Genomic DNA, 122,198 nt, shown 5'->3' with positions numbered 1-122,198 from the left:
ATGGGGTAAAGATCTGGAACCAATTGCTTACGCCTACTACTTATGGGGAATTTAGGAAATGCCTAAAAACATATCTGTTCCTGAAGTATTTAGGCAACTAACCCGCACAATCTTATTTCACCATAACTGATCCCTAGAAATGCTAATCACTAGCTTTTAACTTTGTTAATTCCACTCATTTTGTAGCATCTTTTAATCATTGTAAACCGCATAGAACTTCACGGTCCTGCGGTATATAAACTGTTATTATTATTACAGTGGTACCTCGGTTTACGAGTGCACCGGTTTGCGAGTGTTTTGCAAGACGAGCAAAACATTCGCAAAATCGGTGCCTCGGAAACCGAGCGTACCTCGATTTGCGAGCGGCGCCCTCCCCCCCCCGCGATCCGGCACCCCCCCCGCTGCGATCAGGCAACCCCCTTGCCGCTTCTTACTTTCATCTGGGCACCGGCACCGGCATGTCCTGTGCATTGGTGCCGGTGCCCGAAGATCGGACTCCTCTTCTTGCTGGACCTTGAGCATCTGCGCATGCTCAAGGCCTGCGAGTTCACGTTCTCTCCGAGATCTGGTGCCGAATCGCAGGGGGGGCCTTTGGGGGGGGAGCAATGCCGGTTCTCATGGGGGGGGGGGGATAGAGCAGCGCCATGGCCTCGGGGGGTGGGAACGTATCAAAGTGAGTTTCCATTATTTCTATGGGGAAACTCGCTTTGATAAACGAGCATTTTGGATTACGAGCATGCTCCTGGAACGGATTATGCTCGTAATCCAAGGTACACTGTTATTATAGATAATTCTGTTGTGCTATTCACTTTCCTTCCCTGAGGCTCTGTGTAAACTGCATCTGATACTTCTTGTGACCTGCGGTGTAACAAACTTTACAAATAAATACGCAAAGTGGGGTGACTGCTGATTTACTCAAGTGAACCGACCTGCCTGAAAACTGATGCCTACGATGGTTAAAAAGAATACAAAGGCTTCACCACACACATATTTTGGGACAGCCTTTGAACAACGTGTAAGTTGAAGGAAGAAAAACTGCAGCCCGCCATGGTATATTCAGTAGTATTACTGCTCTTTTTCTCTGTCTGCCAAAAAGAGCCGCTGCCAAGGACATGCTGTACATACATTTAGCAGATTTTCAAAGAGAATGGACCCCTGGACCCCTGTTCGTTTACACAAATTAGACAGTCCTAAATCTAATAGATGCTGGCACTGTCATCTGGACATAGGGACATTGGATCATCTGTTGTTCTACTGTCCTTTGATACTCAACTTTTGGAAGTCAATATGGGGACAGATTAATATCATACTGGAATCAACAATCCCATTGACATACGAGTTAGTCATATGTGGAACAATACTGCATATTAAGCCCCCTATAGACCGTTATAAATGCCGGCGTTTTCTAATTATGACCGGGATAGCCATGCAAATGGTGACTCGCAACTGGAAAAACTGGAATCGCCTTAGTTATACTTTTTGGTGGGAAAACTTATGCTTATGTTACAAGTATGAGAAGATGAATGCTGACATGCTGGGGCATAATAAGTTATTCAAATTAGTTCGGAGTCCATTGACGTCTTTTGTGGCTTTGTTATAGTTGTTTAAAAAATTTTTTTTTTTTTTTTTCTTTTTCCGTTGTTTTAGTACACACACATCCAGGGGAGGGAGGGTGGGAGTTCTTGTATCTGGTTTTATTTCCTGATGAATATGTTGGATGGGGGGAGGGGTTTTTTATTCTTTCTGTATTACTATTGATTGATTATAAGTGCTTATTATGATTCAAGTTTCAAGTTTATTAAAATATTTTTTATACCGCTAGTTCAAATTTCTAAGCGGTGTACAGCCTTAATAAAAGAAAGCTTTTAAAACACAAATAAAAATTGGTGTTAAAATATTATACAGTACTATACTAGGTTAGTAGACTTTTAGCATAGGACACATATACTGACTACACATAATTTGGGAAGTAGGGTTGAATTACAATAATTATAATAAAGCACACTTAAGGGTTAAAACAATAGGTGGGGAAAGGGACTATTGCTGATTTAGTCCTAAAAAGGACAGTTTTATTCAAAAGCATCCTCAAATAAAAACATTTTGAGTTTTGCTTTTAAACTGCTTAATATATTAAACATATTAATATATGTATGTATACTGTTTTGCACTTTTGTTAGTTTTGAAAATTTAATAAATATTAAAAAAAAAAGAGAGAGAAAGGACCCATGTGGGATCCCTTTCGAAATCTGGGTAGAATGCACTTGGTGCAGACTGCCTACATGGTTTACAATTCTGAAAACTGTTTGAAAATGGTCCCCATTTTGCTCTCTGTAAGCATTAATAATCACCTTAGGATTGACGCGCCCTCCGTCACTGCAGTGGTTAAAAATGGGAACAACAATGTTAAAAGCCTTTTTGGCATGTAAAACAGTGCTTTCTGTGCAGAGACAGAGCTCACAAAATTGTGCTTTTCATATGCACATAATGACATAGATACAGCTTGTCCTAACAACTCAAGTATTTGAGGGCCACACAACAAATAATACCACTCCTTCAAAAGTACAACAACATACATGAACTCACGATGAGCTTATTGAGATTCCCAAAGAAATTTGCAGACAATTGTCAAGGACCAAAGCTCCAGCACCTAGGCCAAGATCAAACAAACATCCCACAGGGTTGGAAAAAGCCTCGAAACCCCTCCCACACCAGCCAACAATTAGACTTTAAAGGCGGGGAAACTGCACGGGGGTAGATTATCTCATCAGCATTTTTTTTTTTTTTTTTTTAAACCCTCCTCTAGTGGGTATTGAACTTGAAAAAGGCCTTATGCAATGCAGAGCTTATGGTGCCAAACAATTCACTCCCAAAAATTCATAGGAATGAAAAAAATACTTATCTTATGATGAATCCACCGCCTACTGGTGTGGGAGGGGTTCCGAGGCTTTTTCCTACCTTGTGGGATTCTTGTGTTGATTCTTTGGCCTAGGTGCTGGAGCTTTGGCCCTTGAGCATTGTCACCGCAAATTTCTTTGGGAATCTCACGCTGTTGCACTTTTTGAGGGAGTGGCATTATTTATAGATACAGCTGGTACCGAATGTTATGCCGTGTAACCTTCCTAGCTGCGTCATTATTTTCTGCTTCCCTCTTCCTGTCCCCCATACTCACCAGGAGAAGTGCTTGCTGGTTGATGAAGGCTTGCTGTTGTGCTGCCAACTGAGTGGGATCCACAGCAGGCAGCAATGGCTGGGGCTGGGGCTGAGGCATCATCATTGCTGAGAGATAGAGACAAAGATGGCATTTTAACTAGCATACGAGACCTTTTTTCCTCTTCCCTAGAACAAGGGTAGGCAATTCCAGTCCTTGAGAGCCAGAGCCAGGTCAGGTTTTCAGGATATCCACAATAAATATGCATAAGATAGATTTGCTTCTCAAGGAGACAGTGTATGCAAATTCATCTCATACATATTCACTGTGGATATTCTGAAAACCTGACCTGGCTCCGGCTCTCGAGGAACGGAATTGCCTACCCCTGCCCTAGAAGATGCAGCCCTTGGATATCAGTAGTGGATACAGAGATTTCCACAGGGCTTCAGAAAGTGGCATAGTAAGGGAGGTGGCGCCTCACCCTGTGCCCCCTGCCCCCTCTTCTCCGTGCCCCAGCTGTAATCACTTCCGGCTTGCGGGGCCAGGAAGTGATGTCAGAGGGAAAGCCAACTCGAGCAGCACGCCAGAGAACCTGCTCACAGTGGTGAAGATTTAAACATAACATAAGAACATAAGAACTGCCGCTGCTGGGTCAGACCAGTGGTCCATCTTGCCCAGCAGTCCGCTCACGCGGCGGCCCTCAGGTCAAAGACCAGCGCCCTAACTGAGACCAGCCCTACTTGAGTATGTTCCGATTCAGGTTCAGGTACAGGGATGGAAAGGGAGGCTGCAAGTGTGGCATGGGGGATGCAGACGGAGCGAGAGGGAAGGGGGGGGTAGCATGGAAGGAGCGGGGGGGGGGGGGGCGGAGAGGAGGGCATGGGTGGTGCCACCGCCCCAGGCACCTCCTATCTTCGCTGTACCACTGAAGGCATCATATTCCTTCCTTGCTTGAAGTACCTGTATGTAAACTGTTTTGAGTGCGGTGGTAAAAACTATAAAAAGGTTATCTATGTGATCTCTCGGGTAATGTTACAGTCCCAATAATGTGGACTTGGAATTGAATTTATTTTCTTTAATGTAATAATTTTTGTTCTACATTAGTGTGTATTCATATTTTTATTTGTTGTAAGAAATGAATAAATTTATAAATTAAATTTAAAAAACCCGATCCCTTTCCCTTTCAAACTCATGGGGCAGTCAATTTTACAATAATAGTCCGATAAAAACAGAATATTCTTTATTTCAGTTATACCAATCCCATGATTCCCATAGGTTTTTTTTATAATATACCAGATCTCCTAACCTCTTATGTATTGCACTGTCCCTTCTTCAATTAAGCTTTGATAAATACATTTATCCTATAACCCCTGTAATCCCAATAATTATGCCATGGGAAGATATGCTTTAATCTATCACACCTTCTGCCCCTTCCATCCCTGGCTCTCTCCACATTTAACTTTATTGGGAGGTGTTAACCGTGGACAACTGTGTCTCGGGTACTAGGCCTCAAATGGCAAATAGATTTTATTATATTAATTCAGATATCTAACGGATGGTGCTACTAGGCTTCCACTTTCCTTCTCTACTGTTGCCACATTCTTACCTGGCATAGTTGCAACCCCACCCATGGTGGGCATCATTGGCATACTGCTCATTGTAGGCATTGCAGCAGGCATCATTACCACCCACAACCGGCATGGTCTGATACGTAGGGCCTTGTCCCATTGCAGGAAAACCTACAGGGCAATGACATTGATCGGTCTTGTTACTTGTCTGCGCGGTAAGTAAAACTTTACCTTAGTCTACCACTGTAATGCAGATGCCACCACCAGTTCTCCAATGAGCTTCCACCTCCATGCCCAGATGGCGTGTGCTACAGAAAGGTCCAACAGGTTAACAGCAACACAAACACAAGTGATCAGGAATCGGGGTCATGCAACAGTAAGTCATTTAGAGTTGTGGGGTAGATTAGATAATGCCCAGCTGGGTTTCCGTAAGGTTATGCTCAGCATGGAGATAGAGCTGATAGCGTAAATAAATAAACGTGCAAGACTATTGATATAGGAAGATAGGCCTTGTCGGTTCTTTTGGACCTTTGTGTCTGCATCTCGTCTTGCTGGATATGTTTGGAGATTCGGTGTCAGTGTCAAAGCGCGCGGGACAAAGGCGCGCCAGACAATTGAGCGCAGCGCGGAGGCGCGCGCCACCTCTAAATTACTGTTTTTTAGGGCTCCGAGGGGGGGGGGGGCGTGGAGGGTGGGAACCCCCCCCACTTTATTTAATGACATCGCGAGCGTTGTGGGGGCGTTGAGGGGGGTGTGGGGGGTTGTAACCCCCACATCATTTTACTGAAAACTTCACTTTTTTCCCTGTTTTTAGGGGAAGAAAGTTCAATTTACAGTAAAATGTGGAGGGTTACAACCCCCCTTAATGCCGGCGCGATGTCTATTAAATAAACTGGGGGGGGGTTTCCCCAACAACAACCCCCGTCGGAGCCCCCTAAAAACTATAATTTTTTACAGCCTCCGCACTGCGCTCAATTGTCGGCGCGCGCTTTTGTCTTTCGCGCCGTGAGATTCAATGTTCTCTGGCTGAGAAAACTTATGGTAGAATGGGTTTAGTTCAGCCAGTCATTTGGAGCAAGGTGTTCCTCATGGATCTCCACTCTTGTCACTTCGTTTTAATGTTTATATGCATGTAGCAGTAGCTTTTAGCAGACAATTTGCTTCTCTACCCCCCCCCCCACCCCACCCCGTTGTATGCAGATGGTATCAGTTTTTTGCTCCAGTTACATGGATTTGGCCCTCTGAAAACATGGTTGAATGGACGCATAAGCCCATAAGAATGGCCATACTGGGCCAGACCAATGGTCCATGTAGCCCGGTATCCTGTTTCCATAGTGACCAATCAGGTCATAAGTACCTGGTAAAAATCAAATAGTAGCAGCATTCCATGGTGGAAGTTGTATTTAGTGCATCAACAATGATTACAACATTTCAGAACAGTTGAGGGATAGATTATAGTAATCTAATGCAGTGATCTCAAACTATGTACCGCCTGAGATTCCAAGTGTGCCACAGCAAACTGAGGAGGAAGAGAGGCACCTGCCAACTGGAGGTTACAGCGCTGCCCGATTCACCGAAGGCCTGCGTGTTTCCCCCTTCTCTCTAGTGTCCTCCGGCTTCCCCCCCTGGCCTCACCTTTTAAGCTAATTACAGCAGCCTGCAGAGGATCGCGGTAGGTAAAATGATTTTTATTTTCAATATAGTGATTGAAATGTGTCAGTTTTGAGAATTTATATCTGCTGTGTATATTGTGTGTATATGAAAATTGAATGGGAAAAAAATTGCATTACTATATGTAAAGGGGTTGGGATCTGGGGAGAGCTTGGGTGGGCCCTAGGGAGGTTTGTGGTTGGGGTACTCAGTTGATATTTGTTAGATTTAAGGGGTACCTTAGCTTGAAGTAGTTGAGAAACACTGTTGTAAGCAATCGGCTGGCACCAGTGCCTCTCCTCCTCTCTTCCCTGCTGGCACCCCTATGGCGTCTCAGGGCCCATCTGGAGGACCTCTGCACATGCGTGCAGGGCTGTGGAGTCGGAGTAGGAGGAAATTTCGGGTACCTGGAGTCGGAGTCGAAGTCAGAAGTACAAAAAACTGAGGAGTCGGAGTCGGAAATTTATCTACCGACTCCATATTTGAACTTGGCATACCAATCACGAGCGATTCTTTTCAACTATAGCACCCACTATTTACACAGACCAAATGTTGCGAGCAGCTTCTGCGGCCTTAGAACACTTGATTAAAAGCAAAAAGAAGGTGGCGTCGAAAATGCTCATTTCTCTAACTTGACATTCCATTTTTAACGATCTGAAAATTAACCAGTGCTGTGGAGTCGGAGTCGGAGTCAGAGTCGAGGAGTCAGAGTCGGAGGAAATTTTGGGTACCTGGAGGCGGAGTCTGAAGTACAAAAAACTGAGGAGTCGGAGTCGGAACATTTATCTACCGACTCCACAGCCCTGCATGCGTGGATGTCATCACAGCGACGTCTGAGCACTCCTGGGTGCCTCAAGCCATGGCCATTACTTTTAGTGTGCTCTGGCTTGAGAAAGTTTCAGAGACACTGATCTACAGGGTTGATTTCTACAGGTTACAATTATGCAACCTGTAGAAATCAACCCTTTAGATTACAGTACTATAATTTGATCTATACGGGGCTTCCACAATGCTTGCTGGCTCTGCTTCAGCAAGTACACAGTTCTGGGGCAAGAGGGTGACTAGAAGCTTCCTGCAAGACCGAATCACACCTTAGCTCTGGTCTTTTCATTGACTTCCTGTTGAGGTGAAAATTAGATTTAATATTTTATTGTGTGGGCTTTTAGACTGTTCATAACTTGAGCTTAGGATATTTGCAGGAAGGTTGTTAGACATGACCTCTCTAGACGTTTTTTTTGCTAAGGTCTAACAGTAAATGCAGGAGTATAAAGTCTTTCGTTTAGTTACAATGGGGAAGCAAGTCTATAATGATATGATCTTAGAACAATTTACCACAAATTAATTTTTAAAAAACTTTTGTTTCTCCATACATATTTTGAAGAGTTTGTGAGATGATGGGGTGGGTTGCTAGTTATTTTTTTGATTTTCTAGCATTTTATGTATTTTTGTCTTGTTTTTAAGATGTTTACTGTATATGTTTTTGATAACTGTGGGCTGCAAAAGCCACTTTGTACATCCTTCATTGTATAACGGCAGGTTAAAAACCTGTCAATTAAATTAAGGTATAGGCATCACTCTTTGAAAGGCAAGAGTCACTAATGCTTTTAAATGAAAAGAAATAGATAATTGTAATTAATGTAGCATTATGGTATGACACTAACCTCCCCCTCCCCTTGACTAAGCTGTGGTAGAGGTTTCTACTGCGGCTCAAAGTGCTAAATGCTCCAATGCTGCTTTGATGTTCATAGTTACGCTGTCGAAGTAGCATCGGGACATTTAGTGATCTGGGCCACGGTCAAAACCTCTACCGCGGCTTAGTAAAAGAAGGCCTACATCTTTTGAGAGAAGAGGGCTGGTTTCAGTGGTTGCTTTAAATTGGAAGTAGATATGAGGGTCATTTCATAAATAATGCACAGGTTTTTTAAAAATTTACATGTTTTATTTTTTTTCCAAGTATTTCTTTACAGTCCTTCATATAGTCCTCCCTGCTTTGCAATGACCGAGTCCCAACGTCTGGGAAGCTTCATTATTCCATCCAAGACACCGTTTTTTGTTCATTTGCCAAATGGCTCGGGTACCGGCAGAAGAAAGTTCTTCCAGAGATGCAAAACGATGTCCACGCATAGGTTGTTTCAACTTTGGAAAAAGGTCGAAGTCTGGTGGACTCATGTCTGGACTGTAGGGAGCACGAGGTAACATCTCCCAGCCGTATTCATGTAGGCTTTCAATGACATTCCCTATATGTGGGCGAACGTTGTCATAAAGAATGAGTGGCCCAGCCATGAGCAACTGAGGTCGGGTTTTGTGCATTTTTCTGCGCATTTTTTTTTTGCGAAAACTCACGATAATACACTGCTGTGATATTTCTTCCAGATGGAACTTTGTGATGATGATGCCTTCATGATCATAAGCTCGTCAAAGTTTTTTGGCCGTGGGGAATTTGGAGCTCTGCACTTGTCATTGAAAAATTACACAAATACGACTGGGAGGTGTTACCTTATGCTCCTTACAATACAGACATATGTCCACCAGACTTCGACCTTTTTCCAAAGTTGAAACAACCTATGCATGTCCATCGTTTTGCATCTCTGGAAGAGCTTTTCTCCGTCGATACCCGAGCCATTCGGCAACTGAACAAAAATGGTGTCATGGATGGAATAATGAAGCTTCCCGGACTTTGGGACTCTGTTATTGCAAAGCAAGGAGACTATATTGAAGGATTGTAAAGAAATATAGTGATACCTTGGAATCTGAAAATCCGTTCCAGAACCCCATTCGAGTTCCAAAACGTTCGAGTTCCAAGACAATTTTTCCCATTGAAAATAATAGAAACTGGATTAATCCATTCCTGGGTTCCACAAACTCAAATTTTAACAGGAAATACACTGGATTTTAAGGTAAAATATTAACAAATATTCCAAAGCAGAGTTCGGATTCTGGGGCACAAACACACACATACAATGTGCAGGGTGTTCGGATTCCAAAGCAGAGTTCGGATTCCAAGACAAAATTTATTAAAAAAAGAAAAGTTCGGATTCCAAATCGTTCGAGTTCTGGGGAGTTCAGATTCAGATGTATCACTGTACTTGGAAAAAAAAAACAAACAACACATATAAATTAACAAAAAATGAGGATGTTCCTGGATCCAAGATGGCGACGGTATAGGGACGCTGTGCGAAAGCTCCCGATAGTTTATTCAAACTGGACATTTTTTCTGTAATATAAATACGATTTCCTACCTCCGAGATGCCCAAATGGAGAGGGAGAAGCACCGCTGGGGCCTCGCGGCGCCCCGAGACCTCCGTGTTAGGCAACATTGAAGAATATTTATCCGGCGCATGCAGGGAACATCGGCAGGATCAGGGCTACCCCCGCTGGAGTACGCTGCAGGAGAACGGCGCGCAGCAGTCCTCCTTGGGGGCTTGAAACCACCTTTAGCCCTGATAATCGAGCACCTCCCCCGCATCCACAAACGGCTAGTTCCCGAGGGAGGGGGAACTTCCGGGAATCGGAGTGTCTCCTCCTCTGGAGGCAGTGGAGATCAGTCCGGGGGACAGAGATTCGGTTTCCCAGATTTCTCCAGGAAACCTGAATAAGGAATTCGAGGTTATAACAACTGCGGGAGATGGATTAGCCCAGTCTGGACAGACATTGGAAGACTTGCCAGTGGGTGAGCATAAGACTTTACATTTTCAATTTCCTCAGTTAATTAAACCCCAGGAGGTAACATTGGACGCCCTGTGGGACCTGGTAGTTACTATTCCTAAAAGTATAGCATCCCAACTAAACCAAGTGGAAGAACGGTTTAAATTGTACGATAAGGACATACTAGAAACACGGAAAATTACCATTGAAAATAAATTACAGATAGAAAATCAAAAACAGAAACAGAATATTAACTCCCAAAAAGTAATACAGGAGGCTTTAATCAAAGATAATACAAACTTAAGAAGGAAACTTGAGTCTCTTGAAAATTCTACAAGAAGTAATAATCTTAGATTAATTAATTTTCCTAAGATTATAACGGTAACTCCTAGAGAAATGATTACTCGCTATCTGACGGAAATATTGGGAATTTCTGAATCTTCTATACCACCCCTTACTCAGGTGTATTACCTTCCTGTTAAAGATATTAAAGAAGTAAATCAAGAGCCTTTGGATGTTACAGCTTTATTAGAATCCTCAGATAGGGAAGTAGCCACACCGGCAACTTTGCTTCTTTCAGTAGCTCTTACAATGGATAAAATATGGTTACTGAAATTATACTTTAAAAATAAACATAAAGAATTTTTGGGACTGAAAGTTCAAATGTTTCCTGATTTGGCCAGAGAAAGCTCAAGATGGATAAAGATAGAGATAGACGACTGTTAGCACAGTTCTACCTATAATTGTTTTTCTTCTTTAATTGACTACTTAAATTCCGTTTATTTTTAATCTTGGATCCAAAATAGAGGACTTGAGTGAGATTAAAGATACAATTATTTCTTGTTTTATATTATGTTTGAAAAATTTTTTGCTTCTTGAATTTTGCTTTTCTGTACAAGTTTATACTTGATTGTTATATTGAAAACTTATAAAAAAAAAAAAAATAGCATGCATTATTTATAAAATGACCCTCGTATATTAAATATATCCTGCATGTAGGTGAATATGGTTTGCTGAGTAAATATTTGCTTTGAAAATCAGATATTCAGGCTGGTCCCAGTATCTCATATCCAGATGTGACCTCAGAATGGATAGACGAGGGTTACCTCTTTATAGCAACTTTCATCCAGCTCTGAACTGTAGCTAAAACCCCACCGATTAGGTTGCACATACATGTGAGAATGTCTATAGATCAGGGGAATATGCTATTATTGTTTGCTGGTATCTTGGACTGGCTAACGATGCAGATAATCATGGAAAGAGATGCAGAACATCTCCGGCTTCTTCCCTAAGCATGACCCTCAAATCAAAGCAGTCACATGTCTACAACTCATCACAGCATATTTGAAATTGATCACACTTCCAAAAGACATGTCTCAATAGATTGAAATGTTGAACAGAAGCACAGATCTCTAATTATATTGCATTAAAGATTGAAAATCAAAAAACCAGATACCAAACATTACAGTGGACTCAGATTTTCCCACTTATCCCATCCCGCCGCATTTACAGTTCCACATACCTGAACAAGCCCCAACTTTAATGGCCTTAGATGCATGACAAAAGCACAAATTTATAAATATACCGGTTGCCATGTCCCAGAGATTTGCAAGTCAGATGCCCTATGCTCAGAAGAAAAGAAGCAAAAACTAGAGGAGCTTCAGACTTACTAACCCGTTGAATAGCTAGGCGTGATGGGAAATCCTGCAAAAGAGCAATGAGACACGTTAAAATGCTCCCAAGTGAGAAGGTGCCAGGGCGTGTACAATATTTTAGATTATTTCAACCAAACAAATGGACATAAGTGATGAGGGTGAGATGATCTTCCAGTCATTAATCCCCCCTTTTATACAATCGTGCTGGCGGCTGCCACACATCAACGGCACCAAAACTCATTAATTCCTAATGGGTTGCCATGGTAATCGGCTTTGTAAAATAAGGCCAAAGGTAGATGGATGAAGAAGGAAACCAGAGATTAGGAAATCCCAGAGGTTACTGGCATGAAAGGGTGACCATATGTAAGAGTTCTCTGAAGGCAGTAGCATAGTAAAGAGGGGGTAGGGGGGTGGTCTGCTCTGGGCACTATGTTGGTGGGGGTGCTGGATCCCATCCTGCTCTCTGCCCCCCCCCCCCAATACCACGCACACCCCTTCTCTTCCCCCGTGCCTCTTTAACATTTGCAGCACGAGCTGTGTCGGCTCTTCCTCTGACTTCACTTCCTGGACCTGCACCTAAGAAATGATGTCAGAGGAAGAGCCGACACTGGCACGAGTGGCAGGTTGTGGTTGCTGCTTGCGCCGTGAACGTTTAAGAGGTACGGGGGGAAGGGAAGAGGGGTGCATGTGCGCGGAAGTAGGTGGCAAGGAAGGAACGGATGGAGTGGGGATGGGAGGTGCAGAAGAGGGCAGGGGAAGGGCACCACCGCCCCACTGTCTGAATGTCTGGTTAAACCCCTTCCTTTCACTTAGGAGTCTGCTGTGCTTGTCCCATGCCTTCTTGAATTTAGATACAGTTCCGGAAGATTGTTCCAAGCACCCATCACCCTTTCCATAACAAAATATTTCTTTGTATTATTCTTGAGTCTGCCCCCTTTCACCTTCATCCTGTGCCCTCTTATGTCAGAAATTTCTTTTCATTGAAAGAGACTTGCCTCCTGTGCATTTATGCCATGGAGGTATTTAAATGTCTCTATCATATCTCTCCTTATGCTTGATGACAAAAATCCCTTTAGTAGTCGCCCTTTGGAACAACTCCATCCTGTTTATATCTTTTTGAAGGTGTGGTCTCCAGAACTGTATACAGTACATGAGGTCTCACTGGAGACTTATACAGTGGTATTATCACTACGGCTGTACTGAATATTCATATTCGATTCAGCCACGAATAGTGTACCAAATACACTATTTCTATTTGGCTGAATAGTGATTCAACCTCAAATACGAATAATTCAGGCTCTATTGTGCTAAATCCTACTGAAATAAACACTTGATCTCTGATTTCACATTGTTTCTTTTATTATTTGTTATGCTAAAGCTCAATGCCCATTATTCGTATTTGTATTTGGCCGAATAATATTTTTCATTAATCATTATCAGCCGAATAGTAAAATATGCTATTTGGAACAGCTTTAATTATCACCTCTCCTTTTCCCTGCTGGCCATTCTCCTCCCTATGCGCCCAAACATCCTTCTGGCTTTTACTGTTAACTTTTCTACGTTTGGCCACCTTAATATCATCAGATGTGATCTCCCCCACTCTGTTTTTGTGCATAGAGGTATTTCACCCCTTATACTCTACTGTTCCCTTGTTTTTTGTTGTCCAAATGCATGTTTTAGCATTAAGTCTTGAGCTTCCAAATTCTAGACCTTTTTCACCCTCATCATGTTATCCACACTTTTCCAGGTTGTCTGCTATGTTAGTACACAGACAATGGTGTTAGTGTTAGATATTTACGGCTGTTCACGAGGGCACTCCTTTAGAGCTGATGCAGTGGACAGAACAGTACTGTCTGTCTTGGGAATTACGTTCAATTCAGCAAGACCTGTTGGAATATCCAATGGTGAAACCGACCCTAGAAAGAATGCATCTATTCAGGGTTTCCACAGTGATGTTTAGTTGAAGAATATACTTCATTTAGGAATTAGTCTTTAGGGCATTTATTAATGTACACTTCCCACTCCCTATTCATGGTTTTGGTGTTCGTGGTTTCTAGTATTTGTAATTATTTTCCCAACCCCCTCCACCTGCCCTAGAGAATCGCACGGAGGCAGCCTGCATCGACCAGAACCGGCCCCGGGACTTGGATTGGAGGAGGAGGAGGAGGCGATTGAAGGAGGAGGGGAAGATTGGAGGATTAGAGGAGGCGATTGGAGGCGACCAGCCATCCCAGGAGCACGGGACCTTACCTGGTGGTCTAGCAGTGACGCGGGGCAGAAGCAATTTTCCTACACTCCCTGCCCCCATTGTAGTTCTGTGAGACCACAGGAAACTCACAGCACCAGCTCTACATGGGGCAGGAGTGTAGGAAGATCGCTCCTGCCCCACGTCACTGCTAGACCACCAGATAAGGTCCAGGGGAGGGTCAGAGTCAGCGCAAAAGTTATTCGTGAATTTTCCTTATTTGCGGGGCCGGCTCTGCCCCCAACCCCCAGAAATACGGAGGGGGGGGAGTGTACTGAAAGAAAGTGAAGACAACTATTTATTACAGTAGGATAGTAGTGGCACAGTGGATAAAGCTATTAGCCTCCGCACCCTGAGATTGTGGGTTCAAATCCCATGCTGCTCCTTGTGATCCTGGGCAAGTCATTTAGTCCCACCATTGCCCCAGGTACATTAGATAGATTGTGAGCCCACCAGGACAGACAGGGAAAAAATTCATGTAAACCATTCTGAGCTCCCTTAGGAGAATGGTATAGAAAATTGAATAAATAGTGTGAAAGCTTCAGCCTCTGATAGAGCTGGTATTGTGATGTCATAATGCCTCATTCCACCAATACCTAAGAGACAACCTCATCAGTGATGTCACAATGGCTTGACTGTCTATTACTTGGCTCACTTTTGCTACATTTTGATTTCTAGAGTGGCACAGTGGTTAAAGCTTCAGCCTCAGTATTCTGAGGTTGTGACCCTGGGCAAGTCACTTAATCCCTCCATTGCCCCAGGTACATTAGATAGATTGTGAGCCCACCAGGACAGACAGGGAAAAAATGCTTGAGTACACGAATAAATTCATGTAAACCGTTCTGAGCTTCCCTGGGAGAACGGTATAGAATATTAAATAAATAAATACATAAAATTATGTTCATTGTTTTGTTTTGTGTTATGAATGTTGTATTTATTATTGAAAAGCTGTGTTTGCTGTAGTTTGTTTAGCATGGACAGAATAGGCAAATTATAAATAAATCACTGAAAACAAAATATGTAGACAATAGATCCAAGAGCTGGGGGTTTGGACAGTCCAAAACTCTCTATGTTGGACTACAAAATTGTTCAGACCTCCTTTTCATTCTAATTTGGCATCAAGCCATTCTTGAGCCATCTTGAGCAAAGCCTGGGGACAGTTCTCTAGGTCTTCTTCACCGCCCCTGAAGACTAACCAAACTCCTTTTCCCTTTTTCCCCCATATTGATGTATACCAATCTCCCTTTAAACCCCATACTGACCTGCTGGAGAGAAGGCTCCCTGATAAGTTGGCCCAATCTTCCCACCTCCTTTCATCCTGGCATTCAGCATGCCAAGTTCTTTCCAGTCCCTATAAATAAAACACATTATAGCATCAACAGGGATATCAGCTCAGCTGGCCAAATCATTAAAACTAAACTAAACTTTGAGAGAGAGGAATAGAGATAAAAAAAGAGAGGGAAGAGAGAGAGAGAGAAAAAGAGAGAGGAAGAGAGAGAGAAAAAAAGAGAGAGAGGTAAGAGAAACTAAACTAAACTAAACCTTAAGTTGGTATAGCGCATCATCTCCATAAAGATAGAGCTCGACACGGTTTACAGGTAATTCGATAAATGAGGGAAGAACATAATAAGAAATTAGAGGTTATGAAGAAGATAGCTAACATTACATTTTTAATAGATAACTTTATGTTTAGGAGAAAAGCCAGATTTTCAGATGCTTTCGGAATAATTGGAATGAGCCTAGGTTCTGCAGCGGGGCAGGGAGGTTGTTCCAAAGCTCAGTGAATTTGAAGAAAAGGGATTTCCCTAATTTACCTGCATACATGATGCCTTTAATGAGAAAGAGAGAAAAAAGAAGAGAGGGAAAAAAGAAGAGAGAGAGAGAGGAAGAGAGAGAGAAAAAAAGAGAGAGGAAGAGAGAGAGAGAGAGAGAAATAAACAGAGAGAAAAAAGAGAAAGAGAGAGGAATAGAGAGAATAAAAGAGAGGAAGAGAGAGAGAAAAAAAGAGGAGAGAGAAGAGAAACTAAACTAAACTAAACCTTAAGTTGGTATACCGCATCATCTCCATAAAGATAGAGCTCGGCACGGTTTTACAGGTAATTCAATAAATGAGGGAAGGACATAATAAGAAATTAGAGGTTATGAAGAGGATAGCTAGCTTTACATATTTAAATAGATAGCTTTATGTTTTGGAGAAAAAGCCAGGTTTTCAGATGCTTTCGGAATAATTGGAATGAGCCTAAGATCTGCAGCGGGGCAGGGAGGTTGTTCCAAAGCTCAGTGAATTTGAAGAAAAGGGATTTCCCTAATTTACCTGCATACATGATGCCTTTTAATGAGAATGAGAAAGAGAGAAAACAAAGAAGAGAGAGGGAAAAAAAGAAGAGAGAGGAAGAGAAAGACAAAAAAAAAGGAGAGAGAGAGTAATAGAGAGAAAGAAAAAAGAGAGGGAATAGAGAGAGAGAAAAAAAGAGAGAGGGGGAGAGAGATAAAAAGAAGAGAGGAAGAGAAACTAAACTAAACCTTAAGTTTGTATAGCGCATCATCTCCATAAAGATAGAGTTCAGGCACGGTTTACAGGTAATTCAATAAATGAGGAAAGGACATAATAAGAATTAGAGGTTATGAAGAGGATAGCTAGCTTTACATTTTAAATAGATAGCTTTATGTTTTGGAGAAAAGCAAGGTTTTCAGATGCTTTCAGAATAATTGGAATGAGCCTAGGTTCTGCAGCGGGGCAGGGAGGTTGTTCCAAAGCTCAGTGAATTTGAAGAAAAGGGATTTCCCTAATTTACCTGCATACATGACGCCTTTTAACGAGGGGAAAGATAGTTTGAGTTTTGTGGGCGGATTTGGTAGTGTCAGGTCTCGAAGAATTCCAGGATAGTGGGATTAGGGGAGGAAGAATGCCAGGTAGGATCTTGAAAATTAGGCAGGTACATTTAAAGTGAATCCTAGAAATCACCGGAAGCCAGTGAAGTTTTGACAGAAGCAGGGAAACATGATCGAATTTGCTTTTTGCGAAGATCAACCTAGCCGCAGTGTTTTGGATTCGCTGAAGTCTTTGAAGATTTTTATTGGTTAGACTTAGATAGATGGAGTTACAATAGGCCAGTCTGGAAAGAATGATTGATTGTACAAGGACAGCAAAATGTTGTTGGCAGAAGCAGGATCTCACTTTCCTCAACATGTGAAGACTAAAAAAACATTTTTTTACCAGAGAGTTGAGATGATCATAAATGAAGTGTAGAGTCAATAATGATGCCCAAAACTTTGCTTGAGAATTCGATCTGCAGTGTGGGACCAGAAGGTAGTGGAATGAGCGTGGGTAACTGATCTAATTTTGGGCCAAGCCAGAGTAGTTTTGTTTTGGACTCATTCAGCTTCATTTGTACAGAGAGGGCCCATTAGGGATCATCTTATTTATACCAGAGTATATCTGGCTTGCTTAGATAGGAGGATAGCAGAAAACTTTAAGACAGCAGTTTCCAGACTTGTTCTAGGGGACCACCTGTCAGTTGGGGGTTTAAGGATATTCATAATTATTAGGCAAGAGATTGATTTGTATGCAGTGGAGAGAGTGGCTGGAGAGGTCCCTGAAGACAGGCTTGGAAACTACCACTCTAAGGTCCCCTTTTATCAAGCCGCGTTAGGGTTTTTTTAAATCGTTGGCTACGGCGGTAAAAGATTCGACGCTCATAGAATTCTATGAGTGTCGGAGCTTTTACCGCAGCAGCTGGTGATAAAAATCCCTAATGCGGTTTGAAAAAAGGGGGGGGGGGCCTAAATAAAGAATGGAAAGACAGACAAAACATTTATAGATATGTTTTGCTTTGAAGGGCGTATAAGCTCTGAAAACTAGTCAAGCGATATGTCAAATGAATCCAACTATAAAGGCATTGCCCTATATCATTTTTTGTTTGTTGAATTATCTCCTTGATTTGAAGAAGACTAACATGACAACTAATGCCACTATTACTCATTTCTGTAGTGCAACTAGATGTGTACAGCACTATAAAGAAACACATAAGAGACAGTTGATTTCCATTCAACAGAGCTTACGATCCATTCAAGACAAATTCAAGGCAACCTCATTACTTTGTCCATAGAAAGACAATTCAATGCTAGGGTCAATTCCATGAAGAAACAAAAAACAATGTGGAGAAATGATGTTCTTGAGATGGACTTTATTAATATTAAAATAATATTAAAACTTGGCAAACCACATAAAAAACCTCTAGGACACAGTCCGCTGAAAAGCTTTGGACCCTGAACCCAACACGGTCCGTGTTTCAACAGAATGTCTTCTTTAGGGGTCCCTATGAAATCCTATGGTACAGATACGTGGATAAAAATGCCAGTCGGAAATAAACTGATCTGTAAAAGCTGTGTGCAAGACAGGGGCTCAAAAAGTGGTCCAAAGCTCCCCACTTAACCATCTCATAAATTGATGACATTTTTTTCCAGGACCTCTAATGAAGATATCCAAAGTTTTGGGGCATTGTCTTGACTAGGTCCAGAGTTAGGGGCCCCTTTATTTGGGCCACTGTTTTTGTATCAGTGGAAGATGTTGAGTGGAGACCCTCCTTGAAACTGAACAAATTGCAGCTCTACACTCTTGAGGAACGTAGGAAGAGGGGAGACATGATCGAAACATTTAAGTACCTCACGGGACGTGTCGAAGTGGAAGATGATATTTTCTTTCTCAAGGGACCCTCGGGCCACAAGAGGGCACCCCGCTCAAACTCAGGGGCGGAAAATTTCATGGCGACACCAGAAAGTATTTCTTCACAGAGAGAGTGGTTGATCATTGGAACAAGCTTCCAGTGCAGGTGATCGAGGCAGACAGGCGTGCCAGACTTTAAGAATAAATGGGATACCCATGTGGGATCCCTACGAGGGTCAAGATAAGGAAATTGGGTCATTAGGGCATAGACAGGGGGTGGGTAAGCAGAGAGGGCAGACTTGATGGGCTGTAGCCCTTTTCTGCCGTCATCTTCTATGTTTCTATGACATGGAAATTACCCTATAGCTTGGTAGGTATACTGCTAAATTTTATACAACTCATAGGGAAGGGAAGAAATAGAGAGATGCAGTGGTTGGTGACCTCCACAGTAAAGATATTTTCTACCATAATAACTTATACAGTAGTAGTAAGTGATATTCCTGTCTGTACATTGAAGTCAATAGGGTAAGTGCCAACATACTCGAAAGGAGGGCTATAAGTCATGTAAAAAATTTAAAGCAAGGCAGATAAGTGGGAAGATTTATACAAAATTAGGCAGGCAAGCAAGGTGATGGGTAGGCAGAAAGACAATGACATTGCTGAACTTACCTCATGCCCAGAAGAGAGTACTGGCTCAAAGAGATCATCTATATACTTATTGCTTGAAGGACCTGGGAACCTTTGTCCTATGGAGAGATAAGAAAAAACTTCTACCCTCTGTGCACCTTGATCACGGATTCATTCTGCACAGTACAATAGTATTTTAAAGTCAATGTTCCTAACTTTGAAAGATAAACTCCAAAATTGGCATCTTGGAAATAAGCCTGGAGTTGGAGTTCCTAAATTTGTGCCTAAGAAGAGGCTCAGAACAGGACTTGTTTTAGGATCTGGAAAAATGTTAGAAGCTTAGTACTGATTTTCAGCACTAGGCACCTAAAAGACTCATAAATATTATGAAATAAATGGCAGTCTTAGTAAACCCAACTTTCACGATGCTAGATTCAACTGAAACCACTTCACTCAGATGCTTTTGGATGCGAGTTTTCATTGAATTAGATTGCTACATTAGCTTATTTTTTTTTTGTCTAATTGTTGAGTGGACAACCTGAGGACTCCTGATGCAGGCTATGAGCCGAAACACAGTGGTCCATGTCGGATCCGTTTTTCTTGTCCCCTTCCTATTGGTGACACTAAAAGCTCTAACGTGAAAAAGTTTCTGGCCTTCTCTGGCTCCTTTGTTTATCACTTTTAAAAAAGGACCATCACTTGTCAAAAAAAGACTAAGGTCAATATTCAGCTGCTCTTATTGGTTAGAAACAACTCTACCCAAATAAGTCCAGCCGACTAGGTCCATGCCCAGATTTTCACTGACATTTTCTGGATAATGCTGATGAATATCCAGTCAGACAGTGCTGTCAGTTTGAAAGTGGCCCCCACAATATTAGGTGGTAGGGGTTAAGTGAAAGGCGTACTGACAAACGCCAGGTCCCAGGTTCAGTTCCTTCACAGAAGTTTCATTAGGGATAGAATCAAATAAGAAGCACAGCCAGGGGTGATTATATAAAGAATATATTATAGAAATAGTCTTACAGAAAAGTAATATTTATAAGCATTACAATTAAGCAGAGAGCATTACACTTAAGCAGAGAGCAAGCAGTCTCACTGCCTTACAGAGGTCAGAGACAGAGAGGGACATAGCTTGCAGTTCTAGGAAGCTTCGTGTTCCATAGATAAAGGGAAGGATAGACAGAGAGAGGGAGAGCAAGACAGAACCAGAGTGCCAAGCAAAGAGCCAAGAGGTAGTTAGATAGAAAGAGAGAGAGGTAACTTGATAGAGCAGAGAGCAGGCTTTTATACCTTGGAATCTTATTCTGAATAGAGAAAATATTGTATCTCCCAGTATCTTTCTGTTTAGAACTTGCAAACTGTTTGAGACAATGGTCAATTTAATAGACAAAGGAGGGTGAGAAAACCTGCAAGCATGGTGATGGGATTAAGTCTCTGGCTTGATCTGTGCACCATTGTCCTAAGCACCCTCTTAATCAGACATTAACACCTTTTAGCTAGCCATGATTCAATCAGGGCTACTTGAAACTTAAAATATATCAATCAGGGCTACTTAAAACAGTTTCCCTGCACTAAGGGTCTATCTGCCTTCCCATGCCAGGGTCAGATTGATATAATCTCCCAGAGGCCTCTAGGCTGACATCTGCCAGTGCCATTTGGGTCATACCAGAGCAGTTCAGGTTCAGAGCTGAGATTTACTGACTCTATTGAGTCCACTATTGAGTCTCTTAGTCTGTACTCTGATAAATTGTACCGAAACTCATCTAACTTGTACTAAACTAAACTACTCATACCAAACTAAACGACTGATACTAAACTAAACTACATATACTTAAACTCTTCTCTTAATTTACTGTATACTCCCTGTATTTAACCACTTCGCAGTCCTGTATGTCCAAACATTTAACCTATAGAACATGTTATTTGTCTAATTACTCTCCATTGTGTATGTTTATCTGTAGACCGTTCTGAGCTACTGGGAGAACGGGATAAAAATCTAAATAAATAAATAAATAAAATAAAATAAACTAGCCAGGTAACTGCTCAGATAAAGTTAGGACAGGAAAAAGACCATCCTAACTTATCTAGTTACTGCTCCAGATACCAGTTTGAAAATCGTCGGGCACTAGCTAAGTAACACCAGCCAATTCCACACCTGATATTCAGTGCTGTCAGATTGCTTCCTCTGAATATTTGGGCACAAAACATTGACCGCCTTGAGCTAAAAGTCAGAAAGAAAAAGAGGACTAATTCCAATAATTTCTTAGACGGTTTTTCTTTTATATAGAGGGGCATTTTCGATATGATGTCCAAATTCAATTTTAAATATCAAAATCAAAGTACACATATCCACATAAAGCAATGCAGATCATAATATTTTATTTTAGCAGGACCGTCGGAGATAATGTTCTCTGGGAACCATCAACGAGAAGCAATATTCACCACATATCTTCCAATAGTCCATATTTTTTTCTAAATTTTCTCTTACTTGTAATGCTTTCAAGATTTCAAATACATTTCTAGTTTCAAATACTTTTTAGTGTTCAAATCATTTTCAAAAAAACAGGCTTATCGGCATTTGCAACAGGTGAGTGGAAACTGCCGACATGAATTCATGTTTCGCCCAAACAGGCTGCTTCAAGGCAAAGTTCCCCCTGTGGTATAGTAACTCTCCAAATTCTCTCACATTTCAATCATGGCTGCGGCGTCTTTTAAAGAAACTACTCCAGAATTAAAACAAAGACTCATTCTCTGTGGACTTCACAATTCTAGATTTGACTCTACTGTTGTTTTCACATCCCCCCACCTCCACACAAAATAAACTTCAGAATCAATTACTCCAGCATTCATTTCTGAATTAGTTAATCTGGCTTTATTCTCAATTCTGCACACACTATCTTCTTCTTAGTTGCCATCGACTGATAGGCCAGAGCACAGTACAGGGGTTCAAGGAACGTTTGGATAGGTTCCGGAGGATAAGGGGATTGAAGGGTACAGATAGAAACTAGAGGTAGGTTATAGAAGTGGTCAGAAACCACTTCACAGGTCACAGACCTGATGGGCCCGCCGCGGGAGCGGACCGCTGGGGCGCAATGGACCTCTGGTCTGACCCAGTGGAGGCAACTTCTTATGTTCTTATGTTCTTATGTCCTAGTGACTTGATGAATTACAAATCTAAAAAGGAATTGTTTTTGTGCTAATCTGGTAAGGTCCTCCAGCGTCATCCCAATGGTTGTTTTCAATGTGTCCAGCAATCTGATTGCAGGTCGCCCTCTTCACCTGGTTCCTTCGATCTTTCCAAACATGATGTCCTTCTCCAATGATCTTTCTCTTCTGATGGTGTGACCAAAATAAGACAGTCATAACTTCATCATTTGAGCTTCGAGTGACATAGCTGGTTTGATCTCTTCCAGAATTGATTTGTTAGTTCTTCTGGTAGGTCCATGGCATGCCTAAAATCATTCTCCAACATCAAAGCTCAAATGTGTCAGTCTTCGGTCTTGTTTCCTGTTCAACTTTCGCATCCGTAATTGACCACTGAGAAAATGAGTGTCTGGATAAGTCTGATCTTATAGTCTAAGTTTAAATCCAAGAGTACCCGTAGTTCTATTTTCTATTTGTGTTCAGAATTATCCTCAGTATTAATTTCTAAAGCTCCATTCACATTAACTAATCCAGAAGTGAAAAAAATGACCTCTTGGTGACATGTAATTATTCCAGGATAAATTGGAACTCAATGTAAGATTCTCCTTCATTGTAAACTTAAGCAGCAGTGAGATCCAGCTTGACTTAGTACTGGGTTAGAAGTGATGTGAAATGATACCAAGTTCCATTTGAATACATTGTATCCTATTGCTATTAGAGCAATTATATAAGGATGATACGACCTCTCAAGATAGATTTGTGAGCCCAGGACCCTTGCCTGCTGCCCTTGGGCCAAAATATTTACCCACACCTGTTCTAGAATCATGTGATAATATAATGTTAACCCGGTGTATCGCAAACTGTGTGCCCCGGCACACCAGTGTGCCTCCTGAGATTTCTGGTGTGCCACGACACACTGGCGAGAAGGAGAGTCGTCCACGCTGGTTGCCTGCCTACAGGTGAGAGCCACGTTCTGTAGGAAGTCAGCCGGCGCCAACTGACTCTCCTGGCCGGTGTCTCTCTTTGCACCTCCTGGATCCCTGTAACGGCAGGGGTCGTGGCCAGACGGGCCTCCGCACATGTGTGGACGTTGATGCGATGACATCACGCATGCACATGACATCATCACGTCGACTTCCAGGTGCCTTCTGGCCAGGGCACTGGATTTAGTGTGCCGTCGTCAGAGACACTGTGGTAACCAAAAGTGATTTTCTGCTTCTAAACTGAATAGATCACGGAGAAAATTTTTGGTGGGCGAGCTTATGTTTAACTTTATAAATATGAGAAAATGAATGCTGGACATGCTGGGGGCATAATAAGATATTCAAATTAGTTTGGGGTCCATTGACGTCTTTTATAGATTTGCTATAGTTATCCTTTATCTTTATTTTCTGTTGTTTCTTCACCACACACATCCGGGGAGGGGGTAGCGGGGGGGGGGGGGTATATCTTTTGTTTTGGTATTATTCCTGATGGTAATGATGGATGGGGGAAGGAATTTTTATCTTTTGTATAGATACTGATTGATTATAAGTGCTTGGTTGATTATCATTATTTGTATATAAAATTGTATTGCACCTTTTGTTGGCATTAAAAAACTAAATAAAGTTCAAAATAATAAAAAAAAACAGGAATCTTTCAGTTTCTCGGACATCTCCTCCAATACCCCATCCTTTCTCCTCACGTCTATCTCTGTGCAGTTATACAGGTGAAACGGGAAACATTAGGTCCTTCTCATCACTCTTACCCATAAAATCTCTCCACCTCCATTAAGAAAAGCAGAAAACATATCTTCAGTGGCAGGGCTGGAAGGAGCTGCAAAGGCAGGGGGCAGTGCTGGCGCTTGGATGCCAGGAGCTGCTGGAATCCTATTATTGAGGAAAATGTGCATGAATTACGGCTCAGAGCCTCGTAGAGCACCATGCAAAAGGTGGCTTTTGGAGAAGTACTGCTACTAGATACTCACATATCGAAAGTAGGTGATGGAGGGCTGGCCTCATTCCAATCTGGCATCGTGTGACAGCTGGAGAAATAGTCAAAGGGTGCACAGCCTTCCTCTACCTCTGCCACCAGATCCAACACAAAGTCACAGCCAGTTAAATCATGCCATTTTTCTCCGGTGAGAACAGAGATAGACCATCCCCGAGGGAGCTCCTCTAAGCCCCTAGAGGGGAATGAGGGAAAGGAGTGAATGGAAGAGGTAAAGAAGAAACGGAAGGGGTGGACAGGTAGGAGCATAGAGAATAGGACAATGTGAGAGAGGAAGACAGAAGGGAAGGTGGAAGACGAGAGAGAAGAAAAAGGTAGGAAAGATTTGTATGGGGTCAAAATCAAACCTTTTATAGCAACCCCAGTAAACACAGTCTCATCAAGACATAACAAGTCTTCCCAGTGCACATAGAAATGAGCAGAAAAAAACAAATTATGGTTAATGATCAGCAGGAATCTTCCCAGAAGCAGTTTCAATGGGAACATGCTCCTACACCCTGAAGAATCGTAAAATTGTAGAAAGAGAATGCGTTACCAATCATAGCAGGGACTTTTCCATATTTCCACAAATTAATACAGAATTGAGAGCTGATATACGTCTGCCTTTGTGACAATACCTCCATTCTGATCTTTTGGCCCACTTCTGCATGTAGGGCAGATCTTGCCCTGCTAATCCACATCAAGCAGCCTCAGCAACACAGCTGCTGCCGCCTCCCCCCATGCCCACACCAAAATTCCTGCACGCTAAGACATTCTTGCAAACAAATGCGCATACTGTATATTAATTCTACAAGCATGTGTTTGAGGTTGCATATTAGAGAATAGGGTCTGTTACATATGTAACTTATTTTACTAATTGGCATCAACCAGAGAACGGGCTACTGGGTTTGATGGACCATTGGTCTGACCCAGTAAGGTTATTCTTATGTTCAAAAACTGAGGCTTTTACGCCCTTTGACGTCAATGTTAACCCAGTTCTATTGGGTGTTCCAAACAAATTATTGAGATCTTTACAGGCTGCCTCAGAACTCTGTGGCAAGGTTAATAATAATAATAATAACTTTATTTTATATACCGCAGTACCACAAACAGTTCAGAGCGGTTTTATACAGTGTAAGAGACTGTACATTTACAGCAAAGATACAATGAGAACTGTACATATTCAGTAAAGGTGTTTATACAGCGAAGAACAATGTAGATTTACCATTGCAGGAGACTGTACATATACAGCAGAGATAATATATATATAGTAGAGAGGGCAGTGCGAGAGGCTTATAAAGAACAAAGCAGTGTACAAAACCAATACAGGGTGGTGAATGTCAAGAAGACAACCAGTATCAATTATAGGATGGAGGTATTTGATTATTTGGTGATGGGGGGGGGGGGGGGTTTCAAGAAATTTGTCGTAGAGGAAGGATTGAGAGATTTACTGAAGGATGAGTAGGATGGGGCAGATGAGTTGTGTTGTCCCAACACAACTGGAACTTCTAGATTTGAACATATCACTCCTGTTCTTAAAGAACTACCGTACACTATTGAGTATCGTATTTGTTATAAGTTGTTGATACTTGTTTTCAAAACATTGGCAGATAGGAAATCTCCAGTTCTGTTAGACTCCCTTTGTATTTATCGACCAACACGGAACTTATGTCCCTTGAATAGTAAAACCCTGATGGTCCCATCCGTTCAAAGAATTCACTGCGAGGAATATAGGAAATCTACGTTTCTATGTGCGTGGGATCACAGTTATGGAACCAATTACCTGAACAACATGCGAAGACTTGGTGATGTTGACTGTTTCAAGATTCCGTTCAAAACGTTTTTGTTTATGGGAGGTATAAGGATGCTGATTTTCTAGAATTTTTTTTTAAGTGTTTTGAAGTTTATTAAGTAATTGCTGTTTTAATGTATTTGTTTGTTATAAATTATGTAGGTTTGTTGGAATCCGCCTAGAAATGTTGATAGAGTGGAATATACAATTTTTAAATACATAAATAATCGTCTTTCGTTGGGGTTAAGTGGCATTAATTGACACTAATTTGCAGTTGTGCGTGTAGTTGCCCTTAATCCGTATTCTCCAAAACTGTGCATGCAAACTGGGTGGGTCAGAGGAATGCCCAACACACATGTTGTGTTATAGAGCATTAGCGGTTACGCACCTAATTACCAACAGTTAGGCAGAAGCATTCCTTCACCTCTGGGCACCATCACTTCTGTGTCAATCCTTCCTTGCAGATGTGGGGGCTCCATTGATCCCAATTGATTGGACTTAGCACCAGATTGGTATTTTGCTCAATCTCTAACTTATTTTGTGTATATTATGTCATATTATATTATATTTTTTTATTTATTTCTCTTTCTTTCTCTCTTTCTCTTTCTTTCTTTTTTTTTTTTCTTTCTCTCTCTCTCTCTCTCTTTTTCTTTCTCCTTCTTTCTCTTTCTTTCTTTCTTTCTCTTTGTTTCTTTCTCTCTCTTTCTTTCTCTCTCTCATTCTTTCTTTCTCGCTCTTTCTTTCTCTTTCTTTCTCTCTTTGTTTCTTTCTCTCTCTCTCTTTCTCTTTTTCTTTCTCTCTCTCATTCTTTCTTTCTCATTCTTTCTTTCTCGCTCTTTCTTTCTCTCTGTTTCTTTCTCTTTCTTTCTCTCTCTCTTTTTTCTTTCTCTCTCTCTTTCTTTCTCTTTTTCTTTCTCTCTCATTCTTTCTTTCTCATTCTTTCTTTCTTTCTCGCTCTTTCTTTCTCTCTGTTTCTTTCTCTTTCTTTCTCCTTCTTTCTCTTTCTCTCTCTCTTTGTTTCTTTCTCTCTCTCTCTCTCATTCTTTCTTTCTCCTTCCTTTCTCTTTCTCTCTCTTTTTGTTTGTTTGTTTCTTTCTCTTTCTCTCTTTCTTTATCTTTTTCTTTCTTTCTTTCTGTCTTTCACCATTCTGGGAATTTTGTTATATCTTTTCTATTTTAATAATTGTTTACTTAGGTACTTTAGCTAGGACTGTGAGCCTTCGGGACAGATAGGGACGTTCAAAGTACCTGTATTTTATTGTAAACTGCTTAGCTCTGTAATATGCATAAGTGGGATATCAAATGTTAACAAAACATAAACATTTATACCAGCCATCAAGCCGCGACTACAGTTAAGTTAGGCCCTTACACTATGCATTCTAGTATTCTATAACAGCAATTATGCATTCAATTGCCAATACAGACTTCATGCTTACTTAGTCAACCTTTGGAGAATTACCTCCATAATAACTTACCGTGACTTCATGATCCAAGCTGCAAACTGCTCCCCTGTTGTCCAGGAATCTACTTCAGTTAAGTACTGCTCCTCTAACCAAGGTGCGAAACAGATAAGCCAACCAATTAGCAGATCAGATCACATTTTTAAACACTATCATGACACGCATTATTTACAGTATGCATTTATCTCCAATACTAATATTTTAGCCCGTTACATTAATGGGTGCTAGAATATATGTCTGTCTGTCTGTCTTAATTTTGTCTCTCTCTTCCAGCCGCTGTCTTTCTTTCTGTCTGTCTCTGTCCCTGGCCCCCTTTGTCTGTCTGTGTTTCTGTGTATCTCCCTGCCCCTGTGTCTTTCTTCTTTTCTTTCTGTCTCCCTTCCTCCCGCTGTCTGTCTGTCTGTCTTTCTATCTATCTGTCTCTCTCCCTGCCTCCTATGCAGCAGCATTTCTCTCCCACCACTTCCCTGTGCAGCAGCCAAAGCAGCATTCCCTCCCCCTCCATTTCCCTTCCCTCACACCACTTCCCTGTGCAGCAGCAGTAGCGTTTCCTCTACCCCCCTTTCCCTTCCCGCGGTCTGTCCGGCTCCCTTAGTCCCTTACGGCCCCCCCTTCCCTTCCCGTGGTCCCGACTACGAACCTGGCGATTCCAGCAGCGTGTGCAGCAGTCTTCACACGCTGCTTCGGGTCCTTCTACTGCCCTGATTTACTCTGGCATGTCCCTGATGACATCATCAGAGATGCGGCAGAGCAAATCAGGGCAGTAGAAGGGCCCGAAGCAGCGTGTGAAGACTGCTAAACACGCTGCTGGAATCTCCAGGTTTGTAGTCGGGACCGCGGGAAGGGAAGGGAAGGGGGGCAACAAAGGAGTAAGTGAGCCGTCAGACGTCAGGAAGGGATGGGAGGGTCAGACCGGCGAAAAAACCTTACCGAGTGGGGAGCCGGCAAAGGAGTGTTTTCTGCTGCCGCGAGCATGGGGGTCTGTTAAGCGCGCATGCGCACTCCTGCGGCCACAGACATATGGAACACGCAGATAGGAGTGCGCATGCGCGGCTAGCGTTTTATTATATAGGATGAGTGGGAACTAGGACAGTGAGGTTTGAGCAACTGAGTGCCAGGTTTGGTAGAGTTGAGAGCGATCAATACTGACCATTAAAGGTGAAAACATCCAGCAACATCTTCCCTTTCCTCTCGTTAGCCTTCCACTCCAGCAAGGTGGGAGGGTGGGTCCGACAGGTTTCTGGATTGGTAACAGTCTGCTGCTGTGCCCTTAGGATTTTGTGCTGACAAACAGCCTTGTACCCCTCCGGACCATAGTCTGACACATATCTATTGGACAAGACAAAAAATAGAACCCTAAATGGAGGAGGTACAACAACAAGCTAACAAATGAAAGAACCTCCCTCACCCCAAGAAGTCTGCAAAGATTAGGGAAAAGAGATGAAGTCCAACTCCAAACTAAGCAGAAAATGAAAATAATTCTGTAATTTAATTTAAGAGCATTAACCGGACAAGCCCTCAGTCACACAGCAGCCTCTGGAAACTCCAGGGAAAAGCTGTCGCGAATTTACACCCAGAAAGGTGTTAACTGCGAAACATCCCCGGGCTTGCTCCGGATAATATTTGTGGTGCTTAACTAGTGCAAAATGTGCAATGTGTGAAAAAAACTCAAATGAAAAAAACACACATTATCAAAATAAAGAAGGAATTCATCTCTTACCCCTAAGCTGGGGGCCAAACTGGAAAGTTAGTGTCCAAATCCAACCAAGCTCAAAAATACACAGGCTGTAAGAACTTAGCTTCTCCGTGTGTAATGGAAATGGTGATCCATAAGCAGTAAATGAAGTAAATGTCCAACGGACTCCGTTTCGGGGTGAACCCCCTTCCTCAGGAACCGCACTGCTCGATGACTCTCAGTTCGTGAATGAAGCAGGAAAGAAATGGCCATTTCTTTCCTGCTTCATTCACGAACTTGAGAGTCATCATGCAGTGCGGTTCCTGAGGAAGGGGGTTCACCCCGAAACGGAGTCCGTTGGACATTTACTTCATTTACTGCTTATGGATCACCATTTCCATTACACACGGAGAAGCTAAGTTCTTACAGCCTGTGTATTTTTGAGCTTGGTTGGATTTGGACACTAACTTTCCAGTTTGGCCCCCAGCTTAGGGGTAAGAGATGAATTCCTTCTTTATTTTGATAATGTGTGTTTTTTTCATTTGAGTTTTTTCACACATTGCACATTTTGCACTAGTTAAGCACCACAAATATTATCCGGAGCAAGCCCGGGGATGTTTCACAGTTAACACCTTTCTGGGTGTAAATTCGCGACAGCTTTTCCCTGGAGTTTCCAGAGGCTGCTGTGTGACTGAGGGCTTGTCCGGTTAATGCTCTTAAATTAAATTACAGAATTATTTTCATTTTCTGCTTAGTTTGGAGTTGGACTTCATCTCTTTTCCCTAATCTTTGCAGACTTCTTGGGTGAGGGAGGTTCTTTCATTTGTTAACATATCTATTGGAACAGAATCAAATGGAGAGGCGATCTTAAACTGAAGCCATAATTCATGAGCATCAGAGAGACCAGTACAACTTTATAGGATCAGAGAAATCAGAATGTTTCAGAATCAGAGAATGTTCTATCTAGCTGTGTTAATGGTGATGTAGTTACTGGGGTCTGGATGCAGAACTACCTGACAACTCACATTCTCTTCAACTTTAATAAAATTTTTGATCATATCGCAATTGCAAAAAAGTTCACACATATATAATGTGGGAAAGACAGACATTAGAACATAAGAATAGCCTTACTGGGTCAGACCAATGGTTCATCAAGCCCAGTAACCTGTTCTCACAGTGGCCAATCCAGGTCACTAGTACCTGGCCAAAACCCAAGGTGTAGCAACATTCCAATATCTCAGAGTAAGCAAGATTCTGGAACCCCAAATAGTAGCAACATTCCAAGCAGAATCCACAAAGAGTAGCAACATTCCATGCTACCAATAAAGTGCAAGCAGTGGCTTCCTCCATGTCTTTCTCAATAACAGACTATGGACTTTTCCTCCAGGAACTTGTCCAAACCTTTCTTAAAACCACATCCTCTGGCAAAACAATTAAAAACGTTATCCTTTTAATGTACAGAATGCAACAAAATGTCAACATTTTTCACAACGACAATGGCTTCTTCTGGTCAAATATCCACATGGGATTGTGAATCGTCTCCCTTCACTTGAGAGTCAAAGAAACCAAGAGACGATTAATTGTTTAATTGAGGACCAATGATTTGGAGGAAATCACTCTGCAAATCCACCTTCGCGTTTCAAGGCCCCCAAAATTTGGAACTGCCTCCCGACCTGCTTACGTCAGACCTCCTCCTATCTTCAATTTAGGAAGGTGCTAGAAAAGCATCTGTTTTCATTGCAGTCGTGCTATGATTCATAATGTCTACGTTGCTAACCTTGTTAATGTTGTATAAGCCACAATGATTCCCAGCTGACATTTACGGGGCATAAGAAAGAATATGGTATGGTATTCAATTCAGAGAAAGATTCTAAGCATAATAATAAAATACAATATAATACAATACTTATAGTCTGCCATTAAACCTCTCAGCTCTATGTAGATTATAAATTTACTATACTATAACTAGAGACATCCATCAATTACAAAAAAATCATTAAAACCATTCATATATTTCTACCTTATATTTCCCAAATTCAAATCAGTTTAGATATTCTTCATAAAATATCGCCTTGACCATCTTTCTAAATTTCAGAGCGTTCCAATGGAATGCTATTACATATAACAACCGATTGATATTGGAAAGTGGATGCAAACAATTTTCTTCTATTTCACTCCTTTAACGGAGGGATAATTTAACTTTAGACAATTCCTGCAATTATTTATTCAATTTTCTATTCCGTTCTCCCAAGGGAGCTCAAAACGGTTTACATGAATTTTTTCAGGCACTCAAACATTTTCCCCTGTCTGTCCCTATCTAATGTACCTGGGGCAATGGGGGGGGGGATTAATGGGCAAATTCTATAAGAAGCGCCCAAAAGTTAGGCGCCTATATAGGCACCGTTCAGCGCGATTCAAGTAAAATTGGGTGCTGTTTAGTGAATCACGCTGAGCGGCACCTATTTCGGAGGCGCCCATTAAATAGGTCAGCTCTAGCCACACTTAAAAGTTATGCGCTTAGCTGAGCGCTTAAGAGCAGTGATTCTGTAAGAAGGCGCCTAGCACATAGCCACGCCCACGCCTAACATGCATAGCGTCTATTTTTTTTGAAAAGCCGCCTAAATTTTTAGAGGCGCCTTGTTACAGAATCGCGTTTTTCTTGATAGGCGCCTATATTTCAATCAGTGCTGATTAACAAGCTTAATTGGGCTTGTTATTCAATTTAGACTGGCGCCTATCTAGATGGGCGCCTCCGAAATAGGTGCCTAACTTTAGGCGCTGGTTACAGAATTTGGGCCTAAGTGACTTGCCCAGGGTCAGGGTGCTGAGGCTGTAGCTTTAACCACTGCGCCACACACAAACTACCATATTTTCACTCATATACCGTGCACCCGTGTAAAACGCGCACACGGGTATAGCGCGCGGGAAACTGTAATTTATGTAAAGAAATTTTTATATAGGGCGCACACCCGTATACTGCGCATGCCGCCCCGACTCTCTTTTCGCCCGCCCCGACTCTCCTTTCGCCCGCCCCGACTCTCCTCTCGCCCGCCCCGACTCTCCTCTCCCCCTTGAAGTCCTGTCCCCACCATGAAAGCCTGATGTCCCCCCCCCTACGTCCGATTCACCCCCCCCCTGCAGGACCGCTCACACCCCCACCCCGAAGGACCACGCGCACCCCCACAGCCTCCTCCCCCCCCCATCATGGAGAATCTGCCTATCGTTGTCCTGCTGCTTCCTCTGCTGGCGGTCCCGCCCCTTCTCTGAGCCCTGCGTCTGCGCTGCTTCCTCTTTCGGCGGTCCCGCCCTTTCTCTGACGTCAGAGTGGGGGTGCGAGCGGTCCTGCAGGGTGAATCGGACGTCGGGGGGGAACTATGTAAAAAAAAATTTGTACAACGTGCTCACGAATATAACGCGCATGGTTATACTCGGTTTGTAAAATCGTGTATAACGCGCGCGTTATATGCGTGAAAATACGGTACTAAGGGAATCAAATAAGAGAGACAGAAGGGAACCGTAGGATTAAAAGAGAGCGAGGGAGGCGATCTTGAATATTAGAGAGACCTGGCAATTAGGAATTTATCTAGCTGCTAAGCCAGGGGTAGGGAACTCCGGTCCTCGAGAGCCATAGTCCAGTTGGGTTTTCAGGATTTCCCCAATGAATATGCATTGAAAGCAGTGCATGCAAATAGATCTCATGCATATTCATTGGGGAAATCCTGAAAACCCGACTGGAATACGGCTCTCGAGGACCAGAGTTCCCTACCACTGTGCTAAGCTATCTGATCAGTGGGGTTTAAAAAAGGTTTGGATAAATTCCGATAAAAGTGAAGTTCATAGGTTCATATTGAGGGCAATATTCCAGTTGGGTTTTCAGGATTTCCCCAATGAATATGCATTGAAAGCAGTGCATGTACATAGATCTCATGCATATTCATTGGGGAAATCCTGAAAACCCGACTGGAATACGGCTCTCGAGGACCAGAGTTCCCTACCACTGTGCTAAGCTATCTGATCAGCGGGGTTTAAAAAAGGTTTGGATAAATTCCGATAAAAGTGAAGTCCATAGGTTAATATTGAGGGCAATATTCCAGTTGGGTTTTCAGGATTTCCCCAATGAATATGCATTGAAAGCAGTGCATGCAAATAGATCTCATGCATATTCATTGGGGAAATCCTGAAAACCCGACTGGAATATGGCTCTTGAGGACTGGAGCTCCCTACCCCTGCACTAAACCTTAGTAAAAATGGACCTATGAAAGCTACACATTGCTCTTCCGGTCCACATTGCCTCTAAGCTTACAGATTGTCCCACTCACTGGACAGGAAGCAATAAGATCCCATTCCTTGTGCATTGTTGAAAAAATTCTCTCATTTATATTCATTTTGGATATTCTGAATCTGTGAGAACCATTACTATATAGACCAGGGATCTCAAAGTCCCTCCTTGAGGGCCGCAATCCAGTTGATCCCCAATGAATATGCATTGAAAGCAGTGAATGCACATAGATCTTATGCATATTCATTGGGGAAATCCTGAAAACCCGACTGGATTGCGGCCCTTAAGGAGGGACTTTGAGACCCCTGATATAGACTGTGACCATATAACTCCTTGCCCAAGGGGCTAAATTGAGACCTGGATCTGCCTAGTTGCATACTAGGTGAAGTAGCCCTGGCAAACCCGCTTAGCACATTTCACCCTATAGCCGCTAAACTCTGTGGCATGAAACAAGCAAGCAACGCTGGAAGATACATGTCATGAGCTGTCTTACTTGAGCAGTGGCTTCTCGAGGACAGGCGAGGGGCTGAAGGAGCCGAGGAGCACGGCCATCAGCAGCCAGGCCCGCTGACATTGCTGTTCTGAGGGGTTCTGCAGCGTCTGGCTCACCACCTGGCAGAAGATCTCGTTGCGCAGTCCCAGGCTGGTGATCCCTTGCTGAGCGATATAATTACCCAGAACCACCTCCTGCCAGTCCTGGAGATCAGGGTCCCCTACAAACCGCAGAATCTGGCAAGAAGGAGGAGAAGAAGACGCTGGTATAACAGCCAAATCGTAAAATGATGGGAGGGGAAGAGTCAGGTTAAGGGAATGCGAGCTAGGGGGGTGGTTAGAGGTGCAGGTTTCCATTTAGAGAATGACACGGTGACAAAATTCATCACCGTTCCCGTCCCCGCGGATAACCGCGGGAAATAATCCCATGTTATTTTCTAGTGTCTATTTCAACCTCGGTCCTTCTACACCAGCATTCTTCAAAGGAAAGCTTGCGGATCAGTGGTTGTGGCCATTCATACTCTGATTCTTCCCTCTCTCCTTAAAGAATGACATGAAGATGGTTTCCCGCGGTTATCCGCAGGGACGGGAACGGTGATGAATTTTGTCACCGTGTCATTCTCTATTTCCATTCTACAAGAGTCTAACACAGTTTTCCACACTACCACTATATAGGTTGATATGGTGGAGTGTGTCCCATTCAGCAGGGCATGCGGACAGATATACCCTTAAACACAATCTTCAACGCAAGCGAGATGCTAACATTCTTCAGATCTATATCCCCGGAATATCAAAGGGTAATAAGGCTGCAATGTAGAGTTGCCAGATTTTCGAATGGTTTGGGATTTCTAGATTTTAGCTCTCGTTTGAAAGGATTTAGGAGTCCTTTAATTATTGATCAGATTTTTATTTATCCTTTGACTCTCTAAAGCTGAAAGGGGATAGGTTCCGTACGAACGTAAGGAAGTTCTTCTTCACCCAAAGAGTGGTAGACACCTGGAACGCTCTTTCGGAGTCTGTTATAGGGGAAAACGCCCTCCAGGGATTCAAGACAAAGTTGGACAAGTTCCTGCTAAACTGGAACGTACGCAGGTGAGGCTGGACTCATTTAAGAGCACTAGTCTTTGACCTGAGGGCCGCCACGTGAGCGGACTGCTGGGCAGGATGGACCACCGGTCTGACCCAGCAGCGGCAATTCTTCTGTTCTTATGACGTTTGATTTATTTATGAGCTGCCCTCAGCACTTGGATGACTTGACTACATGAATACATGTTCAAAGTGGTTTATAGGCCTGGACAGCAACTTACATGTGTAAATCAACAGTTTTAAAGCTGCCCACCCTCAGTGCAGACAAACACCTGTGTGGCATGAAACAACACGTGACTGTTGAGAGGAGGTGTTTTACCGTCAGTAGATGAAAAGTTCATGAATGGATGCCAATAATTCATTCTTAACCGCCACTGATCGTTAAGGGCTCATTAACTAATTTATTTGCACGAAGATCTCAGGACTATTTACAATTTTGGGCACCATTTATAGAATCCAGAGGTACGTACACAAATGTTTAGAATACTAGTATTTCTGTGTACACCTGCGCTCTTACAGGCATAAAGCTGGCATGGCCCCTAAGAGTTATTTACAAATACCTGCTTAACATATATATAAGTTACCATTTCCCTCTCTTATGGGAATTAAATCAACTGGGAAACGTTGTCAGTCCTATACTTTTAAGTTGGTAGAGATTTGGAATGGACTACCGGGTCCTATTAGAACGATAGGCCAACTACAATTATTTCGGAAAACCTTAAAAACCTTGGTTTTTTTCACAATCTTTAAAAAATTGACCTGCAGAATCCACTAACCGATACCAATGTGAGATCTTTTTTTTAATGATAAGTTTCTAATTTTAAACTCTATTCTATTCTCCATCGGGGGTGTCCAACCATGTGGCTTCCCTGGGCCGCATTGGCCGAAAAAAATGTTTCTGGGGCCGCGCAAACGCAGCAGCAAGACAGAGGAGGGAGCCGACAAGACGGTAAACACCAGGGGGCAGCAGAGGAAAACACTGCATTGCCCTCGACCGGGGCCGCACAAAATACTTCACGGGGCCGCAGATTGGACACCCCTGAGTGTATACTCTGGTCTTCTAACTATTTGTAAACCGAGTTGAGCCCGATGAGATGACCCGGTATATAAACCGAAGATTAGATTAGATTAAAATGGTATTTGCAAGGGACATACACTGTGGTGAATCATAAGTGGGCACTGGCAGAGTTCCCACACACTTAGCACACGCATCTACATCATCGCTATGGTTGGTGTTAAGCGCAAGCACACATATCTACTTCAGTGCCAGTGGTGTAACGAGGATAGGAAGTGCCCGGGGTGGTAGCACCCCACCCTCCTTTCCGCCCCCCCTACCACTCCTTCCATGCGCCCACACCACACTCGCGCCCTCTCTTCTCACCCCGCACCTTTTTAAATCATTGCCAGCGCAAGCAGCTTCTCCGGTCTGCTGCTCGCGCTGGCTTTCCCTCTGACATCACTTCCTGGCCCCGTGACCCGGAAGTTATTTCACAGGGAGCCAGGCCAGAGTGAGCAGCAGGCTGGCAAAGATTTTAAAGAGGTATGGGGGTGGGGTGGGAAAAGCACTACACCAGCTTATTTATATTCCGCCTTTATCAAAGCGGAGCACAGAATAACATACACAATAAAATTACATGCAAGCATCCTATAATGTAAAAATTTTACAATACATAAACCAGATCCGTAATATCCACAGAACTAGATTATTACACATCTAACCACAGCATGATTCCAAATGTAACACAGACCCAACTTGCATACTTCATGAGGCAGGCTTTAAGCACAAGCGCCTACGTTTTAGGCCCATTGTTAGCTGGCTACATTGCATTCTAGAATGGAATCTCAGTACCTAGGTTTCCTTATGGAAAAGGCTTGTTACCATGTTGAATAATTGGAAGGGCCAGTTATAGAGCTGCCTCCTGAATGGTTCAGTGCAGTGGTGGACTGACGGTGATCTGGGATCCCCGGGCAATAAGTGTCTTGGACCCCTAACAAATGGTCAAACCAAATGGAGGCTAGGGGAGAATGGGCCTCCCTACTGCTTTGGGCCCTTGAGCACTGTCCTCCTGTCCCAATGGTCACTCCGCCCCCCTGCTTCAGTTCCTTCGGTACTCTTGATGCTCTTTCAATGCAGAAAGCCCTCCTAAAGGCTCCCTAAGAATCTGAGTCTATTTTTCAGTGTCCCTACCAGTTTGCAGATGTCCAGGGCATGCTGCTTGCACTCAGACTCCAGGCGCGTTAAGGGCTGTTGCAGTGGCTGCTCACATGCTGGAAATTTAGCCACCTGGAAGAATAAAAATCAAAGAGGAGTTACAGTATCCGTCTTCCGTGCAGGACCACCATGCTCCGCTAAGCCAGGGCAGGTCCCCTGTATTCCGACTCTTCCAGCACACCTGGATTACAGCATTAACAGCAAGCTATCGTAGGATCACATTTTATTATTTAAGAATAGTATGGGACTGTGTGGGGCAGTGGTTAGAGCTACAGCCTTAGCACCCTTAGGTTGTGGGTTCAAATCCCTCGTGCTCCTTGTGACCCTGGGCAAGTCAAACTTAATCCCCCTATTGCCTCAGGTACACTAGATAGAGTTTGGGTCCTCTGGGACAGATAGGGAAATATGATAAAGTACCTGAATGTGAAACCACTTAGGTCCGGTCCTCGAGATCTACTGGCAGGTCAGGTTTTCAGGATATCCACAATGAATATGCATGAGAGAGATTTGCCTGCACTGCCTTCTTGGTATGCAAATCTTTCTCATGCACGTTCACTGTGGATATCCTGAAAACCTGGCCTGGCAGTAGATCTCAAGGACCGGAATTGGGCAGCCCTGACTTAGGATATAAGTGGTATATAAATAAATAATGGCACTTTATAATCCTGAATTTTAGGAATAGAAATTGATAGCCATCTACTCATGAAAGTCACATACAATCAATATTAAAACAATCTTTCCTTGTGATGGGAAAGCTACGATCCCATCAGAAAATATTTTGAAACGGAGATTTCCCAAATTGTAGTGCAACCATTAATCCTATCTCAACTAGACTACTGAAATGTAACACTAGGGAGTCCTTTTATCAAGCTGAGGCAGGGGTTTAACGCACGTAATACCGCACATTAAACCGCCTGCTGCGCTAACCGCTAACACCTGCATTGAGCAGGCGTTAGTTTTTTAGCCGGCCGCGGGGGTTAGCGTGTGAGGAAATGTCCGATGCGCTAACCCCGCTAGCGCGACTTGATAAAAAGGACCCCTAGGTCTTTGCTTTAAAATGTTGCTATTGTATCTATGGAAATTGGAACAGCTACAGTCCTACTACTTAAAACTATATTGGATGCCCATAACTGCAAGGATCAAATTTAAATTAGGCATCACTGCCTTTATGATACTGACAGGCAACATCCCCAGCAACTTAACAGAGTCAGAAATCTTCTCCATTTAAAATTCCCAGCATGCAACAATAGAAAGTTTACCAGGCAAATTGCCTTATCAATCCAATATCAATTAGCAAAATACTGGAACCGACTACCATTTACACTACGATCTTGTGACCATGATCTCAGGTTCAGAAAACTTTTAAAAAAACATTTCTATACCAAGTTAGGGAGCCAACCCTGAAGTAACTGACATGGTAATTGTAACAGTCCATTTGTAAACTGTCTAACATATCTCCTGGGACATAATAATGAGTCAACAATGACCTAATTCAACTTGTAACTATGACCTAACTGTATTAATAGTTGTACTGATCTACCTGGACTAACAACTCTATTGAATGCCTATGTCAAACTGTCCATTGTAACTTCTTGGGTAACTGACCCAACCTCTTGCAATGAAATATGACCTTGAACTGAATAGAAAACCTGATTGACATAACATGACATATCGTGAACAGTAATGGAATCAGATATTCTGTCATGTTTCATTGTAAGGTAGATATGAGTGTCAACCCTCTCATTATTCATAATTATAGATATTTTTAACACCTACAATGCCTTAGGCTAGACCAGGGAGCTATAATTTTAATCCTTTGCTATACTTGATTGTAAGCTTAAAGTAGAGAATGACACAATGACAAAATTCATCACTGTTTCCATCCCCGCGGATAACCACGGGAAACCATCCCCATGTCATTCTTTAAGGAGAGAGGGAAGAATCAGAGTAGGACTGGGCACAACCACTGACCCTCAAGCCTTGCATTGAAGAATGCTGGTGTAGAAGGACTGAGGTTGAGATAGACACTAAAGAATAACACCCAAAGAGTAGCAACATTCCAGAGCTCATCAGCCAACCTCATCAGCCAACCATTGAGTCAACCTCATCAGTGATGTCACAATGGCTTCATTATCCTATACTTGGCTCACATAAGAATCAGAGTATGACTGGGCACAACCACTGACCCTCAAGCCTTGCATTGAAGAATGCCCTTTTCTATGCTACTGTATGGATGACACAGAGCTAATTATTGTTGTGTAAATTTAGGATAGAGAAATCCTTCAGAATATCTTTCGAACTTGATATTATTCTATGCGCCTAGGCATTTATTAAGATCCTTGAATGATAACAGAGTAGTTGTTCCCTATATTTCAAAAGCTCGTCTTGCCCCAACTAGAAATTGTGCGTTTTGGTTTAGTCCCAGTATTATGGAAGAGAATTGAGAAAGGAAGAATCTTTTCAAAATTTCAAAAGACATTTTGGGCTCCTTTTACTAAGCTGCGATAGCGGTTTTAGCACGCGCTGAGTTGCCGCGCGCTTGACCTTAACGCCAGCATTGAGCTAGCGTTAGTTCTAGCCACGTAGCATGGATATAGCGTGCGCTAAAATCCTGCGTGTGCTAAAAACGCTATCGCAGCTTAGTAAAAGGAGCCCTTAAAGGCTTATTTTTTTTTTCAGCTGGCCTTTTTAAATTGTTGAGATGAATTCGGGACGGCAGTCTGCATTTCTACATTTAGATATTTTTATAATTTTTAAATTTCTATTTAATTAATTAATTTTTAAATTTAATTTATTAATTTGGATGCTGTAGGATGATATTATGTATAAGAAATGTTATTCCTTTTCTATTTAAATGGAGTTCTTTTCATAATTTTGACTGAGTTATATTGTAAACCGCTTTGATCCTTTTTGGCTGTATATGTGGTGTAAACATGTGCAGGAGTAAAACTGTGGAATGGCCTTGTTGGTCAAATTCGGAAATGTAGGGATAGGAGTTCATTTAGGAAATTGCTGAAGACACAATTATTTGTTGATGCATTTCCTTGAACATTTGACCTATTGCAAGGATTGAATCTCTCTGCTTTTGTTTTTATCTGTTCTGACCTGTTTCAATATTTTATGTATGCAACTTTATTGTAAACCGTTTTGGAATAAAGCGGTATAGAAAATTTTAAAATAAATAAACACTGTGGTTTCTTGATATGCATGCAAAGCGAAAAGTGTATCATTTGAATAGTTCTCCAGCAACCCCGCTAGGGAAGAAATCTCTTATAGAGCCAATCTCAGGAACAAAAGGTAGGGTAGGGGTGGGAGGGGGACAGTGGCAAGGAAAACATCGTACCTGGAAGTGGGAGCTGACAAACTTGGAGAAGGGAAAGTTGTTGAGATCCTGCGGAAGGGAGAGGTTGGTGTGTGCAACAATTTCAGGAGGAGCAACCTCTGTGATCCGGCTGGTGTGGACATAGCGCTGTCCTAAAGTATAAGAGCGAGAGAGGAGGCATCCTGTCATCACACAGTTCAGTAAAAGATGAATACACAATAATCCAAACAGCAGAATAAAAAATGAACTTTATTTTTGTATACCGCCATACCAGTGAGTTCTAGGCGGTTTACGTCAAGAAAAGCTGGATAATCAGCGAATCATATAAATACACTACATATACATATCATAAATACGATACTAAAACAGTTAAGATATGAATTTATCAAACAGATAGGTTTTCAATGTTTTCCTAAAAGCATAAAATTGAGCTTGAGGAATTAGGATACTGCACCAGTTCTTTGCAAAACATCTTCTTTGTATGTGGTCCTTTAGAGCAGCATAAGTTTAAGAACTGCCTGCGCCCACTCTGCTTATTACCTGATATTATTGTAGGATGTGGGGTAGTAACATGCATATGCATACAGGGCAGGATTAATTTTTCAATGGGCCCTAGGCACCCAATACGCTGGGCTCCCTGGACCTGCTCCTCCATGGCCCTGCCCCCTCCCTATGCCCCCCTCCTACGAGAGTGTACCCCAGAAGATCAAGTAGTACCATCTCTTTCGTTCTTCATTATTCAGTGCAGCTGAATTTGCAGTCTTCAAAAGGCCATGGGCAGCGATTCCTACACGCTGCCCACAGTTGACCCAGAAGCCTTCCTTCTAACACAAAATGCCAGCATCAGAGGAATGGCTTCTGGGTCAGCCGCGGGCAGCATGTAGCCCATGGCCTTTTGAAGACTGCGAGTTCGGCTGCACTGAATAATGACAAAAGCAGGAGGAGGCAAAACTTGGACACCTGGAGCCGGACACAGAGGCAGATACACCGACGTCACCATAGCAGGCAACATTCTGGGCCCCCCTGAACTCCTCGGGCCTAAGGCATGTGCCTACTTAACCTACCTTTTAATCCGGCCCTGTATGCATACACGGAGCCCATGATACCACATGCACATGAAAGGTTGGATTGGCATACGACAGTTGTCAGCAGTCATGCCAGGTGTCAGGGCTTCAAGCGTAGCTAAAGGTTCAAGGAAATGTTCCTAGAAACCTTAGCAACAAACCCAAAGATATTATCCTTTATTTAAGGACAATCAAGATTGAGCTGGATCATTCATTTATCTTTTTTTAAAAATTATATTTACACACCAACCTGTTATCACTCTAAAACAATTAGGGGGATAGCAACATGGAGGAAACGACAGGCAACGCCCCCCACTTGGAACATGAAAGGGTGAACGCACAAATAATACAAAGAAAGATGAATGTATGATATACAGAAACCATGTATCACACAATACAAAAGAAAAAAAATTGCAACCCCACGTGTGACATATAGAGCCAAACAAGTAGTGGGGGAAGGGACAGAAATCAAACAACTGTAAGAACAATCAATTTATTGAAACATCATAAATCAATAAAACACATACAGTGGTGCCTCACACAACAAACTTAATTCGTTCCAGGAGCAAGTTTGTTATGCGAAAAGTTCGTTATGTGAAACGCGTTAAGCGCAGTGACTAACGACTGCCTGCAGTGCCTGCGCGGAAGGATGCAATACATCAGCAGCGATCGTGGAAGCTCGGGCGACTTCGTTGTGTGAAACGAAGTTCGTTGTATGAATCATGACATGAAGTTCGTTGTGTGCAGCGTTCGCTGTGCGAGGCGTTCTTTATGCGAGGCACCACTGTATATCATATACATAAAATAAGGCAGGTATAAAAAAATCCTTTTTAAAATATACTGGACCCTAACATGATCCTTGTTTTGGCTAAAGTAGCCTTTTTCAGGGGTGTATAGAAGCCCAGTAGATGGCACCAAATTACAACTAATCAAACCAAAATGATTACAGTACTCTCGATGTCTGATGTGGAGCCTGCTGCCTGGCACAATATCTAATTTGGCGCCATCTACTGGGCTTCTATACACCCTGAAGAAAGCTACTTTTTTGGGCTCTGATATAGAGAATGAAACGGTGGCTGTTACCCACGGGTAGCTGTGGGTAACTCACCAAAACGGTGAGGGAAAACCTGTGTTCACCGTGGCTACGGGGACAAGGCCATTCACTGCCCTGTGGAGCGGTGAATGGCCTTGTCCTGCAGTTAAGGGAGGGAACGCATGCGGTCACCTATCGCGCTCCCTCCCTCCTTACTGCCACCGTCGAGTTTAAAGAGCTACCTACTCCCTCCCTGCCCCTTACCTTCGTGGCGGCGATGTCGAAACTGCCTTCCTACAGCAGCCGAAACGTCGAAGCTGCGTGTGGCTGCCATAAAGGTCATCTCTGACGCAACCAGAAGTTGCATCAGAGACGACCTTTTTGGCAGCCATATGCAACTTCAACGCTCTGGCTGCTGTAAGAAGGCAGTTTAGACATTGCCGGCCACAGGTAAAGGACAAGGAGGTTTGCCGGACCGGGACTGGGTGTGCGAGTGCATGACAGAATCGGCAAAGAGGTGTTCTTACTGCAGGGGGGGGAGGTGAAAGCGCCACGAAGGTAAGGGGCATGGAGGGAGAAAGGGAGGAAAGGTGGGGTGTAGAGGAAAAGATGCTGAAGGGAAATGGGTAAAACAGAGTGGGGAAAAGGATGCTAAAAGCACATGGGGAAGACAGAGTGGAAAGAAGGATGCTGAAAGCACATGGGGAAGACAGAGTGGGGAGAAGGACGCTGAAAGGAAATGGGGAAGACAGAGTGGGAAGAAGGACATTGAAAGGACATGGGGAAGACAGAGTGGGGAGAAGGACGCTGAAGGCACATGGGGAAGACAGAGTGGGGAGAAGGACGCTGAAAGGACATGGGGAAGACAGAGTGGGGAGAAGGATGCTGAAAGCACATGGGGAAGACATTGGGGAGAAGGATGATGAAAGCACATGGGGAAGACATTGGGGAGAAGGATGATGAAAGCACATGGGGAAGACAGAGTGGGGAGAAGGACGCTGAAAGCACATGGGGAAGACAGAATGGGAAGGACACTGAAAGGATATGGGGAAGACAGAGTGGGGATAAGGACGCTGAAAGGACATGGGGAAGACAGAGTGGGGAGAAGGACACTGAAGGCACATGGGGAAGACAGAGTGGGGAGAAGGACGCTGAAAGGACATGGGAAAGACAGAGTGAGAGAAGACGCTTAAGAGAAATGGGGAACAGAGAGTGGGTAGAAGACACTGCAGGGAAATGGGGAAGAGAGAGTGGGGAGAAGACGCTGCAGGGAAATGGGGAAGAGAGAGTGGGGAGAAGACGCTGCAGGGAAATGGGGAAGAGAGAGTGGGGAGAAGGACGCTGAAAGGACATGGGGAAGACAGAGTGGGGAGAAGAAAGCTGAAAGCACATGGGGAAGACAGACTGGGGAGAAGGACGCTGAAAGGACATGGGGAAGACAGAGTTGGGAGAAGGACACTGAAAGGACATGGGGAAGACAGAGTGGGGAGAAGGACGCTGAAAGGACATGGGGAAGACAGAGTGGGCGAAGACACTTAAGAGAAATGGGAAACAGAGAGTGGGGAGAAGATGCTGAAGGGAAATGGGGAACAGAGAGTGGGGAAAAGATGCTGAGGGGAAATGGGGAAGAGAGAGTGGAGAGAAGATGCTGCAGGGAAATAGGGAAGAGAGAGTGGGGGGAAGGACGCTGAAAGGAGATGGGGAAGACATAGAAAGGACATGGGGAAGGTAGAGTGGGAAGAGAAGCTGAAGGGAAATGGGGAAGAGAGAGTGGGGAGAAGATGCTGGCAAGGAAGAAGACAGAGACTGCAGACTATGGGGGGAGCGGAGGGAAGAAGATGGGTGCCAGACCAATTTGGAGAGGGGGGGGAAGAAAGGGAGAGGCATAGTAACAGAGCAAACGGAAGACGCAGAGAGAAGAGAGACAGTGGATGGAAGGAATTGAATGAGAAGATGAGGAAAGCAGAAATCAGACAACAAAGGTAGAAAAAAAAATTCTATTTCTTTTTCTATTTTTTGCTTCAGGATAAAGTAGTATATTAGTTGTGTTGATAAAAATTTATAAACAAAGCCCTGCCAGCTGAACATCTCTTTGTCCAGTTCAGCAGCCAGAACTTTGATTTATAAGGAAGGAATAAGCTAAATATTGCAGTACTGAGGCTTGTATAATAATAATAATAACTTTATTTTTGTATACCGCCATACCCAAGGAGTTCTAGGCGGTTCACATTTGTTTATCAAGAATTACAAATGGTTTAGAACAATTGAACATTATTAGAAGCAAGCAATAAATTACAAGTGGTTCAAAACAATTGAACAATATTAGGAGCAAGGAAGTAGTTGAGGTTGGAAAGAGAGGGGAGAGTGTAGGTAAGGGGGGGGATAGAGGTGGGTAGGCTGGGAAGAGAGGTGGAAGAGGGCAGGAGGAGATTGTTGTTCATTGGAAAGGGGCGTTAGGTGTCTTGCTGCGGGAACGGTGACAGGGTGGTGAATGGAATGGAAGTGACGATGACAGGGCAGTGAAGGGGATGGTGGGCCGGGGACGGTGCAGTGACGGGGACAGATTTTTTCCCCGTGTCATTCTTACTCTGATATACAGAAACCACCATTACTGAAGCTCATGTATTGTAACACCTTTACTGAAGCTCACAAATCGCTCTGAATTGACTCCCTAGTCATTAGTAGCAGTGTAGAAGCTCCCAATAAACATAAACATAAACAATTCAAATGAGCTCTTCTAGCGATGCACAAAAGGGAATCCCCTCTCGTTTCCAATCGCTAATTACCGGCAGCTCTGGAGCACACAGTACAGGCACAACAGCATTAAAAAAACAACACAGCCCAGTTTGGGGGGACCCCCTGACACCCCCTGATACTAAACCCCCCCTTCTGTTATCTCTGACCACTCGCACCACTCCAAAACAAAATCTTGATGCTCTAGTAGGCTGGGGTGGGGGGGTCAGGTCAGACCCCCCAGCTCGATGACCATCCACCAATGAAAACGCCCCCTCCCATATCTTTTATTGAAAATCAGGCAGGAGGGATGCCCACTCCCTCCTGCCTTGAAGGGTCGCCTCTTCAAAATGGCAGCCCTTCCCCCTCCCGATGCATGCCGGTGATGCTCTAGGAGAGGCCTGATTGGCTCAGGCGCATAAGATCCCTCCCCTGGAAGAAACCTTAGACGCCTGAGCCAATTAGAGCCTTAGGCCCCTCCCAGTGCATGCCGGTCATGCATTGTGAGGGGCTACAGCCCTGAATGGCTCAGGCACCTAAGGCCCTTCCACCAATCAGAACCTTAGACCCCTCCCATTGGATCCCAGGCTTCACCGGGAGAGGGGAAGGGCCACCATTTTAAAGACGTGGCCCTTCAAGACAACAGGGAATGGGCATCTCTCCTGCATGATTTTCTACAAAAGGTACGGGTTTGGGGGGGGGCAGTGCCAGGGGTGGATGGTCCTTGAGCTGGGGGGGGGGTCTGACCTAACCAGCCCAATAGACCACCAGAATTTTGTTTTGGAGTGATGAGAAGGGGCGAGGGGATCAGAAGGCAGGGGGGCTTGCTGTTGGGAGTGTTGGGGGGGGGGGGGCCAGGGGGGTCCCAGTTTGGGGCTCAAGCAACTTCTTTAGTTTTTTACTTCTATGGTTTGTGTCCTATATATAGTGATTCGGTGTAGGATGGGCTGGGGAGGACTTCAATGGGAACTTCACTAACTTGGACGTTACTGGCCAGTTATTTACAGTAGATATCCTGCAAACAACGGGATGGTTGGATAGGCTGGAGTGAGCTTAGATGGCAAACTTCAGCAGTTAGAACCTAGGATAATGCCAGGTGGACTGTACAGTCTATGGCTCAGAAATATCAAAGAAGAGACAAGTTAATTTAATCATGGATTTTTACTGAGAATAACTAATGGGCAGACTGGATGGATCGTTCAGGTCTTTATCTGCCGTCATTTACTATGTTACTATGTTAATGGACGTAGATGTGTGAGCACAACAGCTGCACTCATTTAAAAAGAAAAGAAAAAAAAAAAAGCAGCCCCTGCCCCCACCAAGATGGCGCCCAGGGCGGACCACCCATCTCTTACTACGCTGCTGGTTGGATTCATTGTTGCTTCATTGCCAAGGGCTACAAGAGAGATTTGTGAGATAGGGTTCACAGAGCAGCGGCATCTGGGCAGACATGAACTTTAGTCTTCCTTTTCTCCGTCCAGGAGCAATAGGGAAGCATCTGCCACTGCAGCCTTTAATTTAACATACCTGACATGACAGAATCTTTTCTACATGTTTCAGCCCTAGGCAAGTGTCTAGTTTGTCGGGCTTGCACCTGTTTTTACTGTGGGCAGATATTACTGGAAAATAAAAAGCATGGATTTTTGAAACTCCGCAATTCCAGTTCTGCTCTATGCAGGTTTTCTAACTGCTTCCCTTCAAATCTGGAACTCCCCCCTCCCCCCCCCCCCCCCCACACACACATTTAGTCAGATTTGGCGTGGGCAATACTTAGCAAATTGCTTTGAAAACCGTGTTCCCCATGTGCACAGAGTATATAAATGCAATCATATGCAACATGCAAGAGTGAGCATGGGGGGAGGAGGTATGAGCAGTTTTTGCACATTTGTAGTTCTGATTGCCTATATTATCTGGCACCGGCCGCAGCTGGAGAACAATAAGCCGGAAACCTATAAGCCAATCCATCCTTAGGGCACCCTTCACACAGACAAGTAGCGTGGGTGCAGTTGGCCTTTTTTCTTTTCTTTTCACTGTCTTGCCCAGTCCACAACAGCTTTGAACTGACACTTCAGCTTTAACTCTTCCCTTCAGATCTCTGTTGCTTTTCAGTCCTTTACTGTTTACCAACTCAATTTACTTAGTAATAAGCAAAGATTATTTATTCACAAAGCAAGCTCTCCCCTAAGTACCTCTAGCTTTTTAAACTAAGAAAAATGACTTATCAGTCAACTGGCTCTAAATTGCAGGAAATGCAAACATAAAAGCAATGAATGAAATACCCACCTCAAGGAAATATTGGGGCGGATTTTCAAAAGGAATTTTTCAGGTCTGTTCCAGCCAGATTAATCCCACTCACCCAGATAAAGCCACTGAAAATCCAGTCCATGTCAGGGCGGTCCGAGGGCAGAATCAGGGTGGAGCCAGAACTTATCCGGGCTCTGCCAGTATTCAGCACTGGCACCCAGATAGCATCTCTGAATACCTGTAGTACTTGGAAAACTCCTGATGGCCACTCTACACCCATATTTTCAGTGCAGGTACCCAGTCAATGGCTGGAACTGAATATCTGATCGGGGCTTAATTCTGCCAGTAGTGGGCAGCATTTTAAAAAATGCCATTTGCCATCTGCTGAAAATTGCCACTTAATCAAGATGTGAAACAAAAATCTAACCACTATCTCCTGGCGTGCCACAGGATCACAGGGGGAGTGGGGGGCCTTCAAACAGTGCATTTGAGCTATTACTACGTGAAAAAACAGTGCACAGACAACATCCTATGACAGAGGGAAAGGAGCAAGATCGGAAGAAGCCAAACATGACACTCTGAATGCTTGTTTTGAATCAATACCCAAGCAATCTCTATGGAGGTCTGATGGAGGCGGGAGGAGGCCCAGCGTCTGTCAAAAGAACTCTCAGGGCAGGATTAAAGCATAGGCAAACTAGGCATGGGCACAGGGCCCAAATATTTAGGAGGGGCCCTCTCAAATCACAGGGCAGGATTTTGCCCTGGTACATTAGATACTGCCACAGAGAAGAGAATCAGGAGGGCGCAGAACCATTGTTCACCACAGAGGTCTTATTCTTCCTCATTCCCTGTGTACTGCCTTCTAGTCAGCAGGGGGAGCCAGCGAGCAAAGCCTCTTATCTGCTGTTTCCTCTTCTGCCAGTTTTCCTCTGTAGTCAGAATCATGCAAGGCTCCATTTGTGGGAGTTTTCAAATATATTTAAATTACAATGAGGGGCCCAACATACCTGTTTGCCTATGGCCCAACAAAGAGTTAATCCTGCCCTAAGAACTCTATAGGACTTTTTCAGTCCCGGCTTCTCCACAATCCCTGCACAGGAGTGATCCAGATTCAACTCTTTCTATTCAGTCACAGAAGGACAACGAGTACTGAGCTCATCTAACCACAGCAATAAAATGAACTCAACCATCTAGGAGTGGTAGAAGAGATTTATTACATGTTTAACACTTTATGTGCCACAAAGCCTACGTCTCCTGTCACGCCTTGCCCCTGCTTCCCTTCCCTCTGCTTCCCTTCCCTGGTACTTTCCATACCTGCTCTTTCCATCAAACCAGCACACTCATCTCCATGGGAACCAACGTTCCAAAATTATTGGAGGGCGTTAAAGCCAAAGGAAACTAGCTCCCCTTGGACACAGTCAAGGAGTTTGTTCAATATCAGGGGCTGTTCAAACACCCTCAGAGCTGGTTCCTAAGCTCATCTCCTAATTCCAATTTATCTCTTCTCACTTATTCCCAACATCCTGTCTCCCTCCCATCGTCCAGTCTTTTCTCATTGTCTCATTTCTAGATCAGTGTTCTTCAACCTTTTTACACCAATGGACCGGCGGAAATAAAATAATTATTTTGTGGACCGGTACCGGTCCACGGACTGGTGGTTGGAGAACACTGGGCTAAGTTGTGGGCCAGACCCCACCCATCTCCACCAGTCTCCGTCCCCATAATAGTACTAATTCTAACACTATTTTTTCCATTCATTTTTCATATATATATACACACAATATATATAATCGTATTAACAATACATAATGGTTAACCACAAAATTAAACTATACAAAGCACACTATGCTTCTCAATATTTATTCCTACCAGAACACAGATAACCCCTGTGCAAATATGGGACCAAAAACTAAAAGTACTAATATATACAAACAAACCCTAAGATGCAAGACTCTGCATGCAGTACATCCCCAGAGGAAAAGAAACAAATGCAGTTCTTCCTGAACAGATAGCAGTGCACAAAGCCGTGGGCAGCGGCTCCTCACGCATCCCGTGCCTCATCTGGAAGCCTTCCCTCTGACGTTGCCACATCAGAGAGAAGGCTTCTGGTTCAGGCACAGGACGCGCGTAGGAGCCTCTGCCTCTGAGGAAGAGGGAGCCGGCCCGAAGACGCCATGTCTCACCATTGTTGATAGACGCCCATTGGCTTCCAATCGGCCATAGGATCATTTTTAAAATAATGTTGCTTATTTTTAAAACTCTAGCATTCAACGAACCCCAATTTATATCTAGATTATTAATACCACACAGTACTCAACGCCCACTTTGTTCATCTGGCCAAAATCTCCTCTCAGTTCTTTCTTTGAAAATTATAGGAATAAGAAGATCGGACATGTTCTCTGTGATGGGCCCTCAATGGTGGACGCTCTGCCACAATATATTAGAAACGAAAAAGATGTCACAATATTCAAAAAATCTTTAAAATCTTATATGTTTAAAGATGCTTTTAATATTTAAATTTCTTAAGTGAGGTTTCAAATTGTGCTATAGTTTAACCACCCCTCACCCTCTTGTTTTTTTCCATCTTTCTACCAAAATTGAAAATTGTAACTTTTGCTTTTTCCCTCCCGACTCATGTTTGTATTTTATGAAAGAATATTGTTAAAATGTTAGTTTCTTTGTATTATTCTCTATTTTGATTTTGTTCATCGCTTAGTAATTTTAATAAGCGATTCATCAAACATATTAATAAACTTGAAACTTGACCAGCGGCTGAAGAGCGCAGTCTGGGGCCCGATGCATGTGCCGGCCCTGTGGACCAGCAGGAAATTTCTGCGGACCTCCTCATCTTTCTCTTCTGTAATTCAGTCCAATATCTAGGTCTCTAAGCCTTCCTTCTTTCTGTTAACTCGTCTCTCTAGCTCATGATACTTCCCCATTACTCCTTCCTCAGGACTACTCATTTACGGACCATTTACATGGAATGCGTTGACTGGTACCTTATGGTTTTGTAAAAGTCTAATGCAATTTAGAAAGCTGCTTAAGACCCATTTGTTTGTGCAGGCTTTTCTAAGCTAATATCCTGCTTTTTTAAGTGAATATTCTATCTTCCGAATGTTGTCTTATTTTGCAGCTAATTAGATCTGTTTTGCTTTATTGTAAATGAATGGCTTTATTGTAGATGAATGGCTGAGAGGTAATCTATAGGTTCAGATGATAGAATCGTATGATTTTTACTGATGTGGGTGACTTTTTAAGATGTTCAAACCTGAATTGTGTATGTGATACTGTGAGCCGCCTTGGACAAAGGCGGATTAGAAATGTTTTAAATAAATAAAATTAATTGATTCATCTAACTTTTCTGGCTCCTGGTTTCTCCCTGCCCTTCCTCCCCTCACTCCAAGCTCAAAAAGATGAGATTACGTTCAGGCTTCCTTACCTTCCGCTAAACGCAGGAGAGCCGCAAGCTCTACGGGGATCTCTAGTCGTCTTACATCCTGCCAAAGGGAAAGTAAGCAATAAGAGGCAATTCTCTGAGCTTTAAAATGACTTAAGTAACTTATAAAGTCAATCACATTGAATTTCCAATAATACTGTCCAGTTTGGTAGAGGTTTCCCACACAAGTACTAGACATCACCTCTTTGCTCCTTCCAAGAGCAGTAAATTATGCTGACATTCAGTGCAAGAGAAATATGCACGGGGAGTAGGGCACAAGTTTATGAAATTATACAGATAATAAAAGAAAGACAGATTATTATGGTACAAATGCAGATGTCTCCTCATTTGAGAATATAGAGGTTACATTGCAGAATAACTGCTATACAAAACTGGCTATCGTACTGCATATACAAAAGACACAATGCATTGCATCACAGCTGAAGAAGCAGGGTTACAGCCAAGGCTGGGTCATGACCTCACCACTTTGGAGTTAGGCTCATCCAATGAATGACAGTAGCATAGGCCAGTCAGAGGAGAACTGAACATGATGTAAACATTCACACGGCCTTAAGTCCCACCAAAAAGTCAATGCTGGCTACCCCATTGTGAAGAAGGGACTCGTTTGATTCTCAGAGTATTACAATATCTTTTTGTTATTCTGATGGGTAGTCCAGCAAAAGATCTCGTAACCCCACAATGAACATCGGGAGCATCACGGGGAATTCAGCGCAGCTCCCGGCGCTAAAAACCACTATCGCGGTTTAATAAAAGGGGGCAATAGTGGAATTGGAAAAGGTTCAAAGAAGAGCAACCAAGGTGATAAAGGGGATGGAACGCCTCTCATATGATATAATATTTACTATATTTTGATACAATATTTTCTTTTTTTTCTTTCTATATATCCTTGTTATGTAAGTAAATACCGGTATATTTTTTTTATGGGGTACGTTAATTAGTTTGTGAGGGATTCTCAAAGTACCTAAGTACTTATTTTGTTTAATTGTTTGTAAACCGCTTTGTACTCTTCGTGATGATTTAGCGGTATATAAACTCTGTATTACAATTAAATTAAAAATGAAAAGGGCTAAAGAGGTTAGGGCTCTTCAGCTTGGAAAAGAGATGGATGAGGTGGGCCATGATTGAGGTCTACAAAATCCTGAGTGGTATAGAACGGGCAAAACCGAATTGATTTTACTCTTTCAAAAGTACAAAGATTATGGGACACTCAATGATGTGTGGTAGATTCAGGGGCAATGTTAGGAAATTCTACTTTACGGAGAGGGTGGTGGATGCCTGGAATGCGCTCCCGAGAGAGGTGGTGGAGAGTAAAACTGTGACTGAGTTCAAAGAAGCGTGGGATGAACACAGAGGGTCTAGAATCAGAAAATAATATTACAGATTGAACTAGGCCAGTTACTGGGCAGACTTGTACGGTCTGTGTCTGTGCATGGCCGTTTGGAGGAGGATGGGCAGGGGAGGGCTTCAATGGCTGGGAGGGTGTAGATGGGCTGGAGTAAGTCTTAACAGAGATTTCGGCAGTTGGAACCCAAGCACAGTACCGGGTAAAGCTTTGGATTCTCGCCCAGAAATAGCTAAGAAGAAAAAAAAAAAATTTAAATTGAATCAGGTTGGGCAGACTGGATGGACCATTCGGGTCTTTATCTGCCGTCATCTACTATGTTACTATGTATGTTACATGGAAATACTTTTAAAACAAATAGCAGGAAATATTTTTTCACTCAACGAATGGCTAAGCATGGAACTGCCAGAGGATATGGTAATAGCGGTTAATGTATCCACATTTCAAAAAGGTTTGGACGAGTTCCTGGAGGAAAAGTCCATGATCTGCTATTGAGATATTTATTTAATTTTCTAAAATGTTCTCCCAGGGGAGCTCAGAACAGTTTACATGCATCTATTCAAGTACTCAAGCAGTTTTCCCTCTCTGTCCCGGCGGGCTCACAATCTATCTAACGTACCTGGGGCAATGGGGGGGGGGGGATTAAGTGACTTACCCAGGGTCACAAGGAACATCGTGGGTTTGAACCCACAACCTCAGGGTGCTGAGGCTGTAGTTTTAACCACTGTGCCACTCTTCCCTAGACATGGAAGAAGTCACTGCATGCCCTGGGATTGGTAGCATGAAATGTTGCTGCTCTATGGGGATTCCACATAGAATGTTGTTTTTGTTTCGAGTTCCGGAATATTACTACTCTTTGGGGTTTAGAATGTTGCTACTATTTGGGTTTCTGGATTGGCCACTGCTGGAAACAAGATTCTGAGCAAGATGGACCATTGGTCTGACCCAGTATGGTTATTTTTATGTTATGTTATGTTGAATTATGCTATTATTTAACCTTATTTTGCCATAGCAGATAAAATGATAATTATCATTTATATTTGGGGGGTTTTCAATGATGTCACCTCAGTAACTATAGAAAAATAGACAAATATAGTGCAAAATATAGACAGCAGATATAAATTCTCAAAACTGACACATTTTTATCACTAAATTGAAAATAAAATCATTTTTCCTACCTTTGCTGTCTGGTGATTTCATGAGCCTCTGGTTGCGTTTCCTTCTGACTGTGCATCCTATCTTTCATTTCTTTCTGCACTCAGGCCCAACAATTGTCCCTTTCTGTTCCTTCCCTCCTTCCTTCCTATGTCCTTAGTGTCCCCAGCGCCCCCTTTCTATGTCCTTAGTGCCCCCAGATCCAGTGTCAGTTCTCCTTTGTACCAGGTTTCCCTCTCTCTCTCTCTCCCTCCTCTGTTATGATCTTCTGCTGTTTTGTGTTTTGTCATGCTTTGTTAACTATGTTTGCCATCTCAGTGGTTACCTTGCAATTTTTCTACCATACAATGTCTGAGAGTGTGGTGCAGGGGATTATAACTACAGCCTCGACACCCTATAGTTGTGGGTTCAAGCCCATGTTGTCCCCTGTGACCCTGAGCAGGCCAACTGGTCTCCCATTGCCCAGGTACATTAGATGGATTGTGAGTCCACTGGGACCGACAGGGAAAAAAGCTTGAGTACCTGAATAAATACATGTACCCCTGGGAGAACAGTATAGAAAATGAAATAAACACATGCGGCCAGTTTTGTTTGGCTTATTGTAACCAGCTTATTTTCCAGGTACATCATGTTCTCACCTCTCTCTATTTTTCTAATCGTAATTTGGTAGGTATCCTTTTGATATCACTTGTATGCTTAGCTGTAAATTGTAACTTGCTTAAGGCCAAGAAAGTGAAGAGTAGAATCAAGTTTGCAGAACATAAATGAAACAAATCTTGAATAAAAGAGTTTTGGCTTCTTTGGTCTCAAAGCAAATGGGTAAAAATAAGTGCCCTCTGGCCACAGATCTTTGGGATGGGCAGGTCTTACTTTCCTATCATCTACTCAACCATGACTACATGGTGATTCATGACAGAGAAGAGGACACACTGCTTCATATTAGTAGCAGAAATTACATTAGTGACTTCTATTTCGCCTGTACCTTGCAGTTCTAGGCGGATTACATCAGAAGATAACTGGACATTTCCAGGAAAAATTACAGTTTAGGGAGCTGGTTATATAAATGGAGTCTTTGGGAGAACTTAAGAGACGGGTAGAAATTTGAGGATTACATCAGAAGAAAAACTGGACATTTACGGGGAAATTACAATTTAGGGGGAGGTTAGATAGTTGAGTCTATGAAGAGGAGTTAGAAGAGGAGTAAAAATTTGAGGGGGAATTTTACAGGGGAATCGCAAATCTAAGACACAGAAAAAAATAACAGGAAGGGTTGGCATGGATGCCTATTTCCAGTTCTTCTTTCTTCCTGCGAGTCTTGCCTGTAGACATTTATTGACGCAGCTTGGTAACCTACAAGGCAGCCTTACTCCTATAGTCAAGGCAACACCCACCCCATAAAGGCAGAGAAAGACAAATGAATCAATATACCATTCCAGGCCAGTCGCTTAGGTCCTGCCGTCTGATTGTTGACCCGCTCCTCTTCTGCCAGTCCTTACGTATTTGCTGAACACAGAAGACAACAAGTAATTGGTTAATGTCCAGGGAGGTACGCAGTCATCTCAACCAGGTTTAAAGCGGAAGTTATGGGGCAATGGGTCAGTTCCTTTCACTAGCTCAGGCTCCATTTACCAGGTCAGTAACCGTTTGAAGCTCCAGGAAGTTTATTGCAAATCAAACCCCATGTTATTAGTTAATCCAGTAAATAAGCCCTTTTACTGCATCAGATGGGGGGGGGGGGGGGGCTTGATTTCTGCAAGGAATAACTTACTCCAGGAATCAAGCAGTTGCATGATAACAGCGTTATTACTCAGGGAAGGATATGCTTAGTTGGAAATGTAAAAGATCCATCTGCCGATCTCATTTGCCTAATACACACCCAAATAGAGAATCTGGAATGGACCCCAGTCAGGTAACTGAGGAACTCCAAGTCATGGGCACCTGTAAAAGTCCAGAGGTGTGCCAAAAGGCCAACAGACCATCGTACTCTCGGTGCCAATCTTTGTAAACAGTGGGATGAGGAGCCGGAAGAGAAGCAGAACGCCAAACGCTGGCATTTTAACTGGGGGAAAAAAGGCACAGACTGTCACCTACCTGCTTTCTCAGTTTCTCTCTGCATATGCCTTGCTGAAGAGGGCGAGAGAAAACACACACAACAGGGCTTGGTTCCACTGGGCTGGAACAGCCGTGCTAAAGTCCATAGAGAGAAGCACTTGAGATCAAGAAGTGACTGATGGCAGACGCAGAGGAGAAAAGGGCTGCGGCTATGACAGCTTGAACTTTGAGACCTCTGACTATAACTGTCAGGTATTCAGAAAGCAAACAAGGAAGGACAAAAAGAAAGTGATGGAAGCAGAGACGCAGCTTTCTGAATTTCCTTTTGAAGGAAGGACTAGAGTTACTCAGAAAGGAAGGATAGCCATCCGAATGGTCACAAAAAAATTGGAAAAACTTTGATCGCTTGGATTTTAGCTTTTGGTGGCGCTCATTATGTCTTTGTTATAGGTTGGAAAAAATGATTAATGATCAAAAGGGTAATACTAAGGTATTTCAACTAACATGGGGTCCGCTGACTGATTTTATTAATAATAATAATAATAATAATTGACTGGTTCATTAATTCACTTCTGATTATAACTTACACATCCAAGGGGTGGGTGGGAGGGTTGGGGTTTGATTTTTACAGAGATTAATATAGGAAAGGTTATTGAAGGAACCTATATATTTATGTTTTTCTTGATTAGTCATTTGGGTGGGGGGGAAGGAGTAAAAATGATTATTCATGTATTTCTGAATGATGAATGTGCTTTTTCTAACAAAATTATTCTATGTACAATTGTTTATTGCACTTTGATAATTTGGAAAATCAATAAAGATTTAAAAAAAAAGAAAGGAAGAAAATGGACCAGTTCCTATAATGCACAGGTGTCAAAGTCGGTCCTTGAGGGCCGCAATCCAGTCAGGTTTTCAGGATTTCCCCCAATGAATATGCATGCAATCTATTAGCATACAATGACAGCAGTGCATGCAAATAGATCTCATGCCTATTCATTGGGGAAATCCTGAAAACCCGACTGGATTGCGGCTCTCGAGGACTGACTTTGACACCCCTGCTATAATGTGTCAGAACCTAAAGAAAAAAAGCCACGGAATAAAACAGCTAAACAGTGTTTGGTAAATCCCCCTGTCAGAGTACAGGGAATCTGATTTTGAATACAGCCTGGAAAATGGGCTCGGCTAATCTCCACAATGTGTATGGGGCCTTAGATATAACTGGGAAACACATGAGCTCTGTGCCACCTGAGCTGCCATGCCTGAAAATGATGATATGAAACTGGTAAATTCTGCACCAGAAATGAGACTCTGGGTCGCGTCACATGGCATTTTTTGCTCATTTATAAGTAGTGCACTAAACCCTACTAACGAGAAGCGCGGGTTTTAGCCCCGGCAGCGGTGGCAACTGCTCTGACACTCATAGGAATTCTATAAGCATCTGAGCAGTTACCGCCACCGCCGGAGCTAAAACCCGTTCTATGCGTTACTAAAGGAGGGCGAAAATTGTGTACAATTTATGATTGTTTTAGCTATGTTCATTGTACATTATGCTTTTTTTTTTTTTTTTTTGCATTATCACCTTGAGTTTTATTAGGTTTGGTGATTCAGAAATGTAAACATAAGTACAGTATATACTCGAATATAAACCGAGGTAACCTTTTTTCCTCCCCAAAAGGAAGAAAAAAGGTAGACTTGAATATAGTTCAAGTGCCCTGCTAGGCTCTGCACCCAGCCCCCTCCCTCCCTGCCCAGCTCTGCACCATGTCTCTCCTTCCTGCCAGGTTCTCCACCCTGTCCCTCTGCCCTGCCAGGCTCTGCACCCTGGCCCTCCTCTTTCCCGATACCTCGCAGGTCTCCACCGGGCCTGCTGTAAGCCCTGGTGGTCCAGCAGTGGGCTGGAACAGGAGGGACCCCTCTCACCTCCTGTCCCAGCTGGCTAATAACTCTCACCTCCCTCCCACCTGCCCAATTAGTAAAAAGTGTACTTTTAAACTCCCTGGTAGTCCAGCAGTGAACGTGGACAGAGCGATCTTCCTACACTCCTGCCCCGTGCAGACCCCCATTTTTGGCCCCCAAAATCTCAGTTTATATTTAAGTATACTCGTATACATTCAATAAAAATAAATTATGATGAAATTTTTGGTCACTAAATTTATTTCATGTTAAAAAAAGAAACATACGCTTAGATATTTCAGAGAAAAACAGCAGACATACATGCAGCCTGCTGGGTCTAATATTGGGACTGGATAGGGTTACCAGATGTACCCGGACATGTCTTCTTTTTGTTCGGGTTTTGGAAAGCTTCCTCTTCAGATCGCGTCGGGAGGGCGCATCCGCGCGTGTGCCCTTCCGAATGATGAGAACAGGCAGAGGGGGTGGGACTAGGGGTGAGGTTGGGGCATGATGTGGGCATAACGCACTGGAAGTGGGCAGGGCTGGGGGGGCAGGTCTATGGGTCCAAATTTTACGCAAGTAAAATCTGGTAATACTAGGACTGGAGGTGAAGGGATCTTACCTAGAAGTGAAGAAAAACCAACTTAGGAGCATATTTACTAAATATTATTAGCGTGTGCTATCTGCCACTATGCCTACAAGGATAACACGCAGATAGTACACGCTAATGCCTGCTAATTGTGCTAACATTTAGTAAACATGTCCTTACGTGGAATTCTACACAGCATAATCAAAGCCCTATAACATCATATGAGGTATAAAAAATATATATCCCAGACAGGACTTTCTTATCACTCTAGCTGCAAAATCCTAGGTTGGGAATGACTGGCCGATTTCATAACCAAAGTTATTTCAACTGATGAAAATATGACACAAGTAACTGTAATACAGGAGGAAAAAATTCTAGATGCTTCCAATAAATAAGCCTCTCTTATTTTCAAGCAGCTACAATGAAGAGCTCACTGCACACATTCATTGAAAAATTCACCTACGTAACAAAAATTCAGCATTAATGCTATAATACAAGGTAAATGTTTTATTGGCAAGACCATTTGGTCTTGTTGATGTGGGACTAGCAAACTGCAAGCAGGTGGCAGCACTGCATTAGAGGTCTGCACGGGAACGGGGATCACGGGAATCCCGCGGTTCCCGTGGGGGGTCCCGTGGGAATCCCCCCTAACCCACGGGACTCCCACGGGGACCCCCCCTCTGGTCCACTGGACTCCCATGGGGATGGAAGGTTTGGAAGCAGGGTTCGTCCATATAATATTATGGACACGTCAGCCTTAGTAAAAGAGGGGGGTTTATAAGTTAATTACCTGAACAGAAAACAAAAAAAGGGTTCCACCAAAGAGATTCCACAAGGAAAACAAGCAGTGCAAACACAAAAGAGACTGTGGAATTGATGATCCTGTCAGAAGTAATTGCTGCTTTTTATGGGGATGGGCGGGGATGGAGGTCATTTCTTGCGGGGATGGGTGGGGACGGAGAGGATCCTGATGGGGACGGGTGGGGACGGAGAGGATCCTGGAGGGGACGGGTGGGGACGGAGAGGATCATGGTGGGGACGGGCGGGGATGCGTAGGATTTCTGTCCCTGCGCAACTCTCTACACTGCATGACAAATAAGACTCTTCCCCCCCCCCCTCCCTCAAGAGGCTGTGGATGTTTTGGGAAACATGAAGTTTAATTAGATCTCAAACTCTGGCTTCTCCAAATGGCAGTGCTTACCCCTTTGCCACTATGTCAGTCCATGAACCTGAATTTTAACAGATAAAGAGTCTATTTGAGGAAGTCAAACATTTATGCGCTTTGGAGACACTTGCAAACAATGCTCAGCTGAATGTGTGCCTGCCATAAGAGGAAGGAGGCAGCCTGTTTTGCATTTGTTAATGAAACAAAAGGTTTCATAGTTTTTCTCGATTTTAAAAGTTCAGTCAGGAGCTGGCACAAGATGAAATGATTCCCACCTCTTACCTGAAGAGATTTCCGACACACTGAGGGTAACCTGGAGATCAATAGCACCGCCCCAAACTCCACTAGGGATTTCTTCAGTCTCCTGTAGCGTTTCCTGAAGGGAATTAAATTTGCTTTCTCACTTTTAAACCTGCAATCAACCAGCTGAGCGACACTGTAAAGAAAAGGGCTAAAGCAGTGTATCGAAACTGTGTGTCTCCCACGATTTCAGATGTGTCGCACCACACTGGGGAGGAGGAGAGGCGCCGGCCGACTGCAGCGAGAGGCACTTCCTGTAGGCAGTCAGCCGGCGCCAGCGCCTCTCCTCTCTGGCCCTCTTCCCTGCTGGCACCCCCTAAAGGCGTCTCGGGGCCCATCCAGAGGGCCTTTGCGCATGCACGGTTGTCGATATAATGACATCATACGTGTGCGTGCCATTATCACGGCGACATCCGCGCACTTCCGGATGCCTCGAACTGCGGCCACTATGTTTAGCGTGCTATGGCTCGAGAAAGTTTGCGGGACGCCGAGCTGGAGTGAGCCACTTGGGGGCATTCACAAGGACTAAGTTTTGCAGAGCCACCTTGGCCTCCATGCATTATGGCCTGGATTCTCAAAATGGCGCCGGTCACACGCCACTCAAACTATGGCACCGTTTTGAGACTCGCGGTCTGTGTCAAAGGTAGGCACCAGATACGTAGGCCAGGGATTTACAGGCCTACATTTACGGTGCCTTTCTTCAACATAGAATCACGCTTAGTGGTGCCAAACATCAAATCCCGTCCATAACACGCCTCTTGCACCGGTAAGCATCTGCGCCAACTTATTATTTTTTTTCTTAATTAGTTTTTCATTGGTTTTTAATGGCACGGTCAATTACCACACTGTTAATAGCTAATTAAAATATTTAACTTAGGCACCATTCAGGCGCCTTCCGGCACCTTCCAAACAGCACCATTTTGAGAATCCAGGCCTATGTGGATGCCAGTGAAGCACCACTTAAAAATATAAGTGTACAGAATGGGGTCAAAATTCACAGAAATTCAACCGGACAGAAACAGCTCCTGGTCGGTTAAATTGCCTCTTTGAGGTCACATTCAGCAGAATTTAACCAGTTAGAACCCTACTGAAAACCGACTATATTGTGGATATTCTGGGGCCGATTAAGAGCTCTTATTCAGGACATAACCAGCCAGGCTAAACGCATAAACCGGACCGCATAAAAATCAGTCCCATCTTTATGCAGTAACAAATCGATTAAGTGCTGTATATTGCTCTTAACGGCTATGCATTAGCTGGCTTTGGAAACCCAGAAATTCAGTGCTGATGCCTGGACATGGCCCAGCATTGAATTTCCGGGTTTAATGTCAGTGGCGGTCAGCAAGGCGCCGATTGTCACCGGCTGTCGGGCCCAATACTGTCACTTTTACAGGTAGGTGGGCGCGTATGTGTCTAAGTGGTTGCATAGCAACTAAGTGCTATTCTGCATGGGTGTAGAAATGCAAGGGGGCGTGCACATGGGCGGAGCATGGGAGGGGCTACCACTTACACAAGCAACTTACAGAACAAGTCAGGCCAACATGCAGCACTATATAAACAGCACCGACTGCTTAAATGGAGTTTAAATGCAAATACTCTGTGCGAGATAACTGGTTATCTCTGTGGAATATTCCCAGTTAGTGGCTAAAAGTTTACCATGCGATAACCGCTAATTTTCAGTGCTGACCAGCCAGGTTTAGCAGCCAAATTGCAGTCCTATCTTTGGCTGTTATAAACTTAGCTAGCCCGCACAGAATAATGACTTAGCCGGTTAAAAATAAACTGGATATTCAACACCGGTCACCAGAAACTGTCCAGCATGGAATATCCACAGTCAGCTGGAGTTAGCCTGAGTAAGTTGCATGCACCCTTGCTGCATTTGGGAACCTGAGGTTACACCAGCTCTAAAGCTCAAATATAAGGTGCAACAAAACCAGGTTAAGCTAATCCTATATAATAAAACCCTAAGCGCGCATGCGCACTTAGGGTTTCGTGATCCCTGCGGCCATGTTTTCTGATCCGTGGCCATATTCTATTTTAGAACGTGGCGGCAGGGATCACTCTGGCCACTCCCCTCCTCCCGCCCTCACTCACCAACCGCTGGAGGAAACGCAGGCAAGCTCTCTCCCTGCCTGCTTCCTCAGCAGGGAACACACTGGAGCTTCCCCCCTCCCGCCCTCACTCACCAACCGCCGCCGCTGATCCTCCTCTTCAAAGCAGCTTGCGATCGTGGCCGGCTTTAACAAACTGTGCAGGCCGCTCTCCAACCTCAGTAGAACGTTTCCTCTGATACACGGGATCGCGTCAGAGGGAACGTGCTACCAAGTTGGAGAGCAGCCTGCGAGGTTCTCTAAAGCCGGCCACAATTGCAGGCTGCTTTGAAAAGGAGCAGGCCAGAAGATGCCGGGATGGAGGGAGAGTAACATGGGGAACAATACAGGGGGAGAGGGAAAGGGGGCTGCTTTAGGGGAAGACAGAAGGGGCCATGGAGAGACAGTCAGGGAGAGGGAAAGGGGGCTGCTTTGGGGGGAGGGGTGTGCTGGGGGGCAGACAGCTTTGCTCTGGGGGAATACAGAAGGGGGGCCATGGAGAGACAGTCAGGGAGAAGGAAAGGGGGCTGCTTTGGGGAGAGGGGTGTGCTGGGGACAGACAGCTTTGCTCTGGGGGGGAAGACAGAAGGGGCCATGGAGAGACAGGGAAAGGGAAAGGGGACTGCTTTGGGGGGGAGGGGTGTGCTGGGGACAGACAGCTTTGCTCTGGGGGGAATACAGAAGGGGGGCCACGGAGAGACAGTCAGGGAGAAGGAAAGGGGGCTGCTTTGGGGAGAGGGGTGTGCTGGGGACAGACAGCTTTGCTCTGGGGGGGAAGACAGAAGGGGCCATGGAGAGACAGGGAAAGGGAAAGGGAAAGGGGACTGCTTTGGAGGGGGACAAACAGTTTTGCTGGGGTGTGCTGGGGTGTGCTGGGGTGTGCTGGGGACAAACAGTTTTGCTCTGGGGGGAAGACAGAAGGGGCCATGGAGAGTCAGTCAGGGAAAGGGAAAAGGGGCTGCTTTGGGGGGAGGAATGTGCTGGGGGCAGACAGCTTTGCTCTGGGGGAATACAGAAGGGGGGCCATGGAGAGACAGTCAGGGAGAGGGACAGGGGTGTGTTGGGGGCAGACAGCTTTGCTCGGGGGGGGGGGGGGGAGACAGAAGGACACAGACAGTGGCCAAGGAGAGAGAGAAAGAAACACAGACAGACAGACACATCTATTCTAGCACCCGTTAATGTAACGGGCTTAAAGACTAGTATTCTATATTGCTGTTATAGAATGGGATCTTACTCACTTATCTATTCTATAATGCTGTTATTAAATAGATTTCACCCAAAAGGCTTATATAGATGCATAAAGAGCTCTGTGGAAAACTATGCAACAGCCTGATGAGTACAGATTAATGCCTAGGGCAAGAAGGGACCATTAGTAATTGCACTCCTTTCAAACCAACCCCAGGAAAGTGAAACAAATAGTGTATTATCTGATGGTCTACAGCCCACATCTGCTTCTATCAAAGGGGCACTGTATCATCCTAGTCTTAAATGCCAAACAGACTGATGGATTGGGACTGTCTCTTACAGGTTGTTTACAGTGTGGTCAGTGGCGTGTGGTGAGGGCTTTCAGAGGATTCAGTGGATTCAGTGAATCCCCAGCTCTACAGCCTTGCTTTTTTATTTTTTGTTTATGTTTTGCACGATGCAGTTTGATTTGTTGAGTAGACAGCCTGCTCAACCAGTTAGACTGCATCAAACAAAAAGTAAACAAAAAAAAGAGGCAGGGCTCTTGGGCTGGGGATTCTCCGAACCCCCCTGAAGGCCCTGATAGTACTGATCTGAATTTGATTAGCTGAGCAGCATCAGCCTGTTATCTGCTCAACCAATAAAATTCAGAGCAGTGCTCTCAGGGCCTTTAAGGGGTGGGGCGAATCCCTGAAGGCCCTGACCACATCCCACTGAGTGCTTTGTACGTCTAGTAGCACTATACAAATAAGCAGGAGTAGTATTAGGTAGACCTCGTTACTAACAATATGCGGGAGTGTGCGGTGCACTGTTTAGAGCTACAGCCTCAGCACCCTGAGGTAGTGGGTTCAAATCCCACACTGCTCCTTGTGACCCTGGGCAAGTCACTTTATTCCCTATTGCCCCAGGTACATTAGGTAAAATGTGAGCCCACCGGGACAGATAGGGAAAAATACTTGAGTACCTGAATGTAAACCTCTTAGGCTATAAGTGGTATATGAATGCTAAAATAATATGTTTTGGCAGCCATAGTACATGTTAGGAACCGAATCTGTAATTTGCTGACATAATTACATTACATTACATTAGTGATTTCTATTCCGCCATTACCTTGCGGTTCAAGGCGGATTACATCCAAACTAAAACAAGAATTACATTCAAAATTTGAAGGAAAAGAATAAGCGATGACATAAAATTTTTAAGGTAATAAAACGTTGGGTAAAGAGTTACCAACGGGAAGTAGAAGTCTTTAGGAGATAAGAATAGGGTGAATTATGGGGTTTTAGATAACGTTTGGTAGATAGAAGAATATTAGAGAGTACTAAGGGTAGAGAGAGTGTTGGATGTTGGGTTGGGATTGGTCGTGCTGGATAGGTCTTTTTTTCTTGTCTTCACATATAAATGGAAGATTTTCAAGCTCTTATGTCATTATCCAGGCCCTGGACCATACTGAGAGCTGTGTGAGTGGTGTTGACTCCACAGGGTGCAAGGGAGGCATGAATGCCAAAATCGCTGCCTGTCCCATTATCTCCTTTTCTTGGCCACACTGCAGGCATGGGTACTAGGTGGGCATGGCCCTGCCCAGCCTCCTTCCATATCCAGCGATACGCTCCTCTCTCCTATTGAGAACTCTTGACCTTCAGTGATGGATACAGCAACGAGACTTTCCTCCACCTAACATCCTACAACAATCTCTGCTTGCCCAGATACTGTTTTCTAAGATAGAGGCTGTTCCTACTTTACAGAACGGACCCGAAACTCCAGATCCATCTTTATTAGGGTTACCAGATGTCCGGATTTCGCCGGACATGTCCTTATCAGGGGTCCGGACGGCTTTTCAAAACCCGGCACCTTGTTTAGGCTTTGAAAAGCTTCCCCTGAAATTGTGTCTGGCGACACGATAACATCACACGCACGCGTGATTGACGTTAATCACATCGCATCCGCGCTTGCGCAGATGCCCTCCTGCCCGACCAGAGCAAGCGGCGGAGACAGGGCTAGGGCGGGATTAGGAGCAGGACTGGGCGTAACGGGGATGGGCGGGCCTGGGGAGGTCCGGATTTTTACAAATGTAGAATCTGGCAACCCTAATCTTTATTAGACCTGAGAAGGTTTGCCTTTGTTCTCTGACCTTGCCTGGTAACCCCGGGTATAAGACTGAAGGACGACAATCTTCTGACGGAAGACCTGAAAATTCCTGCGATCAACGAAGCCTCGGAAGTTCCTCTGCAGGGTAACGACAGCCCTGTCCTGCACCTGGTTCCAGTGATGCTCCAGGAGACATCGAGCCTTTTCCTTTAAGAAGACCTGGGTATACATTGCAATTTCAGAATTAGCAAAACCTGGAAATTATGGATTGCGTGCCAGTCGTATCCTGTGTGAGGATTAGCAATGATGCCCTTCATAACTGGAAAAGGTCCCCTTGGTAGGGTTACCAGACGTCCTGCACTTTGTCCGGGTTTTGGAAAGCTTCCAGCGCGAGACCACATCGGGAGGACATCCGCGTAGGTGTCTATGCAACATGGTGATGTCACGCCCATGCACACATGCGTGTAATGTCGTCGTGTAACACCTCCGCATGCCCAGATGCCTTCCCGATGTGGCTCCGGGCACGAGAACAGGTTGAAGGGTGGGGCTTGGGGTGAGGTTGGGAAGGAACGGGGCATGACTTGGGCTTAACAGGGCGGGGCTGGGTAGAACTGGGCAGGCCTTGGGGGCGGGGCTATGGGTCCAGTTTTTACAATAGTGAAATCTGGCAACCCTACCCCTTGGAGCACTGTGGCTCCTAGTGCCTCTTCAAAGCTTCCACTATGTCTATGAAATGACAGTGCTCTGTTTTCTATCACACGGGTTGCATACATCTAAAGCCAGCCTTGAAGATACGCATAGCAAATCCCTGCTGCAGCAAAATGCATGGGAAGAGCAGTTTGTAGAACACCTTCCTGTGTATGCATCAGAGGAGGAAAGTCCCCCACTCCCCATGACATGTGAGAGTACCTCTTGGAATGAATTACTAGAATAAGAGTCAGATTCTCAAAGCTACGGCAACCTGGTAAAAAATACTGAGTTGGGAGCAATTATTTTATCAGGTGATGCTCAGCACAATAGCGTGCAAATTGTATGCATAATATTTGTGCAGAGTAGCCCTAGTAAAAAGGGGAGAAACTTTGCCTGGTGCCTGCTCAGAAAAGCAAATCGGTATGCACAGCTGTTCCCCCTTGTACCTTGTCCACTGTCAACTCTTCTACCCTGCCCACAATCAGCTGAGCTGGAACTGGAGCCACGATCAACTGAGCCGGCACCAGAGCCACAATCAGCTGAGCCAGCACCAGAGCCACAATCAACTGATCTGGCACCGGAGCCACAGTCAATTCAGCCGGCACGAGAGCCACAATCAGCTGAACCGGCACCGGAGCCACAGTCAATTCAGCCGGCACGAGAGCCACAATCAGCTGCGCCAGAACCAGAGCCACAATCAACTCAGCCGGCACTCAAGCCAAGATCAGCTGAGCCGGCACCGGAGCCACGATCAACTGGGCCGGCACCAGAGCCACAATCAATTCAGCCGGCACCAGAGCCACAATCAGCTGAGCCGGCACCGGAGCCACAATCAGCTGAGCCGGCACCGGAGCCACGATCAACTGGGCCGGCACCAGAGCCACAATCAGCTGAGTTGGCACAACACATGCACAACAGCTACTAGCAGCTCCAGACCGGAAAATTTTGCCCCATACTAATGAGCTCCTTGTAATGCATTTGATTAGGGCTCTCAGTGGTTGCTACCAGGATTGATAAAAGCCCCTACCCCCGCCCCAAGAACTCTTTTCAGCATCAGAGGCTGAGTTTCTGTGCCAGGAAGACTGACTTTAACGTGTCCTACTGGCGTGGAAAACTTTTGTGCATCGGGGCCCACATAAAGAGGGTCTGCAGGAAAACAGTAAATAGAGCTTCAGGAACAATGGCCACAGAAGGCCTCAAGGAAAAAAGTTTGATGAGCATCAGCTTAGTTCTTCAATAAACAGACAATGTAATATCTAATCAAACAGAACGCAACAAGCAGGTCTCAGATGCACTGTTAGATGGTACAAGAGGAAAACAGAAGCCAACTACCTACACCATATGGGAAACAAGTCACCTCTCACTGTCCAGGGCTCCAGAATTTTCTCCTATCCTCCCCTACCCACCTAAAAAAATAAAGGACAGAGAAGACCAGAGGTGCCTAAAACTTGCTTCAGTGACAAGAAAAGAGTCTTATGAGCTAGGCTCCTTGTTTCCTCAAAAACAGAAACTGGTAGGTTTTGAGCAAAGTCTTTAAGGAGTCACACCTTGGTTAATCCGATCTGATAGAGCTCTGAACAGACGCCAACAACTCTGGAAAGTATAGCCACACAGAGATCTCTTTCCTGAGTACCACTCTCCTCTCTGCCCACAAGGCATCTGTACCTGCAATGCACAAAAATGCAGGTCAAGCAGTAAAACTAGCATATGACCTAGAAACTCTTATTTTGATGACTAGCGCTAACAATTATTTGGATTTCCGTGGTGGAAAGTTACTAAACATGTCTCTGGTGTTCACATGGACAAGATACATGTCATCTGCATAGCATAAAATATAAAACTATTGAAAACCATTTGCACAATATCCAACTTGTTAATTAGATTTACTACTTAAGTAATTGGATTTAATAGTATGACTGTTGACTTTTAATCACATTACATTAATTAACTTCTAATGGGGACAAGCCTCAGACTTAGGAGAACTTGTTTCCCACAATGGGATTACTTAAAGAGAGAAACACATTATTCCAGGACAAGCAGGCAGGTATTCTCACTAATGGGTGACGTGATCCTATATAGGGCACATGCTCAGATGAGGCTCCCAAAAGCCTCACCTGAGCTCTGGGAGAGCAAGTCCGAATTGGGAACGTAGATGACGTCACCAAAAGTGTGGCTGACTTATCCTGCTGTCCACAGAGAACTCCCGTTACAGGTAAGTAACTTTGCTTTACTGTCTTATCTCCTTATAACATCACCGGCTATTACCCCACCTCCCTACCAATATAGATAAATTAACTATTTTATTCTAATTCTCTATTTTTTTAAAAATACATTACATTAATTTTTATAAATAAAAAATTCTAAATACAATGTCTCCTCTTTTATTAATTTGAATTCTTAAAAACTTATTAAATTTAAACTACAAAAACTTTTGGTATGGGATATATATTACTTGAAATAGATCAGCATGCCATTTTTGAAACTCAGGACCAACTCATATCCAACCATATATATTACCTAATCAAATTCAATCAAGATTATCTCATCTCAAATTCTTATTCAATTTCACTGCAATTCATTTCCTCTTATTGTTAATTATAGTTCATCCCATTATTTTCATCAATTCATGTATCTTACATATTTCACTAATTACCACAAAATTTTAACAATGTTACTAATACTTAAAGTGCATAATATAAAGTGCTCAGTGAAAGTGCCTCAGTATTATAAATACAATAAATACACTAAAAAAATGCTCTGAGACAATCTTGAATTCACTAAATCAATGACTTTCCTATCAAAGTTTTAAACATTTCTTCAATCGCTCATTTGAAAAAAGTTCATTAGCAAAAATTGAGTTTGTTTAGAAAATAGTTCAAATGACAAGAAGGAAGTTTATTTGCAAAAATAAAGTTCATTTAAAAATTCATATAAAGAGAGGGAAATTCATTGTAGCTTATAACATCAATGACATTCCTATCAGTGTTTTAAACGTTTCTTCAATCATTCACTTGAAAAAGTTCATTAGGAAAAAATGAGTTCATTTGAAAAATAGTTCATATGAAAAAAGGAAGGTTCATTTATGGAAGCCCGAGACCTCGTGTCAAAGGGCAGAAGGTAACACGGGGCTGGTGTGCCTCCGTGTCTTTCGCAGGGGGGGGGGCGGTCGGGGGGCGGAAAAATTGTGTTCAGTGGCTGATTGGCCTTCAGAAAGGCAGAGAGCCATATTTAAATTGATTGGCTGGGGAGGGTCACGCGCGCCGAGACGAGGGGATAAAGGGGAGTAGGCAGTGGAGGACTCAACCGTTTTGGGTCCTCCAGGGTGTTTTTTCCCTCCCACCCTCCCTTTGTTTTATGGTCCTCGGGAGTAGCTCGGGGCGGATCTCCCGAGCTACTCGGTCATTGGGGCTCATCGGGTGATGAGCGGTGGGCCGGCGGGGTGCCGTGCCTGGTGGGTCAGGTGACCCGGATAATGGGGCATGAGGGACATGCCACCCCTCTGACCCTTGTTGAAGTGGCAGGGTCGAGGGCACTGAATGTTTGTTTTGGTAGCTCGGGAGGAGCTTTTGGAGTTATGTTAATTAAAGCTGATATGGAAATTATAATATGTTAATTTTATTGTTAATAAACTGAGCTGCGGCTAATTACCAAAATAGAGTTGGCGTGTTGTTTTTTTAGGTAGGATGAGTATTGGTGGGGATCTAGGGAATGGGTCACAGGGAACAAGGAGCCCATCCAGATCCCGTTGTTAACAAAAATGGAATTCATTTAAAAATAATTCATATGAAAAAAAGGAAATTCATTGTAGCTTATGACTTCTGACTTTCCATTTAATATAATAAACTAGTGTAGTCTTTTACAAATACTTAGCTCTTTAACTCGAGTAGCCCATTGTCAAATCAGCATCGTTGCTTCTAACCTATATCCGACCAGGCCTTAGTTTCGTGGGGTAAACTCGGCACCCCCGCTGCTTCAGGGAAATGGCTGAGCAACGCTTAGTCTCTCTTCTTCACCACATTGGACCCGAGCATAGCATAGACATAAAGGGGGTACACTTCCCCCTCCGTATTCGCAAATTTCGTATCTACGGATATGGTTATTCGTGATTTTTGACCAAAAAATAAATTTTAATTTTTCAGGCTTTTTTAAGCCCTGTAAGCTCCCCACCTTAAGCCTTACCTGGTGGTCTAGCGGGTTTTCAGGCAGGAGCGATCTTCCTATGCTCCTGCTCCGTGCAGATCGCTCACAGGAATTGGCTCGAGAGACTACGGGAGCTCAAGGCAGCCATTTCCTGTGAGCGATCTGCATGGGGCAAGAGCGTGGGAAGATCGCTCCTGCCTGAAAACCTGCTAGACCACCAGGTACGGCTTAAAGAGGGGGGGGGGGGGCTTACAGGGCTATAAATAGCCAGGGGAGGCCGAGGATAAGGGCAGAACTGGCCTGAATATTATTTGCGGTTTTTCCATATTTGTAAGCCGGCTCTGCCCCTAACCCCCACGAATATGGAGGGGGAAGTGTAATCTTATAAAGCATTTTTTCGTGTTTAAAGCACTCGGACTTGTTTAGCTACATACACACATATAGGCATATGCATCAACATGATATTGTGTAAACCTTCCTGGAAGCGTTGTGAGGTAGATGCTTATTTTATAAAAAGCATGTAGACTTTTCCCTGTATGCATGTCAGAAAATTCTAGAAATGAAAGCATGCGCTTACTTCTTTTGAAATATTACCCCAGGGAACATATACACTTAAATGTACATATTGTAATATAACAAATTTGAGGAGACTTTTCAAAACCTGGACAAAGTGTCGGGTTTTGAAAAGCCATCTGGACCCCCCGGACATGTCCTCAAAAGGACGATATGTCCGGGGAAATCCAGACCTCTGGTAACCCTATGTCTGCGCAGCATCAGGAATCCAGTCAACCAGAAAGGCCCAATGAAGTTTGTGAGACTGTCGCAAAAAGTATAAAGATAAGACTAATAGGAAAAAAAATCTCCACATTCTACCTGCTTATAAAGTGCCGCATTGGAATTCTCACCGGATATCCCTTCTTCCTGATGTGGATAGCCTCCTGTATCCCAGAATGCCTCAACTGGCAGGTGACATATTCTACATCAAAGATACCTGGCAGCTATAGGAGAAAGATGGCAGAAGACAGAGGGACAGCATATTGGTCAACCCATGAGGACCTGTTGAAACTTTCTTGAGAAAGTGGCGAAGGTGCCTTAGTAACCAGTGTTGACAAGAGAAAACTATCTGTATCTTGCTTAGAAGTTGGATTAGTGACAGAATCAAATTTTAATAAAGGCTTGAAAACTTGAAACTTGTACTGAAGCTGGGAGCATGGCTGCATTGTTTTGTGCAAGAAGACAAATCCAGAAGGGGGACAATGACTAAGATTTTTCCCTGGGTTATAAAATGTTGTAGTAATGTTTAGATGACTCCAGTCATGGTGGGCATTATAGGGAAGGCCTAAAGAGAGTCTCCAGGCCCAGAAGGGATCCCAGACAGAAAGGGAAAAGCTATATGCTTAAAGTGACCATATGTCCTGTTTTGAACGGGATCCCATTTTTAAGTAGCCCATCCCGTTGTCCCCAATCACAACTTTGGGACGCCAAAATGTCCCGTTTTCGGAAAGAGAGCAACCCACTGTAACAATTTCAAAAAAAAGGCGCTGTGCTTGGGGACAAAAGGATGCGACTTTACAAGCGGTGGCCCCACAAGCCTTACCCCCCCACCCCCAACACCAATTCTGATGTCAGAGAGGAAGTTCTGGGGCAGCCAATCACTGCCTGGCTGGTCTGGAACTTCCTCTCCGACGTCAGAATTGACATCATGGTGGGGGGAGGCTTGTGGGGCCGCCACTTGTAAAATCGCTGCATGCACCTGGCCTGTTGTTGCATCGGTGTCAGGGAAGCAGGAAGAAATTGGTGGCAGTTGCTTGGAGAAATCGGCGGCAGTGGGGGAGGGCAGGGAGAGAGAAAGAAAGAAAGGGGGGCAGGGAGAGAGAGAGAGAGAGAGAGAAAAGGAAGGGGAGGGGGTCAGGGAGAGAGAAAGAAAGAAGGACCGATATATACAATGTTATTACCTAAAAATTATTAGATGTCCCATTCTGAGAAAAAAATTAAATGGTTGCATTACATATGCTACGTGTTTTGGAATGTGCAGTAATCTTATGTTATGAAGAGTATAACCTGGTGTGGATTAGAGATTAGAACTAGGAAGGCAACACCCTCTGAAAAGAGTTTGACAAAAGAAAGAGAAGAGTTGCATGGAAGAAGGAGATTAAAGGGTCAGGGCCTAGAGAGGGGAGAGAACCTTGGCTATGAGTTGGGGGGAGGGATGAGAGGTGCAGAGAGCTGCAAGGAGTTGGATGTGAGCAAAGCTATTTCTTGCGACCCTTTGTAAATCTTGGGTTAAACATTTTGGATACATTGGTGCTCTGCTTTAAATAGGTTGCCGACCCCTGACCTAGGTCACGATAGGCAAGCACAATCCTCAAGAGCCAAAACCCATTTGGGTTTTCAAGATGACCACAATGAATGCATGAGATCTATTGCATATAACAGAAGCAGTCCATGCAAATCAATCTCATGCATATTCATTGTGGAAATCTTGAAAACCTGAATGAGTGTGGCCTTCAAGGACCATGGTGGACTACCCTTGCCCTAGATCAGGGGTGTCAAAGTCCCTCCTCGAGGGCCGCAATCCAATCGGGTTTTCAGGATTTCCTCAATGAATATGCATGAGATCTATTTGCATGTACTGCGTTCATTGTATGCTAATAGATCTCATGCATATTCATTGGGGAAATCCTGAAAACCCGACTGGATTGCGGCCCTTGAGGAGGGACTTTGATACACCTGACCTAGGTCCAATAACTTAGATTGTGAGCTTACTGGGGACAGAGAAAAGTACCTGTATATAATATGTAAACTTCTTTGTTATGCCAGAGAAAAGTGGTATATCAAAAGCATAAGAACAACCTTACTGGATGAAACCAATGGTCCATCTAGCTCAGTATCCCGTCTTCAAAGAAGCCACTCCAAGTCACAAGTACCTGGTAAAAACCCAACTAGTAGCAGCATTCCATGCCACCAATCCAGGGCAAGCAGTGCCTTCTCCCATGTCTGTCTCAACAACAGTTTATGGACTTTTCCTCCAGGAACTTGTTCAAACCCTTTTTAAAACAAGCTACATTAACCGCCTCTGGCAACACATTCCATACATTACTCTTACTCCTCACTTCCCTTTCCTTCCTCAATTAATCAGGTGGTCTTAGTACCTTCTTTGAGTTGGGTTTGATGCATCGGACAAAGGAGGTATGACTTCTGCAGAAAGGAAAAAAAAATATTCAAAAGATAACAGTTATGTTAGGAAAGATGAGGAAACATCTAGCTGACTTCTAGCCTCACACTGCAAATTTATGAATTTAACTAATACCTCATTGTTAGGGGAATGCTGTCTTTGAATTTACGCATCTGTATCTGAAAATCATTGGTGAAATGATGGGCGATCACTATGCCCTCACCTTGCCAGCCTGGATGTGAGATCCTGCAGGGACTTTTGGAACTGGGAAGCCAAAGTCGATGCCTGTTGACGCTGTCCTTTGACCCTTGAACCCAAAGCTTGCTGCCCGATGCAACGTTCCTTTGCCTTGTGGAAAAGACTGGCCACCATCTAAGGGAATAATCTTTTATTTATTTATTTAAATTTATTTACCAGCTTTTTGAAGAAATTGACACAAGGCGGTGTACAACAAGATTAAATCATTAATTGCAGCTTGAGGAGCCTCCCCAACACAGATGGGTCAATATTTGAAGATGGCGGTGACCAGCCGCGGCATTTTAAAAAATATGTATATTATACTAACCTAAAGATAAGCTTTTTATTTAAATTTTATGTATTTTTTTTATTAAAAATCTTTAGTAATCTGCCAATCTACAGTAGTTGTCAATAAAACATATTCTGCTGGTAGGGCTTTGGAATCACTGCAAGCTCATGAATTTGGGGGGTGGGGAGAATGGAGGAGAGCACATAAGGCAGGGATCAGGGGTGGGCAACGAGGGACGCAATCCAGTTGGATTTTTAGGAGTTCCTCAATGAATATGCATGAGATCCACTTGCATACAATGGGAGGCAGTGCATGCAAATAGATATCATGCATATTCACTGAGGAAATCCTGGAAATCCAATTGGAGTGTGGCTCTCGTTGCCCACCCCTGGCAGGAGCAGTGAACGGGTTTCGGGGGGGAAGATTTTGTGCCACCACACTTTGTGTTAAGGTCACCTCAAAATCTGAAGTCAGGCTACACAGTTGACCCAGACACAGTGGACTGGGGAGAGAGAGTATGTGAGAGAAAAGGAGAGAGGATGAGAAAAAGGAAGAGGAAGCAATGAAGGACAGGAAGGAAAATGCTTTAACAAGATTTGAAATCTAAGTTTTCCATTAAATGTCTGCAGGTCTAACTAGCAAGCTATAAATTCCATTCTAACGTTGCATAGCCAAACAGGACTTTTAGCACTCGATGTGGCCCACGAGTAGGGCAAAATAAATCATTCTGTACCGTTAATCGGCTCTGGCAGAAAACGTCGATAACCTCTGGGCGCAGCTGGTCGTGGTTTTTATCCAAGAACTTGTGGACCTGTGAAAGGCAAGTTCTACCTTAATTATATGAATCTGTAGCAAACTCTTTACCTGAGACATCTACCAGCTCTGCCTTAGACTGGTGGACTTAGAGTTTACCTGGTAAGTGACTGGACCTGCATAGTGCTGCACCGTGAAGACGGGTAACGGCAGCCGGGGCTTGGCATACCATGGGCTGTTTCCATGGTGATAATGGCACTTCTGCAGGAAGGTGTGATCCGTGGCCTAAGGGAGAAAGAAAGTCAATGATAAATATCAAGAGGGGGAGCATCCCACTTTTCTATCGTTTCTTTTTGCTCTTTTCTTTTCCCTATTCTTTCAGCCCAGTTTTCATCCCCCGCTTTAATCCATATTACTATTGAGATATTGTAAACTGCTCTGACATTTTAATGATGGGCGGTGTATCAAATTTAAATAAACTTGGAAACATGTAATTTTATGATCATGTACCTCAGGGCTGCCCAAGTCCGGTCCTCGAGATCTCCTGCCAGGCCAGGTTTTCTAGATATCCACAATGAACATGCATGAGAGAGATTTGCATACCAAGAAGGCAGTGCAGGCAAATCTCTCTCATGCATATATCCAGAAAACCTGGCCTGCCAGTAGATCTCGAGGACCGGACTTGGACAGCCCTGGTGTACCTAGTCTATAAAGAACATAAGAATAGCCTTACTAGGTTAGACCAATGGTCCAGCTAGACTAATATCCCGTCTTCACGGAGGCCAGTCCAGGTCACAAGTACATGGCAAAAACCCAAATAGTCGCAGCATTCCATGCCACCGATCCAGGGCAAGCAGTGGCTTCTGTCTCAACAGCAGACTATGGACTTTTCCTCCAGAAACTTATCCAAATCCTTCTTAAAACCAGCTACATTAACCGCTCTTACCACATCCTCTGGCAATGCGTTCCAGAGCTCAACTATTCTCCGAGTGAAAAAAATATTTCCTCTTATTGGTTTTAAAAGTATTTCCCTGTAACTTCGTCGAGTGTCCCCTAGTCTTCGTAAATCTTCATGCAGTAAATCGATCCACTTGTACCCGTTCTACTCCACTCAGGATATCTCCCCTCAGCCATCTCTTTTCCAAGAATATTTTCTTTCCTACAACATTAATATAACAAGTAATCATGCATCTAAATGCCTTTAGGATCCATCCAGTCTGTCCAACACAGTGGCCAGAGCTGTACCTGCTGCTTCATGCAGGTTACACCTCTCCGTGCCCTGGTTAATGTGTGAAGACATTAAGGCCATCTTTTACTAAGGTGAGCTAACCAATTAGCTAACGTGTGCATGTTAGTCTATGGACGTGTTAGTATTTAGTGTAGAGAATGACACGGGGAAAAATTCTGTCCCCGTCACCGCCCCGTCCCACCATCCTCTTCACCGCCCTGTCTCCGCCGTCCCCTTCACCGCCCCGTCCCCATCTCTGCCGTCCCCTTCACCGCCCCGTCACCGTACCCGCTGTCCCTTTCACCGCCCCGTCCCCGTCTTCAGCGTCTTCTCCTCTCCATCCCCCCACCCCCAGCACCCTTCACGCGGCCCAGCAGCTCCCTCCCGCCGGCCAGCCGTGCATTTCTCTCCCTCCCTCCCTCTTACCTTCTCTTGTGGCAAAACTGGCAACTTGTATAAGGCTATGCGCTGTATTACAGCCGGAGCCTTGAAGTCGCGTCGGGTTGCCTGCTAGAAAAGTCTCCTCCGATGTAACCGGAAACAGGAAATTGCGTCAGAGGAGATTTTTCCAGCAGGCAACGCGACGCAACTTCAAGGCTCCGGCTGTAATACAAGCTCATAGCCTTATTGAAATCGCCATTTTCAACAAGAAAAGGTAAGGGAAAAGGAGGGAGGGAGGGAGATGCATGGCCGGCGGGAGAGAAGGAGCTGCCAGACCAAATGCTCGTTCACCGCGCGTGCTAACCATTCACCGCTCCAGGGGGCGGTGAATGGCTTTGTCCCCGATCTCGCGGTGACCTTTTTTTTTTTGGTCACCATTTTGGCGGGTTACCCGCGGCTAGCCGCGGGTAACAACCACCATGTCATTCTCTAGTTTAGCGTGTGCTAATTTGATTAGCGCGTGCTAATTGGTTAGCGCACCTTAGTAAAAGAGGAGGTAAATGTTGCTTTGATGCCTTGCTTTTTTTTTTTTAATAGAGAGATCCTCTGCATTTATCTCGGAGCTTCCCAGACTGTAGGTCAGGACCCCACTGGAGTCACAAAACCCCTGTTTGGGGCCACATTATAAATGCAACATTATTTTGTGCTCTCATGGGGGTCACACCATTTTATTTGGTCACAATCATGAAGTCACGGCCCAAAAAAAAACAAACCGACCCCAAAACTTGACAAGTACTGGTTTCTCCCATTCGAATTTGAGTTTGGCCTTTGCTTTGGTCCTCATTGCCTTCCTCGGGGGGGTATTCCAGGCATTTACCACACTCTCCATGAAAAAGTATTTTCTGATGTTATTTATTTGTTGATATTAATATACCACTCATCAGTATAAGTCCTGCCCAGACTCTGCCCACAGGATGCTATTTACAGAATAGTGCTTAGGTAGAATGTTCATACATTGGTTTGGTTTGGTTTATTTATTTACTAGTCTTTAAGCCCGTAACATTAACGGGTACTAGAATAGATGTGTGTGTCTGTATTTCTTTCTTTCTCTCTCTCTCTCCTTGGCTGCTGTCTGTCTTTCTTTCTGTCTTTCTCTTTCCTCGGTTGTCCACCATCACCCCTTGCCTGCTGCCCCTGTCCAGCAGTAGGCCGGCTCCCTTCCTGTTACCTCCCCCACTGTCCAGCAGCACCTCTTCCCTGCTCCCCCTATCCGGCTGAGGCGCTGGAAGCATGGAAGAGGGGCTGCTACTATTCCTTTGCATCCCCTTGCTGCTGGGCGGCGGCAGCGCCCTGAACCTGCACTTTTCGGGCCTCGAGGCCAAAGTGACGCTCAACCTCTCGCTGGGGGTGGACTGGACTTAATGAAATTCGCAGTCGACCCGATCTCCTCATCTGGCACAACCTGCACCTGCGAGCCCCACTCTGGCTTCCTGCAGGGGACGTGCAGCAGGGCGCCACCAACCTGGTCACTTCCCTCTTGCTTTCGGGGGGCTGCCGCAAGCCGCTTCAAGCCGGCACACGTGCCGCAAACTGTGTCCTTCCATGGCCGTATTCTATTTGCCAAATAGAATATTTGCCAAATAGAATACGGCCACGGAAGGACACAGCACGCTGCAGGGATCACAAAACCCTAAGTGTGCATGCACACTTAGGGTTTTATTATAGAGGATATCTTGCCCTTACCCAGGGATGTTTACAAACTTACCTACAAAAATACAAAATTACGTACAAAAATACATACACGATTCACAATAAATAAACCCACAAAACAGAGCAAAAGATACAAACAATAAAATAAATAGGCAACCAGCACCTCACTGCCATCATCTCTTCATTAACCACACAGTCTCATACTCTGTATTTCATGTAGCAAAAAAAAAAAAAAAAGCCTTTTCAGCAGTTTTTCAAAATTATGTATGTTCTGTTGTCGACAAATGTACTCAGGGAGATTGTTCCATTCCCTAGGCCCTATACAATGGAAGATACTATCCATTAGGCTGAACTAGGGTTGCCAGATTTCCTTTATAAAAAAGAGGATACCTTGTCCCAGCCCGTTCTGCTCCCAAATCCACCCCATTCCACCTCCATCTCCCTCATTCTTGTCCCGTCCCCCCCCCCCCCGCCTCCACACAAACCTCCCATGCTCGGGACAGCATAGGTGCATGCATGGTCATCGATGTGATGGAATAACCTCCCTGCCCCTCTGCTGAACCTAGGCTCATTCCAATTATTCCGAAAGCATCTGAAAACCTGGCTTTTCTCCAAAACGTAAAGCTATCTATTTAAAATGTAAAGCTAGCTATCCTCTTCATAACCTCTAATTTCTTATTATGTCCTTCCCTCATTTATTGATTTACCTGTAAACCGTGCCGAGCTCTCTCTTTATGGATATGATGCGCTATACAAACTTAAGGTTTAGTTTAGTTTCTCTTCCTCTCTTTCTTTTTTCTCTCTCCCCCTCTCTCTTTTTTTCTCTCTCTCTTCCTCTCTTTTTTTCTTTCTCTCTATTCCCCTCTCTTTTTTCTTTCTCTCTATTACTCTCTCTCTCTCCTTTTTTTTGTCTTTCTCTTCCTCTCTCTTCTTTTTTTCCCTCTCTTCTTTGTTTTCTCTCTTTCTCATTCTCATTAAAAGGCATCATGTATGCAGGTAAATTAGGGAAATCCCTTTTCTTCAAATTCACTGAGCTTTGGAACAACCTCCCTGCCCCGCTGCAGAACTTAGGCTCATTCCATTTATTCCGAAAGCATCTGAAAACCTGGCTTTTCTCCAAAACATAAAGCTATCTATTTAATATGTAAAGCTAGCTATCCTCTTCATAACCTCTAATTTCTTATTGTGTCCTTCCCTCATTTATTGAATTACCTGTAAACCGTGCCGAGCTCTATCTTTATGGATATGATGTGCTATACAAACTTAAGGTTTAGTTTAGTTTCTATTCCTCTCTCTTTTTTTTCCTCTCTCTTCCTCTCTTTTTTTCTCTCTATTCCTCTCTCTTGCAAAAAGCAAATTCGATCATGTTTCCCCACTTCTGTCAAAACTTCACTGGCTTCCGGTGATTTCTAGGATTCACTGTAAATGTACCTGCCTAATTTTCAAGATCCTACATGGCATTCTTCCTCCCCTAATCCCACTATCCTGGAATTCTTCGAGACCTGACACTACCAGATCCGCCCACAAACTCAAACTATCTTTCTCCTCGTTAAAAGGCATCATGTATGCAGGTAAATTAGGGAAATCCCTTTTCTTCAAATTCACTGAGCTTTGGAATAACCTCCCTGCCCCGCTGCAGAACCTAGGCTCATTCCAATTATTCCGAAAGCATCTGAAAACCTGGCTTTTCTCCAAAACGTAAAGCTATCTATTTAAAATGTAAAGCTAGCTATCCTCTTCATAACCTCTAATTCTTATTATGTCCTTTCCTCATTTATTGAATTACCTGTAAACCGTGCCGAGCTCTATCTTTATGGAGATGATGCGCTATACAAACTTAAGGTTTGGTTTAGTTTAGTTTCTCTTCCTTTCTCTCTTTTTTTCTCTCTCTCTTCCTCTCTTTATTTCTCTCTTCCTCTCTTTTTTTTCTCTCTATTCCTCTCTCTCTCTCTTTATTTCTCTCTCTCTCTCTCTTTCCTTTTTTTCTCTCTCTCTCTTCCTCTCTTTTTTTCTCTCTCTCTTCCTCTCTTTTTCCTCTCTCTCTTCTTCTTTTTTCCCTCTCTCTTCTTTTTTTCTCTCTTTCTCTTTCTCAATCTCATTAAAAGGCATCATGTATGCAGGTAAATTAGGGAAATCCCTTTTCTTCAAATTCACTGAGCTTTGGAATAACCTCCCTGCCCCGCTGCGGAACTTAGGCTCATTCCAATTATTCCCAAAGCATCTGAAAACCTGGCTTTTCTCCAAAACATAAAGCTATCTATTTAATATGTAAAGCTAGCTATCCTCTTCATAACCTCTAATTTCTTATTATGTTCTTCCCTCATTTATTGAATTACCTGTAAACTGTGCCGAGCTCTATCTTTATGGAGATGATGCGCTATACAAACTTAAAGTTTGGTTTAGTTTAGTCATTGCGTCAACATTTGCACATGCACAGTCACCCTCCAGATGCGGCCCTGAGGTCGGGGACTTCCAAAACCTGGACAATCTGCCGGGGTGATGGACAGTCCTCTAAAGAGAGGACATGTTCAGGTTTTCTCGGATGTCTTGTAGCCCTAGGCTGAACGTTTTTGGCTTTTAGATGTTAGCATCCAATTTATAGAATTACTCCCTCGTTGCATATCCGACATACATAGATATTTCCCTGGATCAGTCCTGAACAGTCCTCGAAGTCCACAACCCAGCCTGATTTTCAGGATTTCCACAATGAATATGTATGACAGGGGTGCTAAACATTGGTCCTCGAGGTCTGCAATCCAGTTGGGTTTCAGGAATTCCACAAAGAATATGCATGAGATCTATTTGCATACAATGGAGGCAGTGCACGCAAGCAGATCTCATGCATATTCATTGGGGAAATCATGAAAAATTGACTGGGTTGTGGACCTCCAGGACCAACATTGAGAACCCCTGATGTATAAGATCTATTTGCATTCAATGGAAGCAGTGCCTCACAAGCCATTCCTCAAGGGAAGCCCAGGACATCCTTAATAAATATAGACTCGCCATATGAAGAAGCTATTGTCTACACGTTTCAAAATAACTTTAATTATAATTTACCTTCACTTCAATAAATACACAAAATATCCAACTCACAAAATTATACATACATCACTTGACAGCCCCCACATTTACCCCATTCAGATAATGTTCACCATATCAATATACAGTATAAGCGGATAGCGTAGTGGTTTTAAGAAAGGTTTGGACAAATTCCTGGAGGAAAAGTCCATAGTCTGTTATTAAGACATGGGGGAAGCCTCTGCTTGCTCTGGATCGGTAGCATGGAATGTTGCTACTCGTTGGGATTCTAGAATCTTGTTACTCTTTGGGATTCCGGAATGTTGCTATTCTTTGAGATTCTGTATGGAATGTTGCTACTCCTTGGGTTTTGGCCAGGTACTAGTGACCTGGATTGGCCACCGTGAGAACGGGCTACTGGGCTTGATAGACCATTGGTCTGACCCAGTAAGGCTATTCTTTTGTTCAATGTCCATCACAAATCACTAGTTCATCAATAGCAGGTCTATCTTTGGTCGCTATAAATTACCCAGCCAGACAGTCAATGAATATCGACATTAACTGGCTATATCATGCAACACAGCCAGTGACCAGGCTAGCTGCTAAGTTGAATATTAGCTCTGAGCCAGTTAAGTGCTATTTAATTGGCCAGGAGCTGTTTCTGGCTGGTTAAATAGTGAGTGTAAAACAGTGTGAAGTTCTCTCAGGAGAACAATTTCTATATGAAAACGGTATCCTGCGATAGAGCCAAACAGCTTCTGCTCTCACTGATACCAGCGCTTAACCCTTCTTTTTAAATATTTGTTCTTGAAGAATTCATTAAGAGGCAACTTTTAAAAGATTCGTGGTTTGACTCTTACGGTGCTTTTGCATACAAGATGTCTAGGGATTGCTTTTTTTTTTTCTCCCTAGGGTGCATGTGCACCTTTAAGAAGAGGGCACACTATTAATGACATGTGTTGGACATGAAAATGACACAAAAATGTTATGGGCGCTTATCCCTAGTGTACGGAGTCCGTTAGAAAGTATCTCTTGACTTGTTCATACCTGGGGTAGCGAGCTCTGATCATCCAAAATACGTAAAATCCCATGGGGCTTTGCAGAGATCAGCTCTAGACAGGGTTCGTTATCCACCTTGGATAGGGGGATCCAGTTCAGCTTCTCTTGTGTATACTCTGCCTAGAAGGGGAGGAGATCAGAGTTCAAAACTCTAGCCACCAAAACAATCTATGATCAGATGTTTATACCACAGAAACAAAGACCATAAGGTTCATCTATGCTGCCCAATTTCATTTCCAGTGAAGCGCCATAATCTCCACTTCTTCACAAGTAGGGATCCTCTAAGTATATCCCATGCTCATCTATATTCTGATACTGTTTTGGTCGCCACAACCCACCGTGGAAAGCTACTCAATGCACCCACCACCTTTTCTGCAGAATTGCCTACCCCCTCACACTGTGATTTCTTGGTTTAGGCCAAGCTTTCCAGAGATTGCTAGGTAAGAACTCCACACAACTTGCTCAGTTGCCCCTAATTATAGTGTCATCTTAGACCCTGCTTGATCTCCAGTCATCTTCTCCCTCTCTCTCCCTCACCCTCACTCTTCTGATCAGTTCTATGCATGCTTGACATTCAGTAAACTGAGGTTATATCAGGCATCTAAATTCCAAATTCACTGGAGGAAAGTTTAAGCTTTGCTATGAGTTTTTCAGAGCCACAGAGAAGTTTCAGCCTGTTCCTCTAGGGCAGCTTTACTGCACGGTATACAAAAGGGCAGGAAGAATGAATATTCACTGGTAGAGAAATCGTCTTTCTGCTTTCAGAGAAGAACAAATGTTGGAAAGAACAAGGACAGACTATTTCATTGTTTTTTTCAAGCAGATCCCTAATGTCTCCAAGGCAGAGACCAACTAAGCTGGCTCTCTTTGTATGTACCCTATGGCCCCAAACCTCTTTATGTGCACTGCCTAACATCCCCTCTCTCTACCTCCTCCTGGGTGATGACAGTCTGGCGAAAGAACTGTTGCACGTATTCATTGGCAAAGTTAATGCAGAGCTGCTCCAAGCTGTTGACTCCTAAATCCTGCAGACATACAACACACATGTCAAGGTCATTAATGGTATTTACAGATGAGAAATGGGCATGGCAGAAAAGAATAAACATACTGTACATAGGTATGTGTATACAGTATATAATGTCCTGTACAAAGATGGGCACATAGATATACAGAGGATAATGTCATAACAAGGCCCCTCTTTGGGCGCCATTTTATGAAGAAATAACCATACATATGAGTTTATAAAATACTAGTGCCTACATTCAAAGTGTGGACCTTATGCCTGCCTCAAAGCAGGTATACATTTCAAAGCATACCTTGTGTGTATTCTTATAACCCATATACTTTTAGGCATGAACTAATTTTATACAAGCAGTTTTACCCATGAGATTAGTTTATAAAATTACCCCCACAGTGTGCAAATACACAGACACTGAATTACAACATTTTATATCTGGATAGATAGACAGACAAAGCAAAATGTAAAAGCAGTACAGCTAATGACCTCAAAGCCGTAGATATCAATAATGCCCAGGGAGGTGTCCATCTCTTTAGGGATTAGCCAGTCATTGATTCTATCCAGCAGCCAATCAAAAAGCAGAGAGTACAGAGCCTTGGAAATGCTGTCCCTTAATGAGAGGATGACCCAGTTATAATACAGACCACAGAGGCTATTCTATACAAGCTAAAAGGGAGGAGAAGGGCACTTCAGAGCTACCTGGCATCAATGGCACCTTCTACTGTCAAGGGGGAGGAAATCCGATCATACAGTGTCTCCTGAAAGAAAAAAAGAGAAACTAAATTATTATTTATATATGGGCCAATGGTCAAAGGTTACCCATAGAATCAAATTCTACCAAAAATCTTGCAATAAAAGTACCGCGGCAAGCTCAGAATAATGAGCATTCCTGGGTTCCCCTCCCACATCCCCAGACCCCCCCCAGACCTTTGGATTTTGAGCCAATCAGGGCCTTTGGCCCCTCCCACTGCATCCCACAATGCATTTGGCAGGGGGAAGCCCTGTCATTTGCAGCATGCGGCCCTGTAGGAAGGAGGGAATAGAATTCCCTCCTGCCTTTTTCTCATCCGAAGGTACGGAGGGTCCAGGGATGTGGGAGGGTGCCCAGAAATGCCTGGAGTGCTGAGAAAAAAGTTCAGTTCTTTTTGTCAGCTTGGTCAGGTAAATGGCAGCGTTGGAGAAAAGTGTGCAGAGAGAAAAGTTCACCATAGTTGGGCAAACGGCAGCATTTGGGGGTGCAGAGAGAAATGTTCAGCACGCGCTTCAGCATGGTCGTGAATACTAATGATAGGTATTACTCGTGATTTCATGGTATTCGCGAGGGCTGTACCACAAACCCTGCAAATATGAAAGTGAAAAATTATTTACAATTTTTTTTTGTATTTGTGGGCCGTCTTTGATCCTAACCCCCGCAAATATGGAGAGAAAAGTGTGTTTTTAAAAGACTGGACATACACACTGACTCATAGTGAATGGTGTGGAGTTCATGGTGAGCCGGGCTGAAGGGTCAGGTACTCACAGTGACTCGATGAGTGATAGCGTCCTGCAGCCGTTCCGCTGAGAGGTGGAGTAAACTGGCTACAATGCGGATTTCTGCATCACTGACGATGGTTGCCAGCTCATATGAATCTTTCTAAACAGAAAGAGACAAAATGGGTCTCAAAATATCCTCCCCACCTCTCACCAATTAACTATCAGGCCTCTGTCTAGCCTGCAGCCTCCAACATGATTTTGCTAATTAAACTCAACAGCACTGATGATTGCACATGGAATATTGCTATACCTTGGGTTTTAACCAGGTACTAGTGACCTGATTGGCCACCATGAGAATGAGCTACTGGGCTTGATGGATCATTGGTCTAACCCAGTATGGCTATTTTTATGTTCTTACGTGAGCCAAGTATAGGACAATTAAGTCATTGTAACATCACTAATGAGGTTGGCTCTGAGGCACTGTGAAATGAGGCATTATGACATCACAATCTCATCTCTGGAATGTTGCTCCAATTGGGGTTCCAGAATCCTACAATTCTTTGAGATGTTTGAATGTTGCTACTCTGAGTTTTGGCCAGGTACTAGTGACCTGGATTGGCCACCGTGAGAATGGGCTACTGGGCTTGATGGGCCATTAGTCTGACCCAGTAAGGCTATTCTTATGGTCTCTTTTACCAAGCAGAAGCGTGCTGATATTTTTGCTTTGCTTTGAAAATTTGGCAACGTCTGCACAGAGGAAAGCATGTGTGCACTTTTACGAATGCACCCACACAGGAAAGCAACTAAAGAGTGGTTGACATGAAGAGATGATTGGCTTCTGAGCTTGAGTGTCTAGAAAGGAGAAAGAGAAGGGGCACGCACCGTCATGCTTATCTAATATAATAAAGCCCTAAGCGTGCATGCGCACTCCCACCTGCGTGCTCCCATTTTCCGTGAGCTGTAGGGACCCGCAGGTAGGAGGAGTGCGCATGTGCGCGGCAGCACGGAGCCTGTTGGACGCAGCAGCTCTTGCAGTCTCAATGATCTGAACTGGCCAGGACGACGTCAGCGGGGGCCGGAACGGACTTTAATTGCTGCCTCCCAGGCTTCTCCTCCTGCTCCTGCTGGGCCCATGTAAAAAAAAAAACCAAAAAAACCAGAGCTCGCTTCGGGTCTGGCAAGGGCTGCGGGTCCCGAAACCTTCCCTTCTGATTCAAGCAGTGTCTGCAGCACTCTACACACGACTGAAGCAGCAGTGTGTAGAGTGCTGCAGCCGCTGCTGGAATCGGAAGGTTAGTCGGGACCATGGGAAGGGAAGGGGTGGGGGGCGGTAAGGGACTAAGGGAGCCGGCCAGACCGCGGGAAGGGAAAGGGGGGGTAGGGGAAACGCTGCTGCTGCACAGGGAAGTGGTGTGGGGGGAGAGAAATGGAGGGGGAGGGAATCCTGCTGTGGCTGCTGCACAGGGAAGTGGTGGGAGAGAAATGCTGCTGCATAGGAGGCAGGGAGAGAGACAGATAGATAGAAAAGAAGAAAGACACAGGGGTAGGGAGAGACACAGAAAGACAGACAGACAGCGGGAGGGAGAGAGAGACAGAAAAAAAGACACACAGACGTATATTCTAGCACCCGTTAATGTAACGGGCTAAAATACTAGTAGTCTAATAACCACCTTGGATGAATCTCTTCATAAAGGCGGTTAATAAATCCCAATAAATAAATAACATAGTCTAAACCAGTGTATTGCACGCTGTGTCGCAGCAAACCAGTGTGTAGGGTTACTAGACATCCGTATTTCCATGGACATGTCCTCTTTTTGAGGACATATCAGGGGGGAAAGGACGGCTTTTCAAAACCCGGCACTTTGTCTGGGTTTTGTACAGCTTCCCCCATAATTCGCCGAAGCCCTCCTGCCCAACCAGAGCAAGCAACGGGGGCGGGGCTAGGGTGGGATTAGGGGCAGGACTGGGGCGTAACGGGGCGGGAATGGGTGGACCTGGGGGCAGGTCTAGGGGGGGGTCCAGATTTTACGAATGTAAAATCTGGCAATCTTACCAGTGTGCCTCCTGAGATTTCAGGGGAGGAGGAGAGGTACCGGTGCTGGCTGATAGCCTTAAGGACGTGCCTCTCGCGAAGAGAGACACGTCCTGTAGGCAATCAGCCTGAGTCAGTGCCTCGCCTTCTCTCCGGCTGGCCCTTTTCCTTGCAGGTACCCCCCCCCCCCACTGTCGACGCAGGGCCCGTTTGAAGGGCCTTTGCACATGCGCGGACGTTGGCGTGATGATAGCACGCGTGTGTGTGACGTCATCACGGTGAAGTCGCAAACTTCCGGGTGTCTCGAGTCAGGGACGCTAGGTTTAGTGTGCCCCGGCTCGAGAAAGATTGCGAAACACTGGTCTAAACCATTCACAGATATTTGTGAGCTGCCTCCTTGCAAACTCAAAGCCAAAACCAATCCACTCCTAATTGCTCACAGCAATGGGGCTCATGGTGGCTTACCTCACAGGAGGTGAAGCAGATGTTACCCAGTTGCAGTATGGCAGCCAGCACAGCCCAGAGGAAAGTCACCTGACTATCTGAAAGCCCACTTCTGCACAGGGACTTCCTGAGGATCAAGAAGTCCCGATCATCCCTCTTTCTTGAAAGATCACATGCTCTGCCCTGGAACCAATGAGAACTTACATTTAGAATCTGCCTATACATCAGTCCACATTCACAGAAATGTCACATAACGCTCCCACTCTACATCGCATTTAAGCCAACCCCTTCCCCCCAATAAAGTCTTCTATTGCTTTGATTGCGTCACAGTCCAGTGTACCTTTTTCCGGGCTCCGCGCCTACGAAGTGACATCAGTAGGAAAGTCGACATGACGCAGGCAGCAAGTTCGTACTGTTGCTCTCGCCTGGAAAATTAAAAAGGTACGGGAGAAGGGAAGGGGGCGCGCATGGCAGTGGGGTTCGGAAAGGAGTAGGGGGTGGAGAAGAGGGCGGGGAAGAGGGTGCCATCGCCCCAGGCGCCACTTACTCTCGCTACGCTACTGGACTGAATATTACCACCAACCAGGTAACCCCCAGCTCTGCCCAGACTCTTGCCTCCAAATTGTCCTGGTATTACCGAGATGTACAGTGGCATTATCTGGGTAAGTGCCACTGACGATCCAGGTTTACTTTGGCCAGTGGTATTTAAGGGGGGGAGAGGAAGTTATCAATGTGAGCTACTGTTAAGATGGGTTATTTCGCCATAAATCAAACAATTTTAGCACAAACCCCCATTTTATGCAATGAGACCTAGTTACTAATAACCCTGTTTGCCAGTACATTAATATCATCCCCCTCAATCGTGTAGGAGCCTGTCAGCCCAGTTAAATCACGTTTGAATACTGACCTCTTTATAAGTTCCCCCTAAAAAGGGTAAAACCTAAAAATTACATGGCATTTCTATAAAAGTAACCCTCTACATCAGGGGTGTCAAAGTCCCTCCTTGAGGGCCGCAATCCAGTCGGGTTTTCAGGATTTCCCCCAATGAATATGCATGAGATCTATTTGCATGCACTGCTTTCATTGTATGCTAATAGATCTCATGCATATTCATTGGGGAAATCCTGAAAACCCGACCGGATTGCGGCCCTCGAGGAGGGACTTTGACACCCCTGCTCTAAATAAACCTACAGGCAGGTAAATTAAATGCATTCCTCATCCTACTTCAGTTTTAGAAAATTAGTAAAAACAAAATTATTTAATCGATTTGTAAGTTACGGTTTCACTGTTTTTACTTTCACATTGTATGTACGTACTGATGATTTTATATTGTGTTTTATTCCATGATTGTCCAGCACTTCTTTTTGTAAACCGCCTCAAACTATTATGGCTTTGGCGGTATATAAGAATAAAATTATTATTATTATTATTATTATTACTGCAGAAATTTAAAGTAAATCTTCCACCTATAAAAGATCTACCTTAAAAAAAATACATAGATTGCAAATTCTTCAAAATACCGCAATAAAAATAATCACTAAAGTAAAAAAAATTTGATCATGTAACTCCCCTTTTAAAGGAAAAGCATTGGTTACCTGTAAATCACAAAATCACATATAAAATAGCATTACTCACACACAAAATATTAATAAACAAAGCTCCTGCATTCTTAGAAAGATTTCTAATACTCTATATTCCCACAAAATCTTTAAGATCCAAAGAAAAATCTTTATTAGTAGTCCCCTCGCTAAAATTCATTTATTCAAGGAGAGATGTGATTTTTTTTTGTTACAGCCCCTCAAATTTGGAATTTGCTCCCAATCAACATAAGAGAAGAAAAATTACTTAATAAGTTTAAAAGTCTCCTAAAAAGCTGGCTTTTTAAGGACGGCTTTTAACTGATTCATTTAAATGTTATTATTTTACAGTGAACTAGGAGTACTGCTAAGTAAAAATTAAGTGGGTAACCTTCCCCAACCTCTTGTCTCATTACCTATCCCTTTTTATTTGTTTATGAATTGTATTTAATTCTTTTTTTTCTCCTCCCTTTTTCAAACGTATTATTTTATTAAAATAGTACTAATTGTCTTGGTTTTTATTTTTTATTTTAACCTAATTTTTAACTAAATGTAAATCGCACTGGATTTGGATTTTGCAATCAAATCAAATATTTAAAATAAACTTGAAATTTGAAATCAAGACTAAATCATAACAGAGACAAAGGCTAATTAAAAGTAGGCAGCTTTAACCTTCTTTCTAGCCAATGGTCTTGCCTCCAGTATATGTCTAAGGGCAACCAAATCCCCGCTACAGGTTCAGTGATATGAAAGCTCTACACCCTACTAAATTTAGCTGCTTTATAAGGTGACAATTTCACTTCTGGGAATATACTTGACTCTTAAGTTCACCATTTAGATCCCGCTAAAAATCTGCTCCTAAATTTGGCTTCCATCATCTAATCTCTTTCTTACATTTTTCTGTGCTGTTGGTATCCACATGTACCACGACAGCCAGCACTTCCTCAGCACTGTCTAAAATCTTCTCTAAGGATGCATGATGTCTGCCACATTTTCACCAGGCAGGCAAGTAAGTGGTCATTATTGCCAGAAAATGTGGGATGAGCGGTTGGTGTGGTTGGTTTTAAGGAAGGTTCGGACAGGTTCCTGGAGGAAAAGTCCATAGTCTGCTATTGAGACAGATGTGGGGGAGGCTACTGCTTGCCCTGGCATGGAATATTCCTACTGTTTGGGTTTCTGCCAGATACTTGTGACCTGGACTTTCCACTGTGTAGACAGGATACTGGGCTGGATGGATTATTGGTCTGACCCAATATGTCTAGTCTTATGTTTTCTACAGGGGTTCTCAAAACAGTACTTGGGGATCAAGGGTGTAGCCTAATTTTGTGTGGGCCTGGACTCAAGTTGGGTGGACAAAACAACCTGCCCCACAGGTGATCCAATCTCTCTCTCTCTTGCAGCCGGGCAATCCAATCTCTCCAGCCCCTCCCCCTTGCTGCCACTGCTGCTGCAGCATGCCTTTTAAAGAGCCAGTCTTCACCAGCAGTGAGTAGCATGACCGATGCACGCTGCTTGTGACAGCCCCACAGCCATCCTTCTGATATACTCTGCCTCTGCGGAAACAGGAAGTTGCATCAGAAGGCTGCAGGAAGTTGCATCAGTCACACTGCTCGCTGCCAGTGAACATTTGCTCTTTAAATGTATCCCCCACCAGCTACATCATAGGTGTGCTGCTACAGGGTGACCTAAGCCCAAGCTGGGCAAGTAAGGGCCCACCTGGATACACCCAGCCAATCAAATTTCCAGGTTACCCACAATGAATATGCATGAGATAGATTTGCATACAATGGAGGCAATACATGCAAATTTCTCTCATGCATATTCATTTCCTGAACATCTGACTGGCTGGCGTCCCAAAGACTGGGTCTGTATACTATGATTTGACAGATGTGAAAAAACCTCAGCTGGTTCAGAACTGCACGACCAGACATCGCACCTGGTTGAGGTAAAAGTAGTTCTCTGCATCTTGAAGGTAGAGCCCCTCCTTCTGTGCCATGGGAAGCCCAGCCAGGAGCTCATAGAACACATGGTAACTCCTTTCACCTCGAGCCTGCCGACAAAAAATAATCAAATTGCCACCAAAGTCAATGTACAACTGAAAAGTAGAACAGATTCTCATAAAATTAATTCATCGCCTTCAAAGAAATCCATTTTGGTGAAAAGAACACACCAGAAGCATAGAAACATAGAAACAAACGGCAGATAAGGGCCACGGCCCATCTAGTCTGCCCACCCTAATGACCCTCCCCTACCTTTGCCCAAGTCCGGTCCTTGAGATCTACTGGCAGGCCAGGTTTTCAGGATATCCACAATGAATATGCATGAGAGAGATTTGCCTGCACTGCCTTCTTGGTATGCAAATCTCTCTCATGCATATTCATTGTGGATATCCTGAAAACCTGGCCTGCCAGTAGATCTCAAGGACCGGACTTGGGCAGCCTTGCACTAGGTTATGAGAGCAGACTTTATACCCCACACACACGTACCTGAAATACAATGCGAGATTTTTCTAGAAGGTACTGAGAGATGGAGGTTCCAACCATGATGCCTCTAAGAGATTGAGGACAAAACAAGGTACATCAGATACACTGAGACAGAAAAATATAGAGAAGAGAAGGGCAAGGGAGACAGTAAACCAGGGACACAAGAGACAGATTGAAGATTTGTTCAAATAAGACCTTTTGAATGTGATATTCAGAGGCAGCGGCCCGTTCTTTATTTTATTTGTATATTCAGCAGTGTCAATATTCAGGCGATAGCTAGCACTGCCACTTATCCACTTGAGTCAGGCCTGTTATTTCACCAGCCTAACTTAACCCTTTACTTGGCAGATGGTGAAATGGCTGTTCTAAACTTGATGTTGAATGAGAGCAACAGTGCCAAGAAGGTTATCATGCCTCTGTACCGGGTCATGGTACGCCCTCACCTGGAATACTGCATCTATCACTGGTCGCCGTACATGAAAAAGGACACAGTACTACTCAAAAGGGTCCAGAGAAGAGCAACTAAAATGGTTAAGGGGTTGGCGGAGTTGCCGTACAGCGAGAGATTAGAGAAACTGGGCCTCTTCTCCCTTGAAAAGAGGAGACTGGGAGGGGACATGATAGAAACATTCAAGAAACTGAAGGGAATAGACTTAGTAGATAAAGACAAGTTGTTCACCCTCTCCAAGGTAGGAAGAATGAGAGGGCACTCTCTAAAGTTAAAAGGGGATAGATTCCGTACAAACGTAAGGAAGTTCTTTGTCACCCAGAGAGTGGTGGAAAACTGGAACGTTCTTCCGGAGATTGTGATAGGGGAAAACACCCTCCAGGGATTCAAGACAAGGTTGGACAAGTTCCTGCTGAACCGGAACGTATGCAGGTAGGGTTGATCTCAGTAAGGGCTCTGGTCTTTGACCTGGGGGCCGCCGCGGAAGCTGACTGCTGGGCACGATGGGCCACTGGTCTGACCCAGCAGTGGCAATTCTTATGCTCTTAGTAACAGGCATTTGGAGATGGAGATCTCCCGTAAGAGCCATAGACGACACATGTTGTTTCTGAGCAACAAGGCCAAATAAGTGGATAAAGGGATAAATTATCCAGACTGTGGCTACATATCACCTCTTCTGAACTTTTTTTTTTTTTTTTTTTATTCCCCAGCCCTTCTTTAATCCTACCCTCACACATAGGGTTGCCAGATTTTCCAATTGGAAAATCCGGACCCCCCCCAGGACCACCCAGTTCTACCCATCCCCACCGTGTAATGCCCTAGCCCCCCCCCCCCCCCCCCCCCCCCGCTGACTGCTCTTGTCAGGCAGGGAGGAAATCCGCGCTCCCACTGCTCGCTGCGCCCCTCCCACAGCCACCCTCCTTAGAATTTGCAAGGGACAGAAATTGCGTTTGCAGCTTCTAAAGCAGCAACGAAGGTCAGTTGTGTGCACTGGTGGTAATTAATATCAATATAAGCAAATCATTAGCTGTTAACACCAATTAGCAGCCAATTATTAAATTAGGTTGTTGGCAAATTCTGTAACAGACCGCCTAACTTGTCAGTCCACCTAAAGTAGGGAAAAGCAGTTACACCTGCTCATCAGTATGCACAAAATTATCAGAAACATTTACACACGTATACTTTTGAAAATTCAAGGCGTTCGCATGTCCTGGGAAAGTCTCTGCTCTCTGCAGATACGAATGTGTGCATAGGCCCTGCTAAGGAATCCTTTGCACCACACTGGACTCTGGGACTCACTGGCTCAGGTGCACATGTAGAAACTTTCCAAAGCGACTGGAGTTATCATTGAGGATAGTTTTAGCATTCCCAAAGCTCTCCAGGATGGGCAGGACTTCACACGGCTGTGGGAGAAAGAAGAGAATAAACTCCCCAATTAACCAACATATGTACTTAGCCAATCAATGGCAAAGTAAGGAGGCGTCAGGGACAGAGGCACCCCCACTCCCCTGTGCTCTCCTCTCTGCACCCTCCTCCTTCCCACCGCCCATTCCACACTTGCACACTCCCTCTCCCCCCCGTACCTCTTAATCTTTGCCAGCGCGAATGGCTTCTGCAGCATGATCCTCACGCCAGCGCTGGATTCCCCTCTGATGTCACTTCCTGTCCCCGTGACCCAGAAGTGATTCAGAGGGGAACCAGGCTGGCGTGAGCAACAGGCAAAAGTTGTTCTTGCTAGCAAAGATAAAAAAGAGGTATGGGGTGGGGGGGGATGGTGTGAACATGAGTGTGGCGTGGTGTGGTGGGGGCAGGGCAGAGAGGTGCTAGTGCCCCCACCCACTTGGTGCCCAGGGCAGTCCAGACCCCCCTTACTACGCCACTAATTGAGGTAAGATTTCATAAAAAGATATCCCCTCCCTAAATTTTAAGAGGGAGCTTCAAAATATTCTGAAAGAATCCTTGCTCGTCTTCCATTTAACAACCTTTGCTTCTGGGCAGCATTGATATTAGCCCAGGCTAAATCAGAGACCGCATGAGGCAGCTCTTACCTGTCTTATTCCACCATCTTTCCTCTGGTATGAGGTGCTCAGATACCGTAGAATGGCCTTGGCAGCTTCTGTCTTACCCGAACCACTATGCCCGCTGGAAGAGAGCAGCGAGGAACCAGGAATTAGTGAGGATCGTCTTCCCTCTGGAGACATTCACCATGACTTGATGCTTTTCAACAAGGAGTATAATATGAATAAAAAATTTTGACTGTTGTGTTGATAATTTCATGATCCACTTCTGAAAGTCTAGACCCAGTTCACTACCTTCTAGAACCTTCAGTTTTGTGGTTCTATTACATTAGTGAAAGTCAAAGAAAACACTAGAATGTTGTTTAACAAAATCAGGTCTTGGTCTGTAGGCATTTTGCAAAGCCCATGTCCTGTGTAGAGTGAAGCATTTTATGGTATTCTCCTCCCTGGTGCATCTTGGGATACACTGGGGAGGGGCCTGAGGCTCTGATTGGTAGAGCCCTAACAGTAGTGACAGGGGAAGCAGTCTTCTGACACTGCTGTAAGGGCTTCTGCCGGGTTGGGTTTTTTCCTTTCATTTTTTTTTTTTTTAAACATTTTTATTATTTTATTTAGTTACAATAGTGTAATACATTTAATTGAAAGTAACAAAATATTACAAAGAATACACTTTCTCAAACAATAATATTATAGAATCATAGCTTTACCCAATCCCTTTCCATCAATTATTAATATTGACAATATTAAACATTTTTAATATGAAGAATTAATATCCATATTTTCAGTACCTTTCCCTACCCTACCCCTATCCCATCACAGATGTGTAAAGAAAAAACTCAGAAGGTATTATATTATCTTTTAATGTGAAACAGCAAATATAGCCAATGGACTCCATATTTTGTTAAATAAAACACTAAACCCTAAACATTCTGCGTTCATTCTCTCATATCTATATGTATTACATACATTTGTCCACCAAAATGTATAATTTAACCTGTCATGATTTTTCCAGTTTATTGTTAATGGCACAGATATTTTGTGTGTATTACACATGCAAAATATCTGTCCCATAAAAAAATTTTTAATGCCCAACCCCTCCTGCCATCAGAGTCCCCTCCCCACTCCTCCCCCATGCCCTGTAGCTCCTACTTTAACATTGGGAGCAGGAGGTACTCATAACATCTCTTACTCTTCCTTTTTTCCGATGCCACTGGGCCTTAGACCCCTCCTCGGTGCATCATGTGATGCATGGGAAGGGGCATAAGGCCCTGAATGGCTCAAACACCTCGGGCTCCTCCCAATCAGGGACTTCTTTAGGCTCCTTCCTAAGGAAGTCTCTGATTGGCTCAGATGCCTCAGGCCCCTCCCAAGGAAGGAGCCCGAGATATCTGAGCCAATCAGGGCCTTAGGCCCCTCCCCATGCATAATTTTTTTTTTAATGGGACAGATATTTTGCGTGTGTAATATCTGTGCAATTTTAAAAAAATGACCCCCCCCCCAGCAGTCCTCTTGGTAACACAGTCATGTTTTAGGATCGTAAAACCTGATGTAAAATAGCCAAGCAATGTAAGTGAATCAATCGCTTGGCTATTTTGCATCAAGTTTTACTAATTTGCATGGCTGAATTGGAAAATGGGCAATCGAGGGAAAAATTCATGGTGGGCCATTTTGTGAATCAGGTCGGTTAGCGACGATCGCTGCCTTTAGTGAATTGGGGCCCATGTCCTTAGTTTTACAGATGAATATTTGCAGTATTTGTTACAGAATCCTCAGATCTTTATGGAAGATGAACATGTAGAAGAGCCTCTGGCTGATAAATAGAATATTATTAAAAATAAATTGTATTATATGGCTCTCATAGACAAGGAACCAAATGCATTCCACGCAGACTGGGGATTATTAAAGCCCCTACTACGCTTACAAAATGGCCAGACATTTATAGATCAATGGTGTGTTATCCTTAACAAATGTTCCCTTGACCCGATGATTTTATTAACTGAGACTTCAAAGAAATGAGGTGATGTTTTAAGAGTCCTTCTTAATCCATCTTGCGAATACAGACCCATCATTTGACTTCCTCACTGGAGGTACTTCCACTGTCTGGAGGTACTTTGGGTGGTTTTCACCTCATTTCTCTAGATTTTTTTTTTTTTTTTTTGCAAGGTTATTACCGGTCATGAATGAAATTTGAAAGCATTTATCATACTAGGAGAAACTGACACCCCGTACTAAATCCAGTACACGGGAGCCAGGCGCACAAGCATTCACTGGCGTCAAGTGCCTTTTTTGGTACCTGATGACGATGCAGGCTTCTTGCTCAGAACTCTGGGATATGGCATAAGCAGTTTCGGCAATAGCAAAAATATGCCTAAAGAGAGCAGAGATCACCATAATTACTCCAGAACTCAGGTACATCTCGAGAAAAGCACTAGACTTTTCTTTGCTTGGCATTTTTTCTTCTACTCTGTCGGGCTTCCAGCTAAATTGGGCCAGGTCTCTACCGGACTGCTATGCCTAATACTTTTTTCAATTGTGCAACTATTGTGATGCATATTTTTTTATAAATCACTTTGAACTACATCGAACTTTAAAGGTGTTTAAGGGATAGAAATACAATTTTATGTTATGTTAGGTTCCATGAACACACTTGCAACCACTGAAGTGGAACATGAATGCTAGAAATATGGAAATTGACACTTTTGCAAAGGTCAATCAAGAATAATTCTAATAATGTTAACAAAAAAAAGTATTTTATTTATTTGTTGTCATTTGCAAAAATTAGTCCATAGAAAGAAGGGGGGGGGGGGGGGGGGAAGCTTCATAATAGAGCCACGGTTCCACCAGGAAATTAAGGTCACAAAATTTCTTCAATTCCTTCAAACCTGAAGGAAAGACATTACGGTGGTCATTTTAGAATCACTCTTCACGTTTGAGAGGTGCATAAACATTTATCTTGTGCAAACATCTAAGTACCCATGTAACAAAGCTGGCAAAAACTCAAGTGCATACAAATGGCATCGAGGGAAGGGGGGGGGGGCTGGGCTTGTTTCGGACAGGACTAGGGAATGCCTCATTCATTCCTCATTTCACAAGAGAAATAAATGTCAGTGTCCTAACAGATCAAACAAAGCAGGACTTACACCTACAGTACTACCAACCTAATAGATTGTCTAAGTTTTTTTTCCCCCCCTAAAATGGATGTTTACGCTGCATGCACTCAATGGATAAATGCCTATTTTTCTTGTATTTTAGAACAGCCTATATGTCAGCAGATTCTCTTCTTAAAATAGGTGCGAAACCTGAGATGTCTCGCAGTAACGTACCAACGTCGTGGCGGGGGAGCGGTCTATCCCAGGTTCAGGGGTGCTGGAGCGGTCACAGGTCTGTGGTTCACCTGTGCTTGGCCATGGACTCCACCAGCCCCTGCCCCCTCGGATGTCAACTTCCTGTTCAGGGGCAGGGGACCAGCAAAGCCAATGGCTACGCACAGGCGGACCACAACCCCGCAACCTATCCACATACCTTCCCATTGCCTGGAGGAGGCGTGCACCTCTCCAGGTACACCACTAACGTCCTGACCTAGACATCTCAATTCCAGCTTCTATGTCCTTTTCCAAAATGGGTGTGTACAAGAAAATAAGACCAAAGTATATTTCACTTACATTCCTATCAAATGATACTATCTAAACCCAAGCTCTCAGTTACAGGCCTCAATTGTTCTTTCTTGGAATCTATAAAAAAGTGGAACTTATGGTTCCAAAAAAATAAGATATTTTACAGAGAAAACAATGATAAAACATTTACAGGGAAAGTGATGGAAAAATGACACTCCCAGTTCTGGGACTTCTTGTTGCATTATCAAGAATTTCTTCCTATGATCCTGAGTTACAGATTTGAAGAAAATCTGGCGTGATAATTTAAAGCAACTCACGGAATACTTTCTAGGGGTGTCTTGTGCTGGTACTGGTCCATCACATCTTCAGAATATATATTCAGAGGTTTTAATGGATTCACTGCAACCAGCATTTGCCCAATGTATGTCTAAGAACAAAAAGTTATCATCTTAGTTACATTTGATTGTGAAACATTATTAGATATGGATGTAATAACAAGCATTTAGAAAATGCATTAATTCTGTGGGAAAGAGTTTATGCACAGATCCAAAGAAACATCAGAGACTCCTGCTCACCACATTACATAGAAACATAGAAACATAGAAAAATGACGGCAGAAAAGGGCCAAAGCCCATCAAGTCTGCCCACTCCATTGACCCTTCTGTTTGATTTTGCTCACCACCCCCTGCCCTCACCTCATTAGAGATCCCACATGAATGTCCCATTTATTTTTGAAATCTGCCACGCTGTTGGCCTCAATCACCTGCCGTGGGAGTTCATTCCAATGATCGACCACCCTCTCAGTGAAGAAATACTTTCTGGAGTCTTAGTGACAGCTAAGATGACACCAGCAGTGCACTAAGGCCACACTGGGCCCAACTGCCTATCATCTTTTCTCTTTGCTGGTGCAAAGAATTCAAATATAGCATGGTGGGGTCCTGGATGAGGCAACCAGATTTCCTCTTTAAAAAAAGAAAAAGAGGAGACCTGGCCCTGCCCCATTCTGCCCCAGCCCTGCCCCCACATGAACCTCATGTCTCCTTCCCCAAACTTGGGGCCACATCTGGAGGGCTTCTGTGCATGCACAGGCTTCGACGCAATGACATCACATGCATGTGCGCATGCATGCGATATGATCGCGTCGACGCCCGTGCATGTACAGGGGCCCTTCAGATGCGGCCCCAAGTTTGCGGCTTTCCAAAATCTAGGCAAACTGCCAGGTTTTGGAAACCCTTCCGGGCACCCAGACAGTATTCTTAATGGAGGCAGTGTATGCAAATCAAGTTTATGCAAATTCAATGTGGATATCCTGAAAACCTGACTGGCAAGGAGGTACTCCAGGACCCAGTTGAGAAACACTGTCCTAAGGGATTTCATCTTCTTAAATTGTCATCCTACAATTATTTTCCTGTTTGAGTTAAACAAGGGACTGGGGAGTGAAGCAGAGAACAGGGCTAGCATTCCACACATTGGAGGCCAGGACAGAAATGAAAGAGAGGGTCCTGCCAATGTCAGGTGCTCTGAAGCTCTGCCCAGTGGTGTAACGAGGGTAGGAGGCACTGAGGGTAATGATATCCCCTGCTCCTTCCACAGCCCGCATGCCACACTCCCCCCTCCTTCCTCCCCCTCCCGGTACCTCTTTAAATCTTCACCAGTGCAAGCAACTTCTCTGGCCTGCTTCTCATTCTGGCATTGGCTTTCCCTCTGATGTCACTTCCTGACATTGCGACCCGGAAGCGATTTCAGAATGGAGCCAGGCTGGCGTGAGCAGCAGGCCTGAGAAGTTGCTCACATTGGTGAAGATTTAAAGAGTTACGGGGGTGAGGGGAAGGGAAAGATGGTATGAGCATGGTGGGGGGAGGCAGAGAGGTGTTGGAGCCCTCACCAAGATGGCATCTGGGACAGTCTTCTCCCCCGCCCTCTCTTACTATGCCACTGGCTCTGCCTCAGTGATTATAAGATGTCAAGTAATCAGCCACGCATATACTGTTCTAGAGTCACTTTATTGATAAATATGCTACAAAGTTCATAGACTTGACACTGGCAGTGTTTCGGCATCTGTGCCTTTATCAAGAGTCTTCAGGGCTCCTCATCACTTTTGGAAGCTCTCTGGAAACAGTGATGGACCTTGAGACAATTGATTCAAGGAAACGATACTTGGACATCTTGGAGAGTCCTGGAACCACTTGAGGGTATCATCTGCAGCTGGGCAAAGTCTCAAGGTCCATCAATGTTTCCAGAGATATTCCAAAAGTGACGAGGAGCCCCGAAGACTCTTGATAAAGGCACAGATGCTGAAACACTAACAGTGTCGAGTCTATGAGCTTTTGTAGCATATTTATCAATAGTGACTCTAGAACAGCATTCCCATGGCTGATTACTTGACATCTTATCCTCATGACTCCATCGTTGTGTGTGCTTCCCTCGTCACTGAGGCCTTTCTTCAGCTTCCTCTTCAGTGTCTGCCTCAGTGATACCACTCCCACTCAGTTTCATCAAGGGGACTTCCATGCAATTCCTGTATCCATACTGCAGCAGAGAAGCGTTTGCATAGAAAATAGAACTTGTAAACAAAGTACTTACATATATGAAGTCACGATGGAATCTTTTCTTCAGACACAGAAGAACCGAGCTGTCACAGACTTCTCTAACAGATAAAGTAAAAACAAAAAATAAATAGAGAGAAGCTGGTTAAAGAGATACCGCGGAAAGTGAAACTTGATTCATGTGCTGGAGTTGCAGTAGTTTCTCCAGGTTCAAAAAGCTGCACAAAGGATGATAAAATACCAAGCTTTGCTAGTATCCCTTCACACTAGGGGTGTATCCAACCTTGGCTTTTGCCCAGTTGGATTTCAGGATTTCCCCCAATGAATATGCATGAGATCCGTTTGCATTCAACAGAATGGTGCAGGACGCATGAAGAAGAACTACAGTACTCTCCTGAAATTCGTGGGGGTTACGTTCCAGGAACCCCCACGAATTTTGAAAAACTGCAAATACGGTTTTTAGGCAGGGGAGACAGGAGAGGGCAGCTGGAGAGGCAGGAGAGGGAACTGGCTTAGAGGTAGGCTTCATAGGGTGGTGGTGAACGGCACACCCTCTGAAATGACGGAGGTGATCAGTGGAGTGCCACAGGGCTCGGTCTTGGGCCCAATCCTATTCAACATCTTTATAAGGGACTTGGCAGAAGGACTTTGGGGTAAAATAATATTATTCGCCGATGACGCCAAACTAAGTAATGTAGTGGGCAAATGCACGATAGATGATGTTTCAATGCCCGACAACATGATGCATGACCTACTCCTACTGGAGCGCTGGTCTAGGTCCTGGCAACTCAGCTTCAATGCCAAAAAATCCAAAGTTATGCACCTGGGCAGCCAAAATCCATGCAAGACTTATACCCTTAATGGCGAGATCCTTACAAGAATGGTAGCAGAACGCGACTTAGGGGTGATCGTCAAAGAGGACTTGAAGGCTGCCAAAGGGACTTGACCCAAGGGCTTCAGGGTAAAGTAACATTGTTCGCCGACGACGCCAAACTGTGTAATATAGTAAGTGAAAGCAATCTCAAGGATAATATGACGCAGGATTTGATCACGTTGGAAAACTGGTCCTCGACATGGCAGCTGGGCTTCAACGCTAAGAAATGTAAGGTCATGCATCTCGGCTGCGGAAATCCATGCAAAACTTACACCTTAAATGGGGAAACACTAGCTAGGACTTCAGAAGAACGGGACTTGGGAGTAATCGTCAGTGCTGATATGAAGGCTGCCAAACAGATGGAGCAGGCCTCATCCAAGGCAAGGCAGATGTTGGGATGTATCAATAGAGGCTTCATCAGCCGCAAACCTGAAGTCATAATGCCGCTTTACAGAGCCATGGTGAGACCTCACCTGGAATACTGTGTGCAATTTTGGAGACCACACTACCAAAAAGATGTGCTTCGAGCTGAATCTGTCCAGCGAATGGCCACTAGAATGGTCTCCGGACTCAAGAGTCTCACATACGAAGAAAGACTGGGCAAACTACAGCTATACACTCTTGAGGAGCGTAGAGAAAGGGGAGACATGATTGAGACATTTAAGTACATCACAGGTCGTGTCGAGGCGGAAAGCGATATATTCTTCCCCAGGGGACCCTCGGTCACAAGGGGGCACCCGCTCAAACTCAGAGGAGGGAAATTTAATGGTGACACCAGGAAGTATTTCTTCACAGAAAGGGTTGTAGATCACTGGAACAAACTTCCGGTGCAGGTGGTCAAGGCCACCAGCGTGCTAGACTTTAAGAATAAATAGGACATCCACGTGGGATCCCTATGGGGGTCGAGCTAAGGATCTGGGTCATTAGCACTCAGACTTGATGGGGTGGGTCAGAAGAGTGGGCAGACTTGATGGGCTGTAGCCCTTTTCTGCCGTCATCTTTCTATGTTTCTATGTTTCTAATCAAGTGGAGCAAGCTTCATCCAAAGCAAGACAAGTCATAGGTTGCATACGCAGGGGTTTCGTCAGCCGTAAGCCGGAAGTCATTATGCCAGTGTATAGATCCATGGTGAGGCCCCATCTGGAATACTGTGTGCAATTCTGGAGGCCGCATTATCACAAGGATGTGCTGAGACTGGAGTCGGTTCGGAGAATGGCCACCCGGATGGTCTCAGGACTCAAGGATCTCCCATACGAGGAACGGCTAGACAAATTGCAGCTATACTCACTCGAGGAGCGCAGAGAGAGGGGGGACATGATCGAGACGTTCAAGTATCTCACGAGCCGCATAGAGGCGGAGGAAGATATCTTCTTTTTCAAGGGTCCCACGACAACAAGAGGGCACCCGTAGAAAATTAGGGGAGGGAAACTACGAGCTGACACCAGGAAATTCTTTTTCACAGAAAGGGTGGTTGATTGCTGGAATAGTCTTCCACTGCATGTGATCGAGGCCAGCAGCATGCCTGATTTTAAGGCCAAATGGGATCGTCACATGGGATCTATCAACAGGGCGAAGGTAGGGGAGGGATCTATTCACAGGGCGAAGGTAGGGGAGGGACATTAGGGTGGGCAGACTAGATGGGCCGTGGCCCTTATCTGCCGTCTATTTCTATGTTTCTATGAGAGGGCAGCCGGAGCACCGGCGAGTGAAAGAAATCACTCGCTGTATGCTCCAACTGCCTCTTCCTGTACTAAAGTTGGGCCTCACCAATCAGGAGCTGCTTTGACACGTAGTTCCTGATTGGTAAAGCCCTACTTTAGTACAGGAAGAAACGGTCGGAGCATACAGCGAGTGATTTCCTTCACTCGCCGGCGCTCTGGCTGCTCTCTCCTGCCCGGTCATTCTTGGTCGGAAAATACCCGTGAATGACCAGGACCGCGAACTGCCGACCGCGAATTTGCAGGGGAGCACTGTATATCAGAAAGAACAAACCCACAAAGTGAAAGTTAATACAGCAGTGAAAATTTTTAGTACATTATATGGACAGTGTTGCACTCAGGGAATGAACTTTTAGTGTGTGTGTGTGTGGGGGGGGTAGTTTGTGAAGGTTTCAGATATATTTAAGTGGCATGATACATATGTATATGTGTTGTCTTAATGTATTATAAAAAGTATGATGGAATAAATTTGTGAGTATATTATTTGTGCAAGTAGTGAATATTTATAGTATTAGTGATAATAATATAGCACTTTCTGTTTATGGAGGTACATATTCATTGGGGAAATCCTGAAAACCCGACTGAATTGCAGCCCTCAAAGATCGAGGTTAGACACCCCTGCGTTACACAAAAGGCAGGGATGAGGTATAGGCTTTGCCAGCGCTTACTCACAGCTGCTACCTATGCTTGATTAATGTTTCCTGCTCACCAAGGGGGCAGCTCTTATCCTGATAGGAATAGTGTATTCTTTAATAAAGGCCACTCACTAGGGGCATTCCCAGATTTTCAGCAGCGCTGTCCATACAATGCTGCTGAAAATCTTGACTGAGAGCCCTGGCACATAACCAGGTATCTACAAGTGTATATGGTTAGATGTATACTTACTTGTTACTACCGTGTTTCCCCGCAAATAAGACAGGGTCTTATATTAATTTGTGCTCCCCAAAAATACACTAGGGCTCATTTTCGGGGAAACACAGGTAGTAGTAGAAGGGGAACCTCACCAACCCTCCCTCCGTGAGCATGACATACCTCCGAAGCCTTATGCTCGACTACTGGTGTCCAGCTGCTTGCTGAGTTCCTCCTCATGCAAACCATTCTCATCGTAGCTGCGCTGACTTAAGCCACCCTCGGACGTGGCCACACTACCGTTGCACCCGCGCAGAGCCACATGCTCAGCCACAGCAGCAAAGTTCTCGCCGGAGCCCGCTGTCCGCAGAGGGGTCTCTGCCGCCCACTGCCAGTGCTCTTATTTTCTGTTCCCCGCCGGTATATGACCAGCAAGTCAGGGGCTTCTGTGTGTCTTTTTGATGCTGCCTGAGTAGCCCTCGCTGCTACAGCCGCGCCTGCTTCCTGATGTCGAACTGGAGCTGGAGGCGATAACTATCGGCCTCTGGCTCTTCACGTATGATACTTGGCCTTGTCTGCAGCCAGGCTCTCCACACACAGCACTCATCCTCGCCCGAGCCGTGCTTTCTAGCTGTCTGCGCAGGTAGCTGGGCCCCTGCCACTGTTTTTGGAGGAGGGGTGGAGGAGCGAAAGGGAAAGATGATGGCAGCACTAGTGTCATGGATCTAAACTAGGGCTTATTTTTGGGGTAGGGCTTATATTAGGACCTACCCCGAAAATCATGCTAGGGCTTATTTTTGGTGTAGGTCTTATTTTCGGGGAAACATGGTATGTATATGAAACTGTGACCTAACTGTATTAATAACTGAACTGATCTACCTATACTAGCAACCCTATTGAATGTCCGTGTCAATCTGTCCATTGTAACTTCCTGGGTAACTGACCCAACCTCTTGTAATTTAATCCGACTTTGAACTGAATAGGTAAAGGCGGAATAACATAACTTAACTTAACATAACTTACAACACCTCTAGAGCTAAAGTTAATGTTTCAGCCTAGATTCCAGAGATATACCACTTATTCTATAAGCTACATGTAGCCCTGCCCCCAGACCCACCCAGTTCTACCCAGCTCCACACTGTTATGCTCAAGTCACACCCCATTCTGCCTGAGCTCCGCCCCCCCCCCTCAAATTGTTCTCATTCTTGGGACCGTGTCGGGAGGGCATCTGCATGACATCACTGATTTGCATTCTTTCATGCACAGATGCCCTCCTGACGCAGTCCCAAGGTGGAAGCTTTTCAAAACCCGGCCAAAGTGCCGGATTTTGAAAAGCCATCCAGACGCCTGGACATGTCCTCTACAAGGAGGACATGCCTGGGTAAAACCAGATGTCCGATGACCCTAGCTACAAGCTTACATGTGAGGCCTGTACAAACCCACCTTCAAACTACATGCTATCAAAGATATATGTGTAGTTTCAAAATAGTGCACAGCTGGATAACTGGCACCTACCGCTCGTATGTGAATAATAATAATAATAATAACTTTATTCTTATATACCGCCAACAATCTTGCGACTTCTAGGCGGTTTACAATGAAGAGAAACTGTACAGACAGCGAATTACAGAGTATAGCATTGAACATCTAGTGATAGTAACAGGAGAGTTACAGGGTCTGTGTATTACACGGTTTCACAATGAGTAGCATTATACAGTCGACGATATTCAGAGCATAAGTAGGAGAAGAGAAAGGAGATTGCGCTTTGAGTTACAAGACTGCGAAGGTGAAAAAGATAACATAAGATGTTGATGAGAAGTAAGTTGTTAACTTGGTACATTTGAACGAAGGACGGGCACCAGTGGGAAAAACTGGTAACAATTAAAGATAGAAATGTTGGCAGAAGAGGGTAGACGGACTCCTTGGGATGGGAGGAGGCTCCGATTTTAGGGGAGAAGTCTGGTTAGGTTATAAATTTCTTAAACAAGGTGGTTTTTAGTTCTTTCCTAAAGATACTATATGATTCTCTGGCGGCATCAGTGAAGTAGCCTGTCCAAGTTTGCAGTCTACCTGCTTGGAATTTGAATGTTCTATCAAAAAAGGTGCGATATCTACAGCCTATGATATTTGGGTAGGTAAAGAGGTTACGGTTTCTGGTAGGCCTAATAGAGGAGTGGAATTCGAAGTGAGGTAGTAGGTAGCTGGGGGCCAGTCCCCAGATTAGTTTATAGCAGAGGCAGGAGAATTTGAATAGAATTCGTCCTTCAATTGGTAACCAATGAAGGAGTTTGTAGAATGGACTAACATGATCGCTCTTCTTTAGTCCAAATATTAGACAGATAGTATTTTGAACTATTCTCAGTTTTCTCACATTTTTTTTAGATATTCCCAAGTAGACAATGTTACAGTAGTCCAGGGTAGATAAAATCAGTGATTGTACCAATATTCTGAAGGATAGTGGGTCGAAGTATTTTTTTATGGTTTTCAGTTTCCAAAGGATGAAGAAGCATTTTTTAGTCACCGAGTTTATGTGCTCGGTCAGGGTCAGGTGGGTATCCAGGGTGACTCCCAGTATTTTTATGGTTTTTAGTATTGGGTGATCATTGCGAAGATTTTCTCGTTTGGGCTAGCAAGGAAAATCTTTGTCTTTTCTGAGTTTAATTTCAGTTTGAAGTTTAAAGTCCATTTTTCTATTTCAAGCATGATGGAGGAGATATGTTTTGAGTTGGTTGAGGTCACATTTGTTATTGGTATTAGTATGGAGATGTCGTCTGCGTATATATAATAAGTTAGGTTAAGCTTTTGTAAAAGGTGGCCTAGAGAAGAGATGTATGTATTGAACAAGGTGGGAGATAGGGGGGATCCTTGTGGGACTCCCAAGGGGCTTTTCCAGGGTTCAGAGTAATTTCCTTCATGGACCACTTGATAAGATCGTTTGGTTAGGAAACCTTGGAACCAGGTGCTGTCAGTATTCTGCTCATAGGAGTTTGCATTTATCATATGCATGCAGAGTATGCTTGGGGTCAAACCAGGACTGGATCAATCTGCTTGAAAAGCTGGAGCCAGCTGGCAGCTCCAATTACCATGGTCCCCTTTTACAAAGGTGAATATTGTGGCAGGCCACGGTAATCGCTCCAGAACCCATAGGGATTTGATGGGTATCAGGACATTTGCCATGTAGCAGTCGCTACCGTGCCTTTGTAAAAAAAAAAAAAAAAAAGTGATTTCAGGGGAAGTTAGGCCAGTGCGAGCAGCAGGACTAGAGTAATTGCTCGTGCTGGTACAGATTTTAAAGAGGTATGAGGGTGGGGAAGGGAGGGCATGAGCGTGGCTTTGGGGGGCGGAGAGGTGCCGGCACCTCCACCATGATGGCGCCCGGGGCGGTCCCCTAACTATGCCACCGTGTTAAAGAAATGGCTGAGATTTCTGGTTATCTCAATTTTCTTAAAGCTGTGAAAACAGGGCTTTTTACAAACACATCGGCTATTGCAACTCTTTATTCCAAGGGACAATAAGAACATAGATAATTACAATGGAAGCCAACCAATAAGACAATAAGAATGGAAGCCAACCACGCCCTATTCCAGAAGAAACTGAAAACTCTACTGTTTGACAATTAATACCTACAAAATTCTTATAGGCACCTGTCTTAGCTTAGTACGACTAAGATCTCTTTGAACACCTGTTTTGCTAATTCGATTAGGCTCTTCTTCTCCTTTCCCCATTCCTCCCCTCTAAACCAACTACCCTTTTCTTTCTTTGAGTTTCTTTCTTTGTTTAGGTTTCTGTGACGCACAAATATTAGATTAGATTAGATAACTCAAAAAGAAAGCCACCGGTTACAGCTCATCCAAAATACTGCCATCAAACTTATTCACAATTCAAGAAAATAAGACCACCTCACTCCATTACTCCATGAAGCTCATTGCCTGCCAGTTTCCCATCGCATCACATACAAAATACCCCTACTCGTATTCAAAATCAAACTGACCCACTCCCCATCTTTCCTAGATAAGCATCTCTTCCCCTATGCATCCTCTCAGGCTCTGATTTCTGCTGATCGGACTCTTTTGACCGTCACCTCAATCAAAGAACTCTTCTACACCGTCTTCGAAACACCATCTTCTCCGCTACGGCCCCTTAGAACATAAGAACATAAGCAATGCCTCCACTGGGTCAGACCCGAGGTTCATCATGCCCAACAGTCCGCTCACGCAGCTGCCCAACAGGTCCAGGACCTGCGCAGTAGCTCTCTATCTATACCCCTCTATCCCTTTTTCCAGCAGGAATTTGTCCAATCCTTTCTTGAACTCCAGTACCGTACTCTGTCCTATTACGTCCTCTGGAAGCGCATTCCAGGTGTCCACCACACATTGGGTACAGAAGAACTTCCTAGCATTCGTTTTGAATCTGTCCCCTTTCAACTTTTCCAAATGCCCTCTTGTTCTTATATGTTCTGAAAGTTTGAAGAATCTGTCCCTCTCTACTCTCTCTATGCCCTTCATGATCTTGTAGGTCTCTATCATGTCTCCTCTGAGTCTCTGCTTTTCCAGGGAGAAGAGCCCCAGTCTCTCCAATCTTTCAGTGTATGAGAGGTTTTCCATGCCCTTAATCATTTGTGTCGCTCTCCTCTGGACCCTCTCAAGTGTTGCCATATCCTTCTTAAGGTACAGTACCTTCCTTCTGAGATGCCATGCCGTCACACCTCCATCTTGAAAACTCTCTTGATGAACTCAAAACCTTTTTATTCCAAGACGCCTACGAAAATACAAATTAGATCTCTTCTCCAGCCAGCCTCAGTGATTAATACGAACCGCTTTTATGAAGCGACCATCCTTCCTTGCTTGTTCTTCCCTTTCCCTTCTTACCACCCTTTAATTTTTATTTTAAATTCGATGTATTTTTGAATTTTCCCTCTCTCAAGCACCTCCTGTATCAATCCTCATCCTCCCCATTTACTATTTAAAATTCTTATTTTAGCATTGTAAACCAATCAGATACCTGTTGATGGCGGTCAATCAAACTGTAAATAAACTTGGAAACTAACATCAAATTTTAAATGTTGCTACTATGGATGATTTTTTTATTTTGATATTTGGAATTGTTTTATGTGATGTAATAAGGTATGTTATAATTTCTTGTAAACCACTTTAATACTTTGTGCTAAATGGTATATCAAGTGAATGAATCAAATCAAGCCAAAAATGTGCCCTCCAGCACACTGATCTATGAATCATCTGCTTATTATGGGATGCGCCACTTACTCCAACCTAGACAGGTCTTCCACATCCTCAGCTTCTATACAATGCATTTCATCAATGTATACCTGAAACACAGGAAACATTTAGTGTTAAGATGTACAACAGATACTTTGCATGGAAATTTCTTGACCGTTGGTAACATGTTACCTGCTGCCGTGTCAAGTCCATCTCCAGGATATCTTCGGTGACATCTTCCGCCTCCCATTTTTCTCGGAATGCATTTATCCTTTGGGGTTTGGTGAAATTATGCTCCTGGTACATTGACCATTTGCTGAGATTTTCGATTGTGAGCTTTGGGAGTAGAGTTTCTGAGTTCAGCCAGGCTGTAGCATCGCACTTCACAGACCGACTCTGAGCCCAGTGCACCTGGGCTGTTGTCTCAAATAAATCGTTTGGCTTAATATCTGTAATCTCTTTGTCACCTTCCAAGTAAGATCCACCAAGATGCTCCAGCTCTTTACTTTGTGGTATGAAGTCAAAAGTACACGAGTCTGTATTACCTCCTTGAGACCTTTTGCTTTTAGCGCCTCGACGCTCTGGTAGCACTGTCCGTTCTTGAGTAAAGAAATTAGATTTAGTAACATTTCTGTTTACCAGCTTATCTACTATGTTGGTTGAAGGATTCACTAGCCCAGGCACTTTAAATTGGCTTGCGATGGATTTTGTCTTATGGAAGTCATCAGTTGGTGATATATACACCTTATCCTTGCGTGAAGAATCTTGACTATTTTTTTTAACAACGTAGTCCATCAGAGATGTTGACTTATATCCTGGATGCACAGACATAATTGCTTTCCTGTTGGGTAGATTTTTGGATTGTGTTTGCTGTAGCTCCTCTTTCACATTGGATGCCCCTTTAGATTTAATAAAGCAGTGGACCCTGGGAAACACAATGGCATACTTTGGATCAGTCACGTTGGTCTTTTCTTCAAAAGGCCCATCAAAAGTTAATGCATGTGGGGAAGGATTGCTTTCATGTTGTGGTGAATCCATTAAAACTTGCTCCGTTTCTTCGATAATGTTTAGCATAGCCTCACTGGCCTGGTCTCTCTCGAGCAACAGCTGGTAGTTACCTGTGCTATGCAAATCAACCTTTCCCTTTAATTCTCGTGTGGAACTAGATAGTCTGTTAACTAAGCCAGTGGTATTAGCAATTCTTAGAGCCACTCTTCGTTTAAATGCAATGCACTTTTTCTTGTTCTTCTTCCTCTTACCAAACTTTTTAAAAAGCCAATCTGTTATTCCAATAGCTCGGGCCACACTTGCAAGTCGTTCCTTTAGGATGTTTTTCTTACAAGTGTTGTGACTAAACCAACTGGCCACTTTCCTGAAAGCCAAAATAGAACGATTAGTCCTGGAATGTTTTTGGACACCCTGGGCCTCTGGTTCTGCTTCAGGTAACATATCTTCATTCACTTCCTCTTCATCTTCTTCCTGATCCTTAACCTCAGAACTCTTAATGGAGGCCAGTTTCACTTTTCCAATAACTTTTACCATTTTCTTTTTATTAGCCCTGAGCTGCTTATTGCCGGTTGATATTCTGGTGTTTGAAGAGCTGTTGGAAATATTAGAAAGGCTGGACCTTGATTCTTGAAATTTCTGATCTGGATTGGTCTTTCTAGACCTCATTTTTACAGGATCTCTTGAACTCTTTTTGGAACACACACTTTCAGCCTCATTCATGTCGGAACTGTCTTCGGTGCTCCTTAATGCCTTTTTCTGATGCATTCTTGATAGAACTTTGGCTCTTGCATCTTTGTGTCTACTTTTCAAGTTAAGAATGATATGAGATTGATTGGTAAGAGCACTATTTGGTTTCCTTGGATGCACAGTCACCTTCTTGCTTGGATTGTCTGTTTCTTTTATCGCTTCAAGGTTTGCTGAGCTCTGGGATTCATTTCTCTGTTTGATGGGCTGGGTAGAGTTTATATTATTTCCCAACATCTTTCCAATGTTAGTCACTTTCTTTGTTATTCTGCCTCTTGTCTTATTTATTTGACTAGTTTTAGTAATACCAGCATTGAGAAGTCTGGCTTTCACACCAAGAGGCAGTGGGTTTTCCCTTGTGGCGTGTTTTAGTTCTACTTCCGAATTTTTGTGAATATTTTCCTCATACTTGTTTTCATCTTCTTCATCACTTTCATCTTCTTCATCAGATTTCTCTCTCTCAATCTCAGAAATATCTTCACCGTCTTCCTTCTCAGATGATTGTTGATCGTGGCCCGGATTATTTTCTACACTGTCTCGTTTCATGGAACTTTCATTTGAGCCTTTGGTTTCACTCTCGGATCTGCTTGTACCTTCATTTCTCTCATCGCTTTCACTTGAGCTGCTTTGGTTATATTTTGAAATGTGATTTCTCTTTTTAGTTTTGACCTCCTTTTCAGAGTCTATGGAGTCACTCTCTTCTTCACTTTTCTGACTTTTTACCGATTCCCTTTGTTCTTTTCTACCGCTTCCACTAGGTGTCCCTTGACCTGTGTCCAACTCTTGGATTTCTTCATCTAAATTATTACATGGAGTATTTTCTGATGATAGCTCAGGTTCATCACCATCAGAACTACTTTCTTCTGAAGAGCTGCTTTCAACTTCACCAGCCTCCTTATTTTGTCCACTTTTGCTTCGGTTTTCTTCATTTTTAATATCAGACTCGTCATCTGAACTTTCTTGATTTCCTTTCTCTACTTTTACCTTCGCTGATGGTCCAGCACATTTTCTGTGGTGCCCAACAGCCTTCATCCCTTTTCCTACGGACAGAAGATCTTTATTTCCCTTGGACAGAGAAACAATCTTTTCACTCCTAGCTTCTGGTTTTGAGTTCTTGTTGCCTTTCTTTTCAAAATGGTGCTTCTTTCTCTTTGATTCATTCTGTTGAGATTTCCCATCCCTAACAGACTTCGGAGATTCAGTGTCACTAATATTGCTGTTGTTCACAGTTAGGGTCGAATGCACCATAGGATTTACCTTAAATGTGCCCTCTTTTTTATTGTATAAACTTGATTTCCTTCCCTTAACTTTTCTGCCTGACTTCAGGTCTCTTTGCTTTGTATCTTTTCCCTTCATCTCCTCTAACCCTGAACCTAGTTTTGGTGAATCTTCTTTGGTGTCTCTACCTTTATCTTCAGATCTTCTGTGCTTATTTCCTTGGGCAACATTGTCTTTGCCCCCTGTAGTTTTTATTTCTATATTTTTTTGAGATCTGTCTTTACCTGAAGCAGAGATGACAAGCTTGCTTTTTTCCGAAACAACCTTTTTAGCTTTAGATCGATCACAATATTTTTTTTTCCTCACTGCTCCCTTTTTGTTCTTGGACTTTTTAGGATGAATGTCCTTTTTCTTTGATTTGAATGGCTTCTCTTTGCTGGTACACCCAGATTTTTTTCCACCAACTCTTTTCTTGGTCTTTGATTTTGAGGGTCCCATTTTAAAAATATTTCTATACTCGACTCCTCCTCTTTAAATTCACCTATGAAAGAATATTGACAGAATATTATAAGAACATAAGAATAGTCTTAGTGGATCAGACCAATAGTCTATCTAGCCCAGGGGTGTCAGATGTTGGTCCTCGAGGGCCGCAATCCAGTTGGGTTTTCAGAATTTCCCCCAATGAATATGCTTGAGATCTATTAGCATACAATGAAAGCAGTGCATGCATATTCATTGGGGAATCCTGAAAACCCAACTGGATTGCAGCCCTCGAGGACCGACATTTGACACCCCTGATCTAGCCCAATATCCTATCTCCATGGTGGCTAATCCAGGTCAGTTCATAGACAACGGCGCGAAAGACAAAGGCGCGCCCAGACAATTGAGCGCAGTGCGGAGGCGCGCACCACTCAAAATTACTGTTTTTAGGGGCTCCGACGGGGGTTTTTGTTGGGGAACCCCCCCCCCACTTTACTTAATAGACATCGCGCCGGCGTTATGGGGGGTTTGGGGGTTGTAACCCTCCACATTTTACTGTAAACTTAACTTTTTCCCTAAAAACAGGGAAAAAGTGAAGTTTTCAATAAAATGTGAGTGGTTACAACCCCCCACACCCCCCACAACGCCCCCACAACGCGGCGCGATGTCTATTAAGTAAAGTGGGGGGGTTCCCCCCCACACACACCCCCGTCGGAGCCCTAAAAACATTAATTTTGAGCGGTGCGCGCCTCCGCGCTGCGCTCAATTGTATGGGCGCGCCTTTGTCCCGGCGCGCTTTTGACCTGACACCATCCAGGTCACATGTACCTGTCAAAAACCCAAAAAGTAGCAACATTCCATGCTACCGATCCATGGCGAGCAGTGGCTTCTCCAATGTCTGTCTCAATAGCTTCTATTGTAGAGCTAATACGTGTTTGTAAAATTGCACAATATGAGAAAATCAAATATCCCTTGCCACTGTATCATTCCACACATAACAACCAAAGAACATTTCTGAATTCAAGAGAGAATACGAGTAAAACTTAAAAAAAAGGAATTCTCTTATATGGTAGACTGGCCCTACTTAGTACTTCCCAGGATCCATTGCATGGGGGAGGATGCCACCAATTTTCAAGATGGTAGTGCCAGACACAGGAATGAGTGGGCAACATTCCTGCCTCTTAATGTATGATAGGGGAAGGGGGGATGCTACTAGGCATCAGGGAATGGGATTTTTTTTTTTGAGTTGGGGTGGGATCAGGTAGGGAGGTCATTACACATCAGGGATTAGTTTTGAGTCAGGGGAGGGAAAGGGGGTGCTATTAAAAATAATGGGGGGGTTTCAGTCTGGGAGGGAAAGAAGAAACATAGAAACATAGAAAAAGACGGCAGATAAGGGCCGCGGCCCATCCAGTCTGCCCACCCTAATGACCCTCCCTTATTTAGCTCTGTGCAGAGATCCCACGTGACGATCCCATTTCTTCTTAAAATCAGGCACGCTGCTTGCCTCGATCACCTGAAGTGGAAGTCTATTCCAGCGATCAACCACTCTTTCGGTGAAAAAGTATTTCCTGGTGTCGCCGTGCAATTTCCCGCCCCTGATTTTCCATGGATGTCCTCTTGTCGCCGTCGGACTTTGAAAAAGAAGATATCTTCTTCTACCTCGATACGGCCCGTGAGATATTTGAACGTCTCGATCATGTCTCCCCTCTCTCTGCGTTCCTCGAGTGAGTATAGCCGTAATTTATCCAGCCGTTCCTCGTACGGGAGATCCTTGAGTCCCGAGACCATCCGGGTGGCCATTCGCTGGACTGACTCAAGCCTCAGTACATCCTTGCGGTAATGAGGCCTCCAGAATTGTACACAGTATTCCAGATGGGGCCTCACCATGGATCTATACAACGGCATAATGACTTCAGGCTTGCGGCTGACGAAACACCCCCAGAAGATCATGCTGGGTGGGAAAATTCCTTTTCTTAAGCATGGGGGGTTGGTGGGCAGGATGGTGGATATTGTTACACACCAGGAATTGGGGGGGGGGGGGTGGCATGGCAATATAACATGTTTATGTCTTTAAATGCCAGCCTTCCTACATAGGCCAGAGCCAATCACCCATTCAGACACTGACAGGAAAGGCGACATTTTTCAATGAGTTGCGGATTATTGCCGAAATTTTAGTACTGTATGTGGCAGCAATTCTGTGGCATTAATTTCATGGTAGAGCCGTGGCTCTATTGTGAGGCTTTCTGCACTGGCTCTTTAGATTGTACAATCTCCAAGGAGAGGAATAATAATAATAATAACTTTATTCTTCTATACCGCCACAATCTTGCGACTTCTAGGCGGCTTACATTCAAGAGAGCTGGACATTCAGCGATTTACAATATGTAGAAGGAGTACAGAGTACAGAGACTTTAAGAAATCGAAATTACAAAATATAGTGTTTGCTAAGAAAAAAAAGAGAAAATTACAATATACAGTTTGTTTAGAGATTCAAAAAAAACAGTGAAAATTACAATATATAGTTTGTTTAGAGATCCAGACGAATTAGAAGAAAGGAAGGTGAGTTCATTCAGCTGCTGGGTATTTTCAACTACTGAGAAGAGTGAGCTGAATCCAATTTCCCCTTTCCTTCATCTGTAGTCTCTGATCACAGTATTTCTGACTAATGTTACTCTTCATATACTGCTCTCCTTAGACATATTAAAATGCTAGAAGGGTATACAAATGTGCAATAAAAGGAATGACCCTGAGTAACTATTATGACAAAAAGTGCTTACAGTAAAATCTAAAAAATTATGATTTTGCGACTTGCTATTTGCAAACTACTTTAGGATCTCCGAAGATGAACAATTTATTAGCACTGGGCAAACTGGCTAGACCATTTCAATTTTTATTTGCCATCATCCACTATGTTACCCTACAAAATGACCCTAAGCCAGTTCCGGTGATCTCTTAGATCAAGAAACCATGGAAGAAGACAGAACCCTTCCAATGTAATTCTTTCAGCATCTAATTAGATTCTATTTAAGCAAAATACCTGCAACTCTTCACTTTCCCGAGGCAATATTAAGTCATACTGCTTTGCCGGGTCTTTGGAAGCTCTTCATCCATCCTTAGTGTTTCCAGTTTCAGAGAGGTGAGGTGTCTTTTGTACGGTCGTGCCCTTTGGTTGTCCGAACCCAGGCTGGAATTCGGACGTCTCCTTGACTGAGCATCTCCTCAGATACTCATCAGGGGACAGAGCAACAGAAGACAGCATCAATAATTCAGTGTTACATGTGGCATTCTCTGAGCTTTCAGCACTCCGGCGTTTGGACTGCAAAGAATCTGATGAAAGAGAAAGGCTCATTTTGAACTGAACTGAAAGGTCTTGTAGAGCCGATTCATTCAAACAAATAATAATTCTAGACTTCAAGACAAAGAGGTCAGATCTCTTTCTCCACCGTACTGCAACATACTGATACAAGCTGGCATAACCAGATCAAATGTTTAAGGCATAATGACAGTCCAAATAGATCCAAAATATACACATAGGGCATTTATTACAAATGGTATCACCTATGAAGTATATCAATCTCGATGGGGAAATGTGACTGTATCTGCTGAGAAAGGCTAGCGTAAATGCAGAGAGAGAATCAAGATATTGTCAACGATATTTTAAAATGGAGCAAAAACAACTGCTCACTTTCAATAGAGTACAAAGACCCAGAAAGGAAGAAAGGTTACTCAAGGTCAAATAAAGAAAAACATGATTAGGACTCCACCTTTCCACCACCCTATGTGGTTTATCCAGCATTAGAACACACTTGCTACCTAAGAGAAAGCTGAATAAAAAGTGGGAAAGTTTACTTTCTCAAACTAGAGTAGATTCCATTCCTAGTATAATTCTGGTCACCATATCTAAAAAAAAAAAAAAACAGATATAGTGGAATTAGAAAAGGGTCAAAAAGGGCAACCAAAAGGGGCAGGAACTCCTCTTATAAAAGGAAAGGTCTAAGAGAGGTTAGGGCTCTTCCTCTTGGAAAAAAAAGATGGCTGGGGGGATATGATAGAGGTGGGAAGTGTGTGGTGCAGTGGTTAAAGCTACAGCCTCAGCATCCTGGGGTGCGAGTTCAAATCCCACCCTGCTCCTTGTGATCCTGGGCAAGTCACTTGGGGCTAGATTCACAAAGCAAACCGATCGTGTACCGATCGGTTTGCGACCCCCTTTGCAACCAGATTTCCCTCCTGCACTATTCACTAACCTCTCCTCGATCCGCTTCGAATCCGTGCATGCAAATGAGGAGAAATGCATGCAAAGTAGACAGGGACGCGATTCACCAAAGAAATTTCGGGCTGGCCGATCAACCCATGAAGCGACTGCTGGGGACCAGTCAAAAACGTCTTTCCGACTCTCCAGCTCCATTGAAGCCCTGCTCTCTGCTGCCCCGAATCTCTCCTGCCTGCCCCAATGCTCTTCCCTGATGTCTCTGGCCTGCTCTGCCCCGAATCGCAGCCCTGCTTGTCCCCATCTCGCCTGCCTGCTCTGCCCCGATATCGCCGCCCTGCTCTGGCCCAGTTTTCTTCTGCCTGCCACTCTGAATCTCTCCTGCGGGTTAAAACCATGGGCTCGCTAGGCTGCAAAACAGTAAAAAAAAAAAAGTAAAAAAAAGTCGCATCCCAAAAGTGTCTTGACGCATATGTAGACCATCTACAGATGGTCTGCGCATGCACGGAATCCCACACTAGCGATCTATGTCAGCCAGATGAGGGCCAGCCAGCATGGCTTCAGCAAAGGACATTGTATATCTAGATTTTCAGAAGGCATTCGACAAAGTTCCGCATGAACGGCTACTTCAAAAAATTGCGAGCCATGGAATCAAGGGTGAAATACTCACGTGGATTAAAAACTGGCTGGAGCATAGAAAACACAGAGTGGGGGGTAAATGGACAAAACTCAGACTGGAAAAGCAACACCAGTGGAGTGCCGCAGGGTTCGGTGCTTGGACCCGTGCTCTTCAACATCTTTATAAACGATCTGGAAATTGGTACGAGTGAGGTGATTAAATTTGCAGACGATACTAAGTTATTCAGAGTAGTGTGAAGACGCAGGAGGATTGCAAAGACCTGCAACGTGACATAAACACGCTTGAGAAATGGGCCGCGACATGGCAAATGAAGTTCAACGTGGATAAGTGTAAGGTCATGCATGTCGGTGACAAAAATTTTATACACGAATACAGGATGTCTGGGACGTTACTTGGAGAGACCCCTCCCCAGGAAAGAGACTTGGGAGTGCTGGTCGACAGGTTGATGAAGTCAACTGCGCAAGACAGTATATCAAATCCTTTATCTTTTAGTGCAGGGGTCTCGAAGTCCCTCCTTGAGGGCCGCAGACCAGTCGGGTTTTCAGGATTTCCCCAATGAATATGCATGAGATCTATGGGCATGCACTGCTTTCAATGCATATTCACTGGGGAAATCCTGAAAACCCGACTGGATTGCAGCCCTCAAGGAGGGACTTTGAGATCCCTGTTTTAGTGTATTCCTCTGCATTCCACAAGAGTCTTTGTTGTTTTACTGTTGTGTTATTCTATCTCCTACACCCTTTTCTCTCCTAGTGTAGAATAACTCTTTTAGCTTTCATCTTATTTCATGTCCTGTTCTGGCTATATTTCCTTTACTAAACTGCTCAGATATCCATTGGATTGTGGAGGTATATCAAATAGGAATAAATATGTAAGAGTGAAGAGACACCGATTAAAGCACCTGACTATTAAAACATAGCATTGGCAATTCTATAAACCGGTGCTTCATTTCAGTTGCCACAAACTTAGGCCTATATTCACTAAACTCACCAATCGTGTCCCGACCAGTTTGCGATCATTCCCCAACCCCGACCCGATTCACTAACCTTCTGCCTGTTCCATCTCCCACCCGATCCGCCCATGTAAATGAGGGGAAATGGCATGCATAAGTAGGAAGCCATCGATTCACTAAGCAGAAGAAGAAACACCGATTGGGTTTGCCGATCCGAAATGAAGCGACCGCCGAGGACCAGTGGCTTACTGTCCTTGCCGACTCTCCAGCTCTCTGCCGCCCTGAAATCCCAGTATCGAGGTTGCAAAACAACCATCAACATGAAAATAAAACTGTATATTTGCATGCGAACTCCCTTTTTATATATTCTGCAAAAAGCGCAGTGTGAGCGCGTGGTTTTAACCTGCGGGTTTAAAGTGTATTCTGTTCCATAATCTGGCTGCACAAATTGAAATGATTCCTTTTAAAATGTCCACTCGTAGGGCCAGCAAGTAAACTGCAGCCACCCCTCCCCCTTTATTTCAACCTCGCTTGTGCGACGAGCAAGCGCATGCGCAAGTCGCATCTACAACCAACAAGGATAATCTGCTCATGCGTCTCGATCACTATAGGGCGTGCGTCCGATCAGACCATTTGCACGAAGAATCTGTAGCGAATCGGTCGCTCGGCAAAACTCGGCCAAGAATTGCCCAACAACGATCCAGATCGGTGAGTTTGGTGAATCTTGGCCTAATTAGTGCCAGTTCTATAACAGCTTGAGTGTGTGCTCAAGCCAATGGCTGGGGTTAAGTGGACACACCTAAATACCCTGTGCAAAGCACACAATGGATAGTATTCTATAAGTTGTGTGGGTCGCTTGACGATATGCCATTGCATATCCACAACGTGTGCAAGCTCTGTCCATGCGCATACCCCCCGAGAGTTAGGTGCACTGTTTATATAATAGCACTTACATACGTAACTAGCAATTTATGGTACCAATTGCACACTATTAGGGCTAAAATTTAGGTGCTGGTTCATAGAAATCACCTTTATTGATAAGAGCCAGCAAAGAAAAGAGCTTATTATAAATGTTTATGTTTATTGAGAGCTTCTACCATGTTTCCTCAAAAATAAGACTTACCATGATTTTTTAAGATGCTCCTAATATAAGCCCTACCACAAAAATAAGCCCTAGTTAAGATCGACCCCCGAAGCCCACCCCTCAAATTTCCCCAACACTCTCCAACTCCATCCCTGACACTAGTGCTGTCCGATTTGCCAAAAAAAATCAGACTAGTTTGATTCAGCGACCCCCCCCACCCCTGTAAGACCTGACAAACATCTGCTCCGAGGCCTCCTAAAGCAGCAGCAGCAGCAGTGTTCTGAAAGGGCTGCTTAACAGCCTTCCCTGCCGGGGCCTTACCTCTACCGTGTCACTGATGACATCATCAGTGATGCAGCAGAGGGAAGGCCCTGGTGGGGAAGGCCAAGAAGCAGCCTGTTCAGAGTGCTGCTGCCGCTGTTGCTTTTAGAGGCCTCGGAGGTATGGTATATGTCAGTCTCACTGTGGGAGGGTCGGTGGGGTTCTGCTGTACTGGGGTTGGGAGGGAGGGATAGAAAGATGCTGCACATGAGGATTGGTGAGAGGGGAGGAAAGATTCTGCACATGGGGGTGGGGAGAAAAGAAAAAGGAAGAATTTGGGGGGGGGGAGAAGAGGAAGGGAGATGATTGTTGTACATGAAAAAAAATGGTTCATAGATGAAAGCGCGTGGGACAATCGCGCACAGACAAATGCGCAGGACGTCAGTGTGCCGGATTAAAAGTTAAATACAAAGCGTTCCAAGGGGGGGTTTGGTGGGGGAACCTCCCAGTTTACTTAAAAGGGTTGGTGCTGCTGTTAGGGGTTAGGGGTGGGTTAGGGGTTTGGGGGGAGGGAGGGACCCCACCCATTACAGAGGAAAGTGTAATTTTTCCCTGTTTTAGAGAAAAATTTCACTTTCCTCTGTAAGCGAGGGGGGTGTCCCCCATCCACCCCCACGGGCAGTGCCAACACTTCTAAGTAAAGTGTGTGGGGGGTTTACCCCCACACACACACCCCCTCGTAGCGCTTTAAATTTAACTTTTAATCCAGCGCGCTGATGTCCTGAACACATTTGTCTGTGCTCATTTGTCCGTGTGCGATTGTCCCATCACCAAAAAAATAAGACAGCCCCCGAAAATAAGACCGAATGCGTTGTTTGGAGCAGAAATTAATATAAGACCCAGTCTTATTGTTGGGGAAATATAATATACTGCTACTAATAACTGGGGAGTTCATTCAAAACTACATAGAAAAATCAAGCTAACAGAATACTTCAGTCACACATGGCAGGAATACTGTTAGGGGTCAGAGAGAGAGCCCTAAGCCAGCTGGAAGCTAAAGAAGTACAGCCTGAGCTTTACGGTTCCCAGTTATGCCTAATACCAGCTCTAGCAGGATACATATTTCAAATCTGAAATAGTCTAATCACAAAATATAAAATAAATTAATTTTTTTCTACGTGCTGTTGTCTGGTAATTTTATTCTTCAAATCACATTGGTCTCAGGCTTTGGTTTTGGGTTCCTTCTGTCTTAATTGTGGCATGGCTGGCTCCTGAAGGTAAAATAGGCACAAGAGGAGCTGGGGAAGGGATGCTGAATGTGGCACGGGCGCAATTGTTTTTACCACAGGAAAAAGACTTTTCACCGCTCCCTTGAGGTGGTAAAAGGTCTTGTCCCCATTCCTGCGGTACACCAATTGCAAATGTCTCCATTCCTGTTGATTTACTATGGTGACCACGGTTTACCGCGGTAAACGGTCCCCGTGTCATTTTCTAGTTGTAGGTTTAAACCCACACTGCTCCTTGTGATCCTGGGCAAGTCACTTAATCCTCACATTGTCCCAGGTACTTTAGAGAGATTGTGAGTCCGCCAGGACAGACAGAGAAAGATGCTTGCGTACCTGAATAAATTCATGTAAACCATTCTGAGCTCCTCTGGGAGAATGGTATAGAAAATTGAATAAATAAAAAGCAGGAAAAGTTTCAGCCTCTGATAACCAGAGCTGGTATTGTGACGTCATAATGCCTCATTCCACCAATGCCTAAGAGCCAACCTCATCAGTGATGTCACAATGGCTTGATTGTCCTATATTGGCTCACTTTTACTACATTTTGATTTCTAGAGTGGCGCAGTGGGTAAAGCTATAGCCTCAGCACCCTGAGGTTGTGGGTTCAAATCCCATGCTGCTCCTTGTGATCCTGGGCAAGTCACTTAATCCTCATATTGTCCCAGGTACTTTTTAGAGAGATTGTGAGCCCGCCAGGACAGACGGGGAAAATGCTTGCGTACCTGAATAAATTCACGAAAACCATTCTGAGCTCCCCTGGGAGAATGGTTTAGAAAATTAACCTCCTCCCCCTCCCCCCTTTTACAAACCTGTAGCACTATTTTTAGCACCGGCCACAGCGGTAACAGCTCCGACACTCATAGAATTCCTATGAGCGTCGGCGCTGTTACCGCCATGGCCGGCGTGATAAACCATGCTACGGTTTGTAAAAAAGGGAGGGCTGTAATTTGTTAATTCTTAAATGAACCTCGAACAGTACTTTCAAGGTGATGCTATCAGGAGCTGACATCAATGGTTTTATTCCCAATATAAGAAAAATAATTCCCAAAATAATTTCCATATACTTTTCCTCATTCCAAGTACAATTTATCTTTAGTCACCTTTATCTTCTTATTCATGTTGCTCTATTTTATCTATTCGTTCGTTCCTCCTCAGCTTACCCCTTATGCTGTCTACTGAGATATTTTTAATATGGACATGGCCAGTAGTGAATATTTATTGCATATGTGGGAGTTATTCACCCAAGTATACAGCAATTATTTTTTCAAAAAAGCAGTAAACAAATCCTAATAAACATTGAATAAAATTATGCTTTCCTCAGCTTAGTAACTGCCAGATCTGAAGTTCCAGATAATGGATTGTAAAGGAGTCTCTGGCAGCCCAGTCGCACTGTCTGCAATGTGATAATCAGATTATCTGTCGGGTGCTCCACACCTTTCATCCGGCAACTTGCACCATTCAAGATAAGTACTCACCTAAGTTTTGGACATATTCAGCTGTTCCGTGGGAACACAATGGCTTTATCCATCACAGCAGGGCCCCTCAGGGTATATGCAACGTTATTCTTTATGTTAGAGCACATCATTATATTTTAAACGACTTGCAAAGGGCAGTAATTGTGGGGCAAACTAGCACGATTTGAAAGCTGTTCCTGCTAAGTGCTAAAGTTGACAGTTTATAACGATTGTGATGTCCTGTGAACTGAGATATACTAGCAGTTATTAGATTGCAATGTCTTTTTAGATTTATTTATATATATTTGTTGCAATTAAGCAGAATTTTGAAAAAAAATGAATAATCTGTAAGGGGAAGCACACCTTCGTTAAATACTAAAGTGAACTAAACAGATGTAGCTTGTGGACTTTTATTCTGAGTTTAAGATGGATAAGAAACACCGTTGAGAACATTTGCAAAAAGTTGGACAACTTGTCTCAGTGCATTTTTGTAAAATAATGGCATTAAAATACCCCAGGTTAATGCTCTTAACCCTTTCAGGACCAAGGGACATATTTGTCCCATAACTTTAAAATCCTATACATTTTGATTGGGATAGTCTACAGTTCTAAATTTGATATGTACGGATTCCATAGGATACTGCCTTTATGTAAACAAACTGGTTCCGACATTCATTCATTAGCGTCGTTGCCAGATGGACGAGAAGATTCACTTGCCACACTGTCCATAAGCCAGAAGTGTGATTTAAAAAAAAAAATAATAATGATATTTCACAAAAAAAAAAATCAATTTTTTGGCATCTGCAAGCCCTTTTTACCATAAAAATGTCGTCAAAACCACAAA

At 43.9% G+C, this 122,198-nt stretch overlaps 1 protein-coding gene across 1 annotated transcript; it reads right to left on the bottom strand.

Moving 5' to 3' along the window:
- Positions 1-4,754: 4,754 nt before the first annotated feature.
- Positions 4,755-121,867, bottom strand: MYO15B (myosin XVB). The gene is made up of 37 exons (XM_033960997.1): positions 121,376-121,867; positions 108,210-111,528; positions 108,066-108,127; positions 99,398-99,461; positions 97,132-97,241; positions 95,494-95,568; positions 93,231-93,324; positions 92,482-92,585; positions 90,738-90,801; positions 90,188-90,301; positions 86,696-86,857; positions 84,245-84,358; positions 83,425-83,483; positions 83,212-83,335; positions 82,637-82,732; positions 81,696-81,827; positions 74,468-74,593; positions 74,289-74,366; positions 73,253-73,401; positions 73,007-73,052; positions 70,728-70,852; positions 67,262-67,379; positions 65,068-65,243; positions 59,644-59,737; positions 55,091-55,165; positions 51,148-51,205; positions 40,656-40,786; positions 37,289-37,384; positions 34,016-34,251; positions 28,719-28,897; positions 27,584-27,656; positions 24,315-24,512; positions 24,113-24,216; positions 19,247-19,323; positions 15,174-15,262; positions 11,686-11,715; positions 4,755-4,887 (listed from the first exon to the last, which is right to left on the bottom strand). Exons 2-36 carry the CDS (start codon positions 111,483-111,485, stop codon positions 11,697-11,699), a joined length of 6,897 nt encoding a protein of 2,298 aa, XP_033816888.1. The 5' UTR covers positions 111,486-111,528; positions 121,376-121,867; the 3' UTR covers positions 4,755-4,887; positions 11,686-11,696.
- Between the last annotated feature and the right edge of the window lie 331 nt (positions 121,868-122,198).

Source organism: Geotrypetes seraphini, chromosome 10 (genome assembly GCF_902459505.1).
Source record: "Geotrypetes seraphini chromosome 10, aGeoSer1.1, whole genome shotgun sequence".
NCBI classification, from domain to species: domain Eukaryota; kingdom Metazoa; phylum Chordata; class Amphibia; order Gymnophiona; family Dermophiidae; genus Geotrypetes; species Geotrypetes seraphini.
This window is presented reverse-complemented; position numbering and strand designations above follow the sequence as displayed.

Excerpts from the sequence above, each read along its gene's own strand:
- MYO15B (XM_033960997.1), bottom strand. The coding sequence starts at position 111,485 with ATGGGACCCTCAAAATCAAAGACCAAGAAAAGAGTTGGTGGAAAAAAA. Across the intron at positions 83,484-84,244 it reads CTATCACTCATCGAGTCACT|GAGACACTGTATGATCGGAT; the intron begins GTGAGTACCTGA and ends TTTTTCTTTCAG. Across the intron at positions 28,898-34,015 it reads CTCGAGAAGCCACTGCTCAA|ATATGTGTCAGACTATGGTC; the intron begins GTAAGACAGCTC and ends CTTGTCCAATAG.